The sequence below is a fragment of the Phacochoerus africanus genome, chromosome 8 (assembly GCF_016906955.1).
Source record: "Phacochoerus africanus isolate WHEZ1 chromosome 8, ROS_Pafr_v1, whole genome shotgun sequence".
NCBI classification, from domain to species: Eukaryota; Metazoa; Chordata; class Mammalia; order Artiodactyla; family Suidae; genus Phacochoerus; species Phacochoerus africanus.
In genome coordinates, this window is record NC_062551.1 from 134635631 (window position 1) to 134757526 (window position 121896).

The 121896-nt window shown below is 41.9% G+C and overlaps 1 protein-coding gene, 1 non-coding gene and 1 pseudogene across 2 annotated transcripts; 2 read left to right on the forward strand and 1 right to left on the reverse strand.

Annotated features, from left to right (window-relative positions):
- Positions 1-8571: 8571 nt before the first annotated feature.
- Positions 8572-9341, forward strand: LOC125132630 (E3 ubiquitin-protein ligase RNFT1-like; annotated as a pseudogene).
- Positions 9342-29984: 20643 nt separating this feature from the next.
- On the reverse strand, positions 29985-113903 carry GIPC2 (GIPC PDZ domain containing family member 2). The gene is made up of 6 exons (XM_047794305.1): positions 113544-113903; positions 85608-85793; positions 75437-75617; positions 56058-56164; positions 46566-46647; positions 29985-30449 (listed from the first exon to the last, which is right to left on the reverse strand). Exons 1-6 carry the CDS (start codon positions 113781-113783, stop codon positions 30304-30306), a joined length of 942 nt encoding a protein of 313 aa, XP_047650261.1. The 5' UTR covers positions 113784-113903; the 3' UTR covers positions 29985-30303.
- On the forward strand, positions 79590-79696 carry LOC125134749 (U6 spliceosomal RNA). Its single transcript, XR_007136758.1, has one exon. It is a non-coding gene; the product is annotated as a U6 spliceosomal RNA (small nuclear RNA).
- Positions 113904-121896: the final 7993 nt, after the last annotated feature.

Consider the following 121896-nt stretch of genomic DNA (forward strand, 5'->3'; position numbering starts at 1 on the left):
GAGGTTCCCAGGCTAGGGGTCAAATCGGAGCTGTAGACTCTGGCCTACACCACAGCCACAGCAATACCAGATCCAAGCCGCATCTGTGACCTCCACCAGAGCTCATAGCAACACTGGATTCTTAACCCACTGAGCGAGGCTAGGGATCAAATGGATACTAACCGAGTTCATTACCACTTAGCCACAACAGGAACTCCCTCTCCTGCTTCTTGATTTAACTTGTCCAAGGTGCCTTCCTATTGTATAATGGGGACCCCTTTAGGATCTGAGTTTTCTGGGCTCAGCTAGTGAGGTGTGGAATGGGAAATAAAGTAATTTAACAAATCCTCTGTGTCCACAACATCTGGCTAAGACGTCGAGAGCTCACCTTCTCCTTCTCTAGGGCAATAAACCTCATGGCTCCCTCTTAGACATCTTCCTTTGCAATGAAATATGACACGAGAGGGAAATTTAAATGTGTCCATTTAACCTTTGCAAAAATACTAAGCCCTGGAGTTCCCGTCATGGCTCAGTGATTGACAAATCCGACTAAGAACCATGAGGTTGTGGGTTCAATCCCTGACCTTGCTCAGTGGGTTAGGGATCCGGTGTTGCTGTGAGCTGTGGTGTAGGTCGCAGATGCGACTCGGATCCTGCGTTGCTGTGGCTCTGGTGTAGGTCGGTGGCTACAACTCCGATTAGACCCCTACTGGGAACCTCCATATGCTGTGGGAGCGGCCCTAGAAAAGGCAAAAAGCCCAAGAACAGTTGTTTTGCAGGTTGGTTTTGAGTTTTGTTTTTTTGAGGTTCCTTCCCTTTTGGAAACCTTACCTTTTCCTTTTACATTTAATTCTTGAGTATATACACTGTCCAGTCAGCAAGAGAGCCTTCACAGAAGTATTCAAGGGTGGAATTAGCTCCACTCGAAATCTCCTGCCTGAATCCCAGTTCTGTATCTTTCTCTGAATGGTTCATTAGGTCCTCAGACTCAACGTATCCAAAATTGAATCCATTCAGCTTTCCCCAAACCTAGCTTTCCTTCTTGACTTTCTACTTTTATCAGTAGTTTAAAAAAAAAAAATGTAGAACAGTAGTTCCCAACCTTTCCTGGTTCACACCATCCTTACTGTCTTGTTCATTTTTTCACAGTGTCCCAGAGCAACAGAAATATATAATGGAGTTCCCTTAATGGCTCAGCAGGTTAAGGATCCAGCCATGCCACTGCCCTGGCTTGGGTAGCTGTTGTGGCGTGGGTTCAATCCCTGGCCCCAGGAACTTCTGCATGCCTTTGGGGTGGCACCCAAAAGACAAAAACAAAAACCAGCAAACAGACATGGGAGTGATACAAATCTAGACCATTTAGCCCAAGCCAAGATGACCCAGACCAGCAGGGCTGCCCACTGACTAATCTACAGAATCACAGAACATAGCAAAACCGTGTTTTAAACCATATGTTCTGGGTGTTTCTTAGGCAGCCAAACTAAATGATAGGCGGTTATGAGACCGACGTGCTACCTATTGAGCTAACAAGGCACCTGATGATAGGATGTTAAAAAGAATCGCACTATACGCTTTCGGCAATGGAAAATCAATAAGAGATTAATTTCTTAATTAAGCTGAGTAGCATTATTAAATAAATTAATGCATGAGCGTTCAATTATCCCCCTTAAAATTCTTTTAGAAATACCTTGTGATTTCCACTCATAGCCTCAGGAACAGATCCTGAAGTTCATAAATATTTCATTGCCAACGAGATTAGAAAATTGACTTCATTTCTTTGAACCACAGTTCCTAAAATTACAAGGTAAGTGATCGTTAATCTGTAAGGAAGCCTGATTGTAAAGGAAAGTGTGAGTTTTAATTTGGTTGTCAAAAAGGTGACTAGAAATCTTGCTGCAAAGGGCAAGAATAGCCCCTTCACCCACAGGTCAGACCACTGACCACTATAACTAAGTGACAGAAACACAGTTGCAAACTCAGAAGCAAATGACATAGCCAGAAATGTCTGCCATAAGGTACTGAATCTTGGTGCTCATCAGAGCCATTCCCAACCAAACACTCTTTCAATATAGCAAGATCTCAACCAGAATACAAAGATTGTCAGCTGGAACCATTGTCCATAGGGGAAGGAGGCCAACCATTGAAAAACACAAGCATGACCTTGAAAGTACAACCAGGAGCTGCTCTTCAGGACTACATGTTACACCGTGTGCAGCAAACATCACCCTTTTACAGCACAATAACATATGTTCTTGTTAAGGAGGAGACTGCGTCATCAAAAAAATACTGAATGCGGAAATAAACTGAAAGCCCTTCCGTACGATTTCCATTAAAAATGATGGAGAAAATAGTGTCAGCTCTTCAGGTAGTAAATATTAGTTATCTAGAAACCTCACTGGTGTGGAGAACTCCATTTCCCAGAATCCATTGAGAAAGACGGAGATTGTGGCATCTCCATAAATAAGAGGAAACTGAGCACCAGCTCACCACGGGCTTGTTACTATCTACAGTTTTATTCTCTTCGGTGGGAGAATTCTCCCAACCCTCAAGGGGCCTAGGATGGCCGAGGCACTGGCTCTTCTCAGACATAAGCCCGGGTGCCTGGGAAGGAGACCAAATGCGGCGGTGGAGGAATAAGAGGACTATGGCTTCACTTGGGCCCATTCTCTGCACAGAAGGGAGAGGGATGGAGTCAGAAGCCATAGACCACAAGGGGGCCGGGTCCTGTGTGAGAGTCCACGTAAGGAGGTGTCCAGCTGGGAAAAGTTGACCTGATTCCAGATTTCCTGCCTGAGGCCAAGACCCTGCTCACCCCACCAAGGAAATTGCCTGTGAGACAAAAGAAGAAGGCAAAGCAGCCACCAGCTACCATGAACAGTAAACACAGTGATAAAAACAGCCTGGACTGAAACAAACGTGTAATTAACCTGTTTTATGTAGTTAAGGAAGCTTTAGAAAACACAGATGAGGAAGGAAAGAGATAGGAAAAGAACTAACTATAGACATATAATAAATGTGTTAATATGCAAAATGTTATGTTAGAACCTTCCTCATTTATCAGTAAGTGCATCAGTGAAATCATTTTGACTTGCTACATCATATTCAATTTTATGCACACATCTTTTTAATCAATCAATTTTTAAATACCCAAATTCTATTCTGTTGTTATTTCTTGAGAGCATCAGGAAGTCCCAGTTCAATACTAACTGAGCAATAGGAGTCTGACAGCTGGAATACAAAACATCAATCTTATATTTTTTTTTCTTTTTTTTTCTTTTTTTGTTTTTTAGGGCCACACCTGCAGCATACGGAAGTTCCCAGGCTAGGGGTTGAATTGGAGCTGAAGATGCTGGCCTACACCACAGCCACAGCAACACCAGATCTGAGCCACATCTGTGACCTACACCAGAGCTCATGGAAATGCCAGATCCTTAACCCACTGAGCAAGGCCAGGGATTGAACCTGCATCCTCAAGGATTCTAGTTGGGTTTGTAACCACTGAGCAACATCAGGAAATCCCATCAGCCTTATTTTTGATAAAAATTGGATATAGGTCATAGGTCAGGTATGCAGCCCATTGAGATTCCGAACACAGTTCCTGGAATTTAACAGAGTTCCCCAAACATGCAGACAAAGATGGGAAACCGCAGGCCTCCCCAGTGGAGGGAGGCCTTCCCCACAAAAACTACACCTGCAGGAAGTTGATGACAGCTCGTCCTCTCTGCAGGCACATCCCAAATTGCCAGAGAGCAGGGAGCAGAGCCCTGACTCCACACCCCAACGAGTGGCTTCTTTCCCCCAGGGCAGGAGTGTATCATTAGAAAGGGACCAAAACGATTAGAGAAAAAGCTGTCCCCCCACAGAGAAATCAGGCTAAAGCCAGTTCCCCACCCAAAGCCATTTGAAAACCAAGGTTGCAGTAAATATGCTTCAACATAGACCTTCCATTTGTCCTATTATTTTCTTAGAACACATTTCCTAAAGTAGAATTCCTAGTCAAAGCTGAAAGCATTTCTGAAGCTCTTCACACTTATTCTCCAATTGCAGAGAAAGACTACACAGATCCATACTCCCAACAGCGATAGATGAAACTGCTTCCTCTTCACACCCTTTGCTATAGTGATAGGTTCCAATGGTATCTCGCTACTGTTTGGTTTGCATTTTTCCACGTGCAAAGTTTTCTGTACAAGTATTGGTCATTTCTAGTTCTTTTTTTCTGACTGCTTTGATATGCCCTTTGCCCATTTCTTTAATGAGATCTTCATAGTCTCATTCATTTGTAAGATGTAAAATATTTAAGCAAGTCACTCTCCTTAATCTTAGAATTGTAATGCATGGGGTAGCAGTTAGAATCATAAGCCTAACAAGGCATGATATTGGTGTTGAGCGTGAGTACTTCCATATTTATTAAAATTTCACTTGTACCAAAACACGTACCAATTGGAAGAAGAGATGGGTTTTTGGAAAAGGTCAAATTCTGTAGCCGCACAGAAGTGCTTAGATTTAATGTCTTCTGATATTAAGGCTATGCACTGACATTTTTATCATACATTTTAAGAAACTTGATTATTCATCCAGAAGTTTCTAATATGAAAAAAATCCCTACAGATGCATTTTTTATTTCATTACATATTCAATACACGGAAATTTGAAATTTTGGAGAAAAAAACAACTACTCGTTCTCAAGATCACCATCAGAAACTTCAGGTATAAACTACTAACTGAGGCATGGTGCACTGTCTAAATGATTGCATTCATACAGACATTATGGAATTAACAGATAGTTCCCAGAATGCTGATCTGTAATTTACCTAGGACAGCTGCTTTATGTTTTTAGGTATTACCATTGACCACTGACAAAGAGAATACTCTTTAAATAACTTTTATGGATTATTCAATAGTTTTTTTGGGGGTGGGGGGTTTGGGGGTTTTTTGGTTTTTTTGGTTGGTTTTGTTTTTTGCTTTTTAAGGCCACACTTGTGGAAGTTCTCAGGCTAGGGGTCGAATCAGAGCTGCAGCTGCCAGCTGCCAGCTGCCAGCTGCCAGCCAACACCACAGTCACAGCAACATGGGGTCTGAGCTGCACCTGTGACCTACACCATAGCTCACAGCAACACCGGATCTTTAACCCACTGAGTGGGACCAGGGATCAAACCCGCACCCTCATGGATACTAGTTGGCTGCATTTCCACTGAGCCACAACAAGAACTCCCTCAATAATATTTCTATAAAAGGTTTCAAAGCAGTGGATATTGGACAACTGCTAATACACAATGCCTTGACAAAAATGTCCTTAGTCATTCTTTCTATTAAGAGAATTACCAAATCACTAAGTTTCAGAATTCTGGAATTCCTGCTGTTATGCATTGTCTCCAAATCTTCCCTCCATTGTCTTGAAGTTTCTCCATTGTCTTGAAGTGAAACAATGCCCATTCCAGCCCTCATCATTCATTATATTCATTAATTTAATAAACATTTTTAAGAATCTGCAAACACACACTCTTAAGCACCTAGGCTGTGCTACATTTGGAGCTGCAGATAAAGGCAGGTAAAACAGTTCCCACCCTTAAGGGAAACAAGATCTTGAGTTCATGGTCAAGCAGGGGACAGAGTCTGTAGTTTACACAGCAGAAGAGATAGTCAAGTAACAGAAAAAGAGAATTTACAGTGGTATAATCAAGCACTGACTGCTAAAATAGCCCAAGGGAGCAGATACTGATGCTGAGGGGATCAGAGGAGGTTTCCGGAGGAAGTGATGAGTCAGTGAGTCCAAGAGAATGAGCAGGTTCTAGCCAGGGGTAATTCCAGGGTCTTGTGTAAAGACACAGAGGCAGGATGGGTCACAGCATGGAAAACTGCTATAAGGAGTTCAGTTAAGCTGAAGCGTAGAGTTGGGGTAGGGACAGATCGTAGTGAGAGATTGTCTCGTAGAAGGAATATGCCATCTTTACATCTCAGGGGATGCTGACAAAATTTGTGGAGGAAAGGACCCTCCTCTTACCCTCTTCCCATTTCACAGTTAGAGAAACAAGCCCAGTGAGATTAAGGGATTTGCCCAAGGTCATATATTTTGCAAACAGCTAAGATAAAATTCCAATTTAGAAATTCTGATCTCAGAGCATAGGCTCATCTGCTGGTCATAAATGGATTTTAAGAGTTCCCGTTGTGGCACAGTGGTTAATGAATCCGACTAGGAACCACGAGGTTGCGGGTTTGATCCCTCGCCTTGCTCAGTGGGTTAATGATCCGGTGTTGCTGTGAGCTGTGGTGTAGGTCGCAGACGCGGCTCAGATCCTGCATTACTGTGGCTCTGGAGTAGGTCGGTGGCTACAGCTCCGATTCGACCCCTAGCCTGGGAACCTCCATATGCTGCGGGAGCGGCCCAAAGAAATAGCAAAAAGACAAAAAATAAATAAATAAATAAATAAATAAATAAATAAATAAATAAAATGGATTTTAATGCCAGGCTAAGAAATTTTTACCTTGAAGGTCATGGAAGGCCAAGGATTTTAGGCAAGAAGATGACATGGTCAGTTTTGCCTTGTAAAAAAATGGTCCAATTTACTAGAGGGAAGAAGAATAACTGAGATGAAACCGCTACTTACAGTTCTGCACATTGTGCCCTAAACAACCTAGGGAGAGCCACTCCATGGGTCTGTGAATGGCACCCCATGGGTGGTACAATGCCCTTCCTACACAGCCAGATTTAGTGAAGGTGCAAGTGAGGAGGCTAACAAAGCGATCCAGGTATAAAAAGTAGGAAGGGTTGAACTAAAGAAGGGCAATGGCAGAAAAGGGAAGGGGTCACAATGCAGAAAAAATGATGTAGAATCACTCGGAGCTGGTGGCTGGTTGGATAAAGATGGTGATGCAGAGATAACAAAGAGACTGCGGGGGTGATTTTTTTTTAATTGAAGTATAATTAATTTACTTAATTCATGTTAGTTTCAAGTGTAAAGTGATTCAGTTATACATTTACACACATATTCTTTTTCGGATTCTTTTTCATTATAAGTCACTACAAAGACATTGAGTCGAGTTCCCTGTGCTATACAGTAGGTCCTCCTCGTTTACCTATTTTATATACAGTAGTGTGTATCTGTTAATCCTCAAACTCCTACTTATCCCCCACCCCACCCCCTTATCCACTTTGGTTATCACAAGTTTCTTTTCTATGCCCATGAGTCTTTGAGAACATGGTTTTATTGTACATCAATCTGGCTGAGTTGGAATCATTGGATTCTACATTTTATTTTTTTCATTTTATTATTTTTTTTTCCTTTTGCCTTTTCCAGGGCCACTCCTGCGGCATATGGAGGTTCCCAGGCTAGGGGTCGAATCGGAGCTGTAGCCACCAGCCTATGCCACAGCCACAGCAACGGTGGATCCGAGCCACGTCTGCAATTTACACCACAGCTCACGGCAACACCGGTTCCTTAACCCACTGAGCAAGGCCAGGGATTGAACCCGCAACCTCATGGTTCCTAGTCGGATTTGTTGACCACTGCGCCACGACAGGAACTCCAGGGATTCTACATTTTAGAATTCCACTGCCACTCAGAATTCCCTTCCTACTCAGAATTCCCTTCCTACCCTAAATTTAGAGATAAGATTTAGAAAGTGGAAGGAAGCAGCTGCCCTTATGCTCGGAAGGTCGTCAAGGTTAAGGTGATGCAGAGGTGGAGAAACTGGCAGGTGCCAGTCTGTCCTTGCCCTCCTTGCCCACGCTGCAGCCTCTTCCACCTCCGGGGCCAGCTGTTCTTCCCTTCTGTCTGCCCCACCTACCAAAAGCAACTGTGACCAGAAGCTGGAATGCAAACTCACAGAGGCAATAGCTAGGACCAAGTCATGGCCTTCCAAAGACCTCTACGCCAGCCTCCTTTGTGGTCCCTCTCAGCAAACTCCCTCAAGCTCGGACTTGGCTACCAAGCCAGTGCTTCAGGACAACTACTTAGTGACCTCCCTGATTCACCAGCTCTCCTTTCTGGCCCCTACTCCTCCAGCTTCAGTTCCTGACCACAGCAGGCTCTTTTGCAGTAATTGGGAAAAAATGATTCTAAAATTCATACAGATCTGCAAAGGATGTATAATAGTCAAAACAGCACTGAAAAAGAACAAAGAGAACCTAACGCCATTTGATTTCAACCATTACAGGAGTACCTGTCGTGACTCAGTGGTTAACGAATCCGACTGGGATCCTGTGCTGCTGTGGCTTTGGTGTAGGCCGGCGGCTACAGCTCCAATTAGACCCCTAGCCTGGGAACCTCCATATGCTGCAGGAGCAGCCCTAGAAAAGGCAAAAAGACAAACAAACAAACAAAAAAAAAAACACATTATAAAGGAATCTATTACAGAGCTGTAAAGGTGGACACCCACCTTATACACAGGCAAAGCATTTGCTAACAATGTTGCTAAGAAACTGGATCAGAGGAAAAAGTATTCCTGGGCCACGCCAATCAGGCATTGAGATCTCCCAAAGTGGCCGTGCAAGACAGACAGGAGAAAGGCCTTGTCTTCACTTGAGATGTTTGTATTTGGATAAACCTCCTGCCTAAAGGATGTGAAAATCCAAGCTTCAGAAAATGTGGAATTTCTCTTGGAACTGGGCTTCTAACAACTTTCATGTGTGCACACAGAAACATTGTAAATCAGGTTTTTCTAAGAAAAAGGTGCACAGAGATTCAGTAAGCTTGGTTACTAGTATTATTAGCAGGATTTTCTGTTCTCTTTCATTCTCAGCCATTTTATTACAATTTAATCTTTGTAAATCCTACTTTGGATCATTCGGGCTTCTCAGAAGTATTTGGATTACTGGAATTACAGACTTGATTTTGAAATTGCTTTTCAAAGACTCAAAAAGTCTTGCTATAGTGAAGCCTTCTTTCATCATGCCTTTTAAATCCAAGGGTTACTGGCTTGTGCTCTTAGAAGAATTATGTCAGTTTTACTGAATTTTGTTCCTATATCAGTTTTGGTTTCATTACCTTATTTGCTACAGGGAGTTTAATAATATAATTAGATCTTGGGATATTACTATCTTTATTCTACCTCATTTTGAAACTTTGGGTTTTTGTGTTTTTTTGTTTGTTTGTTTGGAAATCTGAGAACTTTCAGAGCGCTTTTGTGAATACTTTTTACATGACCAAGTTGGAGTGACCTGCTCAGGTGTGGATGATACTTGTTCAATATGCCAAGCTGAATTTTAGAAAGTTATTTTTCCGATCTGTCAGCATGTATTTTCTGAAGAGTACATTACCTTACTGTTTTACAGAGAGAATATAGGTCCGCTGTGCAAAAGCGAGATTTCAGACCATATAAACAAATGGAAAGATGGGGCTACCTCATCACACCTTCAAATGTAATTAAGTCCTACAAACAATTAAAACCACAAAATATTCATTGCATTGGTTACGGACTATTGCTAAAGGCCCTAGGAAGGATTTTAGGGCTTAAAAAATAAGAAAAATATTCCTAAACATTTTTAGAATGCTAGTGTAAGATTTAAGTGGGTGTTTTAATTTTTTTAATTTAAATGAGTGAAAGAACACTGGTTTTGAAAATAAGTAATAATCAACCTAATGTCTATGTCCACCATATTTCTTCCATCCTAATTACTTGACATATGATTGCAATGTAAAATTGTAAATGCATTTTCTTGCTAATTCTGCCCAAAAAGTGGCAACTGGATAATTAACTAGAACCAGTTGTTTTAGGGGAATTTGAGTATTCTTTTCTAACATTGTTTCAGAAGAAAGTATATTTTTCACAATATTTTAAGATATGTCTTTATCCCAAATCTCAAAAAAAAGTTCATAAAACTTATATTTTTAATGAAAGTTCTATATGCTATAATTTACCCCTGACCATTAGATTTTCTAAGTGCACATTAATTTACTGAGAATGCTATATTTTAATATCGTATTACTCTTTGTAATACAATTAGCAATCAATAAGAATTAATCATTTCAATTATTTTAAAAACCTGAAGTGTTGTTAGAAAGATTGCATTAATGGTGTGGCCCCCACCCCAACCTATTGTCCCCAAAGTAACCATCATTAAACCGAGGAAGAAGGGCACGGGGCGAGAAAGCAAATAAGTAAGACTCAAGAATGACAGGCCTGCAAAACTCTGAACACATTTCCCGGCAGGTGGAGCTAACTAGAAGCTAACAGATCAAAAACCTACATTTCTGGGTAAACTATACTGCCAAGTATATATGAGGTTAACCTGAAAAAGCCTTTGACTGTCTGAACACTGAAACTATCTCAGGATCTTGCCCTTGCACAAGCAGGAAGCAGGCTGTGAGAGTTGGAGAGCCCTCCAGAAGGAAAAACTGCCAAGTATCCTCTCCAGCTGCAGCCATGGACTATAGGACAAGGACAAGGACCCTCCCAGAGGATGGACCAAGTGGACACGGGAGTTCCACCCAGGCAGCAGGATCAGAATCTAATCAAGGACTTTCCCACCCACAGGGCCAGCCTTCCTGAGGCCCACTCAGCAGGATTTCATTCATAGGAACAACCAGTAACTCCTGAGTGTCTTCCATTCTTTTGTTTTCCAAGAGACTTTTTATTGTAGTAATCTGATCTCTGACCACTATCATACATATATTGAGAGGGAGAAGGGACCAACAGCTTATCTTTTTTTTTTTTTTTTGCTTTTTAGGGCCACACCTGCAGCATATGGAAGTTCCCAGGCTAGGGGTCAAATCAGAGCTACCCCTGCCAGCCACAGCCATAGCCACAGCCACAGCAACGTGCCCCATATGCAACCTACACCACAGCTCATGGCAACGGCAGATCCTTGACTCAGTGAGCGAGGGCAAGGATTAAACCCGCATCCTCACAGATCCTAGTCGGATTCGTTTCTGCTGCACCGCAACGGGAACTCCCCAACAGCTTATCTTTTTATTCACAGATCTCCCCAAGAAGCCCCATCCAGACACCATGTATGTCATCTGAAGGTCAACTTGGTCCCGCTACAATGATGTCATGGGTCTTGGGGTTGCCTCTTGGGAGAAAAGAATGTGTCTACGGAAAGAAGAAAGAATGGAAGCGTTTGTGGCCAGAAGGAAAAACTGTGGAGGACACTGGTTAGCAAATTACTGAAAACCATTTCCTTTTTCTCCTGGTCACACTGCTAGATTATGTTTCCCAACCTCCCTTGTGGCTAGACACAGCCACATATCACTTTTGACCAACGAAACATCACATTTATTGCTTCCAGACTTGGTCCATGCAGCCCTTGACGCATGACCCTCCATGCCCTTTCCCTTCCAGATGAAGGGAGATGAAGAGGAAAACCTTGGGAGTCGTGGTGTGAAGGTAGAGCAGCCATGGGATAGAGGAAACCGGGCCCTGAAACATGTGGAGAAAGGCCACCCTCAGGAGGGATTGTATTTCACTACTGTCTGAGCAAATATAATAAGTATGCTTTCATCAGACTAAGCCCTGGAGGTTTAGGGGTTTATCTCTTATAGTCACTAACGAACATATAGCAGAGGGAACAACACCAGCAAAGGTAGAAGGAGTGAAATAGACAACATGGCCTAAGGAGTGTGGGGAATCTCTCTCTGGCTGAAAGGTAGGCACTCGGGGAGAGTTGCAGAAAATGAACTCAAAAGGGTTAGCCATTTGGGCCAACTGCTATGGATCTTGAACGACAGGCAAAAATTTGGACTTTGGGAGTTCCCTCGTGGCCTAGCAGTTAGGGATCTGGCACTGTCAATGTGATGTGGGTTTGATCCCCAGCCTGGGAACTCCCACATGCGAGGGGTGCCATAACAAAGAAAAAGAAAAAATAAATTTTAAAAATTGGGGAGTTCCCATCGTGGCTCAGTGGCTAACAGATCTGACTAGGAACCATGAGGTTGCAGGTTCGATCCCTGGCCTTGCTCAGTGGGTTAAGAATCTGGTGTTGCCATGAGCTCTGGTGTAGGTTGCAGGCAAGGCTCGGGTCCCATGTTGCTGTGGCTCTGGAGAAGGACGGTGGCTACAGCTCCGATTCGACCCCTAGCCTGGGAACCTCCATATGCCTCGGGTGCAGCCCTAGAAAAGGCAAAAAGACAAAAAAAAATTTTTTTAATTAAAAATTTGGGCTTTATTCTGTAGAAAATAGAGACCATTAAAAGCCATACGTGTGTGTGCATGTGTACGTATATGTATATGAGAGATACATAGATATAGATACAGGTACATAGATATCTTCAGTATGAAAAACTAGAGTAGGAGTTCCTGTTGTGGCGCAGTGGTTAACGAATCTGACTAGGAACCATGAGGTTGTGGGTTCGATCCCTGGCCTTGCTCAGTGGGTTAAGGATCCAGCGTTGCCGTGAGCTGTGGTGTAGGTTGCAGACGCGGCTCAGATCCCGCGTTACTGTGGCTGTGGCTGAGGCTGGCAGCTACAGCTCTGACTAGACCCCTAGCCTGGGAACCTCCATATGCCTTGGGTGTGACCCTAAAAACAAAAACAAAAACAAAAATAAACAAAAAAAAACCACCCTCGAAGAAACACCAAATATCAAATATCTGGGCAACTTGTGGCCCAGTCAAGGTGACCCACAAAATTCACCATCATAATTACTTTTACAAACTATAGAAATGATCCCTGAAACTATAGTCTTTCACATTTACTTTAAAAAGAGCCTGTCCTACTGTACAGCACAGGGAACTATATCCAGTCTCTTGGGATAGAACATGATTGAAGACAGTATGAGGAAAAAAATGTGTATATATGTATGACTGGGTTGCTATGCTATACAGCAGAAATTGACACAACACTGTAAATCGACTATACTCTAATAAAAATAAAATAAAAAATAAAAAAATAAAACTACACCACAACAACAACAACAAAATGAGCCTCTCTCAACCCTTTCTTATCCTTAGAGTAATTTTATCATTTATACATTTTACTAGTCTGGGATTTAATAGAAGTACTCTCTAACATCAAGTACTTAAGAACCCACAATTCCCTTTATAGCAATTAGGAATATCATTTACATGTGTATCCTTCATTTTTAAACTTTAAATTAGATTTTTAAATGTAGATTTTTCAATTACTATGCCCTCAGGGAACCCTTAAGCTGACTAAGACATAACTTTCAAATTAATACTTTCAGGATTTGAGCTTCTATCTGATAAAAATTTTACTAAGTAAAGCACATTATTTTTCACATTTGCCATGTAGACAAGGACAAGGAAAAAAAAGGTCTGAGTTGGAGAAATGAGTACCAAAAAGGCAGAAAGGAAAACTGAAATCAGGTGGTGAGAAACATTAGCAAAATTACAAACAGCAGTCAACAGGATGTCTGGTGAAAAAGAAAGCAAACGTCAGAGAATGATAGCTTGAGAATGACATGGAGAATAGACAAGGAGGCCCTCCCCCCTTGTCCAGAGCAAAGGGTTAGTGCTAGAGTCAGGACTAGGTCTTAGTTAAGCTCCCCGAGGGTAGGCATCACATCTTTATGTCTCCCACATGAGGGGTGACACAGACCTTACATAAGAGGTGTTCAATAATTTTTTGAAATTTAAAAATGAATATTACTCAACCATAAAAAAGAACAAAATAATGCCATTTGCAGCAACATGGATGGAACTAGAGACTCTCATCCTGAGTGAAGTAAGTCAGAAAGAGAAAGACAAATACCATATGATATCACATATCTGGTATGTAATACACAGCACAAATGAATCTTTCCACAGAAAACAAAATCATGGACTTGTAGAATAGAGTTGTGGTTGCCCGGTGGGGAGGAGGAGGGAGTGGGATGGATTGGGAGCTTGGGGTTAATAGATACAAACTATTGCTTTTGGAATGGATTAGCAATGAGATCCTGCTGTGTAGCACTAAGAACTATGTCTAGTTACTTATGACAGAGCATGATAATGGGAGAAAAAAGAATGTATACATGTATGTGTAACTGGGTCACCATGCTGTACAGTGGGAAAAAAAATTGTATTGGGGAAATAACAATTTTAAAAAATGAATATTTAGGAGTTCTCACTGTGGCACAGTGGAAAGGACTCCAACTAATATCCATGAGGATGTGGGTTTGATCCCTGGCCTCACTCACTGGGTCAGGGATCTGGTGTTGCCATGAGCTGTGGTGTAGGTCGCAGACGTGGCTCGGATCTGGCGTTGCTGTGGCTGTGGCATAGGCCAGCAACAGCTGTAGCTCCAATTCGGCCCCTAGCCTGGAAACTTCCATATGCCACAGTCCAGCCCAAAAAAAGCAAATATATATATATATATTTGGAGAAAAGTAATCTACCATAATGGAATAGAAGAAAAAAGAAAGCCATGTTGTGTGGCTTGGTTACAGCCCTGTCAGGTACAAGGCTGAGAATCCAAGACCTCTTTGGATTATCAAAAGAGCAGGGTTTATAGGAAGGCAAGTTCCCAAGGCCTGATGTGCTTGCTTAGAGCAAGAAATATTTACATTCTTCACGATGGCAGTAGAACATGTCAAAAATGAATTATTTAAGAACCCCACTGCATTATCCACTCACCTGGCGTTTCTTCTTTTTTGTTCCTAAAAACCAAGGGATCTTTCTAGGCTAATTAGGCAGAAAAAATGTTCATTTCCAATTTTTTTTTTTCTAATCTGTCTTTCTACCACCTTGAAAAATCTTTTTGAGACACACACATCTAATCTTGGTGCCAATTAAAAATGTAAGGTCAGCTTCACCTTTTGTTTTTGTTTTTTGGTTTTTTGGGTTTTTGTTTTGTTTTGTTTTGTTTGTCTTTTTAGGGCTGCATCCTTGGCATATGGAAGTTCCCAGGCTAAAGGTTGAACTGAGGACCCAGCTGCAGGCCTACACCACAGCCATAGCAACGTAGGATCAGAGCCGTGTCTTCGACCTACATCACAGCCACAGCAACGCCAAATCCTTAACACACCGAGCAAGGCCAGGGATCAAACCCACATCCTCATGTATGCTAGTCGGGTTCATTACCGCTGAGCCATGAAAGGAACTCCAAGTTCAGCTTCGCTTTAGCTTTATGGGAATTGTAATGCAATCAGAGGTCTGACGCTTCTTTAAAGCCACAAAAATGGCTTTTATACATATATTACCAAAATCATATATAAGTATCCAAACGCCTTTTCACTTCATAGAGTACATTTGTACATTTTCTGGGAAGAAACCCAGGGTTTCATAATTAACATATGTGAAGCACCAATCAAATAAAGCTATCATTTCAAAGCTTTCAGAGCAAGAGCAGGGCTTCTGGCTTAGAATGTAGGGTCCAGAGAGTCACATCTGAGCAAAGTGTCTTGAGATCCTTCAAATTCCAATATTCCATCTGAAAGAATAAGCACAGCCAATTTTGTGGACAGACTCAGCTCACTAGAAAGCAGATACAGAAGGAGAGATTTCATTCGCATTGAGGTGTGATCAGAAAAGAATGGAAATCATTAACCACAGGGTTAGAATTCACTGAGTAATTTTCTAACCACTCTTACTAATGAAATCATAAAATCGGGAGTTCCCGTCGTGGCTCAGCAGGTTAAGAGCCCAACTAGTATCCAAGAGGATGCAGGTTCAATCCCTGGCCTCAATAGTGGGTTAAGGATATGGCATTGCCATGAGCTGTGGTGTATGCCACAGATGTGGCTTGGATCCCGCATTGCTGTGGCTGTGATGTAGACTGGTAGCTATAGCTCCGATTCGACCCCTAGCCCAGGAACTTCCATATGCTGCACCTGCAGCCCTAAAAAGACAAAAAAATATATATATTTTAAGGAAAAGTATTGAAGATTGAAAAGATTTCAAAAGATTGAAACTGGAACATTTCAATGACCCAACAAGTAAAATAAAAATGAAAGGAAAATGCAGTGGATGGATGCCCACTCACCGAGTCCCAAACTAAAAGCAGCCTTGATATGTCCCCTAACACCAAAGAGAAATGCAGAAAAACAGGTGTACCAACAAGTTGCCTCCCACCACACAACTCAACAATTAATCTATGAAACTCACTTTTACTTCCTATCTTCAAGAACAAAATCTTCTCATGTAGATGATTTTGTCTTAAGGCAATGGGATCTGCTTGGGTGGTACCGTATCATCCATCTCTGTTCAATATTTTACCAACTTTCACATAAGCCTCTACAAAAGATATTATTTCTTATTCATTAAACTACTGATTTTATTTAGAAGTAGAAGCATGGCAGCAGAGATAAAGGAAAAACACTTTACCAATCTATATAAATATATTCTGGCTATCTGCTTACTACACATCATGACAAAAAAGGCTGGATGAAGAGTTCTTTTCATGACTCAGCAGAAACGAATCTGACTAGCATCCATGAGGACTCAGGTTTGATCCCTGGCCTCGCCTCGCTCAGTGGGCTAAGGATCTGGCATTGTTGTGAACTGTGGTGTAGGTCACAGATGCGGCTCAGATCCTGCTTTGCTGTGGCTGTGGTATAGGCTAATGGCTATGGCTCCAATTTGACCCCTAGCCTGGGAACCTCCATATGCTAGGTGTGTGGCCCTAAAGAGACAAAAGGAAAAAAAAAAGGATGCATGGATTTTTACCAATTGGGGAAGTGAGTTGACTCAATCTGACTTCAATAGACTATGAGTAGTGGCAAAAATTGTGGATTGGCATGGTCACATCTATTCCAATAATCTTATGTGATCCTTCTGATACTTCAATGGCCAAAAAGCTTTTATTTTCTTCAAGTTCCTTTGAAGCTATGGGTTATGGATGTGACTTAAGTTCTGCCAATCACATGCAATTAAGACTTGAATTCAGGACAAATTAATTGCAAAAGGAAAAGCACGTGGCATCATTTGTGCCAGTGCAGCTAGAGCAGAGTGGTATGGCCCCAGAGTTGGTACCATTTTAGCAAAAGCAGCTGCCTGACCAGGGCAGCAGCTCTTTTAGCAAACCAGTGGGGCATCAAGGCTTTGAGAATTCACCCCAGTGTCTGCCTCCTCAGCTTAGAGTCTTCTCTCAAGTCCATCTAATAATTCTGAGACCTATTTAATAACCTATAATAATCCCTTTCTGCATAAAGCAACTTCAGCAGATTCTGCTCTCTATAACTGAATCCTAATAGGATGATTTACATAAAGTTCAGCTTAGAGGAGTCCAGGGACAATAAGAGGTCCCAGATCATAAATCAAGAGAAGAATATTCCCTCTGGGGCAGTTGGGACTGATGCTTGAAGGGGAGACTGTGCCCTCAAAGAGATGAGCCATAACCTTTCAGATACCAGAAAATAAGGCACATGGATACTGACCCCTGTGCTGTCAAACAGGAGATACAGTCTCTCATTGGCTATTGAGATTTAAGCCCATTTGGTTGGGATGTGTGGTTCCAACAAGGAAGAACTATGCCATACCTAATAAAACTCTGTGGACAGAGAAAACAGCGATGCCAAAATGAGCCACAGATCAGCTATGTTATAACAAGAGTTTAATGTCTACCACTTACCACCTAAGTGTCTATGCTATTCCTGGAACCAATTACTAAGCTCTAGAGATTATGAAACCCTTCTTATCAAAACAACATGAAGAAGTTGGACATTTAAAATAAGATCAATGCTTACAGCAGGGCTTTTCAGTAGGTCTAGCACAGGGAAATTTTCGAGAAGCCACTGATTGCTTTCAGCTTCTCCTTTGCTTTTATATCTCTATTCTTCCCCGTGAGCCTGTCATACCAAGACCAGTTAAGAAGCCCAGAGTAAAATTTTGAATTGGGGGTGCTGAATTGATGGATGTGATCTATAAGAGAGCAGTTGCGTATTACGAGGATAGGAGACTATCACAATTCCAACTTTAAACGCTCTTCTTTCTAACAAATGTGATTTAACTTTAGCCAATGGGTCTCCCAAGTAACATCAGGTGATAACAGCTAATATATAGTAAGTAAGGAGCAAAATCATATGATAAGCACAAAAGTACTTGATGTACCTCAAAAGTGTTGGCAAATTATTTAAATGTGAAAAACACCAAGAAGAAGTGTTAGTTCAGGTGATAGCTGTTGAAACAGTAGCATAGGAATCAACCTCTGGCCAGAATTCTAACTCAATGGAAATAAAGTTTTTAGTTAATTACTAAATCTGGGGAAAGTTCAATTTGTGTTATTTCTTCAGGCAAAGAACAAATGAATTCCCGATTAACTGTTTGCTCGAAACTTATTTAAAAGTTTCGAAGTCATGAATGAGGTTTTAAAGTTTTTAACGTACCTATTTAATTTTATGCTTGGTTTGAAGCCGTCTATAACTTTCACAGGATATTAACCATAATTACCTCTGTAGCATTTCAGTGTTCAGTCATTTCTTCACCTCTCACGGCTAGAGGAACCTTGGTTTGTTTTGTAGAATTAGTCATTCACTCTGAACGCTCTCTGAAACCACATGATAGCCCCAAGACTTCGAGGAGAAGTTATCTGGGTATCAAAGACACTTTTGCTGTCAAGGGACTACCCTTAGTGGAATCACAGATAAGCTCAAAAATGAGACTGTGGACAAGTCAGAATGGATACAACAAAAATGTAACAAATACCTGACTTGCTATTCAGGTTCCCCCAGAGGAAGAGAGACTTGAGGTAGCAGCCAGGGCAGGCAATGCCACCTACTGGACAGCCAAGGTAAATTTTTTAAGTTGCCTAGTGAATTCCGCCATATTGGACAAGGAGATAGCAGTGGAGTTTCTAATTAGTGAAATAAGCAAGCAATAGATCACCTGGAGGAATCTTTCTAGGAATGAATTAATTTATTTTTAAATATTAAACCAAGCTTATTAAAAATGTCTATCAAGGAAGTTAACAAGGAGAGCCATAGAACTACTCCTTGGAATTTTAAAATGATCGCTCTTGAAAATGCTGCTCATCTCTATTTGTCAGTGTACCTTCCCACTTCAGAACGTCCTTGGACCTCATTTCAAGAGGAATTCGATAAACATGTCCAAATTACAAATGAATATGTAATGCCCTGGAAAGGAACATGGTTGATTTAATCTTTCAAAACACCGTAGTTACAAATGGTCTTACTTCCTGTTTAATATTGAAGGAAGCCTTACAAGTATTCCCTACTCATCACTCTTAAGCTGATATGTTGAAATGGACCACTCATGTATAGAAAAGAATTGAGTAGGGAATATATTCACGGAATTTACAATCATCTCTATAAACTCACCCCTTCAGCATATAAATTAAGAGTTTTGGTCCAGAGTAGTCTAAAGCAATATAACTTCCCAATTCATTTCTCAGGACTCAAGTATCTTAGTCTTAAAAATGGTTAATGATGATATTCCATGCTCCATGAAACCCCAAATGCTAATGACATTTTCAAACAGTAAAAGGCACACAGAGCATTTGATAACAAGCTGCTACTTTTTAAAATTTGTTTCATCCTATTAAAAACAAGCCTGAAGATCACCCCTTAAGAGTTTACTGAAACATAAACAATAATGACTCCAGACAGAGCAAAATACGCAGAGCCCCAGTCAAAATAACTAAACCATGAAATCACTTTAAACAGAAGTTTTTTAAAGTGATGTTTGGTTTTTAATTTTTTTTATTATAGTTGATTTACAACATTGTGCCAATTTCCGCTGTACAGCAAAGTGACCCAGTCATACATATATATACATTCTCATTCTTGTATTATCTCCCACCATGGTCTATCCCCGGAGACTGGATATAGTCCCCTGTGCTATACAGTACAACCTCACTGTTGATAGATTCTAAATGTAGAGTTTGCATCTATTAATCCCAAAATCCCAGTCCATCCCACTCCCTCCCCCTCTCCCTTGGCAACCACAGATCTATTCTTTGATCAAAGTAGCTTTGAAGGATTTCAGTAGCCAGAACTCATTCTCTAAAAAATGGTCAGGACTTAATCTTTTTTTGTTGTTGTTCAATCAAACTAGCAAGAAATTATTATGTCTGTGAGTACAAAAAAATCCAGACTTATTACCAATTACAATTTTTAAAGAACCATTAAAATCCTTCAGTATATGATTTCTAACCTAAAATCTGTCACTTAGCCTTTTAAGTCTACTCCTTGGCCTGACCCTGTGTAGCAGCTCCCTCCCTCAGGCCAAGGAGAGCTGTTAACAGAATCTATAGCTTTGTTCCCCAACTTTTGATCCCCTCCACACATTTCTTTAGTTGAGTGACTCTCGAACATTGCTCGGGTAAAGTATTAACAGGATCAATTTTGCAGAAAGCTCAGGACTCAAAAGGAAGTTCAAATCTCGTCTTTGCCACTAATCAAAGAGGTGCCCTCGAGCTAGTTGTTTGATTTCTTTGGACCTATTTCTTCATCTTTAAAATGGGAATAATCTTTACCCACCTCAGGGGAGCTGTTGAGGGCTTTCCTACAGCTGGACACACAGTAGGCATTCAATACGTTTGTAATCTAAGTTCCTCATCAAATGACTTTTTAAGCTCTTGCTATACACCAGGCTCCACGCTAAGTGCTGGGGATACGATGATGAGAAAGACATAAACAATCCCACCGCCAAGAAGCTGATCTTCAAGTGGGGAATAGAAAATAAAAACAAATTAAAAAAATTACAAATAACTGTGGGTTGTGATGAAAACAAACAAGGGCTGAAGTCAAGAATACAGAGAACTGGAATTCCCTGGTGGCCTAGGGTATTAAGGACCTGGCGTTCTCGCTGCTGTGGCATGGGTTCAATCCCTGGCAGCGGGAGGTGGGGGGGGACATTAAAAAAAAAAAAGAATATAAAGAATAAGGAGAAGAAAGAGGTCAAAACAACCTTTTCCAGAGAAGTGACATTTAAACTAACAAAAGAAGGATGACAAGGACCAAGCCATGAGAATAGGAGGAAGGGTGTTCAAGGCAGAGAAAACAGCAAGGAAAAAGATCTGAGAAAGGGCTTGGAAGTCAAAAGAGAGCTCAGTGTAACCAGAGCACAGAGCTAAGGGGAGTGTGGCAGTGAGGAGGGCAGGACTCTGGAGGCCACTATAAAGAGCTTGAAAGGGAGTTATGTGATCCCATTAACATGCCATTTGCGGATGTCCCAGTTAGGAACCTTGAGCTAGTTCAGGTTAGCCTTTCAAGTACAGAAGCAAGGATTTTTCCCTCAGGGGCTACCAGGCATCCAAAAGACTGTCTCTCTTTTTTAAAGCATATGTGTGCTTTAAAAAAAAAAAAGAGAGAGCCTGGGGGAGTTCCCTGGTGGCTCAGTAGGTTAAGGATCTGGTGCTGTCACTGCTGTGGCTTGGGTCACCACAGTGGCACGGGTTCAATCCCTGGCCCCCAAACTTCTGCCTGCTATGGGCATGGCCAAAAAATTTGTTTTTAGGAGTTCCCATCATAGCACAGCGGAAACGAATCTGACTAGGAACCATGAGGACGCAGGTTCAATCCCTGGCCTCACTTAGTGGGTTAACGATCCCAAGTTGCCATGAGCTGTGGTGTAGGTCACAGATTCAGCTCGGATCCCACATTGCTGTGGCTGTGGTGTAGGCCGGCAGCAACAGCTCCAATTAGACCCCTAGCCTGGGAACCTCCATATGCTGAGGGTGCAGCCCTGGAAGGACAAAAGACAAAAAAATAAATAAATAAAATAAAATTTTATTTTTAATTTTTAAAAAAAGCCTGGGGATAGGGCAGTCACGAGAAGAAGCCAGAGGTCCCAGCTGATGGGGTAACACTACCATCAGACAACAGGCAAGACTGGTGACAAACAAAACCCTCAGTGAACATTGATGAGAGAAGCAAATGGGGATGGGAAGTGCTGGTTCTAAGAAGGCTGGAGCTCTCTGGTCAATGACTCAAGCTTCTGCATGGGTCTTGGGTGCTCAAACATCACCCCTCACTAAGGGTCCTACCCCCTCTGCGTCACGAGGAGAGATCTGGAATCTTTGAAAGACTCTTGTTCCAAAAAGGTTTTGTTCTCTAAACTCTCCATCTAACCAAGATGTGCCTGCAGGAAAACAAGGTACCGTCCTCTTCAGCTTGGGCCTTTAAACACACTTCTCTCTCTCTCTGCCCTTCCTACACACCTACGCACACACACCTATCCACACCTACACACACACCTACACACACACCTACCCATGTCTACACACTCACCTACTCACACCTACATACACATCTACCCACACCTACACACCTACACACATACACTTACCCACACCTACACACTCATACACCTACCCACACATACACACCTACACATACACACCTACCCACACACCTACCTACACATCTACACACACATCTACTCACACCTACACACACACCTACACACACACACACCCCTACACACACACCTACCCACACCTACACACTCACCTGCTCACACCTACTTGCCCTTCCTACACACCTACACACACCTACACACTCACCTACTCACACCTACATACACATCTATCCACACTCACACACCTACACACTCACCTACCCACACCTACACACTCACCTGCTCACACCTACTTGCCCTTCCTACACACCTACACACACCTACACACTCACCTACTCACACCTACATACACATCTACCCACACCTACACACATACACACATACACTTACCCACCAACACACCTACACATCATACACCTACCCACACATACATATCTACACACACACACCCCTACTCACACATACACACCTGCACACACCTACACACACACCTACCTATACATCTACCCACATCTATACACATACACACACATACTCACACACCTACACATACACACCTACCCACACCTACATGCACACACACTCACACACCTACACACACACACACACTTTAGCCTTCACCCCTTTAGTCTACACTTGTGGAAGTCCTTCATCTTGCCTCCTTCCTGCTAGTTCTTTTACAGTAGACCCTGTGGGCATTTTAGTAGAAACCGAATCATCGAAAAACTCGTGGATTTGAGTCAAAACTGGTCATTTTGAATCATCCAAAAACCCTTTCCCTCAAAGATAGAAAAAAAGCTTAATGCCAAACCTATCCAGAGAAGAAAAAAGTGAGGCACTGACATTTTCATTTTAAAGGGAGCTAAAGAGTTCCCATTGTGGCTCAGTGGTAATAAACCCAACTGGTAACCATGAGGACACTGGTTCAATCCCTGGCCTCGTCCAATGGGTTAAAGAAAGAAAAAGAAATGACGAATATACAATTATACAACTCCCGTCACTCAGGCAAAAAGAAAGAAAATCGAGGGAGCTGAACATTCCTAGAGCGCTCTCGTTACCATGCAGCACAGAGCCTGCTGCGGCGGCCACAGGAGAAATGACATGTGGATGAAGCAGGTGACAGTGAGGCTGGTGAGACGTGGACACACGCGGGAGGCATCTTTGAAAAACGATGGAAAGGACTTGCTGCTGCATTAGACACAGTAGGTAAAAGAGCAGTGAGGTGAATTACGGTGCCACCTCCTGTCGCAGAAAATTGAGGAAAATAGGATTTTTAAGAAAAAATCTGTTTTCCTCCTAGACACATTAAGGTTTTAGTGCACCAAGTGAAGACGTCAGAAGACAGGCTCCAACTGGTGCTACAGATTCAGGGGTTGACAAATATAAAGATATTTAAAGGCACGGGAAAGGATAAGTCACCTAAGAAGAGGGTGGAAGAGGGAGAGGAACTCGGGTCCAAGGTCTGAGGCATGGATGGAGGTGAGACAGGAAAGGAAGAGCAGGAATGGAATGACTGGTGAGAGGGAAGGGCATTGCGGGAAGGTGGCTACAATGTTTCCCTTATCCCATTATCGTAAAGTCTCATGGTTCCTCCTCCTTCATTCCTTAAATTTGTACGATCTCGTTTCCTCATTTTTCTCCAGTGCTGTTGCAAAAGAGGAAGTTGTCTTCTTGTTTTATGGGGAAGAGAGTCTTTGGTTTCTTTCATTTTTATATTTCTGTTTACTTTTCACTAGAAAGCTGTTCAAATTAAAACAAATTATTTTCACCATAACCTACATGAATAAGGGGACAGAAATTTTAACTCGGAGAGAAACCACTTTTTCAAAGCTAAATGAGTTCATTGGATCTATAATGTTTTTCAAATCCTAAGTGGTATTTCCCACATATTTTTAGATGACGCATAAGAGAATGAAGCATGAATCACATTCTGCATTCTACCCCCTATAGGAAGGGACCTCGATGAGAGAAAAATCTATAAAAGGAGAATTCCAGTAGCATTTTTACAAGCTTCACTTTTCCATAATCGAAATGCCAGCACCCACTGAAGTTCCTCTCACAGAGAAAGGTCAATCTTCTTACCGTATATGTCAATTCCATTCCCCTGAAAGCAAAAATGTTATTTAGAAACCATTTGTTTCAGAGGGTCTTTATCTAAAAACTAGACAAGAATAAAAAATAAAAACCTATAAGGGTAAGAGAAAGAGCCAATATTGCATCGAGGGTAAGCATCAAATACTGCTTGTAAACTGAGGCAAAGCCATCACATAGGCTAATCCATAGTGTGCCAATTAGGGAGCCTATTTCTTTAAAATAACAAATTACAAATAACGTTACATTTAGATAATCACCCACCTAGTGAAATTAAAAGAAATCCTACTGGAGTTCCCACAGTGGCTCAGCAAGTTAAGATCCTGACTAGTATCCATGAGGATGTGGGTTCCATCCCTGGCCTCACTCAGTGGGTTAAGGATCCGGCATTGCCACAACCTGCAGCGTAGGGTGCAGATGAGGCTGGGATTTCATGTTGCTGTGGCTTTGGGGCAGGCCAGCAGCTGTAGCTCCAATTCGACCCCTAGCCTGGGAACTTCCATATGCCTTGGTGCAGCCTTTAAAAAGAGAAAAAGAAAAGAAGTCCTACTGTTACATATGTTACATATGGCTTTTTTCCCAGTCTACATCCATGCATTTCAGCACTTAGCTAATTGCATTAAAGATCTCTTTTACGCCTCTCTTTACCTTGATAGACCCTGAGCGCTTGAGTCATAACCACTGTTCCACCCTAGGGCTAGGGCCGGATCTTCAGAGACTCTCAGTAAAGGTCCATGATTCACTTCAATGAGAACCATCTGGAGGAGGTGTCAAAATGCAGATTCCTGGACGCTGCCCCCACATATGCGGAAATAGCACATTTGTAAGGATTTCCAAAAGGCCTTCAAACTTTATCAAAGAGGGATAATGACTCCAAAAGGCAAAACTAGGAAGAGCTAGGGGCTGGTATTTCTTCCACTTATACTACTGCTTCGAAATTACTACCAAAAAATTGGTTGGATAAAAGAGAAAGTGTCACCCTGGGTAAACCTTCATCTTATAACAGAAACCATTTCTGACTATTTCTTCTTAGTGTGAACAGTGCGTATCTCATGTATTTTTACTGCATCAAAGCAAATTTGGGGATGGGGAATTTAAAACTAAGAGACCCTGGAGGCCATACCTTGTTACCAAAGATGTTAAGAAAAAAACATACCAAAGATATGTTAAAAACATAAAGGCCTTGACAATCGCATGTGTTATTCCCATCATTTAGTTAGACAAAACTCAAAAGTCTGATATTTAAAACTCCCAATCTTTATTGTTTTCATGATAAAAACATTCATCACTTTTTTCATGAAAAGGTTTTTATTTGAGTTCCATTTTAAATATCAGAAAAATCAAATTATTATAGCTTTACAAATAATTTACTTTTTGATCAATACATGAAAATGTACATTTAAGTAGAAATACAGCACATATTACATTTTTAAACAATATCAAAATATAATTTCTAATCTCACATATTAATAGATTTCCAAATTCAATCTCAAAAACACACTCTAAAGTATAGGCTATGATTTTTATAATAGAGAAAATATTTCTTTCTGAAAAAGTAGAATATTTCACCTGTATATGGTCAATATTATATACATGGGACCAACAGGTCATAATATAAAATGTTTACTTAAAACTATCAAAAACTTTTTAATTTCTCCTTTTTGTTCCTATAGCTTGAAAACATCTACGGCTATACTTAAATCTCACAGAGATGTGATACATCCAATTGAAATAAAAATGTCATCGCAACTTTTGCTCACCCTCCTAGCAGATAATAACCATCCTGAGTGATTTCTTAGACCTAGGTTTTCAAGTAATAGGTAGGAACGAACTGTGCCATTTGTATACTTCACAATCTTAGAAACATTTTATGACCATGATACGCGTAAGGACTGGTAATTACTCTGATATCTCTTTCAATACATGTCAAGGGGATAATAAACATGCATTTTTTTTATTACTCAGATGAATTTATCACATGTGTAGCTGTATAATGATCATAACAATCCAATTTCACAGGATTTCCTTCCCACAGCCCAATACATGCATTTTACACAGAGAACTAATACTTGGGTCTGTGAGTTGAGTAGCATCTCCTATTTCTTTAATTACTCAACAGTTTGGATAAAACACTTAACTATCCTTTATCACTTCCACCAGAACCACAGCATCTATATATTTTGAGATGGATCACAGAGTGAAAGGATAATCATAAGATCACTTTTTTACATCTTTGATGGATTAATCTGCTCTATTTAGAAGAACCATTATTTCGAAAACACCGTTTTTGTTTTTTGTGTTTTTTTGCCTTTTCTAGGGCCGCTTCCCACAGCATATGGAGGTTCCCAGGCTAGGGGTCGAATTGGAGCTGTAGCCACCGGCCTACACCAGAGCCACAGCAATGCGGGATCCAGGCTGCATCTGTGACCTACACCACAGCTCATGGCAACGCTGGATCCATAACCCACTGAGCAAGGCCAAGGATCGAACCCACAACCTCATGGTTCCTAGTCGGATTCATTAACCACTGCGCCAAGATGGGAAGTCCTCGAAAACACCATTTGCAAATGAAATCCATTTTGCTACTTGTTAGGGAGGCAACAATAAGGGATGGATCCAAGAAGGCGCTCTCTGGACTTGGCGGAGGCCTAGCAATAACATGGGCCTAAGCAAAATCTGCTTTACCTGGAAAATGTCTATTTGTAAAAGGTATGGGGGGAAAATATTGCAAATGAAACATCATTTGGAAAAATTAAATTATCTCTATTTAGCTATTTATCGGTCACATTATAATATTGGCTATAGCAGCCCCAAACAGAGGTTAACTAATTACAGCTTTCATAATTGAATTCTTAAAGAGTTTCACATCATATAATTATATATTTTTGAAACATCACAAAAACTCACAATGGATGCATCTGTAGTCATCAAAATGTGTAGACCTGATCAGAGCCAAGCTATGCTCAAAATCCCATTGAACCCAACGTTCATTCATCCTTTGCCTTCTCTTCACACACACCAAAAAAACGTGCATTGCTGTGGCTGTGGTGTAGGCCAGCAGCTATAGCTTCGATTCGACCCCTAGGCCTGGGAACCTCCATATGCCCTGGGTGTGGCCCTAAAAAGACCAAAAAAAAAAAAAAAAACGGAAGAAAAGAAAACGGCGTGTCCTCTTAGTGGCCACTGAAAGATGCTGTTTTGCATGAAAGGAAATGAAGAAGAAAATGATCAAAATTTTAAAAGAATAAAACAATCCTCCTCCATTGGGGAGGTGAGCGTAAGTTCTTAGAGAACAAGAGAAACAACAAAGGCTTTTCAAAAACACTTAATGGGGCCAGTGAAATGGCATGTTTTAAAAAAAAAAATGACTTTGTCTCATTGTTCCAGCAGAAGGGCAGCCTCCACCTGTGACAACTAGAAAGAAGCTCTGCATCCTTTCATGCACTGAGAATTTTACCAAAAAGGCACCAAGTTTGCAAAGAGATATATTTTCAGGTAAGGGAACAAAATAAGGTAAAGAAACTGACCTCGTAATCAATTGAGCAGTAGAGGTGAGAGAGAGGCATTTCAAGGGGGAAAAACCATTAGTATTAAAGCACTGGTGCCCAGGTGACAAGGTGCCTTCAGGATAATGCTCTTTTAATGCTAATAAGCAAGTTGTCATTGCAGCTGTACATGGCCATGGGTACTTTACACATCAAAAACCTAGAAAGATCATGATGAGCACACCACTTTGTGAATATGAGATTCCACAAATCACACAGAATCTGCACCAAGTGTCACATGTGCCCAAAGGGAAGGGCAACCGGACAGCCATCAATAACAAACGACCTGCCATTGCAAATCTAGCCATCTGGTGCCAAGAGATTTTTTGTTGTTGTTGTTGTTGTTTGTTTTTTGTCTTTTTGCTATTTCTTGGGCCGTTCCCGCAGCATATGGAGGTTCCCAGGCTAGGGGTCGAATCGGAGCTGGAGCCACCGGCCTACGCCAGAGCCACAGCAATGCGGGATCCGATCCGCGTCTGCAACCTACACCACAGCTCACGGCAACACCGGATCCTTAACCCACTGAGCAAGGGCAGGGACCGAACCGGAAACCTCATGGTTCCTAGTCGGATTCGTTAACCACTACGCCACCACAGGAACTCCGAGATTTTTTTTGTTTGTTTAAACTGAAATGTTTCTGTGGGCATCCAATAACTTTCCCATCCCTAAAAATATCAGCTCTTTTTACCTAGGTCCTTCTATGAAAAGCGGTATGAAGAAATAATAGGTATTTGGGGACTGCGGAAAGAAATTCACTAAACAAGCGGCAACAAATGCCTACAGCCTGGGCTGGATCCTATTTCCAAATGATGGGCAAGGGCAATGCACATTCTGCCACTACTTTTGTTACACATCAAGGACTAAAGCAGTTTCTGTGCAGGTTTCAGATTAATGAGGCAAAGACTATCAGCTTCATGGCATTAAACTTCTGCGCAAAAGGGAGTGGAAGGCAGTAAAAGTGAAGTTGCACCAGAAAACAACAGCATTACCTAAGCATTAACCCAGCATGAAAAGAGAACTACTTCTGATTTCCTAGAATACAGCCCTCCCAGGTTATTATTTCTGATTTCTATGGCAGCACACAGCATTTTCCACCTAACACTTTAGAAGAACGCTTGGTCACACCATGCTCTGCCTTATTAAATGATCTATGTTGAAACCATTCATTTCCATTTCTCTTACATCTGTAAGATGTCAAGGAAGAGTGATAAGACAGGCATTTACCCTCAATTTTCTCAATAATGGAAGGTTTTAGAGAGAGTGCATTAGAACTCTAAAATAATAGGCTAATATATTTTCTCATTTTTCCTTTCTTCCTTCATTTTCACTGGGGAGAAATCCATTTCTGATAGTATCTCCTCTCATGTTTAGGGGGCTTAAAAGCATTGCTCTTTAACCCCCCAAAATGTTCTCAAACATGGTTATTTTCCAAGCAACCATCTTTGAAAAAAAAAAAAAGTTCTACAAAGACCATAAATACCTCCCCTGGAATGCTTATAAAAGGTAACATAACAGAAAATATGATTGGAAAAGTAACACTGTTGTAAGACCTGCTAAAAAAAAAAACAATCAAATATAAGTGGTTTCTACCCTATCTGCCTCTTTTTCACCTTCTTCTACACGTGCAAACACATACACCACACAATAGATTACAACAAGTTTGAAGAAGCAAAGAAGCACTGACAAAGAAGCGAAAAATAAGTTCATCGTTGTTTTGCAAAGAGAGAAAGCAGGCCATAGACATCAACAGGCTATAGGAATCTTCCTCCCTTGGTTCAGAGGATTTAAAAAAAAAAAAAAAAAAAGGTATTCCTAAACAATATTTTTCGTAGGCATAATTCACATTTCATATGCTGAAAATATTCTGTTCAAGCTACTACAACAAAAGGAAGATGCTATGAGGCAAATTGTACTCCAATCCTAGTTTTCACTGAGTCAAGGTTTTGCAAAAGAACTACAAAGCTATTGCGATCCACTACTTATATGTGCAAAACAAAACATGGCTGTCAACAGGGAACAAAATAACCTATCTAGGCAGTTCCTGTTGTGGCTCAGCGGTAACTAACCCACCTGATATCCATGAGGAGGAGGATTTGATCCCTGGCCTTGCTCAGTGGGTTAAGGATCCAGCGTTGCCATGAGCTGTGGCGTAGATCGAAGATACAGCTTGGATCCTGCATTGCTGTGGCTGTGGTATAGCTCCAGTTCAACCCCTAGCCTGGGAACGTCCATATGCCACAGGTGGGGCCCCAAAAAGCAAAAAACAAAAATAATAATAATAACCTATCTAGAAATACTCCTGAAACTAACTTTAAAAAAGCTTTTGAATGAATATTAAAATCGATCACCTTTTAGGCAATTTATATTAAGCATACTACATGTGCAACTGCATTAATGCCCAGAAATCAAAGTTACATTGAGAATTATACTTAGAACATGTATTTCATACACAGAAAACCAAACCAGAGTCCATAACAGTGTCTAAAAGCAGGTCTTACTGTTTTTTTTAAGGAACCACGGTTCATTCCTCCAGAGATGATGATTCACATCATGGTCATTCTCGTTTGGCATCACCAATGACTCCCCAAACATCAAAAACAAATTCATCTGGGAACGCAAAGTCTCCAAGAGTTTCATCAAGTGCCACCGCAAATTCATCTGGGTTACCTTTGTCCTTTCCAGCTTCAAACATTGTGGTAGCTATCAAAAAATAATTTTTAAAAATTAATGATACACAAAACAGCATCAGAGGACTGAGAAAAATGATACCAGGAAAATTACTAAGAGTAACATGTAGAGCTACATACGTCATACAAATTAAAATAAAAAGATACTCTCTATCAATCACGTATCAAGAGGGCAACATTGGGGGGGGGGGTTGTTGTGTTTGTTTTTGTTTTTTGTTTTTTAGGGCCGTAACTGCAGCATATGGAAGTTCCCAGGCTAGGGGCTGAATCAGAAAGAACTGCAGTTGCCAGCCTATACCACAGCCACAGCAACTCCAGATCCTTAACCCACTGAGCAAGGCTAGGGATCGAACCCACATCCTCATGGATCCTAGTCAGGTTTGTAACCTGCTGAGCCACAGCAGACACTCCACAAAGATTTTTTTTAAATAATCTGTTCACTGCACCTAGGTTTGCAGCCCTACCCCTGCCCTCTCCTCCATCTCGGAACCCATCAGTTGGGAACTTCTGGTGTCCCTACGGGTGGAACAAGAGAAAACCCCATGGCTGACCCTGATGGGAAACCCACCTCCCCATAAACACTAGCTCTCTCTGAAACCCCTGCCACTCCTCCACCCCCAACTATGAAAAAGGAGAAAGGATAAGAATTTGCAATGGGAGTCAAGCTGGGGAGAAAAGGAAGCAGAAGGTATCTGTCTACTCATGGAATCAAGGTAACTTTTTGAGCCCCTTTCCAGTTTGGGATAGAATGTGAAGATGATACCCTTGTTCTGGTTTTCTAATAAATTGTCTGGACCTCATATTTTCTGTCTGGGGAACCAGCATCTTCAGGCGTACATATTCCCAGGGGACCTGCTGTACCTGGCTGGGAGCCCATAAGGCTCAGCTGGTTTTTTCTCTGGCCCCTATAAGTACTAGCTACCAGGAAGAGATAGTATGGGTATGACTTAGGGGCTTGAGTGAAGCACCCCCAGGTAAAAGAGCACCACCAAAGCCCAGCCTCTTTTTCCCTCCCAGGTTAAAGTTGAACAAATCAAAAGTTGTGTGATTTCTCTGAGTGAGCCAAGAGACCTAGTCTTTCAGCTGAGATCCACTAGGGCTCTTGAGAGCTTTTCAGAGCTACTCCTTATCCCAAACAGTTCAGTACAAACACAGGTAGGCTGGGGGGAGGGAAAGAGATGTGGCCCATAGATAGGCACCACAATCAGAGCAGAAGTGAGATGGGGATGGGGTGACCTGGGCAGGAATCAAAGGCCTAGTTAGAGTGATAAAGGCCTCCAATGGCTAGAGAGCCTGGTGTAGGGTGGAAAGTGCAAGCATGGTAAGGAGGGCATGGGGTGGGGAGAGGAAGACAGCGGCCACACTGATGAGAGATTTGTTACATATTTAAGCATCACAATAAGTCGTGAGGGTAACAGATTATAATTCCATTGAACAAAAAGGAAATAATGAATCCATAAAGAAATGATTAGTTGATTGACAAATGGATGGATGGAAGGAAGATTGGTTGGTTGGTTCATGAGGAATGGAATATTTACATAGCTTCAAAATACCTTCCCTCCAAATACTTATTACAAAGAGAAAAACCTTACAGTCTCTGTCTGACATTTCATTTACCATAAAGCCCTCAAGACTCATCCATGTTGTCACAAATGACAGGATTTCCTCCTTTTACGGCTGGATAATACCCCCTTGTACATATACCTCATCTTCTTTATTCATTCATCTGCCAGTGAGCACTTAGGTGGGTTCCATGTTTTGGTTACTGTGAGTAGTGCTGCTATGAACACAGGGGTGCAGGTATCTCTTCAACGTAGTGTCTTCATTTCCTCCACACATAAGGGAATCCATACTTTTTTTAAAAAAGCTTAAAAACAAAAGAATTGCGTCTCCATTGTGGCCTCAGCAGAAACAAACCTGACTAATGTCCACGAGGATGTAGCTCAGATCCCTGGCCTTGCTCAGTGGGTCAGGGATCCAGCATTGCCATGAGCTGTGGTGTGGGTCACAGATATAGCTCAGATCCCAAGCTGCTGTGGCTGTGGTGTAGGCTGGTGGCTGCAGCTCCGATTCGACCCCTATCCTGGGAATGTTCACATGCCATGGTTGTGGCCCTAAAATAAATAAATTAATTAAAGTACCCTAAGGATTTCCTTGTGGCTGGTTAAGGATCTGGTGTTGTCACTGCTACAGCTCAGGTTGCTGCTGTGGTGCAGGTTCAGTCCCTGGCCCAGAAACTTCTGCATGCTGTGGGTATGGCCAATAAATAAATAAATAAGCCTAAGATGCAAGATCATTTTTTTTTGTTTTGTTTTGGTCTTTTTCAGGCCACACCTGCAGCATATAGAAGTTCCCCGGACTAGGGGGTCAAATCAGAGCTACACCTGCCAGCCTACACCACAGCCACAGCAACGTGGGAGGCCAGGGATCTGTCCTGTGTCCTCAAGGATGCTAGTCAGATTCATTTCTGCTGAGCCCCGATGGGAACTCCAGGATCATTTTTTTTTTTTTTTTGTCTTTACTATTTCTTCGGGCCGCTCCCACGGCATATGGAGGTTCCCAGGCTAGGGGTCGAATCGGAGCTGGAGCCACCGGCCTACGCCAGAGCCACAGCAATGCAGGATCCGAGCCGTGTCTGCTACCTGTACCACAGCTCACGGCAACGCTGGATCGTTAACCCACTGAGCAAGGGCAGGGACCGAACCCTCAACCTTATGGTTCCTAGTCGGATTCGTTAACCACTGCGCCACGACAGGAACTCCAGGATCATTTTTTTTAATTTCATAAGATACAGGATGACTTTGTGACCACTGGTATGGTAAAATATATTAGATGAAATATTTGATGAAATATTTTGAATTTTAAATGTTTATTAATAATTTTGTAATAATTTGAGGAAATCTTTTTGTTTTAATATTTACTGAAAAAGCAGTACATAATTTTTATATTACAATCGACTCTGTTTTTATAAAAATATCTGCCACAGATGGGTAAAGGGGGAAGTGTGTGTTAAAGCAATTATATAGCAAAATATCGATGATAGAATCTGGGTGATAGGTGTAGAAGTATTCACTATGAAGACTTTTAACTGTACTGCATGTTTGAAAATCACGCTAGGGAGTTCCCTGGTGGTCTAGTGGTTAGGACTTGGTACTTTGACTACTATGGCCTGGGTTCAATCCCTGGTCTGAGAACTGAGATCCCACATCGAGCTGCTGCATGCAGAAGCCAAAAAAAAAAAAAAAGGAAAAAGAAATCACTGTAATAAAATATTAGTGAGAAGACTCTCTATACAGACAATAGAAGAAAATTTAAAATATAGTAGACATATTCAAATTGGAGGGAAAGCTTTTTTGTTTGTTTTTTTAGCTAGAGCCTTTTGGATGCAATAAAAACAACTATGGCTGATCTGAAAATTCTGTAGGCTCATGAGTACCAGCAGTATTCCGGAAATTATGTCCTAAGCCACTAAGATACACTCTAATGTCTATAAGGAATGCCTCAGCTCTTTCAACAGTCATAGCATTACCGTCAAGAAAGGAGGAAAGAACCCAAGCACCTATGGTCAACTAATCTATGACAAAGGAGGCAAGAACATACAGTAGAAGAAAGATAGTCTCTTCAAGAAATGCTGCTGGGAAAACTGGAATGCTACATGTAAAAGAATGAAAAAAGAACACTCTCTAATATCATACACAAAAATAAACTCAAAAAGGATTAAAGACCTAAATATAAGGCCAGACACTATAAAGCTCTTAGAGGAAAACATAGGCAGAATCCTCTTTGACATAAATCACAGCAACATCTTGTTTGATCCACCTCTTAGAATAATGAAAATAAAGACACAAATAAACCAATGGGGCCTTATTAAACTCAAAAGTTTTACATCCAAAGGAAACCATTGAAAAAAAAAAAAAAAACGAAAAGACAACCCACAGAATGGGAGAAAATCTTGGCAAACAATCCAACAGACGAGGGCCTAATCTCCAAAATATACAAACTCGTACAACTCAACAACAAAAAACAAACAACCCAACTGAAAAATGTTTTGCACAGCAAAGGAAACCAAAAAGAAAACAAAAAGACAACCTACAGAATGGGAGAAAATACTGTCAAATGATGCAACTGACAAGGGCTTAATCTCTAAAATATACAAACAACAAACAACCCAACTGAAAAATGTTTTGCACAGCAAAGGAAACCAAAAAGAAAACAAAAAGACAACTTACAGAATGGGAGAAAATACTGTCAAATGATGCAACTGACAAGGGCTTAATCTCTAAAATATACAAACAACTTTTACAACCCAACATCAAAAAAGCTAACAACCCAATGGAAAAATGGGCAAAAGACCTGAATAGACATTTCTCCAAGGAAGATACACAGATGGCCAACAAGCACATGAAAAAAATGCTCAACATAACTGATTATTAGAGAAATACAAATCAAAACTACCATGAGGAGTTCCCGTCGTGGCGCAGTGGTTAACGAATCCGACTAGGAACCATGAGGTTGCGGGTTCGGTCCCTGCCCTTGCTCAGTGGGTTAACGATCCGGCGTTGCCGTGAGCTGTGGTGTAGGTTGCAGACACGGCTCGGATCCTGCGTTGCTGTGGCTCTAGCGTAGGCCGGTGGCTCCAGCTCCAATTCGACCCCTAGCCTGGGAACCTCCATATGCCGCGGGAGCGGCCCAAGAAATAGCAACAACAACAACAATAACAACAACAACAAAAAGACAAAAAAATTAAAAAATAAAAAAATAAAAAACTACCATGAGATACCACCTCACACCAGTCAGAATGGCCATCGTTAATAAGTCCACAAATAACAAATACTGGAGGCGGTATGGAGAAAAGGAAACCCTCCTGCACTGTTGGTGGGAATGTAAGCTGGTACAACCACTATGGAGAACAGTACGGAGGTACCTTAGAAATCTATGCATAGAATGACCATATGACCCAGCAATCCCACTCTTGGGCATATATCCAGACAAAACTTTCCTTAAAAAAGACACATGCACCCGCATGTTCATTGAAGCACTATTCACAATAGCCAAGACATGGAAACAACCCAAATGTCCATCAACAGATGACTGGATTAGGAAGATGTGGTGTATATATACACAGTGGAATACTACTCGGCCATAAAAAAAGAATGACATCATGCCATTTGCAGCAACATGGATGGAACTAGAGACTCTCATCCTGAGTGAAGTAAGTCAGAAAAAGAAAGACAAATACCATATGATATCACTTATATCTGGAATCTGATATATGGCACAAATGAACATTTCCACAGAAAAGAAAATCATGGACTTGGAGAATAGACTTGTAGTTGCCAAGGGGGAGGGGGATGGAGTGGGATGGATGGGGAGCTTGGGGTTAATAGATGCAGACTATTGCCTTTGGAATGGATTAGCAATGAGATCCTACTGTGTAGCACTGGCAACTATGTCTGGTCACTTATGATTGAGCATGATAGTGTGAGAAAAAAGAATGTATACATGTATGTGTAACTGGGTCACCATGCTATATGGTAGAAAATTGACAGAACACTGTAAACCAGCTATAATGGGAAAAAATAAAAATCATTATATAAAAAAAGAAAAAGAAAAAGAAAAATGGGCAACAGCTAAATAGGCATTTCTCCAAAGAAAACATACTGATGGCCAAAGGGCATATGAAAAAATGCTCTACATCACTAATAACTAGAGAAATGCAAATCAAACCTACAATGAGGTACCACCTCACACTGGTCAGAATGGACATCATTAATCAATCTACATATAGCAAATGCTAGAAGGGTATGGAGAAAAGGGAACCTTCTTGCACTGTTGGTAGGAATGTAAATTGGTACAACCACTATGGAAAAGAGTATGGATGTACCTCAGAAAACTAAATATAGAACTACCATATGACCCAGCAATCCCACTCCTGGGCATATATCCAGACAAAACTTTCATTAAAAAAGATACATGTACCCCTATGTTCACTGTAGCACTATTTACAACAGACAAGACATGGAAACAACATAAATGTCCATCGACAGATGAGTGGATTAAGAAAATGTGGTACATATATAACCACGGAATATTACTCAGCTATAAAAAATAAAATAATGTCATTTGCAGCAACATGGATGGAACTAGAGATTCTCATACTAAGTGAAGTAAGTCAGAAAAGACAAATTCCATATTATATCACTTATTTGTGGACTCTAAAATATGAACAGGAGTTCCGGTTGTGGCACAGTGGAAGCAAATCCGACTAGGAACCATGAGGTTGCGAGTTCGAACCCTGGCCTCGCTCAGTGGGTTAAGGATCTGGCATTGCCGTGAGCTGTACTGTAGGTTGAAGATGCAGCTTGGATCTGACATTTCTGTGGCTGTGGCATAGGTCGGCAGCTACAGCTCTGATTAGACCCCTAGCCTGGGAACCTCCATATGCTGCGGGTGCGGCCCTAAAAGGACAAAAGACAACAAATAAAATAACAAAATAAAATAAGATAAGATAAGATAAAATAAAATAAAATATGAACAGATGATCCTATCTAAAAAAACAGAAATAGGTCATGGCCAAGGAGATCAGACATGGCGTTCCCAGGGGGGAAGGGGGAGGGAAAGGGAGGTGGGATGGACAGGCATTTGGGCGGGGTTGGATGCAAATGTTATATTTGGATTGGATGGGCAATGGGGCCCTACTTTACAGCACAGGCACATGTCTGTGATTGGGTCACTTTGCTGTACAACAGAACACGAACACTGTAAATCAATTATACTTTCATTTAAAAAATAATAATAATAAAACTAAAAAGATCAGTAAAGCCAAAAGATACAAACTGAAGAAATGAAAAAAGAAAGAAAGAAGGAAGAGGAGTTCCCGTCGTGGCTCAGTGGTTAACGAATCCGACTAGGAACCATGAGGTTGCGGGTTCGATCCCTGGCCTTGCTCAGTGGGTTCAGGATCCCGAGTTGCCGTGAGCTGTGGTGTAGGTCGCAGACACGGCTCGGACCCCCGAGTTGCTGTGGCTCTGGTGTAGGCCAGCAGCTATGGCTCTGATTTGACCCCTAGCCTGGGAACCTCCATATGCCGTGGGAGCAGCCCAAGAAATGGCAAAAAGACAAAAAAGAAAGAAGAAAGGAAAGAGGGAAGGAAGGCAGGAAGGGAGGAAGGGAGGAAAGAAGGAAGGAAAGGGAGGAAAACGGCCTTCAGATTGCATCTCCACACAGTGAAACAAGAAACCAGGTGCTCAGGAAACAGGACTCCAGAGACACTCCCCATAAACCTGGAGGTTCTGTGTCCCTCCTCTCCTTCGGTGGTCCTGCCTGGTGGTCTTCACCAGAGCGGTTCCAAACCTTCTCTTCCATCCCTGACTTCTCTTGAGTTCCAAGTACCCCGTTCTGAATAAACGGTGGACAACTCTACTGTTGTGTGTTCTGTCAGCATCTCAAACAGCATGTCCAGAAACCAAACATCTCCCTTTCTGAAGAAACTGCTGCTCCTTGTCTTGGTATCACCACTGTCATTAGTGGGGCCATCATTCTCCCTATTACCTCTCTCTTCCTGCCTGTGGACCAAATACTGCCTCCCCTTGATTCTCTCCTTGCAATGTCTCTAATTGGCATTGCATCTTCACTGTCACCATGCTATTTCCTTAGTCTCCAAGTCCAGTCAGCAAACTATCCCCCACAGACACACTAGATTTCTCTTCCTAAAGCACAGCTCTGAGCCTATTAGGTAATGAGTCAAAAGGACCAGGAAGTCCCTTTCCACCTCTGAGACTGTCTGCATCATCCTTACACATGAAAATATTCCTTAGGGCACCAATGCATGTCTTAAAAACTCTAAATCCTAGTCTGGCCTTCTGATCTGAAGGACCCCTGCTTCCCAAATGCTCCTGTACACTAATGCTGTACCCTTATAAATCTGACAGCTCAAAACACCATCTTTCCTCCTTCCTACATGTGCCCAGGATAACCTCCTCCTAATCACCAGCTCCACCATCAGAATCCTTTCACTCCTTCAAGGCTCCTTCCTCCATGAAACCCTATGTCCCTGACTGGAAGTGATCTGTGCATTCCCTAAAATCTTCTGTCAGTGCTCTTCAAACTTGAATGTGCAAACAAATTGCCTGAGATCTTGGCAAAATGCAGATTCCAGTTCAGTAATTCTGCAGCAGGGCCTGCAATTCTGCATTTCCAATAACTCCAGGTAATGCCAGTCCCCAGCCACACTTTGAAAAATAAGGTTTCACAGTGCCTATGCAGCATTGCTTTCTACTGTCATTATTTTCGCTACTAGAGAATAAACTCCCAACTGATCTTGAAAAGCTTACTCAGTCTTTTCTGCCCAGGGGAACTAGTCCAGCGTCTTATGTACAGTAAGCGCCGGTAAATGGGTAGGTACAGGAAGAGTCTTTGTAATTTCAAATAAATAATGCATTTAGTATGCATTCCAGAAAGTGAAGCTCAGAGCTCTGATCCTGTGTGAGAGCCACGATGTGAAAGAGGAGTAGCCATTACATAAAATACTGGAAAAGTAGGACTCATTTTTCAGAATTGTGCCTAGACTACAATTCTAAATATATCTCATGGGACCGACAGACAGCATTTAGTGAGTTGGTTATCTAAAAATTATACTGACATATGGGTGATACACAGTCTCGTTGAGGAAGAACTAAGATGCACACAGATAAATTATATAAGTCTACAGACCATTCAGAAACAGAAATGAACAGTGCACATGATTGATGCTGTTAAGTGCTGGAGGAAACAATGATAGGGATCAGATGTTCACTGATGGGCACCACATCAACCAATCTCTCTTCCTCCCCACGCCTCACACTCACACACACACACACACACACACACACACACATACACACACACACGCACTGGCTAAAAGAAACAATTTGGTGCATGGTTTCTGGGTACGTCCAGAAGCTCAGCAACATGGTCTAACGCACTGAGCAGAGGACCAACATACCCTGGACAAGGGCTACTCCAACTTGCAATCCCTGGTTTGGGTCCCTTAGGCACAAAATGAGAAAAATGATGGTTTAAGATGTCCATACAATAACCTCACGGTCCAAACTATATAATCTCACCCAGGCACACCCATGCTAGCAAATACTAAATACAGCCTCAGAGATGTCAGACCTTCTACAGGTTCCACCGCTACTCCTGCTGTCATTATTACTAGTAATAATTATTAATCATCATTGCTAAGAATGAGAGTAGCTATACCTATTATTTATGATGTGACAGAAACTTTATACATACTATTTAAATAATGCCTTGGCAACCCAATAAGGTTGTTTATCATACCCCTTTTTCAAAGGTATAGAAATTAAGGTTCAAAAGGTAATAATCTGTCCAAGGGCAAATGCTATAAAATTTGGTTGTGGTGATCATGGTACAACTATAAATATAATAAAATGCATTGGGTAACTTAAAAAAATCTGTCCAAGGGTTAAAGCTTCAAAAATGATATTAAGACTCATAATCCCTGTCAATTTACTATTTTTGTGTCTCTTAAAAGACATTTAGTCAACAAACATTTACTAAGAGTTTACACTAGAAGAGGTATTATGGTAGGAGCTGGGATTAAAAACTGAGTTAAGGAGTTCCTGTCGTGGCGCAGTGGTTAATGAATCCGACTAGGAACCATGAGGTTGAAGGTTCCATCCCTGGCCTTGCTCAGTGGGTTAAGGATCCGGCATTGCTGTGGCTGTGGCGTAGGCCGGTGGCTACAGCTCCAATTTGACCCCTAGCCTGGAAACCTCCATATGCCGCAAGAGCGGCCCTAGAAAACGCAAGAAGACAAAAAAAAAAAAACTGAGTTAAGTTATCTGCCTTCAGGGAACCCCTGGTTTTGTACAAACAATAAAAATACCAATTAGGCAGATTCATAGTTGTGTTGGAATTACTGTATGTAATACAGTGCTCCATATATCTTTTCAAAACCAGTAATTTGCTTATGTATTTTAAAAGAAATTAAGAATGGAGCATTTGGGAGTTCCCTTCGTGGCTCAACAGTTAATGAACCACACTAGTATCCATGAGGATGTGGGTTCAATCCCTGGCCTCACTCAGTGGGTTAAGGATCCAGCATTGCCATGAGCTTTGGTATAGGTCACAAACCTGGCTTGGATCCTGCACTGCTGTGGCTGTGGCATAAGCCAGCAGCTGTAGCTCTGGTTCAACCCCTAGCCCAGGAACTTCCATATGCCACGGCTGCAGCCCTAAAAAGCAACAGAAAAAAGAAGGGAGCATTCTCTGAACATGTATGAATTTTTGCTAATGGATAAAGTATAAACATAGATTTAAAATATTTTTGCTAGAAAAATAAACTGGTGTTTTGTCTTTTGATAAAAGGTTGAATCTCTTACTTAATAGGAACCAAAAAAAAAAAACTTCAGCAAAATTAAATGCTTTTTAGAGGGTTATATTACATTAACATAGTGACAGCTTCTAAAATGCTTTTAATCTGTTAGCTATAATAGACTTGAAATATGCTGCAATAATATTTAGCACCTGAATACAACCTTGCAAAAAATATTCTAAGTAGAATTGTTATACTACATATAACAGCTACGTGCTGACCTCTAGTGGCTATGTTGAGAATATCTTTATATTATTACCACCAGTGAACAACTTTTACATAATTGATGACAAATTTATTTGTGACTATGGGTTAATCTATATTTTCCACTAAGTTTTCAAATACTTAAACATAATTTTTCAGATATAAGATGCTACTTCAGGTGAAAAATCTTGGTATCAAAGTCCAAATATTAATTCTCAATCTTAACTTGTTAGCCAACTCTGGACAAGTTATCAAACTCCTCTGAATCTGTTCTCAAATCTAGAAAATGGCACAGAGTGGGATTTAAATAAAGGCTAGTGACCACCATTGCTAATTTAACTATTACATCTGTGACTGTATGTCTCTACGGAAGGTCTTCAGCTCTTACTTTCCCTGTGATTTTCATAAATATCAACCCAGTTCAAGCAACTCACATTGGAGTCAACCATCAAAAAATATAGTCAATATAGACCATTGGATGAAAATCTATTTCCAAAAATTCATTGGCTTTATCTGAGAAGGATGACTTTCTATAATGTTCATTGTTTTGAATTCGGTGAAAAAAGAAAATCATCCCAGGAAGAAATGTAATTATCACTAAATAGCACTATCGTATGCTTTTTAAGGAGCTCTAGAAGATTTTATAGGGAAAAATTACTGAGAAACTATCATTCATATTTCCTTCCACCACATTGCTAGATCTCTTTATAAATTAGAAATCCTAAAATTCTGGAGCTGGTTGGATGATCTCCAAACTCTTAAATTGTTATCATCAGAAAATATTGTTCTATACACACATACACAATTGCCTTAAATATTAATGAAGAAACTTACACGACACAACTTTTTTTTTGTCTTTTTACCATTTCTTGGGCCACTCTTGCAGCATATGGAGGTTCCCAGGCTAGGGGTCTAATCAGAGCTGTAGCCACCGACCTACGCCAGAGCCACAGCAACGCAGGATCTGAGCTGAGTCTGCGACCTACACCACCGCTCACGGCAACGCTGGATCCTCAACCCACTGAGCAAGGCCAGGTATCGAACCTGCAACCTCATGGTTCCTAGTCGGATTCGTTAACCACCGCGCCACAACGGGAACTCCGACACAACTTTCCTTTAAGCTAGGCCAGTCCCATATAAGGCCTTCCAGGGCTCAAAATCTTCCAGAAACCATTATCCCCCATGGATAACATTTCAAGGAAAGCCACGTTGGGTGGTTCTGAAAGAGTTTGCAGCTTTCCCCTTTCCCTCCAGGATTACATCTACCTAAACTCATTTGAATTGCTTTCCACTTTCAAATGGTAAATACATCCCAGTGCTTTTTGAGGATAGTATTTTGGACTTTAGTCACTTTATTGCCATATTACTTTTTAAATTTTTTATCAAAAACTTATATTGACAACTTCGAAACAACATGATTCTCAACATAATTTGCATTAAGAATGAACATTTCTGAAAGCTAAGAAACACTTGGAAGATGAACAAGTAAATATATTCATTTGTTGAATCAGTGTCACATTTGTGACTCATATTTCATGCTAATCAGATCGAATAATGAGAGAAATTCCTAATTTAACAAATGGCTGACATTTCAAACACTCTCCTTAAACTTTACCTCCTTAGGTGACTGATCACATTGCTAATCATGAATAATGATAATGATGTTTTATGTCATTGGAGGAATTTGCTACAGATGATAAATTAAATTTACAAAGGGATTACTAGTTCATTTACAAGGAATTTGTGAAGAATGATTAGTGCCCTGAATTTGTCAAAGTGAAAGAAAAGTGATCCTTAAAGAACTGTTTCTTAATTCACTTATAATTACTTGTACGGTTGCTTAACACTCTTCCCTGTACACGTGTATATTTTAACAACAAAACATTATTAAATATAATTTATTTTACTCTGCCCAATTTATACTTAAGTAGCTATAAGACCTATGCCCAGAGTTAAGTTCTAAAGTTGAACACTGCTTTAATTCTCACCTTTGAAAAGTGTGGTTCTCCTCAGTTCATCAAGAGCCAGCAACTGATACCCTGGGTCCTGACTCTTATAATATTCATCCTGTGTAAAATTTGAAAACTTTTCAGAGTTGTCGTCGTGGCTCAGCAGTAACGAACTGACCAGTATCCATGAGGACTCAGGTTCGATCCCTGGCCTCGCTTAGTGGGTTAAAGTTCCAGCATTGCCATGAGCTGTGGTGTAGGTCACAGACATGGTTTGGATCTCATGTTGTTGTGGCTGTGATAGAGGCCAGCAGCTATAGCTCCCATTCGACCCCTAGCCCGGGGACTTTCATATGCCACGGTGCAGCCCTAAAAAGACAAAAAAATAAAAAGAGAAAGAGAGAGACTCCAGATCTAACCATTCATGAACCCAGGATCTATCTTTGGACATTTCAGCTATAAGAACCAAAGCATTTTTCCCCTTTCTTTCCCTCAAGCCAGTTGGAATTCGATTTATTGAGTTTTGTTTGTTATTTGCAATTTGATAGAGTCTTAATTGATAAATCAAGATCCTGACATCCTAAACAAGGTCTTACTGTATATAGCACAGGAAACTATATCCAATCTCCTGGGTTAGGCCATGATGTAAAAATTTTTTATCTTTTTTTTTATTTTGGGCTTTTTAGGGCCACGCCTGCAGCATACAGAAGTTCCCAGGCCAGGGGTCAAATCAGAGCTGCAGCTGCTGGCCTACACCACAGCCGTAGCAACACCAGATCCGAGCTGTGTCTGCGACCTACACCACAGCTCACAGCAATGCCGGGTCCTTTAACCCACTAAGCAGGACCAGGGATCAAACCCACATCCTCATGGACACTAGTTGGGTTCATTACTCCTGAGCCATATTGGGAACTCTGGAGAATAATTTTTTTTTTGTCTTTTGTCTTTTGTTGTTGTTGTTGTTGCTATTCTTGGGCCGCTCCCGCGGCATATGGAGGTTCCCAGGCCAGGGGTTGAATCGGAGCTGTAGCCACCGGCCTACGCCAGAGCCACAGCAACGCGGGATCCGAGCCACGTCTGCCACCTACACCACAGCTCACGGCAACGCCGGATCGTTAACCCACTGAGCAAGGTCAGGGACCGAACCCGCAACCTCATGGTTCCTAGTCGGATTCGCCAACCACTGCGCCACGATGGGAACTCCGGAAAATAATATTTTTAAAAAAGAAAATGATATTTTTTAAAAAGTTCCTTTGCTGTACAGCAGAATTGGCACAAAATTGTAAAACAACTATAAAAAAATTTTTTAAATAAAAAATAGTTTTAAAAAGCATCTGACATCCTAATAATGATGTAAGAAATACATAGAAATTCAACTGCTCATATGACTTATTAGTCATATGACAAGTGTATCCACTTTCTTTGTACAAGGTTTCAGTAATCTTATTAAATGGGGCACAACTTTAATATCATATTAAATATAAAATTTGTCCATTAAATCTGATGTTAAATAATATTTTTCATATGTATCATTTATAAACTTTTTCACAAATGTTTTTCAATATATATTATAAAATGATCACCACAGTAAGCCTAGTTAACATCATCACATATATTTTTAAACCCATAAAACAGCCTATGTAGGATATATATTTATAATTTATAGATTAAAAGCTTAAGTTGAAAACAGCCCATACAGGAGTTCCCGTTGTGGCTCAGTGGTTAATGAATCCAACTAAGAACCATGAGGTTGTGGGTTCGATCCCTGGCCTTGCTCAGTGGGTTAGGGATCCAGCGTTGCTATGAGCTGTGGTGTAGGTGGCAGACGTGGCTTAGATCCTGCATTGCTGTGGCTGTGGTGTAGGACAGCAGCTACAGATCCGATTAGACCCCTAGCCTGGGAACCGCCATATGCTGCAGGAGCAGCCCTAGAAAAGGCAAAAAGACAAAAAGACAAAAAAAAAAGCCCATACAACTCAATATTAAAATAAATAAATAACCCAATCCAAAAATGGGCAGAAGGTCTAAATAGGCATTTCTCCAAAGACATACAGATGGCCAACAGGCCCATGAAAAGCTGTTCAACACTGCTAATTATTAGAGAAAGGCAAATCAAAATCACAATGAAGTATCACCTCACATTAGTCAGAATGGCCATCATCAAAAAGCCTACAAGTAACAAACACTGGAGGGGGTATGAAGAAAAGGGACCCCTCCTACACTGTTGGTGGGAATGTAAATTGGTACAACCACTACGGAGAACAGTATGGAGATTCCTTAAAAAAATATAGCACTACCAGATGACCCTGGGCATATATCTGGAAAAGACTAAGCTCTTAATTCGAAAAGCTACATGCACCCCAGTGTTATGCACAGCAGCACCATTTACAATGGCTAAGACATGGAAGCAACCTAAGTGTCCATCGACAGACAAACGGATAAAGATAAGGTTTATCTGTACAACGGAATACTATTCAGCTATAAAAAAGAATGAAATATTGCCATTTGTATAACATGGATGGGCCTTAGAGAATAGCCCTCTGAGTGGAGATAAAGACAAACATTATATGATATCACTTCTATGTGGAATTTTTAAAATAATACAAATATTTACAAAATGGAAACAGACTCACAGACATAGAAAACAAACTTATGGTTACCAAAGAGGGAAAGTGGAGAGAGGAATAAATTAGGAACTCGGGATTAACAGATACACACTACTAAACATAAAATTCATAAACAAGGATTTACACAGAGAACTATATTCAATACCCTGCAATAACATATAGTGGAAAAGAATCTAATATATATGATCCTAATATATATCTGAAAATATAGTGGAAAAGAATCTAATATATATCTGAATCACTTTGCTGTACACCTGAAACACAGAATTGTAAATCAACTATAATTTAAAAATAGATAAAATAGGAGTTCCCTTATCACACAGTAGGTTAAGGATCCAGTGTTGCCACTGCAGCAATTCAGGTTGTTGCAGTGGCATGGGTTTGATCTGTGGCCCAGGAACTTCCACATGTCATGGATGCCAAAAAAAAAAAAAAAAAAAAACCTGAAGTTTAGAAAGGTTGGCTTGGGAGTTTCTGTTGTGGCTCAGCAGGTTACAAATCTAGCTAGCATCCATGAGGATTTAGGTTCCATCCCTGGTCTCGCTCAGTGGGTTAAGGATCCAGCATTGCCATGAGCTGTGGTGTAGGTCGCAGAAGTGGTTCGGATCCTGCATTGCTGTGGTTGTGGTGTAGGCCAGCAGCTGTAGCTCCAATTCAACCCCTAGCCTGGGAACTTCCATAGGTTACAGTTTCGTTGAGGAAGAAAGGAAGGAAGGGAGGGGGAGAGGGAGGGAGGGAGGAAAGAATAGAAAGAAAAGTTGACTTGGCTTTCAGGCCACACAACTAGTAAGAGCCAGGTCTTCTTCTCATTTTTACTTATGATCTTTATTTTCATTATGCTTTTCATCACTCCACAAACACTTTTTATCTTTAAAAGTATAATTGGCTACAAATGCAAGCAAGACATAAATAAGCACTGAATTCTGTCAAATTAATAAATAGGACTTTTTAAAACAGTATCATCTTACCTAAATCGATATCTCGAATTCCCATGTACAATTCAAGAAGATCATCAATCTTTTCAATTGCCTTTGTTTTGGCTTCAGAGGGCTTTATCAGAGAAAAGAAAAATAAGATTATATTTTTATATGCAATCTCTTGAATGTCAAGCGTACATAGGGGGAAATACGATGTGGAGCCAGTTCTTGGTTGTGTACTCTAATTTGAATGGAAATATATCTAGAATGTGCTCTGTAACTCAATACACATCAGTATCAAAATACGAATCTTTTGGTGTTTGCATTAAGTATTATAGATTCAAAGAAAAGCCAGGAACACAGTCTCCAAGTAGTTAACCTTCTAGAAGGGAGACAGGTGTAAAAATAAATAACTATTTAGCAATTGAAGGACAATTTTTAAAGGATGTCAAAGGCACAGAAGTATCACGGAGGAGGTAAATTTAAATCTCTAAAAGTCCAGAAAGACTTCCGAAAGAAGGTGACTTAAGAATTGTGCTTTCAGGAGTTCCCATCGTGGTGCAGTGGTTAACGAATCCGACTAGGAACCATGAGGTTGCGGGTTCGGTCCCTGCCCTTGCTCAGTGGGTTAACGATCCGGCGTTGCCGTGAGCTGTGGTGTAGGTTGCAGACGCGGCTCGGATCCTGCGTTGCTGTGGCTCTGGCTCTGGCGTAGGCCGGTGGCTACAGCTCCGATTCGACCCCTAGCCTGGGAACCTCCATATGCCTCGGGAGCGGCCCAAGAAATAGCAACAACAACAACAAGACAAAAGACAAAAAAAAAAAAAAGAACTGTGCTTTCAGAGATGAACTGGTGTCAGATAAGCCCGACGGGGCACTGCAAGTAGAAATCAATAGATATGCAAAGTCTATGTGAGGTTGCAGAGTCTGATAAAAGCCTACAACGTGTAAAGGAACTGCAAGAAGTCCCATGGGATGGGAAACATGGCACCAGACACAATTAGATCTTCCCTGTGTGCCATGACGAGGGCTTAGGTCTTTGTCATGGAGAGACCCCATGTATTAACAGCTCACTCCAAGAGTAAAACACTCTGATCGCATGCCCTTACTGTTTATTTTTTATTAATATTATTATACAGTAGTTCCCCCCTTACCTATGGTTTTGCTCTTCTCAATTTCAGGTATGGCAGTCAACTGAGGGCCAAAAAATATTAAATGGAAAATTCCAGAAACAAAGTTCATACATTTTAAATTACGTGCCCTTCTGAGTAGTGGAGTAAAATCTCACATTATCCACTCCGTCCCAAAATCCCCAGCCATCCCCATCATCGCGGCTACATGACCAAGATTACCCAGCAGACGACCCACCTTCTGACCTGAACCAGAAGGTCAACAGTCGCCTAACACTGTGTCCCAAGGCTTACATCGCTCGTCTCACTTCATCTCCTCACACTGACATTTTAACATCTCACATGATTGCAACAAGGCTGAGTATAGTGCAGTAAGATATTTTAAGAGACAGACCACATTCACACAACTTTTATTATAGTATATTTTATAATCATTCTAGTTTTACTGTTAGTGGTTGTTATCTCTTACGGTGTCCAGTTTATAAATTGAACTTTATTGCAGGTATGCATGCCTAGGAAAAAAACATAGTATATACAGGGTTCGGTACTATCTGCCACCTTAGACATCCACTGGGGGTTTTGAAACATGTCCCCAGTGAATAAGAGGGCACTACTGTATGTATTTTTTTAATTTTGTAAATAAATCAAACACATGTTTTACCACATTAATATACTGTGTACACTATAAAAATATACAAAAACAGAAATTTTATAAGGAGATGATGGAATATTTTTAAATAATTTTTGTTTTGGAGTTCCCGTCATGGCTCAGTGGAAATGAATCCAACTAGGATCCATGCAGTTGCGGGTTCGATCCCTGGTCTCGCTCAGTGGGTTAAGGATCCGGCATCGCCGTGAGCTGTGGTGTAGGTGGCAGATGCAGCTCAGATCCTGCATTGCTGTGGGTGTGGTGTAGACTGGCAGCTACAGCTCCGATTAGACCCCTAGCATGGGAACCTCCATGTGCCATGCAGGTGCGGCCTAAAAAGACAAAAGACAATAATAATAATACTAATAATAATAATAATAATTTTTGTTTTATGTGTTAATGGTACCAAAACATTTTTGTTCTTCCTAAAACTATTAAAAGTTTAAATGAAAAACATGACTGGTCACACTTTATTACTATTTTAATATTTGGTAAAGTCTGACTCTATCATCAGTTTATTTCAATACTTGGTTTTAAATGGCTTCATAAGACATACCGCCAAAAAACACATGAAAAGATGCTCAACATCACTAATTATTAGAGAAACGCAAATCAAAACTACAATGAGGTACCACCTCACACCGGTCAGAGTGGACATCATTAACAAGTCAACAAATAACAAATGCTGGAGATGGTGTGGAGAAAAGGGAACCTTCCTGCACTGTTGGTAGGAATGTAAATTGGTACAACCACTATGGAAAACAGTATGGGGGTACCTCATAAAACTAAATATAGAACTACCATATGATCCAGCAATCCCACTCCTGGGCATATATCCGGATAAAACTTTCATTAAAAAAGATACACGCACCCCTATGTTCATTGTAGCACTATTTACAATAGCCAAGACATAGAAGCAACCCAAATGTCCGTCAACAGAGGAATGGATAAAGAAGATGTGGCACCTATATACCATGGAATATTACTCAGCTATGAAAAATAATGTCATTTGCAGCAACATGGATGAACCTAGAGATTAACATACTAAGTGAAGTTAGATAGCAAAAGACAAACATCACACGATATCACTGATATGTGGAATCTTTTCAAAAAGGTACAAATGAACTTATTTGCAGAACAGAAATATACTCAAAGACTTCGAAAAACTTATGGTTACCAAAAGGGACAGGTGGCCATATGCTTGGCCAAAAGGGACTTGCTGTATAGCACAGAGAACTATACCCCGTATTCTGTGATCATCTACATGGGAAAAGAATCTGAGAGAATGGATATGTGTATATGTATGACGGGATCACTTTGTTGTACAGCAGAAATTATCACAACCTTGTGAATTAACTACACTTCAATAAAACTTTTTAAAAAAATGGCTTCATAGCTGAAAAAGAAATAGCCCAAAGATGTTAAACACTCAACTAAAGGTACAAATGTTGAATTTAAGATCATACTGCAAAAAATTCATAATACTTTAAATACTGTTATAAATGTAGGTTGCTTCCTATTCAAAACACTAAAAATATGTACCTTACTGCAAATAAAATTTTATTTTTATTTCCTTGAGGATATTGTCACAAATTTCTTATATGTTTTTCTATTAACTAGGCCTTTAAAATGATAAGATACATGATATATCACTCTTGCCTTCTTTACAGTATGTTTTGAATGGTCTGTGTAAAGTGACAGGCTATGCAAAGTAACTTAGAGGTTTCTCTTTGCATCTGTCCAGCCACATTGCAAGTAACTGTAACAAGTATCAGTACTTCTCATACAAAAATGGCCGCCAACATTTTAACATTCTGAAAGAACAAAATAATGGCATTTTCAGCCTTGCGGATGCAGCTAGAGATTCTCGTACTAAGTGAAGTAAGTCAGAAGGAGAAAGACAAATACTGTATGACATCACTTATATGTGGAATCTAAAACATGGCACAGGGAGTTCCCTTTGTAACTCAGTGGTTAACAAACCCAACTAGGATCCATGAGGATGCAGGTTCGATCCCTGGCCTTTCTCGTGGGTTAAGGATACAGTGTTGCCGTGCACTGTGGTGTAGGTCTCAGAGGTGGCTCAGATCCCACGTTGTTGTGGCTGTTGTATGTGCTGGCAGCTGTAGCTTCAATTTGACCCCTAGCCTGGGAACTTCCGTATGTTGCGGGTGAGGCCCTAAAATGCAAAAAAAAAATAAAATAAAACAAAATATGGCACAAATGAACAGAAACTGACTCGCAGACATAGAGAACAGACTTGTGGTTGCCAAGGGGGAGAGGGGAAGGAGTGAGATGGACTGGGAGTTTGGGGTTATTAGATGCAAACTATTCCATTTAGAATGGATAGGAAATGAGGTCCTACAGTACAGCACAGGGAACTATATGAATCTCTTGGGACAGAAAATGATAGAAGATAATATGAGGAGAGAATGTATATATGTATAGATACATATGTATGTATCACTGGGTCACTAATGCTGTACAGCAGAAATTGGCACAACATTGTAAGTCAACTATAATAAAATTTTTTAAATAAATAAATGAATAGCTCTTGATCTCATTACTCCTCTTCCACTCATTTTCTGATTGCCTGTGTTCAGTCCTGATTTTTCTTAATTGAGATATAACCGACTTATAACATTTCATACACATAATGATTTGATGTGTATGTATCATAAAACAATCACCGCAATGAGTCTAGTTAACAACCATCACCACATATAGTTACAATTTTTTTCCTTGTGATGAGAACTTTTAAGACTAGTTTTAGCAACTTTCAAATATACAGTAGAGTCTTATCAACTGCAGTCACCATGCTATACCATACATCCTCAAGACTTGTTTATAACCAGAAGTTTGCACTTTTTGACCCCTTTCACCCATCTCACACACCCGCCCCCAGCCCCTGACTCTGGCAACCACCAATCTGCTCCATTTCTACATGAAGTTTTTTCTTTAGAGTTTGGTTGTGGTTTTCAGGGGTTTTGGGGTGTGGGTGGGTAGATTCCATGTATAACTGAGGTCATCTAGGATGTGACTTTCTCTGTCTGACTTACTTCACTGAGCATAACGCCCTCAAGGTCCATCCATGTTGTTGCAAATGACAAGATTTCCTTTTTATGGCTGAATAATATTCCCTCCTCTTTTATTTGTAGAGATTTCCTAATTGGTTGCCCTGTCTGCAGTCTTCACCTTCTCAAAGCCACCCTGCTCATCATCCCATCCCCCAGAACCAAGAAATTTTCCTAAAACAAAAACTGTGCTGCTCCCCTTGATATTCTTAAGTACCCTCCTACCATCACATCCTGACTCGGGCCTCAACCTGCAGCCTCATCACCTCCACCAAGTATTTCCAGCACCCACACTTCAGTCCTAGGCACATTTTTATGGTCTCCATGTCCATAGTCACTTCATGCCTATGACACTCTTCTGCCCATCTTTGACCAACTCAGTATTTCTTCTGGAGCAAACTCTTCTTGACTCCCCTGTTTCCTGACCCCTGACTACAACTGATCAGCCCCTCCTTTGTGACATTAACCTTGCACTTCTGGTTTGTTACAGCTTCTGTTCATGTTTCTCTTCCTTTAGAGGAAAAAATAAGATCTTCATTCGTCTTTGTATCACCAGCATCTGGATTGTACCTGTCTCAAATCATGGTATATAAATTATGAGGCATGTAGGTGGAGTATTGTTCACAGGCTTTAGAATTTGTTCTAGTGTCCTGGTGGTCTAGTGGCTAAAGATCTGGAGTTGTCACTGCCATGGCTCAGGTTCAATCCCTGGCTTCGGAACTTTTGCCTGCTGCAGGTGTAGAAACACACACAGAAAAAGACTGATTTCAGAAATTGGTACAACATTGTACATCAACTATAAATTTAAAAGAATTTGGGCTAGGTTATGAGGGGCTGATTTGTTTCAAATCTGTACATCTTTTAGTATTTGAAATTAAATCATAGGGAATTTGGATCAAATTTAATATTAGCACCAAACTAGTTTTTTCCGTTTATTATGAGCTATTTTAATTGACCTATTTAATGAAACAGGCTATGCAAATAAGAAGTGAGTTTTAGATGTTTATCTCCAAATGAATCTCTCCTGCCTCCTCCCGCAGATCTCCAGCTCTTCCTTTCATTCCAACACCTATATATAGCAGCTGCTCAACAAATATTTATTACCCATATTTAACTGTTAGACGACAAGTCCTCCTACTAAAGTGACACGGAATTTTTCCTGCTGACCCCGCTTCCTCTATAAGCAGTTTGAAGGTCTGTCCGTTTCTCCACCAGCCACCACCACACAGCACTGCTGGCAGCCCCTAGCTCCTTCCCACCGTTCTTCCATCCTCCTACAGAGGCCTTTCCTCCCCTGAAGTGTGTTCATCTGTCTAGCAAACATTTACTGGCTTTCAGCAATGCCCAGCAGGGTGCTGGCACCGGAAAAGTAAAGACTCCGAATGACCAGAAGTCACTGCCCTGGGTTTTTCCATCAACCTGATCACCGCTCACTCTCAAAAGGCTTTTGGCTCCCCCAGGCCTCTCCGTTGTCACGTGTCTCTGGATCAATCTTTTTATTCACCCAGGACCAAGGCATCCGACTGGGAAGCCTCCTCTGGCTTCCCCAAAACTGACAACACCCCGGGTCACTCCAACATTCAACAGGACAGCCTTGGCCCCGCGGTTCCTCCAGGGGCTGCTCTGACAAGCCACGCCCCTAATGCTGACGTCATCCCCCGCACGCTTTGGAGCCACTCTATGAAAACAGCCTCCTATCCATTCACGTGCCTCACTCTTTCACCCTCCAAACACGTGGGAATCCCAGGGCAGCGCAGAGAGATGCCCCCACCCGCGGGAGCTCCGACCCCAAGAGGCGGCCTGACCTCCCCGCCCCAACAGGAGGGCTTATCACCGCTGTTTTTCATTCATCATCTTGTGAGCAGGGCTTCCTCACCGCTGTTCTCCATCACCGCTGTTCTCCATCCTTCTCGTTGTCAAGAGACCTGCCACTTGCCACTTTGCATCCTAACCATCGCGGCTCCCAAGCCCTGTCGCCCTCCTCTTCTACTCTCCTTCCCTCCATCTGTCTCTTCTCCTGGTGCTTTTCACTCAAATTCTGACCTTTATGTTGACAGTCAATCATCAAAACCCTTACTCCTGTCAAGCTTAAATGAATCATACATTAACTCATTCATCCAAAGATCTGAGCCCCTTTGAAGTCCCAGGTACTGTTCTAGGTGCTGGGGACACAGCGTGAACAGGGACATGTGAGAACTAGGGACAAAAAGGAATCAAAGATACAGCGAGTCTGATTGTGTTCGGCACCTTGAAGGAAATGAAGGGGCAGGAAGACTGGGCAGCGGGAGGGGTAGAGGGACGACTATTTATACAGGCTGCTCTGGGCATCATATGGGGCTGGATGTGGACAGAAATTGGGGGCGGGAGGGCAGGGGCAGCCACAGGGAGTGAGCTGTGCCCACAAATGCAGCACATTCAGGGAGAGGTAAGAGCAATACGGAGGTCCTGAGGCAGGGATCAATCTGCAGTGTTTGGGGACAGGAAGAGGCTCAGCTGACACAATGGAAGTCAGAAGGGGACCAGTGGAAATGAAATCAGAGAATGACACAGTTGGGTCACACTGGGGCTTTTACTCTGAGTGACAGGGGAAGGCCCTGGAGGGTTCGGAACAGATTGTTACAGAGAAGTGACAATCTCACCTGTGTTTTTTTTTTTTTTTCTTTCTGAATTAGTGTTTTCTTTTTTTTTTTTTTTAATTTATTTTTTTTCCCACTGTACAGCAAGGGGATCAAGTTATCCTTACATGTATACATTTTCCCCCACCCTTGTTCTCTGTCGCAATATGAGTATCTAGACATAGTTCTCAATGCTACTCAGCATCACCTGTGTTTTTAAAGGATAATTCTGGCTGCCATGTGGGCACAGAGGGAAAGCGGGCAAGAGAGAAGGCAGGAAGAGTGACCAGGGGAGTATAAGAGTCAGGATGAGAGGTTGGTGCCCTGGGCTGGGGTGGTGAGAAGTAGACCCACTAGGATCTCCCGATGGAAGGGAGGTAGGACATGAAAGAGGAGCAACAGGATTCCAGATTTATGAATTTCTGGAATGATTAATCCTCTCTTGTTTATATTAAAGCTTATCACATTACATAACTATCACATTTATAAATGATGTGCTTTAAAGGTAGAGAAAAGCAGCCCCTAATAGCCAGGCATTAATGGCCAGGCCTCAGTGTTCCTAGAGCAGGTCCAGCCCTCACAAGGAAGCCCTGGTAACCTGGTGAGAACACAAACATATTTCAAAGAATACCAACAAGAGAGTTCTCACTGTGGCTCAGTGGTAATGAACCCAATGAGTATCCATGAGGATGTGGGTTCAATTCCTGGCCCCTGCTCAGGGGTTGAAGATCTGGTGTTGCTATGAGCTGTGGTGTAGGTTGCAGACGCAGCTCGGATCTGGCATTGCTGTGGCTGTGCTGTAGGCCAGCAGCTGCAGCTCCGATGCAACCCCTAAACTGGGAACGTCCATGTGCCACGGGAGTGGCCCTAAAAAGACAAAAAAAAAAGAAAAAAGAAAAAAAAAAGAATACCAACAACACACCAGGATACTACTTTGTGATCATTATGAAGCAAGATAAAAACAGATGAAAAAATAACATTCTCCAAATACCAAATACACCCTCCTTCCTGGCTAATATGAGTGGCTGTTATTTGTTTTACCAGTTATAACTATAGCCCTGCTTCATTACATCCTCTCACTTTCTAAACAAGAATTATAAAATACCCAAACATTGAATTACTAAATTACTTAGTTCACTAAGGTATTTTGACTCCCTCATTACAAAAAGACAACAAAACCAACTTTGTCCCCCAAAAAATGATGATTCCAAATGTTGTACTGAGGAGACTGAAGTTCATGAACATTATCTTTTTGGGGTTTGTTGTTGCTGTGCCTGTGGCATGTGGACGTTCCCAGGCCAGAAATGGAACTCGAGCCATAGCAGTGACCTGAGCCACTGCAGTGACAAGGCGAGATCCTTAACCCACTGCACCACAAGGGAACTCCAACATCATCTTTCATTATCAAAATCTTAAGTATGTTTACTCTTACAGGTGGTTTGGAGACTTTTTCTTAGATCTCAGAGAGCACTGGTTGATTTAAGTTTGTTGTTTGGGGGAGATTTGGGAGGTTTGGGGGCTACGTTTGTGGCATATGGAAGTTCCCAGACTAGGGGTCATTCTATACTGCAGCTGCCAGCCTACACCATAGCCACAGCAATGCCAGATCCAAGCCACGTCTGTGACCTACACCACAGCTCACAGCAACACCGGGTCCTTAACCCACTGAGTAAGGCCAGGGATCAAATCCACCTCCTAATGGATACTAGTCGGGTTCATTACCACTGAGCCATGATGGGAACTCCCTGATTTAAGGTTTTTTTTTTTTTTTCTTGTTTATAATTCCCTGATTTAAGTTTTTGAACCAGTCCAGATGTCTATATACTCTAGAAAACATTGTCTACAGGTGGCTGAGGATTGCTCTATCACACTCTCTTCTCACCAACTGAGTTTCTATATTTCCTTCTCAAATGCCTTCAATAACTTTCATACTAAGTAGGCAATGAATTAAGTCCATGCTTTAATTAGAATGTATGGCATTTTATTTAACTTCATGGTGTTACCGTTATTGCCAGCTCTAACATGAATGCCCATACATGTCCAAGCAGAATAGGGATTAAATGAACATAACGTACCACTTCTTCCACGGTGGCAGGACCTTTTGATCTCAGGCGAAGCGTCTCCCTTCCAGTACCAATCTTTTCTGTTGATGACTTTCCAGCTTTTGATCTGGGCTCAATTTCTATAAACATACAATGGATGGGGAATGGTACATATATTAAGAACGCCAATGGACTGTTATAAAAGCTAATGTAGTTTCCACCACAAATTTTTGTACAGCTATTGCAGAGATGTGAGAAAAAGCTGGGTCACCATGCTGTATGGTGGGGGGGAAAATAACAGCGTATTGGGGGAAAAAAATAAAGAACAACCCAAAAAAAAGCTACGCCTTCTGATAGAATTTCCCAAAACAGAATAAATTCACCTGTCATCCATTATTCTCAAATGAGACACTCTATGAGAGAGGTCTGGCTACAAAAAGAAAAGGGAATATATGAAATGTGCAGATGGGAGGGATGAACTTGGGAGGAATAAAGAATAAAACAGTTGGTTTTATTGTAAGAGAAAAGAGGTATATGTGGCAGGATAGCGGAGGTGCATGTGGAGCCAGACTTCATCAAGGTCATGAAGAAAAGTGCTGTGTCTTGAGAGAAGACAGGGAAAACGGCACTATTATTTGGGTATCTACCTTCAGCATGATGCTTTTTTGGTTTTGTGTTTTGTTTTTTAAGGGTCACGCCTGTGGCATATGGAAATTCCCAGGCTAGGGGTCGAATCGGAGCTGCAGCTTCCAGCCTACACCACAGCCACAGCAACATCAGATCCTTAATCCACTGAGCAAGGCCAAGGATGGAGCCCGAACCCTCATGGATACTGGTCGGGTTCTTAACCCACTGTGGAAGAACAGATTAGCAGAAGGTGCTCACTCAGCACAGAGTTTCCAAAAGAACACCTAAAGAAAAAGGTGAGGTCAGTCTGCCACCAGCACTGTCCAGGAGTCTTCACTGCCCAGCTTGGAGTCAGGTACAGACCTACAGTGGTCAAGAGGGCCTCAGCCTGGGAGTTCCCTGGTGGCCTAGTGGTTAAGGGTCCAGTGATGACACTGCTATGGCTTGGGTTCAATCCCTGGCCCAGAAACTTCCACATGCTAAGGGTACAGCCAAAAAAAAAAAAAAAAAAAAGGCAGTCTCAGCTTCCTGATACTAACCTTTGAGATAAATAGTCTGACACCCCTTACTCTCTCTACAACACCCTCCACTCCCTGCGATTGCACCAAGCAACCTACAATTTGTCTTCCCATCTAAATGTCCTACATTCAGCTATAATAGAAACAATAAAAATCTTTAAAAAATAAAAATAAAAAATGTCCTACAGGGTGAGAAAGGAAGTGCTCAACTTTTCGGCCACTACCTACACATTTCTCGTGGTAGATAACACACTGGCATTCTAACTTATCGCCAAGTCTTTTGTCAGTTTGGTAAGCGTGACATGCCCCTGGGAAATTGCAAATGTCTGGATACACTGAAGAAATATAAAGGGTTTCTGGGACATACGAAGCTCAGGACCCCAGACACTGAAACGTGGGGACTTCACGGAGGGGTTGCTGTCCAGGCTTGAGAAGTTGGCCAGCTTCCCTAGATGATGTCACTACTTACCTGGCCCTGACCTGCAACACCAGTAGCTAAAAGGGAAAATGTAATGTGGAGTGGAAGATGTTTTAAGATAGGCTTTAATTAATTAATTAATTTATTTATTTATTTATTTATTTATTTTGTCTTTTTGCCTTTTTTAGGGCCGCTCTCATGGCATATGGAGGTTCCCAGGCTAGGGGTCCAATCGGAGCTGTAGCCACTGGCCTATACCAGAGCCACAGCAACATGGGATCCAAGCCATGTCTGCGACCTACACCACAGCTCACGGCAACACCAGATCCTTAACCCCCTGAGCAAGGCCAGAGATCGAACCCACAACCTCAGGGTTCCTAGTCAGATTCGTTAACCACTGAGCCATGACAGGAACTCCAAAATAGGCTTCATTTTTTAAAGCGGTTATAAGTTCACAGCAAAATTAAGACAGAGATCTACACACCTCCTGCCCCCACATCTGCATTAGCTGCCCCATCATCAAAACCCCCACCACTGAGGTACTTTCACTATCATCAATGAACCTGCAAGGCAAGGAACATCATTATCCCCTAAAGTCCATAGTTTACAGGATGGGTTTGGAAAATGACATGTATCCACCATCGCAGTATCCTTCAGAGTAATTTTGTTGCCCTAAAAATTCTCTGTGCTCTGCCAATTCCCCCGATTTTATTTTGTTCTTGCTTTTTCAGGGCTGTACCCTTGCAGCATATGGAAGTTCCCAGGCTAGTGGTCAAATCGGAGCTACAGCTAGCTGCTGGCCTACACCACAGCCATAGCCATAGGGGATCTGATCTGCTTCTGCGACCTACACCACAGCTCACGGCAATGCCAGATCCTTAACCCACTGATCGAGGCCGGGCATCGAACCTGTGTCCTCATGGATACCAGTCAGATTTGTTTCCCCTGCGCCATGATGGGAACTCCCTGATTTTGTGTGTTTGTTTTTTAATCATGTGTTTGTCATCTCCTCCAGAGTGTTATCTCAAAACTAACCACTTGGTGGCACCAGAACAGAAGTTAAAATTTAAGTTCAGGCTTGGCCCTGCTTCTAAGAAAGGCAGTTTTCAATGGCGAAAGAAGCAGAAGCCATGTTTCTCTATGATCCTGATTCAGGGAAGTAAATCACCCTGTTTGTACATGAAAACAGGCAGGATGGTCCTGTTCTCCCACAGGGGGGAAAAAAAGTTCTGTGTGTTTTCAATGTTTTGAAATGTTTTGAATCTGGCCTTCTTTTAGGGTGGTGGCCTGTCAAAGCTTGTCTAACCAACCAGGCCAAACCCTAAATCAGTCACTTCTCATGAATGGATTGGCATGAGGCCTCTCCTGGGGCTGAATGATGAGAGGGATATGGTTCACACGGTAGGCACTGGTAACTGGCCTGAGCTTGCTGGGCTCAGTAGACTCAGGGCCCCCCCTGCTGTGTCCTCAGGACACAGGACACTCCCACAGCTGGCTCAGACGTCACCAAGAAGCAGTCACATTTGTTCCCAAACCCTTTTGTGGCAATTTTATCTGTTACTCTAATTACATAATTTAATTTAAAAGTACGTGAGCTGATGAAACAAGTGTGAAACAGGAGTTATTATTGCTAGGAAAACTAGGTTAACTGCTTTGGAAAGACTCCATAAGGGTGAGTTGCAACAACAACAAAAAAAAGGCAGGGGGGCGTGGACATGATAACTCTGGAAGATTAGGAAAAATCTTTAAACATCCAGCATTTCTCAAATCTGGCTTCTAGCTAGGAAACAAAACCCATAGATATGCATTAAAGTTCTGACTACAAAAAAAAAAAAAAAGACTTTGTAGAACTCCAGTTTGTGTCTTCTTCTTCCAAAGAGCCTTTTACATCCAAAGAGTCTTAAAACAATGTATACGTATTTTAAAACAAAATGTTTATATACACCTCTATCATTCTTTAATACCGCCCCGCACTTTTCTTCCTTTCTTTTTCGGCCATGTCAGCAGCATGTGGAAGTTCCCAGGCCAGGAATCAAAACCGAGTTGCAGCTGTGGCAATGCTAGGGATTGAACCTGCACCTTAGCAGCAACCCAAGCCACCACAGAAACAACACCAAATCATTAACCCAGTGCGCCACAGGGGCATCTCCTAATACCCTTTTTATTTTATTATTTTATTTTATTTTTTGGTCTTTCTAGGGCCGCACCTGCAGCATATGGTAGTTCCCAGGCTAGGGGTCGAGTCAGAGCAGCAGATGCCGACCACAGCCACAGCCACAGAGGATCCAAGCCGCATCTTGCAACCTACACCACAGCTCATGGCAACGCCGGATCTTTAACCACTGAGCAAGGCCAGGGGTGGAATCTGCATCCTCATGGATACTAGTCAGGTGCATGACTGCTGAGCCACAACGGGAACTCCATTTATACCCTATTCTAATTGGCATTTTCAAGAAACAGACCAATCCCCAGTCCCTGCTTCATGGTGAAGATCAGTAGAGAGAAGGGGAAATGAAGATGGCAGCAGGGCATCAGCCTCCAGTCCCACCCTGAGCCCCAGGGAAAGAAAAGGACCGATACCAGCCAAGGCTCCATCTTTAGGTGGAGCGCAGGCAACGTGGCTTCGATCCCCAACTAACAGGGGGACAGTGGGGAGGCTGGGCATTCTGCCTCTGCTCAGAACAAGGTCTGACTCTGCTCCCATGGAGCCCGAGATGGCCTGGCGTACCCATCATCAAGGGGGCACACGTGGACACAGCCGTGTCCGAGAGCTGGATACAAGAGGACAAGAGAGGGACTTTAGAATCAGAACCTGAGTTAAAACACAGCTTCTCCATTTACAAATTGTACGGACTGGAGGAATAAGGCCGTCTCTGTACAACAAGAATATCACCTCCATAGGGTGTGGTCTTACGAATTCAAAGGGCTGCCAGAGGAAAGGTGCTTCGTCCAGGGGTTGGGCTCACACACAGGGGCAGCTGCTGCTTCCGTTAAACTGGTCCACCCTGGAGCGAGAGCAACCTGCTCTTCCCACATCCTCCTCATCGCAACCATCTGCCCTGGTTTTCTCTGAGACTGAGAAACATTCAAAAGTCTCCCTTCAAATGGCAGAAAATCACCACTTTAAATACAAAGGTGTCCTTTTTATTCTCTCTTTTCTATGCAACTGCTCCTTAAGCAACCCTTCTAAAAAGACCTTCCAATGCTGGATGCACACTGTCCATAGCAGCTCAGGCGCTGCCTTCCCTACCTCTGCCCCCAACACACATAGACACTCTCTCAGAATAGCTGCCATAAAATCTAGCTTTGCCGCAGAATTTAAAATTTTAACGGTACATTCTCTTTTTCTTTTTTGGTTTTGTTTTGGTTTTTTTGTTTGTTTTAGGGGTTTGGTTTTTGTGTGGTTTTGGTTTTGTTTTTGGGTGCACCCATGACATGCAGAGGTTCCCGGGCCAGGGATCAAAGCCACACCACAGCAGCAACCAGAGCTACAGCAGTGAGTGACAACACTGAACCCTTAGCCTTCTGAGCCACCAGGGAACTCCTATATACCCTTTTTCCTTCCTCTCTCCAACATTTCTCAGGCCTCTTTAGAATAGCTATGAGTTGTTTTTGTTTTGATTCAGCTGGTAGGGTGCTGGGGGCTGATAAGAAGGAAAAGGAGATAAGTAGATGCCACAAGGCAGCTATCGGCTTAAAAGGGCTGGTGACACGTTACCCAATCCACCACCCACCAAAAAAGCCACACAAAGTTGCTCTTAACTGTTTGGTGAGACTGAACAAATGTCAGAAGTGAAATAACTATGCCAAAGATCTTCTTGTTCTTTAGGTAAGGTATCATTTGAGAAAAACTCAGCCCTATTCATAACTCCCTGAAATTACAGGCAAAAGTTAATGTGCATCTCTGGGATAGTTTTAATACAGAGGGGACTGTGTTACCAAAAAAACCATTACAAGCCTCTAGACTCTAAATGAGGAAGTTAAAAAAAAAAAAAGATAGCTAAAATATTTTTGACCTTTTATACATTTTATTCCATGGTATGATTTCATGGGAATTCAAAAATCAAAATTGTTTACTTTTATTCCTGGTTTATTAAATAGATTTTTCCCTCTAGCTTTTAATAGTTACAAAAACAATCCTGCCAGAGTTCCTGTTGCAGCTCAGCGAGTTAAGAACTTGACTAGTATCCATGAGGGTGCGAGTTATATCCCTGCCCTCACTCAGTGGGTTAAGGATCTGGTGTTGCTCTGAGTTGTGGTGCAGGTCACAGGTGTGGCTTGGATCCTGTGTGGCTGTGGCTGTGGTATAGGCCAGTAGCTGCAGCTCTGATTTGACCCCTAGCCTGGTAACTTCCATATGCCACGGATGCAGCCCTAAAAAAAAAAATAAACAAACGAACAAACAAACCTGCCAATTTTAAGTCAATACAATGTTTTCTACCACATTTCCAACATGGAACCATCTATAACATTAAAGAAAACTGTTTAAAATGAGTATAATCATATTTTTTTAAAGACAAGTTTTACCAAAAACAGGATATTACTGTATTTTATTACTGTACATTGTTTTGTAATCTACCTTTGTACTTAAATTTATCAGATGTTTTTCCATACCTAACTGGACCTGTTTGTCCGTTCTGGGGGGGGCGGGGGGGTTGCCTTTTCTTTTCTTTTTTTTTTTTTTCTTTTTCTTTTTAGGGCCACACTTGCAGCATATGGAAGTTCCCAGGCTAGGGCTCAAGTTGGAGCTATAGCTGCCAGCCTACACCACAGCCACAGCAACACAGGATTTGAGACACGTCTGTGACCTACACCACAGCTCACAGCAACACCAAATCCCAGATCCTTAACCCACTGAATGAAGCCAGGGATCGAACTCCTTCCTCTAGTCAGATTCATTTCTGCGGAGCCGTAACAGAAACTCCTGTCTGCTTCTTTTTCTGAAGATACCCTCTGACCACAGTTTTGAGTATAATTTGTCAGATCTATTTTCTTACAATTATATGACAACTCCCACTGTACCAATACTCTCTGGTAGAATATGTGTTGTTAGAAAGAGAGCAATGACACCAACAAGTTACATTATGTTCACACTGTGCTGCCATATTAAGGAAGCCACTTACATTTTAGCATCTTTTTTGATCCTTTCATCCCACATTGCTATTTTTTTTCTTTTTTGGCTGTGCCCACAGCATATGGAAGTTTCTGGGCCAGAAACTGAACCTGAACCTGAGCCACAGCTGCAGCCTACACCACAGTTGTGGCAATGCTGCATCCTTAACCCACTGCACTGGGTGGGGAATCGAACCACCACCACCAGATCGTTAACCCACTGCACCACAGTGGGAACTCCCCACATTGCTATTTTAATTACTAAGCTCAAAACCAGCTGAGAACCGTTATCCACCTCCCACTCCTGGTTGTTAGTCCAACGGCTCCTTAAACATTATAGTTCTAAGAAATCAATCACAGTTTAGGATAAATGACTTGGGAAATACAGATTACAGAGTTTTCAGTATTATAATAATTGCACTTTTCTTCCACTAAAAACCTGAGCATTTAATCAATTTCCCCTTAGTGAGAGTTTATAGCTAGAGCAGAGTGAATATTTAGCCTGGGTCTTTATCCAGCTGAGTCTTCACACTGAAAATACATTTATCAGTTGCACTCAGCATTCATCCAACACATCTGCCACACCCCACAAGGGAACTTGGCTCTTCATTTATCTTCTCCCATGGTATCTTTGTGGTAAATACCAAACCAATGCCTAGCTAGATCTAAGAAGGGCAGAACAAACTCCAGGACACGAAAAGATGATTAAGGGACATGCTCTACCCCCAGAATCTGTCATTGTGAGCACTTGAAACCTTTGCCGAAAAAAATATATATATATGTGACAGTGCCTATAAAATGCAAAACATATAAAATGAAACTTCTCTCCTTGACTTTCTCCCAAACTGTACTAAACCAAATGCCCCATTTGCAATCACTTTTATCACAAGCTCCAGTGATAGGAATCTGAGGTCACATTTGCTTCCTCCAAACTTTCTCTCCTCCCTCTTCAGCTAAACAGCATCAATCCCTATGGAACAGATAAATAATAAGCTTCTCATGTGTACAACACAGGGAACTATATTCAGTATCCTGTAATAAACCATATGGAAAAGAATATGAAAAGGAATACATATATGTATATATATAACTGAATCACTTTACTGTACAGCAGAAAGTGATACAGTGTAAATCAATTATACTTCAAAAGAATTTTTTTTTTTTTTTTTTTTGCTTTTTAGGGCTTCGCCCTCGGCATATGGAAGTTCCCAGGCTAGAGGTTGAATTGGAGCTTCAGCTGCTGGCCTTCACCACAGCCATAGCAATGCAGGATCTGAGACACATCTACAACCTACACCAGAGCTCACAGCAACACCAGATCTTTAACCCACTGAGCAAGGCCAGGAATCGAACCTGAGTCCTCATGGATCCTAGTTGGTTTTGTTACTGCTGAGTCAAGATGGGAAAGCCAATAATTTTTTCTTTTTTTTTTTTTTTGTCTTTTGTCCTTTTAGAGCCACACCTGCAGCATATGGAGGTTCCCAGGCTAGGGGGTCCAATCAGAGCTACAGCTGCCGGCCAACACCACAGCCACAGCAACACCAGATAGGAACCACGTCTGCAACCTACACCACAGCTCTTGGCAATGCCGGCTCCTTAACCCACTGAGCGAGGCCAGGGATGAAAGCCACAACCTCATGGTTCCTAGTCAGATTCGTTTCCACTGTGCCATGATGGGAACGCCTTTTTTTTTTTTTTTTTTTTAAGAGCATTCATGCCTTTGCGATATTACTCAGGCTTTTTTCTTTCCTTCCTTCTTCCCCACTGCTGCCTCCAATCCCTGCCCTTATCATTTCCTCCTGGACCATTGCGGCAGCCTCTTACATGGTTTCTCCTCTAATCAAATACAGCCACATTCCCTCTTCTGATCTTAATTCTCTAGTGTATTTCATCATGACATTCTTCAGTTCTAGTATCTCAATGATCCGCTCTTATCCTCTAAGATGAGCTCAGGTTCCCCACCTCGTTTTCAGAGCTCTTCTTAACACGGCCTGAAGCGGATTTTGCAGCCTGATTTGCTGCAGTCCCTTCAAGACTGGGCTCCTTTCCACAGGAAACCATCCTTTCTCATCTGTGCTTCCCTCGCCATCCCGCAAGGCCAAGTTCAAGTGCAATCTTCTTAAGGACCCTTTCTCACTGACTCATCTCTTTCCCCTCTTTAAATGCCCATTTAAATTTCTGTAGTGAATTTAGAATTTCATCCCACAATTCTGAAGAAAAGAAATGTCAGGAGTTCTCGTCGGGGCTCAGCGGTAATGACCCTGAGTGGTATCCATGAGGATGCAGGTTCAATCCTGGGGCCTCGATCAGTGAGTTAGGGATCCAGTGTTGCCATGAGCTGTTGTATAGGTCACAGATGCAGCTCAGATCTGGCATTGCTGTGGCTGTGGTGTAGGCCAGCAGCTACAGCTCTGATTCCACCCCTAGCCTTGGAACATCCATACGTTGTGGGTACAGCTCTAAAAAAAAAAAAAAGAAGAAGAAGAAGAAATCAGATTGAAACTTACTATTAGCCCCTGATGCCACAGGTTTGCTGAGAAACTGTCTTGGTTTTGCTTTGGGAGCCTCCCCGCCTCAGGATCCAGAGGGCTAATGTTCTGTTCCGTCCAACCCAGACCCTACTTCAAAGTTCAAAGTCCAAATCAATGGCCAAGCCCAGGGCCCAGTGGCCTTTCACCTCAGATTGCAAGGTCATAGCTCTCAAAGCTCTAATGTCCCTTTGCAACTCTATTAGAAGTCCCGTCACCTCTCATGGGGAGTTGCATGGGCGTGGGACCTGCTACACGCCATCTGTCCCATGGCTTTCTCTTTGGGAAAATTCCTTCCCAATCTTGCCACTTCTCCCAGCCTCCACCACTCTCAGCCTTAGGACCTTCCCAGTCAGGACAAATGAGCTCTCAGCTGAATTGCACTTTGTTTAAATCTGCATCACAGCACCTATCATATGGTTTGCCTTAGAGTCTAAAGAGGCAGAAACACACAACGTTAAGAGCACATGCCCCGGAGGAAAGAGGAGTGGAGTACTGTGTTGGCACCCGAGTGGCCTCAGTGAGGTATTTAACTGCCCAAAGCCTCAGTTTCCCTATATGGAAAATCTTCTCAGGAATGACACAAGGATTCAATCAGACCAGGATAGTAGGAGTCCCAGTGGCCATGACTCACGTTTACGTAGCGCTGTGTGCCACGCACTGTTCTAAGTGCCTTACATATATTAACCCATTCAACTCCCCACCACACTTTATGGATAAGTAAGCAGGCATGGAAGGGAACACGTTAAGTGGTCCAAGATCACACAGGAAGTAAGCAGCAGAGGTAGGAATTAAGTCCAAGCAGTTTGGCTTGTAATTGCTTCCAATGGTGGCTCCTACTGCTACTGATAGAACTACTTGACTCTTGGAGTTCCCATCGTGGCTCAGAGGTAAGGAACCTGAAGAGTATCCATGAGGACGTGGGTTGGATCCCTGGCCTGGTTCAGTGTGTGAAGGATCTGGCAGCGCTGTGGCTGTGGTGTAGGCCGCCAGCTACAGCTCCTATTTGACCCCTAGCCTGGGAACTTCCATATGCTGCAGGTGCAGCCCTCAAAAGAAAAAGAAAAAAAGAAGGAATTACCTGATTCTTAACTGTCTTCTTCTTTATGTAAATTGCAAGCTCCTGAGGACAGCAAATAGGCTGATTCATCCAAAACAGTCATTAGAAAGCTGGCTTTGGAGGCTCACTGCACAGGTTAGAAGCTTACCTACCTCCCTCCCTAGCTAGCTCAAAAACCCTGGACACACGGCTTCCTTTTTTTTTCTTTTCTTTCTTTTTTTTTTTTTTTTTCTTTTTTGGCCACCCCACAGCCTGTGGAGTTTCCTGGCCAGGGATCAGATCTGAACCACAGTTGTGGCAACACTGGATCCTTTAACCCACTGTGCTGGGCCAAGGATTGAACTTTTGGCCCAGCACTGAAGAGATGCCTCGGATCCCACTGCACCATAGTGGAACTCCTGCTTCACTTTTTTTTTTTTTTTTTTTGGTCTATTTAGGGCCTCACCCTCAGTATATGGAAGTTCCCAAGCTAAGGGTAAAATCTGAGCTGCAGCTGCTAGCCTACACCACAGCCACAGCAACTTCAAATCCAAGTCTTGTCTGTGACCTGCACCGCAGCTCACAGCAACACCGGATCCTTAATCCACTGAGCGAGGCCAGGGATCGAACCCTTATCCTTATGGATATTAGTCAGGTTCGTTACCGCTATGCCACAATGGGAACTTCCTGCTTCACTTTTTAGAATGGCTGTTAAGGATTAAATCATTTCTTACTTAGAAAAGTGAATGGCAGCTATGGCAATGACATACTGATATATTTCATTATTTGATATGAGATGTGATTTACCATCTGTCTTTCCAGGATCCAGAAAAGTGCCAGAGTTTCTCAACAAATGCTTGCTAATCACCAGCTCACCCACATTGTTTTTCTCCTTTCATATGGGTTCATCTTATTTCTAAAATTACTCTTTAGGAGTTCCCGTCATGGCGCAGTGGTTAGCGAATCCGACTAGGAACCATGAGGTTGCGGGTACGGTCCCTGCCCTTGCTCAGTAACGATCCGGCGTTGCCGTGAGCTGTGGTGTAGGTTGCAGACGAAGCTCGGATCCTGCGTTGCTGTGGCTCTGGCTCTGGCGTAGGCCGGTGGCTCCAGCTCCGATTCGACCCCTAGCCTGGGAACCTCCATATGCCACGGGAGCGGCCCAAGAAATAGCAACAACAACAACAACAACAACAACAAAAAGACAAAAGACAAAAATAAATAAATAAAATAAAATAAAATTACTCTTTAAAGAAAGGGCTGGGAGTTCCCTGGTGGCTCAGCAGGTTAAGGATCCAGCCTTGTGACTGCTGTGGTATGGGTTCCATTCCTGGCCTGGGAACTTACACAAGCCACAGGCACAGCCAAAAAAATAAAATAAAATATGGAGTTCCCATCATGGCACAGCAGAAACGAATCCGACTAGAAACCATGAGGTTGTGGGTTTGATCCCTGGCCTTGCTCAGTGGGTTGGGGACTTGGCGTTGCCGTGAGCTGTGGTGTAGGTCGCAGATGAGGCTCGGATCTGACATTGCTGTGGCTGTGGTGTAGGCCAGCAGCTGCAGCTCCAATTGGACCCCTAGCCTGGGAGCCTCCATATGCCACAAGTGTGACCCTAAAATGACAAAAAGACAAAAATAAATAAAATAAAATGTTCTTTTTAAAAAGGGGCAGCTATACCTTCAAAATAATTGTAATAATAGCAGCTAACTTTTCCTGAAGACCTACTATGCGCCAGGGACTCTTCCATGACATTTTTCATCTGTTTAATCCTCACAATGGGCCACTGTGGTAGATACTATTATCTTTGCTTTTTAGGTGAGGAAACCAAAGCACAGAAAGGTTAATTCACCTAATGTCGCATTATCACACAGCCCACATGTGGCAGCGCCTACGTGGTTAACTACGTACACCTTGGTGTCTCTTTTGTCACTTTTTTCATATTCCTTGGGATAGTCCGTAGAATTCAGTATTTATAAAAAGCACCAAAAGCACTGCTTGAAAAAATGTTCGCTTGAAATAGCATGAATAACAGAAAGTATTTTTAAATGTTTGAAGTGTCTATCTAAAAAGTCATAAACCTTAAAAGCCAAAGTTTCTCTGAATAGCAAATAGACTTAGTCTTTGAAAATGATGGCCATCCATTAAGCTGAATCACAAAGACGAGGTCCGAGTTTTCCAGCTGTGAATGACTCAAAGGATCAGACGTACTTCACATACTGCACATCCTATTCTGATGGACACACAGCACAGAAAAAGTCCCTAAAAGAAGACACAGCCCAGAGACCTCTAACCAAATCGAACCCCCAAACAGAGACGATCAATGCTCCTGGAGGCAAACATTCTCTCAGCTCTTCAACACCCTTTCTGGCTTTCAAAACACTTTACGAAAACACTTCAGACCTCCTACCACAAACCCGTTTCCAAAAACGGCAACAAAGATAAATTTAAGAAATCCTCCAGGACGAAAGAAGCCTAGAGTCATCAAAATAAAACTGAATCAAAGCCTCGTGACATTTAATAATTACAAGGCCTCATAGGAAAACAAACCAGTGGAACTAGTCTGAACCGAGTGCCAGTTAGATGCAAGAGTGAATTCTCATAGCCTTGGGAAAAATCTAGGTTTACAGGGCAAACTCTGCAGGGTTGAGCTCATTGTGCAGACATGCTCCTTTGCCCTGGCAAAAGAGGAAAGGAAGTGAGCCATGCCCTAAAAAAATACCACTAGACACATTCCATCTGATACTCGATAAGGACTGGGAAGGCTGCCATGAACTCATGGCTAGAAGAAGGAAAAATGTGGATCAGAAAGCAGCTGACCAGAAGAAACCATGTTAGGTATGGCAAAGATTGACCCTTAAATTACTAGTTTTCAACAAGGGGGTCATGTAAACCAGTTGCTTTCCAAAAAAAAAAAAAAAATGTCTTTTGCTATGACACATAGTGAGAAATATATAAATACTGAAACACACACATATGCATAGGGAAACATTGAAACCAAAACAATACTTACCCTTACTAGGCTTGGAGCAGTATGAAAGTCTCAGGTCCATTCTACCTTGTGTTCTTTTTTTTTTTTCTTTGTCTTTTTAGGGCCACATCCATAGCATATGGAAGTTCCCAGGCTAGGGGTTGAATCAGATCTGCTGGTCTGCACCACAGCCACAGCAGCTCGGGATCTAAGGCACATCTGTGACCTACACCACAGCTCACAGCAAATGCCAGTTCCCTTAATCCATTGAGCGAGGGCAGGGATTGAACCCGCGTACTCATGGATAGTAGTTGGGTTCGTTACCATTGAGCCACAGTGGGAACTCCCTCTACCTTGTGTTCTAAACACACTGGTTTGAGACCGATGGGCTGAAAAACCGTGATTTAAAACAGCAGAGGAGATTCCCAGGGGTCCTTTTTTTGTCTTTTTTTTTTTTTGTCTTTTTAGGGTTGCACCCACGGCACATGAAGGTTCCCAGGCCAGTGACTGAGCTGTAGCCACTGGCCTGCACCACAGCCACCACAACACCAGATCCGAGCCACATCTGCGATCTACACCACAGCTCAAAGCAATGCTGGATCCTTAACCCACTGAGCATGGCCAGAGATCGAACCTGCATCCTCATGGATGCTAGTCATATTCATTTCTGCTGAGCCATGATAGGAACTCCTGCAGATTCTTAACCCACTGCACCATAGTGGGAACTCACCCCCTGCAATTTTTTTTTTATTGCACCTGCAGCATATGCAAGTTCCCAGTCCAGGGATCAAATCTGAGCCACAGCTGCGACCTACAACACAGCTGCAGCAACACTGGATCCTTAGCCCACTGTGCCAGGGCAGGGATCGAACTGGGGAACAAGGCCACTGCAGGTGGACTCCTAACTCACTGCATAACAGCAGGAACTCCCCTAGGACCCAATTCTAAATACCCATCTACGTCTTACACATTTCCAACCAAACTGTTCCTCATATTTCAAATTCTTAAGACTCAAAATTGTACTGTAAGTACAATTTCTCTTCCTATTGCCTCACACAAGTCTATTTCTTTTCCAGTGTTCCTCCTCTCAAAAAATGACACCATACTCAAGCCACAAATCTGTAGGTCATCACTTGCAATTTCCTTTCCTTTACCTCTACATCCATTGGGTTACCAATTCTACCTTCTTAGTGTCCAGTGGTATACAGATAAATGTCTAACAGTCAGCTTTCCAGGTTAAAAAAAAAAAAAAAAAAAAAGCCTTGACCTGCAGCACCTGCCTATTTCTGTGATGTAAATGGCCATTTCAAGCAGCCAACTCGATACCACTGCACCAGGAACATAAAATTGTAAAGAGATGAGCACATACAGCTCCAGCACACCCCTGTCTATTCCTCAGAACCACGTCTTATCTCCATGTCTATTGGCACTGCCTTAATTCAGGGTCTCATCTTCATTCTCCTCAACACAAAAGAGTCTTTATTGAGTCTTTATTGAATAAATATTGATTTATTTATAAATCAATAAAGTCATAATCCATAAATCAATAAGTCATAATCCATTCTTCCCTCTGACAGTCTGCAAAATCTAAATCTCATTATGTTTCTCCCCTGCCTAAACTACTTCAGTGATTCTCCATTGCTCATTTTCTATCTTCATATATCAGGCCCTTGATAATTTGGTCCCCACTGACTCTGGAGCTTCGTTTCTTGCCACACCACCATCTATAATCTCTATTCCACTACATCAATATACATCACATTCCCAGCTATATGATACTGCCTCATGCTTCTGCACCTTGTCTTATTCTATTCCTACTCGCTAGGACAGCTTTCTCTGATTTGTTCACTGTGCAAGCCTCTTTTAAGATGCTGCTTAAATTCCTTCTCTGGAAAGTTTTTCCTAAATGCCTTGGTTGGTTTGGTGTATCCCACTTTGAGATGTCCAGTACATTCTAACACCCTTTTTGAAATTTTTTGATATCCATCTATTCCCATTAGGTACAAGTTATTTAAAAGAAAGAACTAGATCTTTTTATGGATATACCAAGCATTTAGTATAGTGCTAGAACCCAGTAGGGTCTCAATAAACAGTGACTAGCACCCCAGCAACAAGCACCCTAAGACCAGCATATGCTAATCACTCAAACATTCCATGAATGAAAACATACTAGTATGTACTTTCCATCTGCCCAAAGCCAAAGGACTGCTAAGATACCTAATCTGTAACTTCTATATTGTTAGGAAGTCCAAGATCTACTGCCACAAAGAACTTGCACTACCTTTTCTTTTCTTTTTGCTTAGTATTAGTTCCCTAGGGCTGCCATAACAAAGGACCACATGGCTTAAACAACAAAAACCTATTTTCTTACACTTATGTAGGCTGTAATTCCATTATCAAGATTTCACCAGGGTTGCTTTCTTCTGAGGCCTCTCTCCTGGGCTTACAGATGGCTGTCTTCATGTTCACATAGTATTCTCCCTCTATATGTCTCCATGTCCAAATGTTCTCTTATAAATACACCAGTCATATTAGACCAGCAGGCTACACCAATGACCTCATTTTAGGTTAATTACTTCTTTAAAGACCCTATCTCTAAATGTAGTCACATTCTGAGGTATTGAAAATTGACTTCAACATACGAATTTTAGGGGGATGCAATTTGGTCCATAACGGCTCGCTCCCAGAGTAAGCTTCACAAAAGGCAGGAGCTATAGCTTAGTCTTCTTTCTTAGTATCTGCTATGGCTAGCACAGTATCTGGAACACAGCAAATTCTGAAATTTTACTTCTGGGATACATAAATGAAGGAGCTTCCAAGAGTACAGTCCAAATCTACAAAGTGAGGCCCCTTCAAATTTGATGGCTTTAGTCTTTTCTGAGAGAAAGCTTGATACTGTTATGGCCTCCAGATATCTCATTGCCAAATAGCCATTTATACAGCACCCAACTCTTAGAATAATAAAATCCTTATGACAAGACACCCAAAGCCAATTGCCAATACCCTCATCTCTCTAGTTTCTGACACACTCAGACTGACAGCATCATGCATAGCTATAGTCGGATTCAAAGATAAGGGAAAACTAACCCTTCTCTGCCTAAAGAACAAGGTGCAGCAGCTTAGAGAAATGGTAAACATCTGCTTTTTCCTACCCAAAGGAAACTCCCCCACTTTCACTGCTCTGTGTGATTTTGATGGGTCTTGTAGCCTGCCCTCCCACTATCAGGATGGACACATAACCTAATCAGTCCCCTTCCACTCCAGGAATTTGAATCCTCAGTGAAGTAACATGAAAATAAGGAATAGGAGTTCCCCGGTGGGTCAGCAAGTTAAAGATCTGTCATTGTCCCTGATGTGGCACAGGTTTGATCCCTGGCCCCAGAACCGCCACATGCCCTGGGAATGACCAAAAAAAAAAAAAAAAAAATTAGGGAATAACTGGAAGGAGGCAACTAAGCCAGTACCATGAAGGGTTCCTGGTTTGCACATCCCTGAAACAGCCTTGGTTCCTACCTTCCCAAGACTTGATTGTCTTTTTGTTTCTGAGACCTACCTGATAGTCTTTCCAAAAAAAAAAAAAAAAAAAGCTTTTTCTTTAAATTATAGATAGGGCTTATTCCAGAGCTCTCAAATAATCTTGACACAAAGAGTGGCCGCTACAAGAGGGATGTGGGTAGGGACCTAAATGATGCAAATAGAGCGGGCAATAAGGGTTCCTTTATCAATGGCTGAGAAATTGTGCTCATAACCTTTGTTATGCTCCCACAAAGCAGCCCCCCATCCTGTACTTTGGGACACTGTCTAACAAACCTCCCCAGAATAAATCTTGAGGGAAGTTGGTTGGAAAAAGTCAAAATACTGGAATGTGTGGCTATTTCCGACAGCTTTTGAAAAAGTCCCAGAAATGACTTAACTTCAGCCAAAATGGCCTATTTAAATGCAGAGAAAAGAATTTTGCTTCACTTTGCCCTTTCTCCTGGTAGGAATCCAAGAGGACAGAGTCAGACAATCATGAGGGACTTTAAATCTGAAGCAACGCATCAATGAAAACGCTAGAAAAACAGAGGAAGGAAGGACACAAAGCAAAAGATTAGACTGAGATGAAGAGAATGGAGCCAAGCATGGTTCCCCAGGTGCCTCCTGATATATGCTCCCTCACTGGAAAAAGGCCATGCACAGGAATGAGGCCACAGGATGAGGAACAAACTATCATTACCTTTATCCTAGAGGCAAAAACATCACCAAATTTAAGAGCTGAAGGATGGGCAGAGCAGTGAGGCCTACTTCTAAGAGAGAAGTTCCCAGGCTAGGGCCCCAAAACAAAGATTAATCCACAGAGTGGAAAATGCATTTAGACCAGCAGATTTAATTGGGGTTAAATTGAGATAAGCTACTGTTGGAACCTTGGAGAATAAAAACTTGTCCCTGCTCCAAAATCAGTCTCCAGGTATCCTAACCCCCACACCATCGGAACATGAGATGCCAAAACAATATACTCTCATTAGGAAACTACTACTCTTTGTCATTCTCAGATTTGTTTGTGGAATTCATGTGAAGCAAAGGGGAAGGTTCAGGGAGTTCCCTGGTGGCCTAGCAGTTAAGGACTCAGCATGATCACTGCCGTGGCTCAGGTTCAATCCCTGGCCTAGGAACTGCCACATGCCACAGGTGCAGCCAAAAAAAAAAAAAAAAGAGTAGCTTCAGGAGGCACATAAGCAGTAAAGTACATTAACCATCTGCACATGCGTCTCAGACATTGAGGGGAAAAAATCTAATCATGGAGCGATAATAGCTAAACACAGTGACCTCTGTAACAACCAAGACTATTACCAACCTCACATTCAAGTTAAGGTGTATCAGCAACTTGCTACAAAAAGCCCAGGGACCACATGATTTACATGCAGGCAAGGAAATATAGGAAGAGATTAACTCTAGAAAACAGATGATGTGGAAGTTATAGATGTAGAAAGAAATTCCATTCCTTGAGTTGTACTAAGAGAATAACTGTGATTTACAAAGAGCTTAAATCGAATATTTACCATCAGCCTAACCAACCTGAAAGTTGGTTACCAAACAAAGCCATTACAAAAGGACCTGCTGGATAGAAATCTGAGAGCTGGCCCACCTTCCTCTGCAGGAAGAGAGCTCAGATGCTGTTATACAACAGGCAGAATCTGAGTCTCTGCACCAGCGGTTCCTGGAACGGTCCCTCCAGGAGCAGCACTAGGCAACAAGGCATCCTTTTCTTACATTTTTTTTTTTCCAGAATTCTGTCTCCCATAAGCAATACCACTTACACTGTATTTCTAGTAAATGACAGAGAATTGCTTGGAAGCAGAGACAATTTCTCAATTTCAGATGGCTAAGAGTGGACCCTTACTTGCTAAGGGAAGGGAAATGTGTTTCCCCAGACCCACTGCATTCTCCCATCATTATCCTGAATTGCCCTGAGAAAATAGACATTCAAGACAAATGGAATATTTATGTTTTGTGAGCAAAGGGAAGAATATTAGGTGGGTGGAGTTGCCGGGTGAGTAAGGGCAGGCCCAGAATGATTCTGCCGAAAAATATTTTAACACTGATGAACACTAAAGCATCAGTTGGCTTATTAAAATAGTGCTGGGTAGAGAGAGAGAAGCTGGCACATTTTCCTGTAGATGAGATGGCCCTGGGGGTTTGAACAACAGTTGGAACACAGCTGCCATGGCTAAAACCAAACAAGTACAGATGTCACACCAAAGCAGAAGTAATTTCATGTCGGTCCACATTTGCCAAATTCAAAAGGCCAAGGGAGGAAGAGCATTGAAGGAAGTCTTTCAAATAGACTAGCTAATTCCTTTAAACACCAATTCTGTGTGTAGCTAAAGTTTTTGCTGTTAAGGCCCATGAATGACAGTTACTACTGTTTAGAGAGCTCAATCGAAAATCTCCCTGCTCAGGAGGATGAATGCAATACAATGTGTTGTTCTTGGCATCTGGAACAAATTCAGAGCCACTAGACACTAGACTTTATAACTCCAAATGTCTTTTTAAGAAAATGTCCTTCTAGGCAATTTTTTTTCCCCTTCAATGCTTGTTTTCCTTCTAAGCAGTGCTGTCTACCATTTCCTATGCTCTTAACTGATAGGCATAAGCACATGGCGCTATATTCCAGGACTCATGTCCCTTAAAAAATAAGCCAGGGGAACATTTCACTCACCAAAGGCCTTCTTAGGTTCTATTAACTTCAAGGTAAAGAGTTCCTCTTTTCTTAATTCCTTTAACTTCTTGGCAACATCAAAGTGACGCCACCCAACGATATTTTCTCCATTGATGGATTCGATGTGGTCCCCCACACAGATTGTTTTAACAGAGTCAATTACACTGCCATCTTTAATTCTCTGAAAGAAAATTAAGGATAATGCTTAATATAAAATAGAACTGAGTAACATTACTTTTCATGTTCTTGAGACATTATATTCAATGTACTGACAATATCCGTAATGCAGTGTAATGTTCCCTTAAAGACAGAAGACCAAGCAACAACAGACAACCGTCCTAAACCCAACCATTCTTCTTATTTCTTTGCAAAATTCAGCTCCATCACAGTCACCACCTCCTCCAAGCAGCTTTTCCTGACACCTCCCAGCCTATTCCCTCAAGACTAGGTAAAGGGTCCTCTCTTGCTTCTGCGGTATTTTCTGCTGGGCTCTAAGCTAAGCACTTTACATTCGCTGTCTCATTTAATTTTAACAACCTTTATGAGAGACTCAGGTCATAGATCAGGAGGATCAGGTGATTTCACACATTCAACATACCACAGTGCAATTATTCATTTACCCCCTCAGTCTCTGCTGTTAAATTACAATATCCTTGGGGACAGAGATGGTCTTATTCACCATTGTATGCCCTGTGCCCAGCATAACGACCACACAGAAAAGTCCCTCCTTAAGTGACTGCTGAATCATTTCAACATGAGGCCCATTACATCAGAATAAAGCCTGAGTTTTTTCTACCAGCTATATTATTTCAACCTTAGCTACAAATGCAAGACAAGAATTGGTACAACCTTAGCTCAGAAAACTGGTACTTAAAGAGACAGGTGAGGTTTGATCCCTGGCCTCGCTCAGTGGGTCAGAGATTCGGCACATCTGTGAGCTGTGGCGTAGGTTCCAGATGTGGCTCAGATCCCACGTTGCTATGGCTGTGGCTAGGCCAGCAGTTGTAGCTCCGATTTGAACCCTAGCCTGGGACCTTCCATATGCTGCGGGTTCAGCCCTAAAAAGACAAAAAGAAATAAAATAAGCGTTACACTGGAGTTCCTTGGTGGCACAACAGGTTAAGGATCCGGCATCACTGCAGCAGCTCAGGTCACGGCTATGGTATGGATTTGATCCCTAGCCCAGGAAATATCACATGCCATGGGTGTGGTGAAAAATAAAATAAAAAATAAATAAGTGTTGTATGAAACACTTTAAAGACATGTATGAATCTTACCACCTAAACGGCAGAGTAGCCACAGAAGTCCCCAGAACAGGGCTCAGACAGGAGGAGGAAAGGCGGTTACCAGAAGTCAGCAGGCAGCAAGGTGAGAATCCAGGTGGTCAAGAGAAATATGTAATGATCAGGGGCAGCAAATAAGATTCTGGGATGAAGAGAGGAAAATCAGGATAAGAAACTTAGAAAAGGGCACCATAAGTGAACCAGATATAGAGACAAAGTGGGAGACACTGATTGTATATTTTGTGGGTTACCTGGGCCTTAGCTTCCTAAATAGATAGAATAAAGAATGAGGTAGCAATTGAGACAAGTTTCTGAAATCTAATATACTTTACTAATCATACCATAGCTTAATAGAGATTAATTATATTACTAGAACTCTGCTACTCAGGCACAAAGGACTAGCAAGGAAAAAGAGGCATTAATTCTCTATTTATCATTTACTGAGTCACTTAACATTCTCTGTAACACTTAGAACACTCCCACATCTCGCTTTGGAGCTCAGTCCTGCGAAAGGCAAAGACAACAGTAAATCTTTTTTGGACAATGGGACTCACAATACTATTCAACTTAGAGGTTCCCAAATATTTCAGACCATCATTATATTAACTTTCATTAATTCATCCCATATAGTTAAAGAATTCTAGATTCTCATCACAGAACAGCAGAACTCTAGCATGCCAACCCACTGTCCTCAAAGTCTTTTTTTCTTTTTTTTAATGATTAATGATTTTTATTTTTTCCGTTATGGTTGGTTTACAGTGTTCTATCAGTTTTCTACTGTACAGCAAAGTGACCCAGCCACATATATATGTATATACATTCTTTTTCTCATATTATTCTCCATCATGTTCCATCACAAGTGACTAGATATAGAGCAGAATCTCATTGCTTATCCACTCCAAATGCTGTCCTCAAAGTCTTAAGCACTAATTCAAGATTGTTTGAGCCAAGCCTACTGCCATGGAGAGCAACTCAGAGTCTGTGCTGCTGACTCTCCAAACACTGGCCTCAAACCATGTTCATAATAATGAACATTCAGGTAACAACTATAAATAGTGATTTCATTTCGTCCTAACAAGCCTGGGAAAGGAATATGTATTATTCCATTAGTGAATGAGAAATCAAGGCACAGTGAAGACGTGGTGTAACCAAAATAACACAGCTAAAAAGCAACATAACTGGATTTCTTTTTTTTTAATGATTTTTATTTTTTTCCATTATAGTTGGTTTATAGTGTTCTGTCAATTTTCTACTGTACAGCAAAGTGACCCAGTCAAATATATATATCAAATATATATACATCTTTTTCTCACATTATCATCTATCATATTCCATTACAACAGAACTGGATTTCAAACACAGGGGGTATAAGACATCAAGAACTTTCCAAAAAACACTCCCGATCAAAAATGTCTAACTAAGAATTCCCATCATGGCTCAGTGGTTAATGAATCCAACTAGGAATGATGAGGTTGCGAATTCGATCCCTGGGCTCACTCAGTGGGTTAAGATCCAGCATTGCTGTGAGCTGTGGTGTAGATCACAGACTCGGCTTGGATCCCACATTGCTGTGGCTCTGGCGTAGGCTGGTGGCTACAGGTCCAATTAGACCCCTAGCCTGGGAACTTCCATATGCTGTGGGTGCAGCCCTAAAAAAGACACACACAAAAAAAATGTCTAACTAATACAAGATCAAATTGCTAGTTAAAAAAGAAAGGGCCATCAGATGAAGAACCCAAGATCTTCTGATGCCGAGGGCAGACTCTGGGGTCAGAATTATCCAAAATGACTTATCACCTTGATAATCATTTTATGATATATAAGTATATCAAATTGACACATTGCACAACTTAAATTTATACAGTGTTATATGGCAATTACATCTCAATAAAGCAGGAAAAGTGACCTATCACCTTTGAACTCCAAATTTTTTAAACAATCCCCACCCTCCTACTCCACTTTTTCTTACCTCTACCAAAGCTATTCTTCATCTGAATCATGGCCTCCAGATCTCAAACGTTACCTATTTTCTCAGATTTCCACTTCTATTTTGGCTTTATGTGCCTCTTCTCAAAGATATCAGCTTGCATCCCAGAACCCCCTGCTCCCCTTGATTTGACCCCTAGCCCTCCATATGCCTCGGGTGCAGCCCTAAAAAGACAAAAAAAAAAAAGAATTTCATCTGTGAGAACCATGCAGTACTATTAAATACAATTCTCTGCCATTGATCTCATCTCCTAATTACATGATGATATATTGTTGTTGCCATTACTCAGTATTAGCTTTTATAAGTACCATCAAACATTTCAAATGTCATTAGTTTACACCCAAATAATCATATAAAGTATGAGCTAATAGTTTCATTTGAGAGAAGGCATAGAAAAGTTTAATAACTTGTCCAAGATCACATAGCAAGTAAATACATGGTTGAACCAAGACTGAAAGCAGGGAGTTCTCATCATAGCACAGCAGAAACGAATCTGACTAGAATCCATGAGGTTGCGAGTTTGATCCCTGACCTCGCTCAGTGGGTTAAGGATCCAGTGTTGCCGTGAGCTGTGGTGTAGGTCGCAGACACGGCCAGGATCTGATGTTGCTGTGGCTGTGAAGTAGGCCTGCAGCTGTAGCTCCAATTCTACCCCTAGCTTGGGAACCTCCATATGCCACAGGTACAGCCCTAAAAAGCAAAACAAACAAACAAACAAAAAAACTGAAAGCAGGCCCGATTCTAAAGTCCATGGTCCCATGCACCACACTGCACTGCCTGCCTAATCATGGGCTCCTTCCTCCTTATCCCTGTCTGAATCCCACCACCCTGTCCTCCTACACTGACCCATGTGGACTTCCAGCCACTGCTAAATGCATAGCAAGACCTCACTTCAGCAACACATGCACTAAGACTGGAAGTATACAGAGAAGATTAGCATAGTCCCTGAACAAGGATGTCACGCAAACTCTTGGAATATTCCTCTTTTTTTTTTTTCTGCTTATCGTAGCCAAAAAACACTGGAAGAGAAAGCCAGAAAGTAATGAAATTGATGACTTTACAGAGTGGGGGAAATGAGTAATGGGGATGGAGGAAGGAGTGACATTTCCAAATACATCTTTTATTAGAGTTTTGACTTTCAAAACTATTTTATGTATTCAGAAAATAAAACTAAGTTAACACGGGAAGAAAAACTCAAAACTCAAACCAAAGAAAAGCAATTGTATTTAACAGTACTTCAAAGGAATAAAAATCATGGGGTGGGAGGAGGAGGGGCAAGTGAAAACCTATTCTAAGTAGCCCTTGAAGAGAAAAACTTTAATTATACATGGACATTTAAGGACCAAAAAAAAAAAAAATTCATACAACTCTTTAATGCAATAGATTTATTTTTCATAGCATGGGTATAGGAATTCTGAAACTATTTTGTATATATTGTATAATTAAGGAAATGAGGAAGTATGTCAATGATGTTAAAAGTAAACATCTTAGTGGGAAACTATATATAAAATAGATAACTAACAAGGACCTACTGTATAGCACAGGGAGGTCTACTCAAAGTTCTGTAATAAAATACAATTTTAAAAAGAATTGGTGGAGTTCCCGTTGTGGCTCAGTGGTTAACGAACCTGACTAGTATCCATGAAGACTCGGGTTTGATCCCCGGCCTCTCTCAGTGCATTAAGGATCCAGTGTTGCCCTGAGCTGTTGTGTAGGTCGCAGACACGGCTTGGATCCCACATTGCTGTGGCTATGGTGTAGGCCAGTGTCTACAGCTCTGATTCAACCCCTAGCCTGGGAAGCTGCATATGCCACAGGTGCAGATCTAAAAAGACAAAAGACAAAAAATAATAATAATAATAATAATAATTGGAATTCTCCTGTGGTGCAGCGGGTTAAGGATCCAGCCTTGTCACAACAATGGCTTAGGTCACTGCTGTGGCCAAGGAACTTCCACATGCCATGGACATGGAAAAAAAAAAAAAAAAGGTAATAACCTATACGGGGAAAAAAGGAATGGAAATTTTACATATATATATATATATATATTCATAAAAATGATTCATTTTGCTATAAACCTGAAGCTAATACAATATTGTAAATCAACTATACCACAATAAAAAAAATGTTTAAAAGAGAGAAAGAAAGGAAAAAACTATTTTAGTGGGGAAGACAAGGAAGAACCCTATGGGGTAGAATCAGACTTGGAGACATAATTATGATTTCATAATTTCTAAAATACATGTTTTCTAACTCTTCCTGCGATAACTGTAAGGACCTAGATACAGTGACACTCTGGTAGCAATAAAGGCATGCAAACCGGCATTCAGATCTTGATTTTGAAATATCAGTGTGCACTGAAAAAACTAGAGATCCCTAAAGAAATGGCTGATTCCAAGCCCCGGGGAAAAGATAAAAGATGAGCTTAGAACATCTCGCTGCACCAGAAAAGAAGGAATTGCTCAATGCAATCACGGGAGCCAGGTCAAAAGGATACAGGAGTCAGCTGAAAGGACTCCTGCAAGGCCAGATCTCAGGGAATGTGAGCATCAAAATGCCAGTAATGGACACGTTGAATAAGAAATCATGTGTCCACGCTAATAGATAATAAATAAGTGGATTGCTTTATAACAATAGAATGTTTTAAAAGAAATAGAAAGGAAATGATGGAATTTTTTTAAATTGCCAGTTTGCAACCATTAAAGTAAAGACTGGGCCAGACAAGACTCATCAATAGATACTAAATCCGTGGGGTGCAAGTAAGAGAACAAGACATTTGCATAATCTCCAAGTATCTCCCCACAAGTTATTTGTCACGAGGGATAATATATTTTTGCTGTGAATAAAACTGGCAGACACGACCTCACTCAAGAGACAAAAATTAACGTTATGAATAATGAGACAAAGCAAGATAATGCACTTTTGAGGTAATACACCGAGCAGAACACGACATTACCCATCTAGTTTTCCTACCCAAAATGCATAACCTATTTCTCAACATGAAGGGGCATCCAAAAATTCCAAATTGAAGGCTATCCTATAGAAGGCTGAGAAATTGTTCTAGAATAAAGATGACGAAAAAGACATGATCGCTAAATGAAATACATCATCCTGGATTGGCTTTATATTAGGAAAAAAAAATGCTCTTGAGGGCATTATTAGGACAACTGGTAAAACTGCAATAAGGACATCATACCAGTGACAAAGTATTGGAGTTCCCGCTGTGGCACAATGGGATCAGCAATGTCTCTGCAGTGCTGGGACACAGGTTCGATACCCAGCCTGGTGCAATGGGTTAAGGATCCATCGTTGTCACAGTTGCAGTGTCGTGCGAGGCTGCAGCTCAGATCTGCTCCCTGGCCTGGGAACTCCATACTCCACATGCCTTGGGGTGGCCAAAATGCGGGGGGAGGGAAAGAAGTATTCCATTTCTGTTAAGTTTTCTGAATTTCATAATTGTACTGTAGGTGTACTGAAGAGAATATCATTCTTTGAAACTACCTTCTGAAGTATTAAGGGATAAAGAGACAATGTATCCAATCCACTTTTTCCAATGGCTCAGGAAAAATTACGTATATGTATATGTGTGTGTACATATACACACATGTGTGTGGGGGTGGTGGGGGTGTGTGTAAGAAAATAAAGCAAATTTGCCAAGTGGTAAAAACTGGATTTTTTGAGAAAAGGGTATTATGTGAGTTCTCGGCATTATTACAATCTTTCAGTAAGTTTGAAATTATTCCCCCCCCGCCCAGATTTTTAAAAATCACATCAACTTTGTACACAGTATGATATTCGTTTCTCTTCTAAGTTGAACTGTGTGTCAGAGGGCTGTCTTAGGCTCCACTTTCTCTTTGTTACCGTGTTCCCTGTCTCCATGGGGCTAGTGACTAGGACTCTGAGGAAGGCGCATGTTTGACAGAGCATAAAAAAATAGAAACAGAAGCTCCGAACATCAGAGGTTAAGATCTAAAAAATCCCATGCGTGTTTCCAAGCCCTTCTCTGCTGACATTAGAAAGGCATTGCTACATGGGCCTCACGTCCTGAACTTCCCCCAGATAATCCCACATGACTTTCCCAACTCACGGATTTTCCATTTGGTCACCCACTCAACCTTCAGCACAGTCATATCTTTTGCAGAGCTAAAAATAGCCATTCTGTCAAGTGGGAAGTTAAATAAAGTACTAGTTACAGTGAAGAAGATAACTTCCCCAAGGCTATTTTTTTAAAATGATGACAATGCATCAGCAAATCAAAGATTTCGACAAAATAAAGGCATGAAAAGTGCTCTGTGGCATGGAGTTGATCACTAAATTCTTACCTCAGTGGGTAGGATTGCCAGCTCTGGAGCCAGATCTCCCAGATTCAAATCTTGAATTTGCCCAGCTGCCTAACTTGACCTTTTTTTTTTTCTTTCTTTCTTTTTTTTTTTTTTTTTTTTTTTTTTGCTTTTTAGGACCACACCTGTGGCATATGAAGGTCCTCAGGCTAGGGGCCAAATAGGAGCTACAGCTGCCAGCCACAGCAATGCAGGATCTAGAGCTGCATCTGCAACCTACACCACAGCTCACGGCAACACTGCATCCTTAACCCACTGAGCGAGGCCAGGGACTGAACCCACATCCTCATGGATCCTAGCTGGGTTCGTTACCACTGTGCCACCATGGGAACTCCTGCTTGACCTGTCTAATCCTGTGTCTACACCTGTAAAATAAAGGCTGTAAAGTCCCTACCCAGAGATGAACTTCACAGACACATTGAACAAAAGCCAAAAACAGGAGAGTATGTATTATAGAATTCCACTCATAGGAGGTTTGAAAACAAGTAAAACCGTAGTGGTAGAGGTCAAAATATTTGCTACCTTTGTAGAGGGGAGGGTACGGACTGGAGCCTTCTAGGTGGTGGAAATGAAATTTCCCTTGATCTGGGTGTTCTCTACAGAGATCTGTAAACATTCATTAAGCTGTACATTAAAGATCTGTTATACCTCGAAAAATAAATGAAAACACGGTACCAGACAAAATTGTTGTGAGCATTAAATGGGAAAATATATACAAAGCACCTAGTACATGATAAGCATTCAATATAAGTCGTCGTTAGTCATGTTATTATAATATGTTATATTATAATCAACTTATTATAATAATAGAATTGTTATGGAAGATGAATCTTTTTATCAGTCCTCAGTTCTTAAAAGTTTTTCATACCATTTCAAACTTCTTTCTCCTACCTTTGCAGCTCTATATTGCCCTTTAGATAAAGGGATTTAGATAAAGGGATTATAGAGTTCCCATTATGGTTCAGTGGGTTATGAATGCAACTAGTATTCATGAGGATTTGGGTTTGATCCCTGGCCTTTCTCAATGGGCTAAGGATCTGGCATTGAGGTGAGCCGCATTATAGGTGTCAGACGCAGCTTGGATCCTGCTTTGCTACGGCTGTGATGCTTAGATAATGGGATTACAGTTGACTCTTAAGCAATGCAGGGGTTAGAGGTGCTAACCCTCTTCTCAGTGGAAAATTTTCATAATTTATAGCCATTCTCTTTACCCTCCCCTTTACCACCCCCACTTTCCCATGTTAATGGTTCCACATCTGCAGATTCAACTGCAGACCATGTCATACTGTAGTATTTGCTATTGAAAAAATCCATGTATAAGTGAACCCACAAAGTTCAAACCTGTGTCATTCAAGGCTCAACTGTATGTACGGTTTAGAAATCTTTAAAGAGCTTTATTTTTTTTTAAGATGTAAAAAAGGTGGCCAAAAAGATGTGCACTTGGATAGGAGTTCCTGTTATGGCTCAGCTGTTAAGAACCCCACATAGTGTCCATGAGGATGCAGGTTTGATCCCTGGCCTTGCTCAGTGGGTTAAGGATCTCACATTGCTGCAAGCTGTGGCATAGGTCCCAGATGTAGCTGGGATCCCACATTGCTGTGGCTATGGCATAGGCCGAGAACCCATATGCCGCAGGTGTAGCCATTAAATAAATAATAAATAAATAAATAAATAAGTTTCCGTCGTGGCTCAGTGGAAACGAACCCAACTAGTATCGATGAGGACGCTGGTTTGATCCCTGGCCTTGCTCAGTGGGTTAAGGATGTGGCGTTGCCGAGAGCTATGGTGTAGGTTGCAGATGCGGCTCGGATCCCTTGTTGCTCTGGCTGTGGTGTAGGCCGGCAGCTGCAGCTCCGATTTGACTCCTAGCCTGGGAATCTCCATATGCTGCAGGTGCGGCCCTAAAATGACAAAAAGACCAAAAAAAAAAAAAAGAAAGAAAAAGTGCACTTGGAAATAACACTAAATCAACAGAAAGGATTTGCATGGAAGTCCCCAGAAGTTGGCGAGCTACAGATCTTCAAGGGCCTATGAGGATGAGTAAGCACCAGGGCTGGGCTTTCTGTTTCAGTAAATGCTAAATTCTAGAGGAAGTTTAAACTGAAGGGAAAAGGTTCAAGAAAAGACAAAAGAACAATGGAGTTACTGTCATGGTGCAGTGGTTAACGAATCCGACTAGGAACCATGAGGTTGCGGGTTCGATCCCTGGCCTTGCTCAGTGGGTTAAGGATCTGGCATTGCTGTGAGCTGTGGTGTAGGTTGCAGATGCAGCTCAGATCCCGAGTTGCTGTGGCTCTGGTGTAGGCCGGCAGCTACAGCTCCGATTCAATCCCTAGCCTGGGAACCTCTATATGCCGCGGGAGCGGCCCTAGAAAAGGCAAAAAGACAAAAAAAAAAAAGAGACAAAAGAACAATGTCTTTGAAACATGTTTTAAAGGAAACATTACCAGTCCTGCTGAGTCAGCTCACCCTCTGAAGATCATCTCGATTTTTCTTTGGCACGCTAGATTTTCTTAAATATTACCCTCAGTTAAGTCACACAGTTATTTTTTAGGACTTACCTTTATAAAAGCATAGCCAGCACCATTATCTGTAATAGTGAGACCAAGCGAATCCTCAGATTTATACACATTCACTTCTTTTTTGATCCCTTTCACATGGGCAAATATGAAATCTTCAAGACCTATCTGTGTTCCTAAGAGTTTTCCCATGTCAACTCTAGGTGTGTTTAAAGTGCAATATAAGATCTGCAAAGAAAAAGAAATATTTGAGGTCAGCATCCGTCAGGAAAACATTCTGATCATTAGTTTATTCAACAGATACCTGAGTGAAATAGTCCTCCTATGGCTGTTTTAGACAAAAATGGCCAAATGAAAATTTTTAACTTTTTTTGTTACCGGAAGAACCTTTGTCACAGATATTGTCAGCCCTTCCTCCATTCCTGAGCCTTGCTTCAGCTCCCACTTCCAACCTTCTCCCTACATCCCTGAGTTTCACACCATTCCTGGGGCCCCTGGAACCTTGAGCTTTTTTTTTTTTTTTGTCTTTTCTAGGGCCATACCTGTGGCAAATGGAAGTTCCCAGGCTAGGGGTCTAATCACAGCTGTAGCCACCAGCCTACACCAGAGCCACAGCAATGTGGGATCCAAGCCATGTCTGCAACCTACACCACAGCTCACGGCAATGCCAGATCCTTAACCCACTGAGCAAGGCCGGGGATCAAACCCGCAACCTCATGGTTCCTAGTCGGGTTCGTTAACGACTGAGCCACAACAGGAACTCCACAGAACCTTGAGTTTTTAACACATCTCTAAAACTCAGGAAACTCGGAAACTGTTCAATTGCTACTTGTTAAATGGCATTTTAAGCCCTATCAAAATATGTCTGAGTTAGAACAGCTCTCCCTGCTCTAGAGGTCCAGCATGGCTGCCAAAGTCCTAACCAAAATCCCACAGATGTTTGAAAGGAGCGAGTGATGAGGACAAGGACAAGGCCACAGGGGACAAAAAAATCAATGCTTACAAGGAAAAACCACAACTCCTGCCCTTTCCTTTTTCATCCAGGTCTGTGGTGAGCAGGTGCGAACTGCTGGGGCTCTGACTTAACCCTTTGTGTTCCAGCAAGGACATTTGGGTTTAGGCAAATATTCCCTGGCATTAAAAATTTATTATTCACGGGGTGGAGGCAGTCATTTAAGCCAAGAACAGCTCCTATCTCGTATTCCAATTGGGAAGTCCGCGGTATAATTAGCCTGCTAACAAAAATCATTAATAATGGGTGGGGCCAGAAGGGCGGGCATACGCATAGAAAACAGCTTTTCTGACTTCCTGTCTCAAAATAATGGAAGAGTGAAAAGAAATGAAGTTTTCACCCTGCTCTTTTTTCAGTGAATCTGTTCATGGTGTTCACAACAGATCCCAACCACCACTAATATAAAAGCAACTTACCAAACAGACAGAAAATAAAACATTAAAACATAATGATGATAAAACAGGGTGGAGGGGGAAGTCCCCCCAAAGGAAATCTCACACAAAATGAACATCTAGTTACTAAACCACTTCCTTTCTTTCAATTTTTTTACATGCTTCACTGCAGAGTAAATACTAGATTTCCTGTAGGTATAACCCTTTTCTATTGTGTTTTCTCCCTTGCAGAATAAAGTTCCATTCTGGGCAGCCAAAAGTTGGCAGGCAAGGGATTGGGGTTTTACTTTTTCCTAGAAGGAATGGAAACTCCACCGAAAGTTGTGTTGAAAACTAGCAGAAATGTAATGGTCACTGGGAGGTGGAGTAAGAGCCCTCTGCAGCGGCAGGGAACCACATCAGTCACTCAAGGGAGGATAAAAACCCATCACTCACTCAATCTCAACACATGGCTACTAAAAATATATATAGGGATGGAGTTCCTGTCGTGGTGTGGTGGTTAACGAACCCAACTAGGAACCATGAGGTTGCGGGTTTGATCCCTGGCCTTGCTCAGTGGGTTAAGGATGCAGCGTTGCTGTGAGCTGTGGTGTAAGTTGCAGATGAGGCTCGGATCCCGAGTTGCTGTGGCTGTGGTGAAGGCCATCGGCTACAGCTCCAATTCGACCCCTAGCCTGGGAACCTCCATATGCTGCGGGAGCGGCCCTAGAAAAGGCAAAGACAAAATATATATATATATATACACACACACACACACACACACATATATATATGGATTCAAACCCTTCTCACAGATACTGTATTTTGAACTGAAAAAGAAGTGATATACAATTTTCTAAATGCTGCAAAGTTCGTGCTCATTCATTTACATGCAATCATCTACTGGACAGGTGCTTTTTGCCAGGTTCTGTGCTGTACACCAGGTGTACAAAGATGACTAGGACCAGTCCCCATGCACGAGGAACTCCCAAGCTGCAAGCTGCTCCACTGAGGTACAGTGGGGAAATGCGAGCCAACTGTTGTGCATTAAAAGCCCTTGATATTTAGGAGTTACCATTGTGACTCAGCACTCTCATACCCAACTAGTATCCATGAGGATTCAAGTTCGATCCCTGGCCTCACTCAGTGGGTTAAGGATTCGGCGTTGCGTGAGCTGTGGTGTAGGTAGAAGATGTGGCTCGGATCCCGCGTTGCTGTGGCTGTGGTGTAGGCCGGCAGCTATAGCTCTGATTTGACCCCTCGCCTAGGAACTTCCATACACCACAACTGTGGCCCTAAAAATAAATAAATAATAAGTAAAAAAAAAAAAAATTTAAGCCCTTGATATTTAAACCAAAAAGGAACCCCAAATACATATTATGAACTTTCCAACCTCCATTCATACATTTTCTTCAATCCAAAAAGCCTGTCTGCCCGCCCCCCCACACACACCCCCATGCCCTTGTCTACGGAGACGCTGCATGAATGTGCCTGCCCAGGTGGACTCACTCTTTCCACTTTACTCACATCGTTTAAATGTAGCACCTCATTTGAGTGTCTGAGTCACCTTGCCTTCAAGTCCAATTGGTGTGACACGTATTTGTCACCCTCGCTCAGAGAGATGAGAGCTCAGTCATCTTTCTCTCTCCTACAGTGGCTGACACAGTGCCCTGCTCAGTTATATCCAAATGGCATTTATAGTGCACATTCACTCACCTCATTTAATAAAGCCTACCTGTGTACTGGGTTTTATTAACCTCATTTTGCAGATGAGAAAATCATGACTTTGTCCAATTAGCACAGGTAAGAAATGTTTAATGTTAAAGAAAAAAACAAGAAGCACTGAAGTGGTTATCTAATCAATGTTCATCTAAGAAATGCTTGCTTCCAGAGATACTGTAGACAAAAGATACACTAGATAAAAGGTGGTATGATGTAGACTGGAACATCATTTTTTATATTCTCTGGTGAACAAATTAAATTAAAAGAAAGTACACTCAAGGTAAGGTACCACATCAGGAAAAGGATCCATCCATTAGCTACAACTTTCTGATGATTTTCATGGTGAAATGAAATCCGTAACATCTTCCAGAGTATCCATATTTGGTACTTTACCACTGTCACTGCCAATTTTCAGAAAGTTGGTGGAGTACTCATGATTATTCCACTTTCTAGAGCAGTACTACCCAGTAGTAACGTTAACAAGCCACCTAAGTATAAATTTCCTAAAAATCACATTAACAAAAGATATAGGTGAAATTAATCTAATTTCCTTGGATAACCCCATATATCCAAATATCATTTCAACATGTAGTCACATTATTTTAAAAATGAAACTGAGCCTTTACATTTTTTATTAAGTTTTTAAGGTCTGGTATATATTTACCCTACATTTTATCTCAATTTGGACTAACCACATTCAAAATGCTCAGTATCTATATTTGGCTCGGAGCTACCATATTGGGCAGCTCTGTTGGACCCACGTCTTTATTAATTTTATACTTTGTATTTTTCCCATCTACATATAGCTATACATATGTTTCTTCCTAAGCCAAAAATACCGTAGCTTCAACTCAACTTCTAAATGCTGTCTATGTTAAAAATCTTCCCCATCCAGTTAAAGTCTAGCTAAACTACTACGTTTTCTATTACCACCCAAAGCTAATGTTATTTCTTCATCATCTATATACCTGTTAAATTTCACCCATCTCTGTGGAACTTGTGCTGCTTTGTAAATTTAGCAGGTAGGAATTATGTTACTGTCTTGTCTCATTTTGTGCTTGTCCCTATGATTTATAGAAGAGATATCTTAACAAAAGGAGAAAGCTATTGCCTTTTGGGGCCGGATGGAACGCCCTGAATTGTCATTGTGCTGGACATGGATATCTACAGTATCTATTCCTTCCCCGCCAATTTTCCTTCCCTATTTAAGTCATATGGTAGCCAGGGGAGAAGTGACTACCTCCTCAGTTCCATCAGGAATGAATCATGATGAGGCTTAAATTAGTGAAAGACCAATTCATTATCTAATTTAGGCCAATAAGATCCAAGAAAGAATTTGTTGGGGTTTCTGGGGAAATAACCTTTTTTTTTTTTTTTTTAATGGCCACACCAGTAACACATGGAAGTTCCCAGGCCAGGGGTCAAATCAGAGCTGCAGCTTCCAGCCAGCACCACAGCCACAGCAACTCCAATCTGAGCTGTGTCTACAACCTATACCCTCATGGCAACGCCAGATCCCCAGCCACTGAGGAAGGCCAGGGATCGAACCCAGGTCTTTATGGATACTGATCAGTCAGGTTCTTATCTCTGAACCATGATGGGAACTCCAGGAAAGAATTTTTAGGTGTGTTTAAAGCGCAATTTTTTTTTTTTTTTCAGAAAGTTCATTGACAGTATTCTTACCATACATTTATATTTCAATTGCTATTTTTCAGTTCCTATCACATGGTTATGATTATTCACCCTTGAAACTCAATATGGTTAGGGTGATAAGAGTCTGAACTACTGTATAGAGCCATTAATATAAGTTAATACTGCTTTTTCTCTGATGGTACCATTATATATTCCACAAGTGTGCTTTGTGAATAGGGTTAAATAAATCATTTGCCATTAGTGCTTCAAAAGATATTCTGGACCACAAACAGGTTACCCAATCTCTGCAAAAACACATCAAATTCATTTTTAAAACTCCAGGAAGTCCATTTCCAACTTTTTGTTTAAGGCTTTCCTTAAACAGGAACTGAGTTGGCCCAAGATTCCACATGTTCCAAAGATCTCTGGAAGAAACTATGGACTTATGTGGCTGGCATAACAGTATTTAGGAATGTGATTTTAAATATAAACAACTGAAACAGTTACATCCTGTGGGTATCTAAAGTAACAGTGTTACTAAATATTTTAAACACATCTCAATCCACCAAGAACCTTACTAAGTCTTTATATTTGTCCAAAATAAGCTCAATAGAAATATCAGTCAATAACATTACAGAAAATAGAAAGTGTATAATAATAAAACTTGTAATTACCTAAACCATACTTTCACCAGGAGTTAATACCACATCTTTGTACACAAGAAAACCACTTGGATTATGTTGTTTTTTTTTTTTTTTTAAACAAGTGGCCGCACCTGCGTCATATGGAGGTTCCCAGGCTAGGGGTCAAGCCACAGCCACTGTAGAAGCAATGCCAAGTAGTTATGTTGTGAGCCACACGGGAAGTCTGGATTATGTTTTCTATTTAATGGCTAGGGCTCTACCTATGCTGCTCTTACCATCTAAGCCTCAAAAACTTTTCTCAAAAATGAAAAAAGATGTTACTTCTGTCTAGTTAATTGCCCTTAAAATAACAGGAATTAAAAACAATCTGAAACTGGGGCACAGTGGCACAGTGGGTTAAGAATCCAACTGCAGCAGCTGGGTTGCTGTGGAGATGTTGGTTCAATCCCTGACCTAGCACAGTGGGTTAAAGGATCTGGCGTGGCTGCAGCTGTGGCTAAGATTCAGTCCTTGGCCTGGAAACTTCCATATGTCATGGATGTGGCCATAAAAATAAAATATTAAAAAAAATTGAAACTAAGCATAATCATTTGGAGCAAAAGATTACCCACTTACTCTGAGTGCTTGAACAGAAAGAATTAACTCTAGCCAAGCCAGAGTAACATAATTTTTTGTCTTTTTTTTTTTTTTTTTTTTTAGGGCTGCACCTGCGGCATATGGACATTCCCAGGCTAGGGTTCAAATTGGAGCTATAACTGCTGGCCTAACCACAGCTCACGGCAATGCCAGATCTTTAACCCACTGAGTCGGGCCAGGGACCGAACTTGCATCCTCATGAATACTAATCCCGTTCATTACTGCTGATCGATGATAGGAACTCCCAGAGTAACACAAATTTATTACTCAAAACACTTCCCAAAAGCTGAGTGTCATATCCTACATAATTCCTCAACCTACATGGTAGGTATGTTGTATGAAGGAACTTCCAGAACTCAGGTCTTCAGTGACAGTCATAGCCTGGGACACCTGCTCATCTCCCTTAGCTCTACAGTTTGGAGACTGGCTCCCACTTCTAGCAAAGAACTGTAAAAGTGAAAGAACTGGAGCGATGAAGGTCTGGAAGAATTTTTTTTTTTTAACAAAAATTAAAGTCTCAGAGGAGTTCCTGTTGTAGCTCAGCAGATTAAGGACCTGACATTATCTCTCTGAGGATGTAGGTTCAATCCTTGGTCTTGCACTCAGTGGGTTAAGGATCTAGCATTGCCACAAGCTGAGGTTGTAGGTCACAGATGCAGCTCAGATTCAGCAGCTGCAGCTCCAACTTGACCCCTAGCCTGGGAACTTCCCTATGCCGTGGGTGCAGCCATTAAAAATAATAATAATAAAGTCTCGGAAACATTAATTGATCACTTATGTGTACCAGGTACTTTCACATACCACCTCATTTAATCCTGCAATAATTCTGTGTAAGAGGCATGGCTCTACCCAACTTCTACAGATGAGAAAGTAAAGTATTTAGAGAGTTATATTTTAAACTATTTTATATATTTTATATATTAAACTGTTTGCAGTTAAATAATAGTTGGTGTGAATGTTACTCTGACTCCGGTGGTCCAGCTCCAAGCTCTTTCCCCTATAGTGTTGCTCTCTGATATGTAACATCTGCACAAAGACAGCCAAGCTACCCATCACTTCCCAAAACATTAGCTCAGCTAATCCACCTGTGCCAGCTCACAAGGGCAGGCATCCCTGTGCCCTGGACAGAGAAAACCAACTCAGACCCCTCACATGATTTGTCTAAGGTCACATAGCTACTGAACAACAGAGTCAAAACCAGAATTCAGACTTTTCTGCCTTTTCTAACCCATGATGCTAGAGCTATGATGTAAATATAAACTCAGCTTTAAATTTAAAACTCCTCAAGGGCAGAGACTACAAAGCTTTTGCTCTCTACAGAGCCAAACACATTGTTTAATTAATAAATCACCCACTTCTTAAAAGGAGCTAAGTTTACCAAAATGAGCTATTTGCAACTGGTCTTTAAAAGTCAAACATATTGGGTGATGAGTAAATATCAAAGTATTAATACAGTGCTTAACTTGATTTTCTGTAAATAAGTAATTTTAAATGATTTCCTCCAGTTAATTTTAAAACTGACCATAACCCCCCGAAATGAATGTAACTAAACAGAGACATTTAAGATCTCATGCCTCCTATTTTCCCAGTATAATATGTGTAATCACTTTCTAAGATTTTGTTTTTGAAAATATACATTATTTTATAAATTCAGTGCCTCTGCCTTTGTCAATGGCTATAGCTATCTAGAAAAAAAGTTTCACCATTTTGAAAAGATAAAATTGGCAACAAGACAGGTATTTGGAAACCTGATACTGTACGCTCTATTTAGCCCTTCGTGAGGATATTGTACAAAGCCCTGCCTCGAACTATGTGGAACTTTCTATAAATGATTCACTTCTAAATTAGCTGTCCTGGGTCAGCAGTGGCAAGTCTTAAATAAAAGGTGAATCATCCTTTGTACTGTTCCTTCTCCAGTACAACCACTTTTTTCCCCCACTGTTTTTAATGGGCAAAATAATGTGACAAAAATAATTTTACCCTCCCACAAAAAAAGATCAAATGACATTTTTAAATCTACCAAATGACTTCCCATTTGGGAAGTAACCAAAAGATCATCTTCCTTTGTTAATGATACCTAATCAAAGCAACTATGCATCAAAGAAAGTCAAAAACTCAAAGCAATTCTTAAAATACTCAGAGAGGTTAAAAGAATAGTGATATGTTTTAGTATTGCCTTTGTGGACATGATACAGACACTAAACTAAGTAAGATAAATCAAATGTGTATAGCTATATATATCCATCCACTTCCACAATATTCTTCAGATCAAAGGAGATATCTGAGCTAGAGCCTAGTCTAATAACGCTGCAAGGTTATGTGCCAATTTTAAAGACTCCGTAAATCATTGCCATTCCCTTTGTCAGGTGTTGTCTCAAATTTTCCATGTTTCTAAACCACTTTTTTTTAAAGCCTCCTCTTGTTTGACACTTAGGATGGGAGAGAACCTCAAATGCAAAGGAGACCATTTTTCATCTGGTTTCTGAAACATAACATTATAAATGGTATTAGTAAAGAGACCTGTGATTAAACTTTCCAGTTTACCAAATATACGAATATAATTTATTTTAAAATGGCCATTAGATCCCAAAAGGGTCCTTAAAACAAAATTTTAAAATGTGTTTGGCAGAATGCTCAGGGGGCACTGTGTTCACATTTAACCAGGAAGCAGACTTAGAAGCCTTACCATGAAATATCGACAGAGTATGTGATATTTAGAAGCCATCCAAATAAATCATGGAAAAGTGGGAAGCGAGCATAGGGAGCCGCTAGGGGTCAAGACGGAGTGGATGTAGGCGAGTGGTCTACTCCTTACTATTCCCTAGAACAGACATTCAGACGGAAAGGGCATTTTATGAAGAAAACGGGCCACGAAAAAAACTGTAAACATTTTGAGAGCATGAATGATTACAATTGATTTTTATTCTAAACGAGGACACCTGAAAGACATTCGAAATATGTACTGTAGCGTGACAGGGTCAGAGGTGACAAAGGAAAATGTACTACACGGTTCCCTAGATGAGAGGTGACAAAAGGCTGGGGTGAGGGATTGTATGAAAACTTACTGATCACTTTAGAGCCTTATTCACTAGACAGTTGGAGAAGCATTAAAAAACCTCACCCATGGGTAGGGCTAGTGTGACACACGGGAGGTTAGCCCTGAGTCTGCAGAGCGTGTGAAGACTCTTCTCGGTTCAGGTTGCTCAGTGTTGAGCCATCTCCCACCCCAGGGATAGAGAACCCCAAGAACAGAGACTGAGAAGACGAGGAAAGGAGCTGCCAGGAATAGAATCCTGTCACTGCATCGGAGACACTTAGTCACAGCCCTGGCCGAGAGACTCACCTTTGCTCCGAGCTGTTTCCTACCAGCTCCTGCTCCCCACTCTCACCAAGCAGCTTCTTCCCACCCTCTGCCTGCCAACATTACTGCCATTCCTGCCTGTAGGCCTCCTAGGACTGGAGCAGACAGAGCAGCTAGAGAAGAGGGGACCCAGCAGTGTCAGGAAGCTTCCCGAAGATGTTGGCAGGCTACACAGCCGGGCTCCATCCTCAACTCCCGGGAATGTGTCACCAAGCCAGGGCCAGGACGAGGAGTACCAGAGACTCCTGGCTTCAAGCTTGGTGCTGACACTGTGCCTTCACTACCTGCTTCTATTTTTATGACCACACTCTCCTCTTGCCACCCCCTCTCTAAATGCCTACAATTCAAAACCTTCTTTACCACCCAGGAAAACGGCTAGTATAATGTGGGTGCTTCCTTAGCTTATGTATGAAGCTTTCTCACATTGCACTGTTCTTTTCTTCTCCTTTTCTATAATAAGAAGGAGTCCAGGTCCTAGTTTACCCCTGTTGTCCCAGCATAGTTATTTATACCTTCCCTTTCACTCTCGGAAGTGCCTGAAAATATAAATATGACACCTATGGATAAGGCTTCTTCTATTAAAGCTGATCACAGAAGCATATTTCCTTTTCAAGATGGTAAGACCAGACAGCATGGGACCAAAGGCAAAACATATGATTTTTTTTTATTCGTTTTTGTCTTTTTAGGGCCACACCCATGGCATATGGATGTTCCCAGCAACTGCCAGCCTACACTACAGCCATAGCAACAAAGGATCCAAGTTGCATCTGCGACCTTACACCACAGCTCATGGCAATGCCAGATCCTTAACCCACTGAGTGAGGCCAGGGATCGAACCCATGTCCTCATGGATACTAGTCGGGTTCCTTACCACTGAGCCACAATGAGAACTCCCCAAAACATATGATTTTGGATGTTGAGAAAAAGCAGTGGTAGAGGTCTTCCTCTATCCCTCAACACCTAAGTAATCTTCCCCAGAAGCTTCTTGGAAGCAAATATCAGTGTCTGCGACTTGAGCCCAAGGAAGTTTTGGGAGATTTATGATCATAGGGAGAGTTGAAAATGAGCTCTAAATGTTCAGTGAGAGAAGGGCCTAGAACAGTAAAACTACAGGCTAAAAAAGATTCCGTCACAGGACAGAACAATTTTTGTTTAAAGAGAAATTGGTATTGATAAATGCAATACAAAATAATTCAGAATTAGTATATTTAATATTTCTCTAGTTTGATATCTTTGACTTTGATGATTAAAATAGTTTATTAGGTTTACACTAAACTTTACTGAAGAAGTCCTATTCAGAAAACCCCAGATTGGTTACTGTAAACATAGAATCCCACACTGAGATAGCTTAGTTTAAAGATCATATATAGAGATAAACTTTTTTTTTTATTTATTTTTCTGCTGTACAGCATGGGGGCCAAGATACACTTACATGTATACATTTTTTTCCACCCTTTGTTCTGTTGCAATATACGTATCTAGACATAGTTCCCAATGCTACTCAGCAGGATCTCCTTGTAAATCCATTCCAAGTTGCATCCGATAACCCCAAGCTCCCGATCCCTTCCACTCCCTCCCTCTCCCCTTGGGCGGCCACAAGTCTATTCTCCAGGTCCATGATTTTCTTTTCTGTGGAGATGTTCATTTGTGCTGTATATTAGATTCCAGTTATAAGTGATATCATATGGTATTTGTTGTGTGGCTCACAACCTAACTACTCAGCGTGGCTTCTATAGAGATAAACTTTTAAATTGCTGTCCTTATTCCTGGGATTAGGTAAAGGGAAGGAGAATGACAACTGCACAAGTCTGGAATAGAAATGATACAAGGAGAATTGCCAAAAAAAAAAAAAAATACCCCAAATGCCTAAAATGCATCTCTTTTTTTCTTTTTTGGCTGCACCCATGGCATATGGAAGTTCCCAGGTCAGAGATCAAACCTGCGCCTCAGCAGCAACCCCAGTCACTTCAGAAACATCACTAGATCCTTAACCCACAGCGCCACAGCAGAAACTCCAAAAGTATCTTTTTTTGAGGAAAAGAGGGGAAAAAAGGGAAAAACTAACATTTTTTGAATTATTATTCTAGATACCCAACATGCTATTTAATTCAATTCTCAAAACATTCCCATAAGGTAGGTATCATTTGTACACTTCCCAGGTTCAATTCCATTGTTCAATTTTCCAGATGAGAAAATGGAAGCTATTGGGTGGTACCTCCAGGCCTCAAACTCAGGGCAAATGATCTTACCCTGAGACCCACCTCCCCATCAGACAGTCCAAAAACTTTGTTGCATGCCACCTTGACTCTCCACCCATCACAGGACCCCACAAGCCTGTGAAACAGCCAGAGCAACATAGGTAGCTTTGAGATATTACAAAAGCTTGCAATCTCATAAATTTAACCAAAGATGTTTCACTCTGTATAATTACCATCCTATAAGACTGATCCTAAAACCAAAAACAGGGAGTCTTTTAACTGGTTTTCCCTTCTTACTGCTTTCCCATTTTCCCCCCTTACCTCCTAACTTCACAGCACAGAGTATGTACTTAACCTCAGGCAAGCTGGCATAAAGCAATGTTGCCAGGGGCATGGAGTGATGCTGGCCTCTAAGGAAAACTGAAATTTTGTGGGAGCTTTTTTGATTATTACAATGATTGTGTGATGTCACTGGCATTTGGGAGAGATGAGAGAGAAGAGATACTATATCAACTTCTGTGCTCAGAGAGCCTCAGCCCAGTAAAGAGCTATTTGGCACTCTGCATAATTTTCATATGTTCTGCTAGAGATTCATGTTGGGAAGAAAAAAATCTCTATATATTTATGACATCTATATGCTATAATAAAAATATATAAACTACATATATATGTATGTATTTGAAGTGTAGATCCTAACTCTTTAACAGATAAAGAATGTTTTGTTATGAGTTTTCCTGGATTGCAATCATGACGTAAATCAAAGAAAGACTGCCTTACTTGTGTAGGACCAAGAATTGTTCATTTCAGAAAATCAAGTCACTGACAGCAGTGTTATCCATGTTATTTGAATTTTCAACACGAAATACTTAGTCTGCTCCTATTATTGTTACATAATTCCGTGAATATCTACAAATATCTGTCCCTTATTTCAAAAGGTAATATATAACAGAGTCAACCACATTGAGTTAACTATCTTCGTATTCTTATTCTTTTAAAATCCAAACTTTACTCACTATGAGTAGGTACAAGCACCTGACCATTTTATTATGTCTAAGATAGTTTTCCCAAGTATTTGCATTGCAATTCATATTTGTTTCTAATATTACTGTTGAGGAATATATTAATTTTTAATTATGTGTATAGGTAGGTATTATTGTTTAAATTTTCACTTCAGGAAAAGTAGAAGTGGTGCCACAAAATATTTGCTCTTACAGGGGAACTTTGGGTCCCCTAAGATTAAGAGCCACTTGGGTAGAGGAAAGAGCTTTGGGGTCAGGCAAATATAAAAGACATCTCTTTGGACTGCATGACTTGTTTACTTCTGTTCTGAGCTCCAGTTGCCTCATATACAAATTGAAGTCATTTCTTGGGGTTCCATTAAGAGCTGCTATTTTAGACAAGATAGCACAGATTAAATGGTAATGGTAGGTATTCAACAATAATTTCCATCTCAATGCTCAAGCTATGCATCCCTTCCCTCACGTACCTTTATAGAAAGGCAGGAAAATTAAGATAGGAAAGGGGAATTTAGAGACGACAGAAAGAGAAAGGGAGTAACAAATCATGATCAGTCTCTAATACCTAAATACATCCAGACACTAAGACACTGCTAGTATCAAGTGAAAAGTGTCAGGAGATTCAAGTAACATGCTGGCCCTGGGTCATGAAGAAGAGTGGTGTCACACAAACACTGTTAGGAACACTGCTGCTATGTATATGTAAATTGCTGCTGGAATGGATGCAGAATTACCATTTCCTCAACCTTGTTACTGTGTATCCCTTTAAGACCACCTGAAGTTAACACTGCAACTTGAGAAGCTGTGACCTTTGTATACTGAGAAGTAGAACCTGCATTTAGCCATTTTTTAAAGAAGCAGGAACTCTTGGAGTTCCCACCGTGGCTCAGTGGTTAACGAATCCCACTAGGAACCATGAGGTTGCAGGTTCGATCCCTGGCCTTGCTCAGTGGGTTAAGGATCCAGTGTTGCCATGAGCTGTGGTGTAGGTTGTAGACGCGGCTCAGATCCTGTGTTGCTGTGGCTCTGGTGTAGGCTGGCGGCTACAGCTCCAATTGGACCCCTAGCCTGGGACCCTCCATATGCCGTGGAAGCTGCCCAAGAAATGGCGAAAAAGACAAAAAAAAAAAAAAAAGAAAGAAAGAAAGAAAAAGCAGCAGGAACTCTTCCTCTGCTTGTGCTTTGATCATCTCCAGGGAAATTTTTATACAATAGCCAATATACATTCTGAGTGCTGAAGTTCTTGAGCCTCTTATCCAATACTTACCAAAGGTCAGATATGTTTCTAAAAGGCAAATATTCTATCATTGACAAGGGCTAAAGTCCCTTCTCGCTTTTCACTTACCTGTAGAAGCCATAAGACCTCCCTGGCATTTGTCATGTCCAAGCTTCAACTTTCTACTCCACATTTTAATACCAAAACTTCAGAATACTCAGCACACCTCAAGCAGAAGGATTAGATATTTTTGATCCCAACCCAGAAAAACAGTGATAGTCATCCACTCCTAGTTGGCTTCCTCTTTATCTCCTCAAGCACAAGCCCAAAGGTATTTGTTACTTCTATCTGAATAAGTAATGTCAAGGAACACCTTTAGATGCACCCCAATGTTCATAGCGGCGCTGTTTACAGTTGCCAAGCTATGGAAGCAACCTAAGTGTCAATCGAAAGATGAATGAATAAAGAAGATACAATATGTATGTATGTGTACAGATACACACACACACACGGTGAAATATTACGCAGCCATAAAAAGAATGAAATAATGCCATTTGTAGCAACATGTGTAGACATGGAGGGTATAACGCTATGTGAAATAAGTCAGACAGAGAAAGACAATACTGTATGATATCACGTATATGTAGAATTTTTAAAAATACACAAACTAATAAAAATAACGCACACATACAAAGACTCATAGATATAAAGAAAAAACTATTGGTCACCAGTGGAGAAAGGTTGGGGAGGGGCATGATAGGGATAGGAGATTAAGAGGTGCAAACTACTACATATAAAATAAATAAGATGGCCAAAAAGGACATGAAAAGATACTCAACACTGCTAATTATTAGAGAAATGCAAATCAAAACTCAATGAGATATCACCTCACACAGGTCAGAACCGCCATCGTCAAAAGGTTTACAAATAATAAATGCTATAGAGGGTGCAGAGAAAAGCAAAACCTCCTAAACTATTGGTGGACATGTAAATTTGGTGCAGTCGCTACAGAAAACAGTAAGGAGGCTCCTTTAAAGACTATAGAATTACCATATGACCCAGGAGTCCCACTCCTGGGCATATATTTGAAGAAAACCATACATTCTAAAAGATACATGAAACCCAATGTTGACTGCAGCACTATTTACAATAGCCAAGACATAGAAGCAACCTAAATGCTCCTCAACAGAGGAATGGATACAGAAGGTGTGGTACATATACACCATGGAATATTACTCAGCCATAAAAAAGAACAAAATAACGCCATTTGTAGCAACATAGATAGACCTAGGGATTATCATACTAAGTGAAGTAAGTCAGATAAAGACAAATATCTTGATATCACTTATATGTGGAATCCAATTTTTTTAAATGATACAAAAGAACTCATTCATACAACAGAAATAAACTCGCAAATTTCAAAATCAAACACATCATTACCAGAGGGGAAACCATGGCAGCGGGCAGATAAATTGGGAGAATGAGATTAACACACACACACTACTGTATACAAAACAGATAACTAACAAGGACCTACTGTATAGTAGAGGGAGGTCTGCTCAGTGTTCTGTAATAACCTATATGGGAAAAAAGGATGGATATATGTATATGTATAACTGATTCATTGTGCTGTACACCTGAAACTAATACAACATTGTAAATCAACTATATTCTAATAAAAGTTTTTAAAATAAAAAAAATAAAGGCGTTCCCACTGTGGTGCAGTGGGTTAATGATCTGGCTTGACCTGTGACGTTGCCAGTTCGATCCCTGGCCCGGGAATTTCCATATGCCACAGGTATGGCCAAAAATGGGGAAAACAAGTTTTTGGTTTTTTTTTTTTTTGTCTTTTGTCTTTTTGTTGTTGTTGTTGTTGTTGCTATTTCTTGGGCCGCTCCCACGGCATATGGAGGTTCCCAGGCTAGGGGTTGAATCGGAGCTGTAGCCACCGCTCTACACCAGAGCCACAGCAACGAGGGATCCGAGCCACGTCTGCAACCTACACCACAGCTCACGGCAATGCCCGATCGTTAACCCACTGAGCAAGGGCAGGGACAGAACCCGCAACCTCATGGTTCCTAGTCGGATTCGTTAACCACTGCGCCATGACGGGAACTCCGAAAACAAGTTTTTAAATAAAAAAAATTAAAATAAGCTACAAAGATATACTGTACTACACTAGGAATTTAGCCAGTATTTCACAATAACTATAAATGGAATATAACCTTTAAAAAATTGTGCATTATGTTGTATACCTGAAACTTACCTCAACTATACCTCAATAAAAAAAAAGGGACATTTCTGGTTACCTTAGGTGATGCAGGTTCATCATAACAAAACACAAGGAAGCAAAAGAATCACAGGAAACCATTTTAGAAGAGACAGTCTTCTTGGAAATTACTAAAAATTGGCTCATTGTAGGGAGTTCCTGCTGTGGCTCGGCAGTAACAAACCCAACTAGTAACCATGAGGATGTGGGTTCTATCCCTGACCTTGCTCAGTGGGTTAAGAATCCAGTGTTGCTGTGAGCTGTAGTGCAGGTCATAGACATGGCTCAGATGCTGAGGTGATGTGGCTGCGGTGTAGGCCAGCGGCTGCAGCTTCAATTTTGACTCCTAACCTGGGAACTTCCATATGCTACTATAAAAAGAAAAAATAATAATAACTTTTTTCTTTTCTTTATTTTTTTTTTTTTTACAGCCATACCTGTGGCACTGAGCAAGGCCAGAAATCAAACCCATGTCCTCAGGGATACTGTGTCATGTTCTTAACCCACTGAGCTACAACAGGAACTTCCAAATAATTTTTTGCTTTGCTTCTACTATCATCTCTGAAAAAAAAGAGAAGAAAAAAACCTTGCCTCTAACTCCTGTTGGTGGAGCACTCCTTACTCCTTCTGGTGTGGCACTGCCCAAATCAATTTTTGCTCAAATATATTCTTAATTTTAATATGCCTCAGTTTATCTTTTAACAGAAATAACAGGGATAGACTAGAGGAAAGATTTCCAGGGAAAGGGAAGAACAGTGGATAAAAGTCAGAACCTAAAAAGGTCTCATGTTCTGTATAGGATATGGAAGATGCCTGCCATGCCCCTGATTCAAGAAATCTCAGAGGACTTGCCCTGCCCACCATCCCCTCCAAAAGGGCTATCCTATCCACTGCTCATCTGCACTTTGTACCACATGACCTACAGACTGGCCCAGACACGAGCCCGACCTACAGGCCAGAGGGACCTGCCCCATCTGTCCTGTATCCTGACCACCACCAAAGACTCTCACTCTCAGGGAGATCAAATTAGAGACAGGAGGATGCGGGTTCAATCCCTGGCCTCTCTCAGTGGGTTAAGGATCCAGCATTGCTGTGAGCTGTGGTGTAGGTCACAGGCATGGCTTGGATCCCGTGTTGCTGTGGCTATGTGTAGGCCAGCAGCTGTAGCTCTGATTTGACCCCTAGCCTGGGAATTTCCATATGCTGTGGGTGTGGCCCTAAGAAAACCAAAAAAAAAAAAAGAGAGAGAGAGACAGACAGGAGGGCATAGAAAGTACAAAGGCAAAGAACCAAGAGACAGAGAAGGAAAAGGCAGTAAGGGCCTTCAAGGAGCAACGTCAAAGGATGAAAGGAGAGAATCAGTGATGAACAGAATGAGAAGCAGGGAGGAGTTCCCGTTGTGGCGCAGCAGAAACGAATCCAACTAGCATCCATGAGGATGCGGGTTCAATCCCTGGTCTCGCTCAGTGGGTGGGGGATCCGGCGTGGCCCTGAGCTATGGTGTAGGTTGCAGTAATGGCTTGGATCCCAAGTTGCTGTGGCTCTGGCATAGACTGGCAGCTGTAGTTCCAATTCAACCTCTAGCCTAGGAACTTCCATATGGCACACGTGCAGCCTTAAAAAAAAAAAAAAAAAGAGAGCGAGCAAGAGAGAGAGAGAGAAATAGGGAGAGAGAGGCAGAGTTGTAAGGTGAAGGACAACTGGCCTTGCTCTTCGTTCTCCAGAGTCTAAAGCTAAGGCTCCCTATCCCCCCGAAATTCCCGCATGCCCACCCCACCCCTCACTCCCCCTGCATGGCATGATTGATGTCCCAGCTGCCCATGGAACCTGGCTGCCCGGCTGCAGGGCTGATCCTGAACTTCCTCACCTCCTTGTATATCCTAAGATAAACACATTCCCACACACTGCCCCAGTTAACCTGAGTGTCTCCAACTCTCACAACCTGTAAGAGGCTCCCAGTTCACTCGGGATGGCTGAGGGGTGGGAGCGGGTGAGGGATGGTAAAGGAGCCACCATCTGAGTACCAGGTAAAAGAGGCTTGGGGAGGAGTTGAGCCCTGCCCAGAGGTTCAGACTTGATTTTAGAGTGGTTCACACACCTGCTGGGCAGCTTATAAATAGCAAACTTATTGCTAAAACTTATAGCACACAAAGCAAGCCTTATGCATGTCTTATCTTCCTGATAGCAATGAGGCCTATATATGGCAGCTGGCAAGACTTTCCTTCCACTCCTCAAAATGAGTCATGGTTTGGGGATTTTTCTTTTCTTTTCTTTTTTTTGCTTGAGCTTTTCATATGAAAATGAGGCTGATGTTCATGAGGAATAGTAAGCATCCATAATGATTGTAGTATATTTAGAATCTGTCAGATGGTCCTGAGCAATTATGCAGAAACTACCATTCTATTTAACGTAAACCAAACTTTAAAAAAAAAATAGCAAATAGAACGATGGACTGTGTTTCAACTTTATAAAACACCAGTCAGGGAGTTCCTGTTGTGGCTCAGGGGGTTAAGAACCCAACAGAGTGTCCGTGAAGATGTGGGTTCGGTCCCTCTTCGATCCCTCACCTCACTCAGTGGGTTGAGGATGCAGCATTACCATGAGCTGCAGCATAGGTTGAGGATGCGCCTTGGATCTGGCATAGCTGTGGCTGTGCCATAAGCCAACAACTGCAGCTCCGATTCGACCCCTAACCAGGGAACTTCCACATGTTGAGGGTGTGGCCCTAAAAAGACAAAAAAATTAAAATTTAAAGAATAAATAAAACACCAGTCAGGGATCATTCCTCTACCGAAAAACACTTGAGTTATTCTTCCTGCCTACAGAATTTGTAGGTAATTTCTCCAAGGACACCTCCAAGGACATTTGTAGTCTCATTTTTCTCTGTATCTTTAGCTCCATCTCCTACTACATCCATTATCTTTTTTCTTTTCTTTTTCTATTTCATCATCTACTTTTATTTATTAAACTTTATAGAGCAGCTAAGCCATCTAGCAACTCTGAAAACAAGATTTAAAAAACAAACAAACAAAAAAACCCTCCCAGCCCTCAAAAAGAAGGAAGTAACTAGATTTAATACAGTGTGTTAATGCTGTGTTAAAAACATGCAGTAATGCAAAGCTCAAAAAAAAAATGCAGTAAAGAGTATCAAATATAATCTAGATTGGCAGATTCACAAGGTAGGCTACTTGGAGGAGGTGACAATTGAGACTGGTGAGGTGATTAGGAGCTATCGGAACGAAGTAAGAACATCATGAGAAAAGGCAAAGAGGAAAGAAACAGTTATATATTCTGGAATAAAAAGGGGACTGTTAGATGAGACCAGAGCAGTGGGTCCAGGGCAGGACTATAGAGGCAGGCAGGACCAGGAGACATTGTTTGGCTAGTGGGAGTTATTTGTAAGTGCTGTAGTCTCAGTGTTTGTGTCTCCTCCCCCAAAACTCAGAGGTTGAAATCCTAGTGTGAATGGGTGGGGTCTTTGGGAGTTGCTCAAATTATGAGGGTGGAGCCCTCGTAAATGGGATTAGTGCCTTATCATAGAGGCCCCAGAGACACCACTGGCCTCTTCCACCACGTGAGGACACAGCAAGTTGTTTGCCAGTGATGAACTAGAAAATGAGCCTTCACTAGAAGGTGAGCATGTTGGCACCTTGATCTTGAATGTCCCAGGCTCCAGAACTGTGAGCAAGAAACTTTTGTTGTTTATAAGCTACCCAGTTGGTGATATTTGGTTATAGCAGCCTGAAAGGAATAAAGACAGTAAGTAACCGGGAGCCTTGTAGGTTTTTGAGACTGGTATGATCACGGCATCAATATTAAAATAGAAGATGGGGGAGTTCCCTTCATGGCACAGTGGTTAACAAATCCGACTAGGAACCATGAGGTTGCGGGTTCAGTCCCTGCCCTTGCTCAGTGGGTTAAAGATCCGGCGTTGCCGTGAGCTGTGATGTAGGTTGCAGACGTGGCTCGGATCCCACGTTGCTGTGGCTCTGGTGTAGAGCGGTGGCTACAGCTCCGATTAGACCCCTAACTCAGGAACCTCCATATGCCATGGGAGCGGCCCTAGAAAAGGCAAAAAGACAAAAAAAAAAATAGAAGATGGGTGGACTCAGGGAAACCACAGTCAGGGTACCCCTTTATAAGCTGCATTATAATAATCCCTCAGTGCCTTCCAACCAAAAACCACCAGCAATTATCATTTCCAGTTTACTGTTTCTTGCAACAAAGGAGACACACACCTTGGGAAGAAGGTCTGAGTAAGAGAGTGCTGGTAAGGATGTGAGCTTGTGTGAAATGAGGTTAGCACAGCACGTGGGGGCAATTTTATGATTCAGTGTCTTAGTAAACCTATCCTCAAGATGGGAACACCTGTCAAATCTAAAACTATGGCTGGGAAAAGGAGCCAAGGTCATTACATCAGGCCAGACCAGGGATGCCTGGTCATTTTTATAATTTGAACTACGTGCTTTTGTCTCTGTTCAGACATGATTACAGAGTAGTCTTATTTCTGTCTGATCCATCAGTTATTTCAAGAGGCCTTATCTGAAGTTGATGTCCTAGAAAATCACTTATGTCCAACAGGAAACCACCAAGGCCTGCCTGTGAGTGTCAGGCCAGCACCCAGATGTCAGGAACTGACTTTCTTTCTCACACTCTTCCTACTCAATTTTGTCAGGCTTGCTTCATAATCCTCAGATGTCCATGGTAAAATTCTCACTGAACTCCCGATGCCTTGATTTGGGGGTGTGCGTTTGTTTTCATTTTTCCTAGGACAGCAGTATACAAATCACTGAGCCCCATGTTGCTGTTCTTTCCGGACTTCCCATTTCTGAACCAGAAAGACACAGTTTGACTTGCCAGTTATCTGCACTTCTGGAAAATGACGGCGTCTGCAGCACAGTTCGTGTCCTCCAGAAATGCCACAGAAATACAGGATATCGACTCTCACAAGGGCTTGGTGCTGGTACCAGCAAGGTGGGAAAAGCAAACAGTTTCAGTTTCTGGAAAGCTTTACAAGGTAGCACTCCATACACAGTAACTCACCCAGGAAGCATTTCCGCTTGCAAACAGAACTTCAAACCTCATAATTTCTGCAAGTGTAGACACACAAGCATTTGATACAAATAACTTTTACTTAGCTTCCAGGTCTCCACATTTTATACTCTTACCACTCCCCATTCAAGATATGAGTGGTGGGAGTTCCCCGTTGGCCTAGTGGTTAAGGATTCAGCACTGTGGCTCAGGTTTGATCCCTGACCAGGGAACTTCTGCATGTCACAGGTGCAGCCAAAAAATATAATATATCTGAGTGATGTCCCGCTACTCCAGCTGTTCCCTCCAAGAAGTGCTAGTCTCTTTCCTCGCACTACAAAATGTTTTAAATTGTTTGGGGTTGGTAGATGCAAACTACTACTAAGCATGAGGTCTTACTGTATAGCGCAGAGAACTATATCCAGTCTCCTGGGATAGAACATGATGGAAGATAATACGAGAAAAAGAATGTAGGGGGGGTGTGGGTGTGTGGGGAGGTGTGTGTGTGTGTGTGTGTGTGTGTATGAGACTGGGTCACTTTGCTATACAGAGAAATTGGCACAACATTGTAAATCAACTATACTTTAATAATAAAAATTAAAACACCTATATAAGATACCACATTGTAACAAGTACTAAAGCTTTATGCCAAAGTTACAGGATTTTGAGTATTGTATTTGTGAGGAAGCTTTTATTCAACAACAACTTTGAGCTCTAGCTATAATTCAGGTACCGTTCTAGGCCCTTGGGGATGCATCAGTAAACAAAATAGACAAAGTTCTTGCCTTTGTGGAGCTTATATTCTAATTCTTGGGAGAGGAAAAAAAACAATAAACAAAACAAGTTAAATACACATAGGGTGTTAGTATGCTGTGGAGGAAAAAAGGAATAAGAGGGTGCTATAATTTTAAATAAGATGATCAGCCCCAGCCTCACTGAGAAGGTGACATTTGAGCAGACCTAAGGAAGAAGGAGTTCCCACCATGGCTTAGAAGTAACAAATCTGACTAGTATCCGTGAGGATGTGGGTTTGATTCCTGGCCTTACTCAATGGGTTAAGGATCAGGCGTTGCTGTGAGCTGCGGTGTACGTCACACACACAGGGTTTGGATCTGGCATTGCTGTGGCTGTGGCATAGGCTGACAGCTGTAGCTCTGATTTGACTCCGAGCCTGGGAACCTCCATATGCTACAGGTGTGGTCCTAAAAAAAAAGACCAAAAAAAACAAAAAAAGAGGAAGAAGGAAGAGCATTCTGCAAGAAGTAGTTCTGGTAGAGATGAGAGCCAGTGCAAAAGCCCTAAGGCTCCAGAATTCACGGAATAGCCAGGAGGCCAGACTGGGTGGAGCATAAGGACCGGTGATGTTAGCGAGGCAGCAGGACCTGTGACCATCATCAGGCTTTGGCTTTTGTTCCAAGTGAGATGAGGAGCTATCAGAGTTCTGAGCAGAGAGATGAGATACAGAAGGTATTTTACTGGAGACCACAACTGCTGTGTGTTGCTATAAAGGAGAAATGAGGGAGTTCCCATCGTAGCACAGTGGTTAACGAACCAGATTAGGAACCATGAGGTTGTGGGTTTGGTCCCTGGCCTTGCTCAGTGGGTTAAGGATCCCACGTTGCCGTGAGCTGTGGTATGGGTAGCAGATGTGGCTCGGATCCCACGTTGCTGTGGCTCTGGCGTAGGCCGGTGGCTACAGCTCCAATTAGACCCCTAACCTGGGAAACTCCATATGCCGCAGGAGCAGCCCAAGAAATGGCAAAAAGACAAAAAAGAAAAAAGAAAAAAAGAAAAAGGAGAAATGAGGTAACAGGATAAGGGATGCAACAGGTGGCAAGAGGTTTTTTTGTTGTTGTTGTTGTTGTTTTTAGGAGAAATAATACCCTGATTGTATGTTGAATACATGACTTGAAATGAAAATCATAATTCTTGACATTTCTGCTTCCCAAGTGCACTGTTTATTTTTTCCAAGTACACTGCTCTGTTTGACTGCTTTATATATTGAAAGAGATGGACTACATTTTCTTTCTTTTCTTTCTTTTTTTTTTTGTCTTTTTGTCTTTTTAGGGCCGCACCTGCAGCATATGGAGGTTCCCAGGCTAGGGGTCTAATCGGAGCTACGGCTGCTGGTCTACACCACAGCCACAGCAGCAATGCGGAATCCGAGCCACATCTGCGACCTACACCACAGCTTATGGCAACACCGGATCCTTAACCTCCTGAGTGAGGCCAGGGATTGAACCCACAACCTCATGGTTCCCAGTCGGACTCCTTTCCGCTGCGCCACAATGGGAACTCCAGGACTACATTTTCTTTATTCATTCCTTCAATGGACTACTTAGTATCATATCATATACAAAGTAACATAACCAAATCAAAGTTACTAATTTCAGAAATGTATAGTTTTCAGCTTCTGGACATGTAACGTATCTGACTACAAAAGTGATATCTTTCAAAATCACTAAAGCGCACTTTCAAATTCACTCTTTTCCCATAATCTTTCTTCATTGAGGGAATTAAAAAGACATGTCATGACACAAACTACCTGTCAAAAAATTACAACAGTCAAAGAGTAAAATTCCTCTTCAACAAATTTTATGACTACAGCTCAAGAGTTTAGTGATCAATTCATTTATGTATCCTGAATATTTTATTTATTTATTTTTTCTTTTTTTGGCTGACCCTGAAGCAAATGGCAATTCCCAGGCCAGGGAGCGAATCCAAGCCACAGCTGCAACCTACACCATAGCTGTGGCAACGCCAGATCCTTAACCCACTGCACTGGCTGGGCATCCAACCAGCACTTCCACAGAGACAAGCCCACAGTGGGAACTCCAAGTATCCTGAATATTTTTTAAAAGGCATTAAACTTTCTGTAAATTGTCCTCCCAGCCTTTATAATTTAACAGGTAACTCATGTTAACAGTTAACATTTATGAGTTAACAGTCTTTTTTTTTTTTTTTTTGTCTCTTTAGGGCCGCACCCACAGCATATGGAGGTTCCCAGGCTAGGAGTCTAATCGGAGCCGTAGCCACCGGCCTACGCCAGAGCCACAGCAACGCCAGATCCAAACCTCGTCGGCAACCTACACCACAGCTCACGGCAACACTGGATCCTTAACCCACTGAGCAAGGCCAGGGATGGAACCCGCAGCCTCATGGTTCCTAGTCAGATTTGTTTCCACTGAGCCAGGACAGGAACTCCGAGTTAACAGTCTTGTAGATGCTGTTAGGTTTCTTTTTACTGAATTGCTCATTTAGCTGTTTAGAAAAATGACATCAGCTCTAAGATATTTTTGCATAATTGGTCTTTTGTTTCAAGGTAACAATTACAGACTGCACCCTGCAAGCAATTCCTAGGTTTCATTAAGTTCCTCCTTCAGAACCAGGAAATAGGTGAAGCCCATATCATCAGTTTCACAACAGCCATCTTTTTGAGGCAGTATTTTGGTGAGTCTGAAGCTTTACTTGAAAAGATCATTTGTTTAAAAATGAAGTCTTGCTGGATTTCTATTTGAAATTTGAGTGCAGTTAAAGAATCCACAGCTGCTATGTAATGAACTTGGAACTGGGAAATCTTGATTCGAATCCCAACTCTGCCCCCCAGCCAGTCCAGTGACTCTGGGTAAGCTGCGTGACTTCTCAGAGCCTCACGTAGCTCAACAGTAAAATACAAAGAACACTAGCCTCAGGGCTCTGATGAGGATGGAATGAAATGACTGCCCTGTAGACTTACATGCCTCGCACATTCTTGGGTGCATTACAGACTCCCGGTAAATCTGCCTGGTTCAGGTTGAGCCAACTCCTTCCCTTTTTCCCTCAGCAGAGAGAGTATAGCTCTTCATACAATGCTATCTGTATCCTTCTGACCACTTCTCTAGAGGAAAAGCAGGACTGCTGAGATAATCATATTAGGGAGGGAAATGGTTTGTGTTTTCTCCATCAACATCTCAAAAGTTTACACCGTTACTCCTCTTGCTGGGGGAATGGGATGAGAAATGAGATCCCACTGGAGTGCATTTTATTTTAATAAATTACTTGTTTCAGAAGTAACTATTGAGGAGTTCCCGTTGTGGCTGAGGAGTAACGAATCTGACTAGGATCCATGAAGACTCAAGTTGGATCCCTGGCCTCACTTAGTGGGTTAAGAATCTGGCAGTGGTGTTGTGAGCTGTGGTGTAGGTCACAGATGCAGCTCAGAGCTGGCATTGCTGTGGCTGTGGCGTAGGCCAGCAATTACAGCTCTGATTCAACCCCTAGCCTGGGAACTTCCATATGCTGTGGGTGCAGCCCTAAAAAGACAAAAAAAAAAAGTAACTATTGAGATACTTTGACATTTACTATGATGCTCAATACTTTATCCTGATTATACTTAACTCTTTTAAATACAAATGGAAAATCTCCATTAATGTTGGCTATATGCATAAACATACTAATATATATCTAGAGTTATAAAAACTTATGAACTTTGATAAAACGTATCAAAAGACCTAATGTTTATTTTATCTTGAAAGTTTAATTCAAGTCAGTGTGTTGGAAACAAAATGCTGAACATGGTTGCCCAGCTATTTCTGAGACACCCTGGAAAACTTAGGAAGCAATATAGCAATATAACTTCATGGAATCTGGAGCCAGGGAAAAAAAAAACAAAAACAAAAACCTGATTTAAACCCAGGCTCTGCCACTTATTATGTGTAATTGTGAAGCTCTTTTGAACCTCAGAGTATTAGTTTCCTATCTGTGAAGCAGAGCTAATAATAATATATCTCAGGGATTAAGTAAATTGAATAAAGTCATGCATCTAGAGGTCTGAATAATATCACATTATGAGGGGGAAGACTTAAAGCAAAGAAAAGTAAATTTTGGAGTCCCTGGTTATCACAGAGACCTTATAACTTAAAGCTGTCAGTTAAGAATGCTAACAAGCTCCAAGTTTAAATAACAGCCCAGTTCGTTGTTGTTGTTGTTGTTTTCTTGCTAGCTATGGGCCAATCACATTGTAGATCAGCCCCCCCCCATTCAACTGTTAGATAGTAATAATATTAGTTACAATTTGTTAAGCACTGACCATACACCACACAATCTGATAAGTTTATATATGAGCTCCAGTCTTTCTTTTTTTTTTTTTTTTCTTTTTTCCCCTGGTCTTTTTAGTGCTGAACTCATGGCATATAGAAGTTCCCAGGCTAGGGGTAGAGCTGCAGCTGCCAGCCTACGCCACAACCACAGCAACTCCAGATCCTCCAAGCTGTCTGCAACCTACACCACAGCTCACAGCAAGGCTGGATCCTTAACCCAATGAGTGAGGTCTGGGATCGAACCAGCTTCCTCATGGATACTAGTCAGATTCTTACCCGAAGGAGCCCACAATGGGAACTCCTGAGCTCCAGTCTTTACAATAATCCTTCAAAGCAAACATTCTTATCTCTATTTTACAAATGGCTGAAACTGAGAGAAGTTCAACTTGTTCAAGGCCACCCAGCTAGCATGTGGTAGAACCTGCATCCATATCCACATTTATCAGTTTCCAAATCCTGTCCTTAAATTACTCAATGAACTACCCGCCACCGACCTCTCCCAGAGGGTATACAAGAATGTTATTCCTGCAAGAGTGCCTTTTTTTTTTCCCCAGGCCACACCCACAGAATATGGAAGTTCCCATGCTAGGGGTCAAATCGGAGCTACAGCTGCCAGCCTACACCACAGCCACAGCAACACTGGTTCCTTAACCCACTGAGTGAGGCCAGGGATGGAACCTGTATCCTCATGGATCCTAAGCGGGTTCGTTAACTGCTGAGCCCTGGAAGAAATGCCAAGAATGCTTTTTGAATTGAAATGTCCTATACAAATGTGAAGTATTATTGTTAATACTCTATTATCAAGATAAGTAATTCACAGAATGTGGTTTTGATTTGCCCCTCAGTGCCTGGGAACCCTTGAAGAACAAAAGATTAGCTTCAAGGTCTCTTTCACCTCCTCTTGGAATTTTGCCATGGCCTCAATTTTGCTTGACCCAGCTGATAAATGACATTAAAGAACAGATAGCCAAATGCTGCTCTGTGCCACTCAAAGGCAGCTCTCTGCGGTGCTCACAAGTCCAGGGCAACAAGATTTGGTGCTTTTCCTTGAAATGTGGACAAACTCTTTTCTTGGGCTAACTTCTCACCCTTGTTCATTGGCAGTTAGCTTGGTAAGTGTAAATAAAGTGGTCGACACAAATGTCCACACAAATTAGTGCTTTGGAAATCAGCCCATCCTAAACGCTAGTTCCAGGCACACATGCAATCGACCTAATCAAAACAAATTTCAGTCCCTTCTCAAGGATACGGTGTAAAATTCAGAACTGCTTTCCCCTCTGAAGGTTGGGTTAACTAGTCCCTCGGAGTTAAATTTAACTCCTTCGTTATCCACCCTTGGAATAATAAGCTTCTTGGAAATACCAACGTGTTGATGCGAGCGAGACATGGCACAGGAGGGGCAAAGCAAGGCTCGGTTTGATATCACCTGGAAGGCACTCCCCAGCCGCCCCAGAGCTGGAGATGCTCTGCATGGTTCTCGCCCCAGCGAAGGAAGCAGGAGGGCAAAGTCCAAATAAAGTGAGGGCGCTGAAGGCGCCAGCCGCTGAATCTGGAGCTACTGGAGCAGGCTCGCGTGCATGCGGAAGAAAGGTAGCCCCCAGGCTCCCAGAGGCCGGAAATGAGACTTTCTCTGGTCCTGGGACTTACCGCTTCCCTTCCCAGTAAGGGCTTCTCGCTCCCCATCCCGCTTCCTACCTCGGGAACCGGGAAGTGTAGCTCCCGCAACAGCGGCCAATTTAAGGCTCCCCGGCTCCAGGGAGGGGCCGCGTGAGGCTGAGCCCCTGGCGCTTACCTCGGACGGCGAGATCTCAAACACGCCCGCGATCTTGGCATAGAGCTCCTTGATGCTGGAGAAATCCTCTACTCTGCCCGTGGCGCTGCCGTGGGCCAGCTGCGTGTGGAAAACCAGCCTGCGGGTGGGCACCGTGGGGTGGGGGAGGCTGCTGCCAGCCGCATCCGCCTGCTCGCCCTCCACCAGCCGAGAGGTCTCCTTGCTCTTGGGTTTCTTCTTTCTCAGCAGCCCCAGGGGCATCTTGCCTGGCCGAGGGCGGGCAGCTACCTGCGTTCCGACTGCTGCCTCCTTGGCCTGGGCCCCCGGACTTTGCGCTAAGGGCCTGCTGGCTAGGGGCAGGTGCAGCCTGGGCTGGGCCAATGGCCGAGGCGCTTCCGCCTGGCCCCGCCTGGCCCCTCGTGGTCAAGGCCCCCTCCTCCTCTGGGAGGAGCTGCACCTGCACGCAGAGCAGCCACCTGCCCGCCCTCTTGATGGATGCGGGAGAAGGAAAGTTGGACCCTCAGGACAGGAAATGTTGCCTACCATTCCAGTTCTGCAAGAAATAAACCTTCAGCCACTGCCAGCTGCCCCCATGGTGTGGCCTGAGGGGAATTCAGGAAGGAGAAAACGAGGAAGCATTCTGTGCTTTGGTTATTGGCCCTAGAAGTTAAGATGCCTATCGAAGGAAAAAGTGCAAAGAGTCCTGACGCGTGTATCCTCCCCTACTGAGTATATTTAGGGCAGAAATGCACTAAAATCTTAATTTGAGATATCTGTCCTTTATGATTAGCTGTAATCTTTTGATGTTTCACAACATGGTTTTGTGGGGGAGGGGGGGTTCCCAACCAAAACTCCTGTACTTTCTGGCTTCTCCCTTACCCCTTCAGAGTAGTTCCTCAGAGCTATCTGAGAGGCTGTCTCTTTGGGTATAGCCCTCAGTAAGGTCCCCAAACGAAACTTAACATGACATTTTTAGGTCATGCGGGTTCAGTTGATAACCTATTCCCAAAACTCATCTCCTGGCTTCTCTCCCTCCTTTAAAAAATGGCTCAATATCTATAGAAGCCTTAGGGTGCTGATTCTACAGAACAGCATATCTTAGAATACAAAGATGCTGGCCCCTCTGGTGATGGTCAAAAATGTGTGATAGGCACTCACAATGATTGGGCCATATACCTTCATGTCTGTACACTGGGGTAAGAATTTGTGTGTGTGTGTCTTTTTAGTGCTGCACCCACGGTATATGGAGGTTCCCAGACTATGGATCAAATCGGAGCTGTAGCCGTTGGCCTACGCCACAGCCACAGCCACGCCAGATCTAAGCCACATCTGTGACCTACACAGCAGCTCACAGCAACACCATATCCTTAACCCACTGAGCGAGGCTAGGGATCGAACCCGCATCCTCATGGATGCTAGTCAGATTCGTTTCCACTGAGCCACAGCGGGAACTCCTGAGTATAGGAATTTAAATGGATGACAATCTCCATCTTTCTCATCTGTACCTTAGACACTGCAAGGCAGAATTGGAAGGGAAAGTTTTGAAATTAGTGCCACACTGAATTCATAGTCAAACACCCTTAGCCAAGCCCTCAGCCACTCTCTGTAATTGTTTTTACTTTTTTTCCGGGCACTTTTCTCTCCCAAATGTTCAGCACTCTCCCCAAGTGATTTGCTCCACCTCCTACCTCCTTGATCTCTCCAGAAAACCTTGTCTCTTATTCTACAGAGGAAGTGGAGGACATTCAGCATGACCTTTGATCTCCCTCAATGCTCCCATCCTTGAGGCACCCACCTCCCTTCTCCAAACTCTGAAGAAATCTCTTTATTTGACTTTCGTTCTGATCTCTTCTTTCCTCAGGGATCTTTGCGTTTAAGCCACCTGTCCATTGCCTGTCTTTCTCCTCCCTACCTGGTGCCACTCACTGATAGTCAAATGTCCCAATCCGTTACATTGTTTTCAAGTCCTCGACCATTCTGTCCCTTCAGTTACCTCTGCATTGTCACCACAATGTGAAACAGTCTTAATTTATTAACTGCATTTCTCCAATTCCCCCCTTTGGTCTCAGACTCACTGTGAAATGACTTTGCCCCCATACTCTACTGAAGTTGCTCTGACTATGGTCAGCACTTAATCATAAGATGTGATATCTCTTTTCTTTTCTTTCTTTCTTTTTTTTTTTTTGTCTTTTGTCTTTTTAGGGCCACTCCCATGGCACATGGAGGTTCCCAGGCTAGGGATCCCATCAGAGCTTTAGCGGCTGGCCTACACCACAGTCACAGCAACACAGATCCAAGTGGCGTCTGTGACCTACACCACAGCTCATGGCAATGCTGGATCCTTCACCCATGGAGCAAGGCCAAGAATCAAACCTGCGTCCTCATGGATGCTAGTTCAAATCGTTTCCACTGAGCCAGAATGGGAACTCCCTGATCTCTTTGCAGTCTTTATCTTACTTGACCTTCTGGAGCATCTAACTATATTGGCTATTTTATTCTTAAGTCACACCTCTGTTTTGACTTCTGCCTAATGAAATAAAAATGCATGTGAGAGCTGTGAGTTTCAGTTTTATTTAACTGAACTTACAGAGAACTATAGCCTGGGAGATAGCCTCTCGGATAGCTCTGAGGAACTGCTTGGAAGAGGTAAGGGGAGAGGTCAGTATACATGTGATTTTGGCAAAGGGGTACATGCAACCAAGCACACAATTCAGTAGAATGTTGCTACTAGTCATGAGGCACAGATATCTTAATTAATAGTTTTAGTTCTTTTCTAAGTATGGGAAGATATAAGAATCCAGATTTATGGAGTTCCCATCAGGCACAGCAGAAACAAACCCAACTAGGAACCATGACATTGCAGATTCAATCCCTGGCCTCGCTCAGTGGGTTAAGGATCTGGTGTTGCCATGAGCTGTGGTGTAGGTCGCAGACACGGCTCAGATCTGGCATTGCCGTGGCTGTGGTGTAGGCTGGTGGCTACAGCTCTGATTAGACCCTTAGCCTGGGAACCTCCATATGCCACGGGTACAGCCCTAAAAAGCAAAAAAAAAAAAAAAAAAAAAAAGAATCTGGATTTATAAAAAAAGTCTCCTGAAAATAGCCAACCATCTGAAGGTTTGTTCTACCAGTTTTCCCAGAGCCTCTTTCCTAATCTCTGACCCGAACTCCTCTTAGGGTGTGTTAAATGTCCGTAGCTACAGTGGCAAATAACTCAGTCCTTACAGAGTGGGTGGCAATTGACTTCCTTCAGTTGGCAGTGTGCCCTCATGGTCGTAAACTCCACTGAGATTTGAGAAGCATTTAATGACCATTTTGTCCCACAGTACTAGGAATGCTCATTCCTAGGTCAGGCCAGTATTTCCTTGACAGACCACTCAATGTGCCAGGAAAAGATTTCCTCTTTTTGCTTCTTCCCATATCTAGAGTTACACTATTAAAGTCATCAATCTCATATAGAACTATCTATTTGGTCAATCAATTCAAGTTGCCTAGTCAACATTTTATTTGAAGTTCGGTCACACATTTGGGAATGCAAGAAACAACAATCTTGTAAAATAGGCAGAATACATGTCATATAGTTAGTAGGTCATGAGTAAGAATTCAAGCCAAGAGGGAGTTCCCATCATGGCTCAGTGGTTAATGAATCCGACTAGGAACAATGAGGTTGCGGGTTCAATCCCTGGCCTCGCTCAGTGGGTTAAGGATCCGGCGTTGACATGAGCTGTGGTGTATGTCGCAGACGTGGCTCGGATCTGGCATTGCTGTGGCAGTGGCGTAGGCCAGCGGCTACAAGTCTAATTAGACCCCTAGCCTGGGAACCTCCATATGCCGCAGGTGCGGCCCTAGAAAAGGCAAAAGACAAAAAAAAAAAAAGAATTCAAGCCAAGAACTTCCATTAGGTGCACCTAGTATATTCCCAGGTCATCTGACCCAGTCTATTCTGTACCAATCCCTATCTTTAAAGATAATGATATATTGGTATTGTTCATAAGGCACCCAGCCCAATTTCCTAGTGTTATGAGGCTGATTATCCTTAGTAGGGCTTAATTGTTCCCAGCATAAAGGGGCTTTTAAACTCAAATGACTGTGGCCTGGTGTTAACCATATAAATCCATCCCATAATTGAGAGAACTTATATTATTTGATTGAAGTTTAGCAGATAGCTCTGATTGAGCTTGAGTAACTTTATAAAAAAAATTCTCAGGAGTTCCCGTTGTGGCTCAGCAGGTTAGGAATCTGACTAGTATCCATGAGGACTCGGGTTTGATCCCTGGCCTCACTCAGTGGGTTAAGGATTGGGTGTTTCCATGAGCTGTGGTGTAGGTCACAAACATGACTCAGATCTGGCGTGGCTGTGGCTGTGGCATTGGCAGGAAGCTATAGCTCCAATTCGACCTCTAGCCTGGGAACTTCCATGTGCCTCGGGTATGGTCCTAAAAAGACAAAAAAAATTTTTTTTAAGGCCTTTTTGTCCTTTTTTTTTTCTTTTTTTCCTCAGTCTCAGGAATTGGAGATGGTCTAGATAAGCTATGAGTTCCTGAGGGTCCTAATAGAATATTTACATCTCAAGACACAGAGAAAAATGTAAGATTCTCCTAGAAGGACTTGTTTCCTAAGGGTCAGAATTCTGAAAAAAAAATGTTTTATCAAACCAGCTTTCTTGAACTTAACTGTATATGCCATAAAGGAGCCCCATCTTGGCCATTTTAGTGGCAAGATTTCCTTTCATTCCCAATTAAGTATGTGCTTGTTCAGTGTAAGTTTTCTATGTATATACACCTGGCTGAGGTGTTGGTTGGAGGCTGGCTTCCTTATTTTATTTTATTTTTTCTTTTTAGGGTCGTACCTGCAGCATATGGAATTTTGGGGCTAAGGGTCGAATCAGAGCTATAGCTGCCACCCTACACCACAGCCACCATGCCAGACCTGAGATACATCTGCAACCTACACTGCAGCTTGTGACAACACCGGATCTTTAACCCATTGAGTGAGGCCAGGGATCGAACCCACATCTTCATGTATACTAGTTGGGTTTTTAACCCACTAAGTCACAACAGGAATTCCAGAAGCTTGCCTTCTGATGCTCCTTATTTAGGAAAGACATCAGGCCAGCCTCCCACTTAATCACACAATCCGGACCACTCACGGTCTTTCAATTGACCAAATCTCAGTGTCTTTCAACTGGGCTTCCCTAGTATCTTTCAACTGGGGGGCCAGGTATCTGTTATACACCACCAAATAAAACTTAGGATCATCAATCAATAGTTGGAAGATCCAAAAACCCGACAGGGCTTACTCGAACTTGTCTGGACTTGCTGAAGTGGTGGACAAGCAAAAGGGGCCCTGCTGCTACCAAAGCTCTGAATACAGCAGAATTTAGGCAAAGGAGAGAAGTCTACTCTGGGCCCCTTCATGGTCACCAAATCTGGTCAACTGAAATAAAAATGCACAATGTAAAAGCTATGAGTTTCAGATTTATCTGGAGACGTAGGACTATAATACAAGAGACAGCCTCTCCAATAGCTCTGAGGAACTGCTCAGAAGAGGTAAGGGGGGAAGTGAGTATACATGTCATTTTGGCAAAGGAGGTATGTGCAACCAAGCACATATCTCAGTAGAAGGTTGCTGCTACTCAAGAGAAACATTTTTTTTCTTTTGGGGCTTCGGGGGGGGGGGTCTCTTTTATTTTATTTTATTTTTTTAATTTTATTTATTTATTTATTTTTGTCTTTTTGCCTTTTCTTGAGCCGCTCCCATGGCATATGGAGGTTCCCAGGCTAGGGGTCTAATCGGAGCCATAGCCACCGGCCTACGCCAGAGCCACAGCAACGCGGGATCCGAGCCGCGTCTGCAACCTACACCACAGCTCACGGCAACGCTGGATCCTTAACCCATTGAGCAAGGGCAGGGACCGAACCTGCAACCTCATGGTTCCTAGTCAGATTCATTACCACTGCGCCACGATGGGAATTTCCAAAAGAAACAAATATTTTCATTAATGGTTTTGGTGCTTTTCCAAGTATGGGAAGACGCAAGAATCCAGTTTCACGAAAAATTTCTCCTGAAAATATCTACCTATCTGAAAGCCTGTCCCAAATGTCAGTTTTCCCAGAGCAGAGTGCCTTCCTCCTGATCTTTGCCCTGAACTCCTTTCACAGTGGGTTAAAAATCAGCAGCTAAAGTGGCAAATAACTCAATCCTTGAAGATCCAGATGGTGACTGATCTTTTTTAATTGGCACTTCCTTATGTGTTTCCAACTTTGCTAATGGCTACTCTCCAGGAACTGTATTCTCCAAAGCTTTTTCTCCTTGGCCATCTTGTCTTTTTACTCTGCATGTTCTTCCTGAATGACCATATCTATTCTTCTGGTTTCAGCTGATGTTGTTGACCTCCTAATTTGTATCTGCAGCTCAATCTACCAGAAAGGGAATATACTGCAGGAAACAAATTGAGATTGGACAAACTCACCCTTTCCCCTAAAAGATTCTTTCTTTCTTCCTTTCTTCCTTCCTTCCTTCCTTCCTTTCTTTCTTTCTTTTTCTTTCTTTCTTCCTTTCTTTCTTTCTTTCTTTCTTTCTTTCTTTCTTTCTTTCTTTCTTTCTTTCTTTCTTTCTTTCTTTCTTTCTTTCCTTCCTTCCTTCCTTCCTTCCTTCCTTCCTTCCTTCCTCTCTCTCTCTCTCTCTCTCTCTCTCTCTCTCTCCTGGATCACATACTCAATGGTCTAAACCAGGCATCTTTGAGTCATCATACCAAATATTTTCCTTTTCCCACACCTCTCACATCAATTGAGTCCTGAAAATCTATTTTTCAAATTAAGGTTAGCGGAAGCTCCCATCGTGGCTCAGTGGAAACAAATCTGACTAGCATCCATGAGGACCAAAGTTCAATTTCTGGCCTCAGTCAGTGGGTTAAAGATCTGGCATTGCTGTGAGCTGTAGTGTAGGTCGAAGACACGGCTCAGATCTGGTGTTGCTATGGCTCTGGTGTAGGCCAGCAGCTATAGCTCCAATTTGACCCCTAGCCTGGGAACCTCCCTATGCCACAAGTGTGGCCCAAAAAGACAAAAAAAAAAAAGGTGGCTCAAATTAAGGTTAGCAGGTGTACAGGGGGAGAGGAAGGGAGTCTATCAATTCTTTAGGACAACTTAACATTTTTTGTGTTTATGCTTCTTCAACTTAACAAATTAATATAAACATATTCTGATTCATCTTCTGGTTCCTACTCTTTAAAAACGGAATACTGCTACAGGATCTCAAGGCTTAAATTTGTCATTGTATTTATGACTGCTATAGCACCAAATAACATTACCTTAATTGTCTTGTACTAATGAGAAAAAAGAAAACCTATTAAGTACTGTACATAATGCATTCCCATCAAATGGCTGCCAAAAAATTACAAAGTATCATATGAATGAAAAGCTCACTGAGGTTCCCACTCTGGCTCAGTGGGTTAAGAACCCACCTAGTATCCATGAGGATGCAGGTCCAATCCTTGGCCTCATTCAGTGGGTTAAGTATCCAGCATTGCCACAAGCTTTGGCATAGGTCACAGGTGGAGCTTGGATCTGGTGTTCCTGTGGTTATGACATAGGCTGGCAACTGCAGCTCTGATTCAACCTCTAGCCTGGGAACTTCAATATGTCATGGGTACAGCCCTAAAAAAAAAAAACAAAACTCACTGATGTTTGATTAAGAAGACAAGTAAGTTATCGTAAGGTATATGGCAGGTACATTATCAATATCTATGCATGAGGTATGAGGGATCAGTACAAGGGAACACAAGAGGGTGTGAAATTAAGAAAAACTTCAAAGAGAAGAATGCCTTTAAGCTATGTCAAATAAAATATCACTGTATAAACAGGGCAAAGGTATTAGCATAGAGCGGGAAGGTTGGATTCTACAGCCTTTCAATTCCCTTTTTTTTTTTTTTTTTTTTTTAATGGCTGAACCTGTGGCATATGGAAGTTTCCAGGCTAGGGGTTGAATCAGAGGTTCAGCTTCCAGGCGGCACCACAGCCACAGCCATAACAGCACCAGATCTGAGGTGCATCTGTACCTACACCACTGCTCATAGCAGCACCAGATCCTTAACCCACTGAAGGAGGCCAGGGAGCGAACCTGCATCCTCACAGACACTATGTCAGGTTCTTAACCTTCTGAGTCACAATGGGACCCCCCAGCCCCTTTAATTTCTAAATCGTATTTTTCTTTGCCTAGAAAGTGAAAGTTTCTCTCAAGGCCTACATCATGTTCACCTTTACTGTAAAATCTCACTTAAGGGTGCTAAATGTTAATTATACCTCAATAAAACTGGAAGAAAAAGTCTCTCTCAAGGAACCAGTTGTATCAGCCATTGCAACAGAAGGAAATA

What these genes read in the sequence shown, in the direction of transcription:
- GIPC2 (XM_047794305.1), bottom strand. Translation starts at nt 113,783, where the DNA reads ATGCCCCTGGGGCTGCTGAGAAAGAAGAAACCCAAGAGCAAGGAGACC. An exon ending in CTGGCTATGCTTTTATAAAG is followed by an intron (nt 75,618 to 85,607) that starts GTAAGTCCTAAA and finishes ATTTTCTTTCAG; the next exon opens with AGAATTAAAGATGGCAGTGT. An exon ending in AGAACCTAAGAAGGCCTTTG is followed by an intron (nt 56,165 to 75,436) that starts GTGAGTGAAATG and finishes GTATGTTTATAG; the next exon opens with AAATTGAGCCCAGATCAAAA.